Source organism: Acomys russatus, chromosome 2 (genome assembly GCF_903995435.1).
Source record: "Acomys russatus chromosome 2, mAcoRus1.1, whole genome shotgun sequence".
NCBI classification, from domain to species: Eukaryota; Metazoa; Chordata; class Mammalia; order Rodentia; family Muridae; genus Acomys; species Acomys russatus.
In genome coordinates, this window is record NC_067138.1 from 56,674,554 (window position 1) to 56,792,926 (window position 118,373).

General features: G+C 48.2%; 2 protein-coding genes across 2 annotated transcripts; both read left to right on the forward strand.

Annotated features, from left to right (window-relative positions):
* Nucleotides 1–4,490: 4,490 nt before the first annotated feature.
* LOC127202777 (stimulated by retinoic acid gene 6 protein-like) lies at nucleotides 4,491–43,286 on the forward strand. The gene is made up of 18 exons (XM_051161559.1): nucleotides 4,491–4,647; nucleotides 15,192–15,267; nucleotides 18,176–18,276; nucleotides 21,614–21,744; nucleotides 22,952–23,072; nucleotides 24,241–24,286; nucleotides 26,606–26,737; nucleotides 27,159–27,229; nucleotides 28,302–28,413; nucleotides 30,923–31,076; nucleotides 34,981–35,056; nucleotides 37,661–37,742; nucleotides 37,957–38,005; nucleotides 38,444–38,561; nucleotides 39,703–39,822; nucleotides 41,045–41,208; nucleotides 42,242–42,388; nucleotides 42,929–43,286. Exons 1-18 carry the CDS (start codon nucleotides 4,628–4,630, stop codon nucleotides 43,075–43,077), a joined length of 1,869 nt encoding a protein of 622 aa, XP_051017516.1. The 5' UTR covers nucleotides 4,491–4,627; the 3' UTR covers nucleotides 43,078–43,286.
* Nucleotides 43,287–48,110: 4,824 nt separating this feature from the next.
* Ccdc180 (coiled-coil domain containing 180) lies at nucleotides 48,111–108,094 on the forward strand. The gene is made up of 36 exons (XM_051161571.1): nucleotides 48,111–48,383; nucleotides 51,032–51,222; nucleotides 51,456–51,544; nucleotides 53,081–53,190; nucleotides 55,002–55,130; nucleotides 55,210–55,509; nucleotides 57,578–57,741; nucleotides 58,865–58,984; nucleotides 59,519–59,598; nucleotides 60,631–60,719; nucleotides 62,646–62,768; nucleotides 66,197–66,370; nucleotides 68,195–68,310; nucleotides 69,369–69,495; nucleotides 70,546–70,585; nucleotides 70,689–71,290; nucleotides 72,882–73,108; nucleotides 74,244–74,419; nucleotides 75,410–75,590; nucleotides 76,444–76,590; nucleotides 81,956–82,100; nucleotides 82,274–82,390; nucleotides 86,581–86,679; nucleotides 88,423–88,542; nucleotides 90,236–90,408; nucleotides 90,689–90,741; nucleotides 90,858–90,936; nucleotides 92,534–92,611; nucleotides 97,024–97,090; nucleotides 97,776–97,917; nucleotides 101,969–102,129; nucleotides 102,798–102,935; nucleotides 103,873–103,984; nucleotides 105,905–106,010; nucleotides 106,638–106,773; nucleotides 107,925–108,094. The coding sequence occupies exons 1-36, from the start codon at nucleotides 48,315–48,317 to the stop codon at nucleotides 108,078–108,080; spliced, it is 5,136 nt and encodes a 1,711-aa protein (XP_051017528.1). The 5' UTR covers nucleotides 48,111–48,314; the 3' UTR covers nucleotides 108,081–108,094.
* Nucleotides 108,095–118,373: the final 10,279 nt, after the last annotated feature.

The window sequence follows — 118,373 nt, forward strand, 5'->3', positions numbered from 1 at the left end:
TGTTGAGATTATAGACCTGAACCAATGTGTCCTGTTTCTGCAGTGCTAGGGATGGAACTTGGGGCCAGGTGCATGCTGGGAAAGCACTGTAACAACTGAGCCACATCCCTCAGCCAGGGACACATTTATAACAAGCAGCTATGGCAGGAACTAATCCAGTCCTGTGCAGTGAAAACTCACTGGAGAAAGGTACTACTCGGCTCCCCCTCCCATTTTCTCCCCCATCACCTTCCACTTCCACCCCCACAACAATAGCAAAATTAAGTTTTGAAGAGACTGATCCAGACTCAAACTATAGAAGCCACACAAGCCTTTGGGCAGAGCAGGGTTGAAGGCCCGGGTTTCTGGTTCTCCCAGCCCAGGGCTCTTTGTTCTGTCCCAAAATGCCTTTAGTTTAAGTGGCTCTCACTCTTGGTGTTTTAAAAGTAGCCTTCAAATGGCCCTGGACCCCGCTGCTCCCTGTACAGCTCCATCACAAGGCTTTGCCAACCCAGCTGTGGTGCCGCCATCTCTCCCTCACTCCCACTGACTGTCTGGGTGAAGTTGTAAAACTCTGCCATCTCTGGAGTGGCGAGGGCCTTGTGCGAGCTAGGCTCATGGCCTACCTGGAAAGGAGCAAGCTGGATCTAGTGGGCATTTAGCCTCAAGGACCAGCATAGTTCACAGTACAGCGTGCTTTGAACATTTGTGACCCGGATGAAGGGCTGAGATAGGGACAACTGGTCCTACCACCTCAGTGGCTCCTTGAGAGCCGAGCCTTCTCAGGGCAGCCCAGAAAGATCAACTTTTTCCAGATCAAAGGTCATGGAATGCCCAGCTGGGAGGTTTGGTTTTATACTACTGGTAGGGGGAACCAGGCCCATTTATGAACACAGAACGAGTGGGAGCCAACTGTAAATTCTTTCTCAAAGAGAGAAAAGTTGTCTTCAGTCAAGGGGTGTTTCCCAACCCCAGTAAGCACTTAGTGTCACCCAGTGATAAAACCACACTAGGCCTCCCAGACAGATGAGTTCTTTGTTCCTGAATTTAATAATTAAGCCATATTTCTAGAGAAGGAATTGGGGGTTGTCATATGACAAGCTCCGGACTCTCAGGAAGCAAATGCAGCCACTGGGACACACTGTTCCGTTTCCTTCTGTGGTTTCACTTGCACCCTGAACCCCGATAAACATGGGGCCACAAAAAAATGGGACTTGGTGTGGTGGTGCACACCTTTAATCCCAGCACTCAAGAGGCAGAGGCAGGCAGATCGCTGTGAGTTCAAGGCCAGCCGGGTCTACAAAGCGAGTCCAGGACAGCCAAGGCTACACAGAGAGACCCTATCTCGATAAACAACAACAACAACAACAGTAAAAAAAAAAAAAAAAAAAAAAAAAAAAAAGCAAAAAGGAAACAAAACAAAACATGGGGTCAAAGACAGTGACTTCTCCACTGGGTTCTGGTGTCTTCCATTATTGTTCTCCTCGCTCTGCCCACGAGCAGCACCAATGGCTTCACAGAGATCTCTAGTCGACTGCCATGGGGCTCTTCTCTATACAGTGTTTTGACTTGTTGTTGCTTGTTTTGCTTTAAAAAAAAAAAATCAATAACCTGTATGGAGGGCACATGAGCCGTCCCACTGGAGGGAACTAGCCTGGAGCTAGTGTGAGGTTGAGACATGTGCAGACCCTGAAAATCTCAAGCTCGAGACTGGCAAGAGTAAGGATTGCTCCCTCCCTGTTCTGTGCCTGCCTGCCCCAGTGCACGTAGCCTTGTAACCTCCCCCTACTCCACCATCCTTGAGGTAGTCACATAGCCTGGTGACCAGGACATGTGCAGCTAGCACCTGGAATTCGTCTCCATGTAAATGAAGCATTCCAGGCACCTCAACCCCAGCCGATGATGTACACTCACCCGAAAACCCCTACCCACTCCCCAAGTTTGTACAGCTTTTGTTCCCACCAGCAAAAGGAGTTGTGTCACTGGAAGAGCTGTGTCACTGAAGGAGCGATATCAGAGAAGGCGATCCTCCCTACCCTCAGTACTTACTGCTGAATGGAGATCCTGCACACACACACACACACACACACACACACACACACACACACACAGATAAGCTTCCCTCTTTCGAGTCCAGCACCTCTACAAATCAGTGGCTGGATTCCCCGAAGGGAAGAAGCAGACCCTGAGCTCCAGAAAGACACCTGTACAAACTGAGAGAGACCCTTCAGGTATCCCAAAGCAGGAAAAAGGAATCAACGTACATTGAAAAGAAGAAATAGTATTCAGGAAGACTCACACAGGCTGGCATTCTGGAGAGAAATCAGCTGGGGAGTGTCTTAGACATGTGTCAATTTCTAGGTTTGGATTCAACATAGAATCTTCAGAGAAGATGAGAGAAAGCCTCAGGGGGGTGTGGAAAGAAAGAGACCTCTGGAGGCCACCTGGCACGCCCTCAGACATGGGGCCTTGTTACTATGCATGAAACGCCCCTGAACTTACTCGCCTGGGAACAAATGCCTTGGCTTTTCTTTACTAGGTGGCTGCCTTTCCATCACACCCTGGCCCAGTGACAATTAACAATGACCTTTTCTTAAGGGTGTGAGAACGGTCATTGTCATCAGAAAGTGGAACACATCCATTTGCAGCCTGGCTGGGAGCCGGGAGGACCTGAGGCAGGCACCTCCAAGAAAGAGAGAGAGAGAGAGAGAGAGAGAGAGAGAGAGAGAGAGAGAGAGAGAGAGAGGCGAGAGAGAGAGAGAGAGGGAGGAGGAGGGAGGGAGGGGAGGAGGGAGGGAGGGAGGGGGAGGGAGGGAGGGAGGGGGGGGAGGGAGGAGGGAGGGAGGGGAGAGGGAGGGAGAGAGAGGGAGGGAGGCAGGGAGGGAGAGAGAGAGAGAGTGCGCTGGGTCCTTGCCCTTGAGCCTCTGGGCACACATACTGGAGAACTGCCATTCCAGGGGAGCAGGAGGTGCTTCCCATGCCTCTCTGTTTGCAGGCACCTGGGAAAGCTGAGCTGGGCTGAGCCCTCCTGTGTCTCTTTTTCATCTTTCTTCCAAGACCATTTCGACAGCAAGCTTCCGTGGACCCTCATCAGTGTCCCAAACACTGACCTGATTCAGAGCAGGTCACATGTCTGACCCACTATGATCAATCAGGAACACTAGGACTTGGTCACCGGGATCTGTGGTGTGAGTGGATGCTCGGCTGGTTGGTGCTCACTGAGTGTCAGGCATTCCCCTGAACATCTTCCGTGTCTTAGCTCTCTCTCTCTCTCTCTTTTTTTTTTTTTTTGTCTCAAGTGTCTGTAACCCAGGGGCAGCTCATCTTCAGGTGGGGTGCATGTGTAGTTACAAGGCTTCTTAATGGTGGAGCTGACTCCCAAGACTCCAGCACCCTCCATCCAGGCTTGCACACATTCAGAAGGCTCCTCACCTGTATGACAGGAGACATATGTGGCCTAAGCTAAGAAGACGGCATGGCAGGAGCAGGTGGGGATGTCTCAGGTAGTGGTATAGAGATCAAGCTGGGAAGACCATTGTCTGGGGCATCAGTGACCACACCTGCTCCCCACACCCCACCCACCACAACTGATTGTACTGCCAGGTAGGCTCAGCTTGCCTGCCAAAGCACAAACTGCTAACATTTAGGACATGACCGCTTTTAGCCTTTAAAGCAGTCATCAGGCTAACCTGAGGGACTTGGGCTTTCGGCTGCTGACAAAGGCCTCTGAACTCTGGGAAGTATTAGAGAGGGTCAGGTAAGCTGCTGTGACGAGTCAACCTCATGTGTCATCGACTGCTTACGAGTCAACTTTATTTTTTGCCTGGGGCCTGGGCTGTGAGGGGACAGCAGGTAAGGGCTGATGTTCTTAGCATGGTGACTCAGGGACTTGTGTTCCCCAGCCTTGTGATTCCCTGCCCGTGGGAAAGAGAAAGTGGTAGGCTTCTGCACACTGTATGGGGGGGGGGCACCCAGCACTCCTGTACCCACCCCACAAAAATCCTTGTTGGGTGTTTGCTCCTTGGTGCCAGGGTGGCTGGAGTCTGGCTTAATTAATGGGGAAGAGTTACCAAGTGGCTGCCTTACTTTTCTGACCAGGGAACAGGAAACTCAAACACATGACTAGCAATTTCTGCCATGTGGCTGGGGTCCATCTTGAACTTTTCTCCCCTCACTTCTCCAAGCAAGAGGCTGGCTGCTAGTGTCCAAGATGAACCTTTAAGCCAGCAGTCCTGGTTTATGGCTTGGAGACAGAGTCCTAGTTTATTACCCAATATATACATACAGCCAAAGGCACAGAGCTGCTAGGGAGAGCCTCCATAGACAGCCAGGGGTGGGTGGTCCTGGGATCATAGCTGGAGCATCGAGGCGAAGGAGGAGACAACAGAAGAGAGACTTCCGCTCTTATAGAGCGAGAAGCAGAACAGCCGGAAGCCTTGTGAAACCAGGAAGAGGGCGGCTGCCTGATTTCACTCCGGGTAAATGTTTGACTGGATATTTGCTTTTTCTCTGCGTTTTGCGTCTCTAGACCGAACTGCAGAGAACACGAGCTCATGGGAAGCCATCCTAAGCAAGGTCCTGAGAAACAGAGAAGCATCCGGGACGCGAGCTTCCACCCGCACACTCACCCACGCTCTTCTTCAGCAAGATGCTTGCTGCCAGCACAGGGTGAGCGGCAGAGGCTGGGCTGAGCTGGGTCATTCCAGACAGGCAGGTCCTTCTAGCTCTTTTGATGTTGGTGATTCACAAAGGATGGGAGAAAAGACACGGATGGGCTGGTCTGCAGACAGGCATACGTGAAAAGGGAGAGCTATGGTAGATTTCCTCCGTGTCAGTCAGAGGCACGGGGAGAGCCCAGGTGAGAAGTTACAGGATCCTGACTGAATCCTGGCTCTCTGGTTTCTCACTCTGCCTTTCCTCTCTGGTGCAAACCTCCTTATCCTTCCTCCCCCTTTTTAGCTGACATTTTGTAACTGTTCACATTTATAGAGTACACTCTGATGTCTTGATAAGTGTATGACACACTGATCCAGCCTCAGACATTTATCCTTTCTTTGTCTTAAGACAGCTCATTCCCTGCTTTTTTTAAAACAATGTAGCTGGTTGTTAACTCTAGTCAACTTTCTGGGCCACGAGACAGGCACCTATTCCTCAAAACTGTAACTTTGTTCCAGCAGCTCCCCTCCCCAGCCTCCTCCTTCCCCTCCCAGCCTGTATTTGTATGCTTCAGCCTTTTCTAGTCACCCTATATGAGTGAGGTCGTGCAGTATTTGTCTTTCTGTCTCTGGCTCACTTCCTGTGCTGTCCTCTAGGTTTATCCATGTTGACAGGATTTTCTTCTTTATCTGAGGCTTAACAATATTCCGTCATATGAATGTACCATGGTTTCTTTGTGCCGTCATTGGCTGTTGGACCCACTGGTGGACTCCATGTCTTCGCTATTGTGAATAATAAGCAAGGGTGCAGGCGTCTCTTTAACACACTAGTTTCATTTCCTTTGTCTATCTCTTCCCCGGTGGGATTGTTGGATCAGAAGGCAGTTGTATTTTCAGTTTTTTTGGAGACCCTCCATGCCATCTCCACAGCGGTTGTGCTGTGTAATGGGCTCTCTTTTCCCCTGCCCTCAGCAGCATTTGCTTTCTGCCATCTTGTTTAGAATAGGCATTCTGACAGGCATGAGTGAGCCCACAAACTTGAGAGCATCTGAGGGGAGTTGGGATGGGAAGGATGGATTGAGGACTGGGGAAGTCAAGACTCACACTCTGACCTAGAAACAGGGGAGATCAGGAACAGAAAACAGGCCCACTGCCTTCTGGGGTTCCAGGGTCTGCTCAGAATGCTAAGGGATCCCAAAGAAGGCAAGAGAGAAGGGAGCCACAGAGACAAAGAGGGCATGATGAGTGTCACTGAGAAAAAGAGGACAGGTGGACCGAGCAGGCTGAGCATCTCTGGAGAATGTGGGAAGGGAATGGAGTGCTGGAAAAGCTGAGAGAATCTGGCCCTCTCTCTTCCTAGTGCACTCTGTGGCCAGGAAAGAATGGAAGAGGCTGAGGTGACAGGGGCCTGATGCCATCAGATGTGGGTCCCTCTGGCCCACATGGAGGATGGATTGGAGATGGGGCAGAAGGCTACTATATGGTCTTAGTGAAGATCATGATAGCCTGGGTTATGGACAGAGCTGAGTGGATTCCATGGGATTGGAGAAAGCAGCCGAAGTTGCCCTGGGTCTGTGATGTGGCCCAGTGAGCACTCGGAGTCACCTCTCCTGTGGGGAGGACTTCAAAGGATGAGTTGGAGGGCTGTGCAGCTAGGGCAGGTTGGCCTGTGGCTGCATGGAACACTTGGAAAGCACTCCCCGGGAGGCAGGCAGCTGGAGGGTGGGCTGTGCTGAGGGCACTCAGTTTTCCTTGCGCCACTTGCTTCCTGCCCCCTTGACCTTCTGTCCACAAGAGCATCCCTTAACCATAATCTCCTCCCTGGCTGTGACCTGCACGCTTCGGTCCTTCTCACTGGGAGGCTAAGGTCTGAGCGTGTTGCTCAGGTTTTTCTCCAAGCACAGAACATGACGTCATTTCCCCTCCAAGGACCCCCGACCACAAAACTCTATCAGAATCTTCATGTCCAAGTGTTTGAATATATTTCCCATTTGGATGTTGTTAGAAGTGTTGAACTTTCAGCTCTGCTTGCAGGGGCACTTTGGGCTCTTCCTCAACTTCTCTGAAATACACTATAGGGCTATGGAAGAGGGGTGAGTGGAAAAGGAGCTAGAAGCGCGCCTGCACACCACACAACATTTGGCAAACGATCCTCATTACTGTCACTCCCATTTGATAGAAGGGCGTGAAAGCAAGCACTGCCTGCCATGTTGGGCAGTCGGTAGGGAAGGGCTGGAGAGGTGGCTCAGTGGCTAAGAACACGCTCCTCTCTTGCACAGGACCTAGTTTGCTTCCCAGCACCCATGTCTAGTGTCTCACAACTATTTGTAACTCCAATTTCAGAGGGTCTGAATTCGCTTATGGCCTCCTTTTACACCTCCACATGCATGCATGTGTGCACGTGTGCGTGCGCACGCACACGCACACACACACACACACACACACACAATAAAACAGCTATTTTTTTTTATAACTTTCTTTGTTCCCCCAGTTTCTTTCATCTGTATGGACGTTTTGCCGGCAAGTGTGTCTGTGCGTCATGTGTATGTCCTGTGCCCATGGACAGCATATCAGATCTCCTGGAATTGGAGTTAAAATGGTTGTGAGCTTTCGTGTGGGTGCTGGGAATACAACCCAGGTCCCTGCAAAGGGAAGCCAGGGCTCTTAGTCCATGACTTATCTCTCTGCCTCTAAGAAAATAAATCTTTAAACAAAGAACGGTAATGAGTAGAAATGGGCCCCTTTTTTTTCTTTATTTGCTCTTTTATTTTTTCATGATGGCTGCTCTGGGCTTTTCAGACACATGAAAATAACAATGCATGCTCCCTAAGGAAAGGCAGCAACCGGGAGGGGGCCATACCTGGCCAGTAAATAAACTCAGAACAAGTAGAGGGGTGGAGGCAAGAAGAGAACAGAGATCTGCAGACAGAGAAGAGAAGGGGCAGCAGAAAGCAGACCGGAAGTAGGATGTGGGGGCGGGAGCGGAGGGGGCAGGAGCGGAGGGGGCAGGGTGTGTAATCTTTCTCCCAATACTTAGGGGTTGTTCCCCAGTAACCAGCTGGGAGCAGGAAGTTTCTGAGCTCCAGGAGCCCCGGCAACCACAGCAGCAGGGCTGGGTGTCACACGGTCATTCTCCTTGTGTGGCTCTTTGATAGATGAGGCTGGCAGCTCAAGGGGGGCAGCTGGGACAACCCAACACATGTCCTCTGGGCCACATTGCTGGACTGGTCATGGGGCCAGAGTCTGCAGCCACACTGGCTATTGGTTAACAAAGTGAGGTACTGCAATCTGCCATGGCAAGGGGCCCAGGGCAGGGAGTCCTGGCGTTGTAGCCCTGTGACAGTGACTCGCTGAGTAGAGAGGTCAGGGGCCAGAAGGCTCATCCTGGAAGGAAGGGTACCCAGAGAGGTCACCAGGTGCTCCGGGGTCTGAGGAAGTTGCTCAGCCTCTCAAGTCCCCTTCAGCTCTCCAGACACTAACTAACTAGCTAGCTAGCTAGCTTACTTACTTACTTTTCTTTCCTTTCTCCTCTTCTTCCTCCTCCTCTTCCTCCCTCAGTTTCTCCTCAATTGTTGAAGACACGGGCTCACTCTGTAGCCCATTCTAGCCTCAAATGCAATATACAGCCTAGGTTGGTCTCAAACTCACAGTAGTTCCCTCTCTGCCCCTCAGTTTCTAGGAGCTTTGATTACAGGGGTGAAGGTGCCAAGCTGGAGAAACCCTGTTTATACTCAGAGCTGCCCATGGCAGAGGAGGAACGGAGAAAGGGGAGCCCAGAGCTTGGAGGCGAATCTCAAGTCAGAGGCTAGCCTGGGCTACAGAGTGAAACTCTGTCTCAACCTGCACCCGCGACTAAAACTAAAATAAGCCTCATATGGGCTTGCATTCCAGAGACTGAGTGTTGGGACTCCATGAGCAGGAGTTGAGGAAGAGAAGGAGGAGGAGGAAGAGGAGGAGGAGGGGGAGGAGGGGGAGGAAGAGGAGGAGGAGGGGGAGATTTCACAACTGAGGGGTTCTTTCTTCCCTTTCCTCTCCCACTTTTTCCTTCCTCCCATCCTTTTCCCTCCTGTCTTCTCTCTTTGGCTGCTCAAGGGCACCCCCACACTTGGTAACTGTTGCCTCTCCTCTCCTCTCCTCTCCTCTCCTCTCTCTTCCTTCTTTCCTTTCTTTTTCTTTTTCTTTTTAAAAATGTATTTATTTGTTATGTATACAGTGTTTTGCCCTATATGTGCACCTGAATGCCAGAGGAGGGCACCAGATCTCACTATAGGTGGTTGTGAGCCACCATGTGGTTGCTGGGAATTGAACTCAGGATCTTTGGAAGAGCAGCCAGTGCTCTTAACCTCTGAGCCATCTCTCCAGCCCTTTCTAAGAAATGAAAATTCAGATCATTTGCCTATTCTGAATTTTAAGTACTTTTAAAAGTATTTTCCCCCTTGTTCTTTTTGGTTTTCAGACCTTGCTGTTGGCACATTTCTCTTTTTATCTTGACTTTTTCAACATTTATTTATTTATTTTATGTCTATGAGCGCTCTATCTGCATGTACTCCTACACTCCAGAAGAGGGCATCTGATCTCCATATAGATGGTTGGGAACCACCATGTGGTTGCTGGGAATTGAACTCAGGACCCCTGGGAGAGCAGACAGTGCTCTTAACAGCTGAGCCATCTCTCCAGCCCTTATCTTGACTCCCTTTTTCCCTCTGTCTGGCTGTTGGAGTGCCGGGATCTTTCTTCCCATAACATTTCAGTGCTCTGCTCACGGTCGGCTCACATTCCTCTGATTGCTGCTACCGAATTTTTTAGTAATCTCACTCTAACCTCCACTCCTGCTCATTCACAGTCAATATTTACCTCCATCATCCAAGTGTGAACACCCTCTATTTTCTAGGCCATGCCCAAGAGCAGGGAGTACAGCTGCCAGGGGCATGCTGGGAAATGTGCCATGATGGTCTCTTTACACAAGGAGATGCATAGCTGTTTGTGAGCTCCTTGTAGATTATAGCGATAAAACGGATCTGCACAGATCATACACACGATCGTAAATGCTCCCAGTTCCTTACTCCAGCTCCACAGAGCCAGTTGGCTATCTCAGAGCACTGACACCGATTTTTGTTGATCTCCATCTCTGGGCCAGCCTTGGACTGTAGCTGGTCAGTGAACCCAGTTTTGACGTGAGTGGTGGTGGGTGCTTCTGTTCACATAAATGAGCCAGACAAATGGGGAAGAAGCAAGACCGTGCTAGTGAGAAGGCCCTGCTCCACCCGCAGCAGAAACTGCTTCTTGTTGAGCCAGATAAGAGTTTTTGAAACTTGGAAGAAAAAGATTCAGAAGAAAACAAAAGGAATCATTTGTGGGTGGCTCACAAAATTTTGCTCTAAGTATACCAGGTTTGGGGCTGGAGAGATCGCTCAGCTATTAAGGGCGCTGACTTATTTTGCAGAGGATCCAGTTTCAGGTCCCAGAACCAGCATGGAGGCTCATAACCTTTGGTAATTCTAGTTCCAGGGGACCTGATGGCCTTTTCAGGCCTAGGCATACATGCAGACAAAGCACCCATAGACATAAAATAAAAATAAACAATCTTTAAAAGAAATATAACAGATTAAAATCTGTAATATAGACTTTTTTTTTTTTTTTTTTTTTTGGTCATTTTTAGACTTTGCACAGAAGAGTCAGCCCAGAAGATTAGCAGTAATCACTGGTTCCCCTGGGATGTTGCCATGGCTGGAGGGCAGTATCCACACTGCGGATGGGGGCATATTCTCCAGGACTGAGCCAGTCTTTATTACTTTGCCCTTACTGCACCTTCATTAATTTTTTTTTTGTATTTAATTTTCTGCAGTAGTGTATAACAAGGCCATGCAGTGTTCCTCGCAGTGGCAGCTGACCCTGACACACAGGCCCAAGCCAGTCTTGGCAATACCTGTGTCCACCTCATCCTTCCAAGGCTAGACTTTGTGGGTTCATGGGAATCCCCATAAAGCACATTCCCTGGCACTGGGTGTGCCCACAGAGTCCTGTGCACACACGCTGCACGCGCCTGGCCCCCTTCCCATGACCTTCTTCTGCGCTGAACCGGGGACCATTCTTTGTGCTGCCCATGAGACTAGAAAACTTAACAGGACCTGAAATAGCCCTGAGCTGTGTGACTTCTTCTGATCGCCATCCCTCTCTGGACGCCAGCCTCTAGAAAGGAGGTTCTTCTGGAATCGATAACCATACGGATCAAGCCGCCTGTGTCCAGATGAGCGAAGAAAAGGCCCCAGAAGGGGGCGCTGCTGTGCTTTGGTTGGGACAAGAAGGAGCCTGTTAACAGGACGCTGACACCCCTCCTGGCTCAGGTTCCTCATTTCAAAAAGAGGCTAATGCTACCTAACAGGCAAAAAGTTAAATTATGAACTAGAAATAGAGGGAAATCGTTGCTTAGGACTTGGTGGAGAGGGATGGGAAGGATAAGGCGGAGGGGGAGGGGGAGGGAAGGAGAGACAGACAGAGACAGAGACAGAGAGATATGCTAGTTTATATCTCCAGGTGCTTCTCTGAGCATCCTTGGCCTGTGCTTCTTGGAGTACTTCTGGAAGCACACTTGCTGCATCGGGAAAGGCTCTTGTCGGATGAGCAAGGTGGAGCGCAGAGTCCTCATACTGTTTGCGCTGTGACTCCAATAAAAAGATGCGGTCTCCTCTCAGCCCTCAGCTCTGGCGGCTCCTTCCAGGGGCTCCCAGTAGAAAAGGTCAGGCGGCATCGTCTTACATTTCAGTGCTAGTGGAGAGCTAAGGATTTATTATTTTTATTTTGAGTGTGAAAAACAAACAAACAAACAAAAACAAAAACAAAACAAAACAAAAAAACCCAAAACCCAGGTCTTATGTAACCCAGTTGCCCTGTATATCTGAGGCCAGCTTAAAATTTCTGGTCCTTCGGCAGGCGCACCCCGTACCAGATTATTTTTCAGCTGACCCTCAAACACTGCAGCGCAGTGGCCACTGGCCAGTTGTCTTCTCAAACACTGATCATTGCTTTGCGTTGGGATAATCTCAATCCTCCCTTCTAAGCTACTTGGAAGCATCCAATGCATTAAGGCTGAGTGTGACCACCCTCTGGGCTGTGGAACACTACACCGTACCCCTCTCTGCAGCTGTACCCCCTGCCTGTCTCCCTCTGCTCCCGATCCTTCCTGGATTCTGTGGGATCAGTTTCCTAAATGCATTTGCTGTCTGTGTCTGGCTTATTTCACTCAACCTGATAGCTATAGACTCATTCTTGCTGTTTTATTATTTTTTGGTAACTGAGTAAGATTCCATCGCATACACACACCACATTTCCTTTATCCGTTTATCCACTAGTGGACACCTCAGCTGATTCCCTATCTTGGCTACAGCAAATACTTCTACAGAGAACATGGGAGCAAACGCCTTTCCTTTCCGTTGGATGTGCGTGGTAGCTCCACGCTTAGTTATCAGCTTGTTTATTTTTAGACAGGGTCTCACTATGTACCCTTGCCTGGCTGAGAACTCACTATGTAGATCAGGCTAGCCTTTAACTCCCAGAGATCCACCTCCTGCCTCTGTCTTCCTGAGTGCCAGGCTTAAAGGAGTATGCCACCATGCCCAGCTCTATGCCTAGCTTTCTGAGGACATCTACATTGTTTTTCTCAGTGGCTATAATTTTTATTCCCAGCAACTCTCTAAGCATTACTTTCTCTCTGCATGCCCACCTTGCCTTTTGGGTGTTCGGGGAGGCACCACACTGATTAACACGCCTGTGATAATACACACTAATTAACACACACTGATTAGCACGCCCACTTAATGTCTTCTTTTGAGAAATGGAAGCTCAGGAGGCCGGAGCAATGGCTCAGCAGTTAAAAGCACTCACTACTCTTTCAGAGGATCCGGGTTCGGGTCCCAGCACTCACCTGGTGACTTGCAACCATCTATAGCTCCAGTTTCAGGGGACTTGACCCTTTCTTCTGTCCTCTGCTGACACCATGCAGGCACACAGTGCACTTACACACGGGTAGGCAAAACACTTATCTACATAGAACAAGATAAATCAATCATTTTCTAAAAAGGAATGAAAAAAACAGATCACTTGCCAATGTTGAATTCTAAGTATTTTTTAAATACCCTTTTCGCTCAACCAGCAGCTTATTTACCGGGTTTTAGACGCCACTAGCCGTGTGCTTCTCTTTTTACGTTGACTTCATTTCCATTCTCTTCCTGGCCATCGCTGAAGTGGTTGAACTTTTTCTCTCTTGTTCCTTTTTACTGCAGTGGCTTATATTCTGCCACTAAACTATTACTATGCTGACCCAGAAGTCTGCTTTCCTCTAAGTCACAAATGGGAGAGACAAGAGTCTGCACTCCCATGTGAATGGCAGAGCACAGCCACTCAGCTTTTAGTGCCCTCTGTCCTCCGTGTGGAAGTCATTTGGTGCTTGAGTTGACGCTGGCTCAAACATCCTAGCCTGTAACTTCTAGGGACAACCAACTTCTAGTCATCACGTGGCTATTGACCACATTTGCCAGTTTTTCTGTTCCTGTTGCTTTTAAACTCTTCTCAGTAGGTTTGTTTTTATCACCTGAGAACTTACTCTAATATTTTTTCAGACAGCTTATAGTGGAAAATAATGTTCAGTTCTTGTGTTTAGACATATGCATTGACTACTTCATTAAATGGAATATTACATGTGAACGCATTTGGTAGTTATATATTTAAAATAAATATTTACATATGCAAATCACTGGGTCTGAGAGAAGGCAGTGTGTTTTGCTGATCCCTTGGCATTCTTCTTTCTCTGATTTCCCTTGGAGAGGACGCCCTCTAGCATCCACTCAGAGAGAACCCGTGCTCCCTCCACTTTCCCCCAAGCTAGGGAGTAAATAGTCTTCACTGAGTCCCTGGCTCCTGGGACAGTTTCCTGCAGGGTCCTGCATTTTCAGTGCTTGTTCATGTGTGCTTGAGAGTTATATGGAGCATGTGCTGCCTGTGCTGTGAGCCTGGCTGTAACTGATGCTATGTGACTTAAGGCTGGCTTTCAGTGGGGAGGGACTTCAGTGGCTGCCTGTGAATCCCCAGGCTCCCTTCGGCCACTGTCCTTCTCTCTGAGACCCATGCAGTCTACTCCTGGGAGATACAAAGGCATTGTCAGGGCCGGAGATAGGATAACTGGGCTAAGCTGTCCTGTCTGCTGCTCTTTGTCAGCACTCTGTTTCCAGACACACTTGCATTTCTGTGTATGTGCGTGTGTGTGCGTGGGTGTGCATGCGCACATGTCATCATGAGCATATATGGAGGTCAGAGGACGACTTGCAGGAGTCCACTCTCGTCTTCCACAGCGTGGATCCTGGTGATTGAATTCAGGTTGTCAGGCATGGTGGCCAGCCCCTCTGCCAGCTGAGTCACCTCACCGGCCCTGCTCTTGCCTCTTGTGTGGGTGTGAAGCTTGCTCCATTAGTCCACAGTCTATGGTGCTGTGGCTTGTGCCCTTTTCTCTTTGACCTTGTCTCTTTTTGCTTTCAAGTATGGCTTCTTCCCTCCCTGCCTCCCTCCCCTCTTTCCTACCATATAAGGTTTTGTATGGCATGGAGAGACTGTGCTGCTCTTACTACCTTCTTAAAAGCCAAAGTATAACTACACATCTGTCTTACTTCTCACCACCTGAGCCCCATAGTATGTTCTGGATATTTTAGATGTGTCATAAAATATAAGCATGGGCAGCTAAGATCTTAAAGACTTCCAGAGGATGTGTCGAGCCTGAGGGTTGCTCTCCCCCTGAGACATCTGAGGGGACAGGAGCCACTGGCTGTGGGATGAAGCTGAAGGGACAGCTGGCTGGGAGTACTGGAGTTAAGAATGGCAAGAGTAAAGACCGGAGAAGTGCTAGAAGGGCTGTGGCGCTGCTGTGGCCTCAGGGCAGCAGGGACAAGGTGTGATGGAGCCCAAAAGAGAGGATGCCTTGTCTGAGAAAGCTGCCTCTCGTTTCTGACTTGGGGTTGCCCCAGCCTTGTCCTGCGTGTAGTCTGATGGATCCCCTCCCGCTTCTCTCCTGCCCCAGCAGCTCGCTGGTATTTCTGACCTTGACTGTAAAATCTACATTCACAGTCTGACTTCCTGGCATGTTTATGATGTTTCAGCTCCAGTCCCCTTACCTGCACAGGGCCCTGCCAGGGCTGTCTGGTGGGACGGACTCTAGGTAATGGTTTTCATAGTCACTAGCATTCCTTAAACTGTGAAAAAGTCAGGCATTTCTGTAGTGTTCCATAAAAAACAAACAAGAAATCCCAAAAAACACCTCCAAGCCCCAATCTACCCAAGACTGTCATCCAGACATAGATGGGGGTCTTAGTGCCAACTCCAGTGATGGTGGATAGATCATCAGAGCGATGAATGAGGGCAACCCACTTGGGAAGACAGTGCATGAGCAGCTGGGTCTTGGGAATGTATGCAAAGAAGCTCAGATAATCCACACTCCTGAGAGAAATGCTCAGACTCGAGTCAGTGCTGTCCCAGTGACTGATGATGTGAACCTGACTTGTGGTTGTTTTTCAGGACCAGGCAGCTAAATGTCACCTGTGACAACTCCGTGGACCAGGAGGTCTTCCTCCATTACTCCCTCATTCCATCAGTAAGTAAAGGTCAGGGAGCACAGGGGAGGGAGGTACAGAGTCAGGGGCATTGAGTCATGCAGGGGAGAGAGCAGACGGTTTCCCTTCCAGAACCCCTACTCAGCTTCTTACAGCGTGCATCCAAGCACACAGGCAAAAGAAAGCATTCAGGTCCAAGAGCCAGAGATATGTGGCTCTTGGCAGAGTGGAACGTGGTCTCCCTCTCCCTCTCCCTCCCTCCCTCCCTCTCTCTCTCTCTCTCTCTCCTCTCTCCCTCACTCCCTCTCTTCCTTCCTTCCTTTTTGTAGATGTGTGTACAGGTATGTGAACATGTGTATGCATGCATACAGAGGTCAGAGGCAATCCTGGCTATTGTTCCTTGGTTTCATTTTAAAAAATTAATTCATCTACTTATGAATGTTTTGTCTGCATGTTTGTCTGTCTATGCACCACATTGTAAGCAGTGTTTGCCACTTTGTGGGTTCTTATTTCTTCTACCTTTCTCCATCCCTTCTCTTCCACCCTTTCAACCCCCTAACACTAGATAAGAAAGCAAAAAAAGGATAGAGAGGGAAGGAAAGAGATCCTTGAATAAAGCCAGGAATTGGAAAGGTGGTGATGTCATCGCTAGACTACTTCCTGCATGGAGTTCCTTGGGGCAAGTGCCAGAAGACTACCAAGCCCCGTGAATGACAACAACCACTGATAACCGCCCCCTCAGGGCCCTAGCATTTATATACCCTCTGAAAAGTTCCCAGAATTCCAAACATCACACAGTGGCAGAAACTATCTGCAGCTGGCAGTACCACACCTCTGCTGAAGCACGAGGCAAACCATAGTCAGCTGCTCTGAAGAAGCCTCATATCCCCTCACCTGGGATTAAAATGAAAACATATTCTTATAATATTTCTGTATTTTTTTAAGAAACCAAAATTCCAGAATCCTCACTACACCATATGCATGTTTGGTGCCATTGGAAACCCTTGAACTGGGATTACAGGTGGTTTTGAGGCACCATATGGGTAGTGGGATTGAACCTAGGTCCTCTGGAAGCATGTTCTTAGCTGAGCCATTTCTCTAGCTCGCACCTTGTTTTTTTGTTTTTGTTGTTGTTGTTTGTTTTGTTTTGATTTGAGACAGAATCTCTCACTAGAACCTGAGGCTTGGAGATTAAACTAGGTGCTGGACACCCAGCACCAGGAATCACCTATCTCTACCTCCCCAGCTCTGGGATTATAGATGTACACACCGCATTCATTTGCTTGTTTGTTTTAATGTGGATGCCAGGAGTCCTCGTGCTTGGGCAGTGAGTGATTTTCTAAGTAGGGCCCCAGGAAGGGCTTCTGTAGAGAAGTAAAGTCATCATGGAAGATGTAGTGAAGAACATTCCAGACAGGGGGAAACGTGCAAAGGCCCTGTGGAGGGTGGAGGAATAAACTGAAAGCTAGATAGGAGAACCGAGAGGTGGGAGAGTCTAGGAGGTGGGTGGGGCCGGCCAGGAAAGAGTCTCATGGGAGGGTCTGGGCAGGCAGAGTGGAGGACGGCTCCTGGGCTTGTACAGCTGAAGGAACAGTGGCAGCTGCCACCTATGAGTTTAGGAAAACGAGGAGAACCGTGTCTGGTGGTGAGGCCTGTGAACCCAGCAATGTGGGAAGCTGAGCCAGGAGGGGTGAAAGCTCAGGACAGTCTGGGCCTCAGTGGGAGCATAAGACTCCCCCAAACAGCTTAATGAGACACAAGACCCTATCTTAAAGTAAAAAGCAAAAAGAGGGCTGGGCGTGTAGCTCAATGGTAAAGCTCTTGCACTGCATGTTCAAGACCCTAGCGTCAGTCCCCAGGATGGGGAGGGGGTGGGGAAGGGAGGTCCAGGTTTGGGATGGATGGAGAAACAGGGCGACAGGAACTTGGTGAGTTTCATGTAAAACCTGCTGAATTGGAGAATTTTTCAACAGGAATGCCAGCAGGGTAGCACAACAGATCTGGAGCTCCTGGGCAAGCAGGGTGGGGGCTGGAGGCACAAGTGTGTGAGTCTTCTGAGTCATAGAGATGGCTCAGAGGTTAGGAGCACTGGCTGCTCTTACGAAGGTCCTGAGTTCAATTCCCAGCAACCACATGGTGGCTCACAACCATCTATAATGAGATCTGGTGCCCTCTTCTGGCGTGCAGGCATACATGCAGGCAGAATCCAAAGATAATAAAATCTTTTTTAAAAAAAGTTTTCACTGGGGAAGACAGCAGGGACAAGAAAAGCAAGGCTTAGACAGAGCCGCAAGGAACTCTCTATCCAGAAACCTGGGAAGGAATGACCTAGCCAGGGACTTGGAGAAGAATGGGGAAAGCGAGAGTACACAGTGGCCAAAGCCCAGGGACGAGGGTCCAAGGAGAAGCTGCAGTCAGTGCTGGAGAAATGTCCTCAATTAGGCTGGAGTCGGCATTGCCTTAAGCGGTAGGTGTGATGGCAGTTGGTGACTTCAGTCATGGCTCTTTCAATGTAACCACAGGGTCTGAGGGCCAGTAGAGGTAAGGAAATAGAGAGAGCACGTATAGACAGTTTTCAAGACATTTCTGATGAAAGTAGGATAAAGAATCCCCCACATCTTGGTGCTTAAGAACATCGCCAAATCCACAGAAACCAAGGGACACCTGACAGGCATGGCTGCCTTTCTACAGACTGGAACCAAGGTGCAGGGAGGATGCGTCTCCCTCCCAGCCAGTGTGTGAAGGAAGCTGGACTCAAACCTCTTTCTGTGCAGGGCCACATGGAGGAAGGCTCAGTACAGAACCTTCTGGGACCTCTGAAGTACATGGTGTCCTTCATGTCACAGATGCTTAAAGCTCTCTGCTTGCCCACACGTTCTCTTTCTGTGAGGCCACTGAGGCCACCCAGAGGGTGACTGGGTCCCCTGATGCACTGTTCTCTCCTTACAGCTCTTCATCATTTTGATCTTGTCTTACCTCCAAAGACGAGATCATCGTAGACAAAGGGATGACACCTCCCAACTCCTCGGGAACCATTTTGGAATCATCATGTGAGTCAGTGCCCTTTCCTGAAGCTTGGGGTACTCTGTGGTTGGGCCTAACACAAAGTACAAGGCTAGGCAGCTCGAAGGACCCAATATCATCACCACCACCACTCCACTGTGCCCATCTTACCCTCCAATCCCCTCCCTAGATAATGCTGAGAGTCGGGAACCTTCCAAGCCAGCATCAGCAGCCAGGGCTGCCCAGGTAGGCAGAAACTGCTCAAGGAGACCTAGACCTCTATGGAAAGGGGCGTCCATGAAAGTTACCCTCTTGTTGCTATGACAAGCTCTGAGACAGAGGCAACTTAAGGGAGTAGGGGCTTATTTTGGCTCATAGTTCAGGGAAGCATGGTCCATCGTGGTGAAGAAAGTGTAGAGACTGGAGCCGCTTGGTTTGTGGCAGCAGTAGTATGCGGCAGGGCTCCTCACAGATCAGGGAGCAGAGGACAGACAGCACTACTCCTTCTGCCCTACTTCTGCCATCCAGAACCCTCTCTGAAGGGCCATGGCCTTCCAAAACCACACCATTGTCAGGGACCAAGTCTTCAAACACGTGAGACAGTGGAAAACATTTTACATCCAAACCATACTGCCTTCTCACTCAGGACTGTGGCCACCTCAGGAAACAAGAAAGGCTCCCAGGGACCAAAAGCAGCCACCCTTCTGGTTGACATGGCATCACGAAGCATGTATGAGATCCTGCCCAGTTTCCAGAGCCTTCCTAGTTATGCCATTCTGCATCTTGGCACCCCTTAGCACATTTTTCTTGAGTTTTAATTTTTCTGTCTCATGACTCCATCACCACCGTTAGCATCATCTTCATCAGCAGCAGCACCACCACTACCATGCAGTCAGCATTTATTGCACTGCTATTGTCCCAGGTCCTGGGCCATTTTCTTTGCTTACATTAGTTCCATCAGCTCTTCATGAAGCATAGTGGAGGTTATTACACGGACAAGAAAACTCCAGCTCAGGAAAGCTAAATGACTTGCCTAAGAGCACACAGTTAAAGTGACACAAGCTTCTGCTGAGGCTGGCTTGATATTCTCTCAGGTCTTCCTGTGTCACAATCTCATCAAATCCATGCAGTGCGCGTCCTTAGATCTCAGCCTTGGGAGAAGCTGAGATGCTGGAACTGAGGCTAAGGGTAAGATGGGAGGCAAGAGAAATCCAACTACAGTACCTAAAGATGCTGGAGTACCAGCTCTGAGAAGCAGGGGGCTTCCATCCAAATGCCTCCCATTGGGCTAGTCAGCCCCTCCCACCAGGCTAGTCAGCCCCTCCCACTCCAGCAGGTCTAAGCAAAACTGCAAAGCAAAGGGCAGAGACCTAGACTGGCTTGTACCAGTTACTTTTTTCTATTGCTGTGACAAACTCCCTGACAAAGAACAACAGAAGGAAGGGTTTACTTTGGCTCACAGTTTAAGAAACAACAGTCCATCGTGGCAGGGACAGCATGACTGCAGGAGCAGGGGACAGAGAGTCATACTCTGCAGTCAGGAAGCAGAGAGAGATGGGAGCTGCTTCTCTGTTCAGTTTCTCCCTTCCATTCAACCAGGATCCTACCCGACAGTATGATATTATCCACATTTAGAGCTAGTTGGCTAGACTTTCTAGAAACATCTTCTTGGATATACCCAGAGGCATGTTTTCATGGTGATTATTAATCTCATCAAATTGTCATTCAAGATTAACTGTCCTATTGATTAGATAAAGATCCTTTAACCCCACACTGGACATGTGGCATAAAAGGAATGGGACAGAACTTGTGGGGAAAGCATGCTAAACTTCCTGGACTTGTGTCATCATGAGTCATCTGTCTGGCTCCTGTCACAAGCCCTGGTTCTCCTAGTCATTCTGACGTCTCTCAGGCTCACTGACTAATACTTCCTGTGATGGGTTGAATGAGGAATGTCCCTCATAGGCTAATGTATTTCAACACCTGGTCCCCAGTTAGTGGCAGGCACTGTTTGGGAAGGTGATGGAGTCTCTCTGGGGAGGAGCCTTGTGGAGGAAGTACGCCACTAGGGGGCGGGCTTTGAGAGTGCGTATCTGGGCATCCTGTTCTCTCTCTGCTTCTTGCACACAGATGAAATGTGATCAAAATATGTGGCCAGCTCCTGGTGGCATTCAGCACCACAGTGGTCTGTATTCCTTCTGGAGCTACAAGTCTACATAACCCTCTCCTCTCCCAACTTGCCTTTTGTCAGAGTATTTTATCACAGCAACAGAAAAGTAACCAATACATCCCCTCCTGTGTAGGGCGGCTTTGTCCAGCTTCATTTGCTGTCCAGAGTGACTCCGTGATAAGCAAAGTAGGGGGCTTCTGTCTCTGTTCTGAGCATGGGGAAACTGAGTCTCACATACACCGTAAGAACCATGGTTGGGTCCTGATGGAATTCAGTTCAACAAGATGCATCTCTGCAAACCTGTACTGAGCTTGAATTTCTCCCAAGGCCCTGTAGGCCCCGCCCAGGAGAGTATACAATTTTCTAAGTACATGGTGACATGGAGGGCAGTTAACAGACAGTTGCGTGCCCCTGCCATGGGTGCTAAAAACCAGACAGAGGCTCTCCACAAAAGGGGTGTACACTGTTAACTGCAGAGCCCGCCCTCTGACTCCTCACTCTCTCTGTGGGGTTTTCTCCCTAAACTTTGTCTTTAACCTTTATTTTTATTTTATATGTATGAGTGATCTGCCTGCATGTATGTCTGCATACCATGTGCGTGCAGGGCCCACAGAGGCTTGAAAAGGGCTTTGCATCATCTAGGACTGGTGCTATAGACGATTGTGAGCATCATCTGGGTGTTGGGACTGAAGCCAGCATCCTCTGAAAGAGCAGCCAGGGCTTTTAAGTGCTGAGGCATCTCTCCAGCCCCATACTGTCTTTTAATCATCATTTCTCCCCAAAATATTCAAAATATTCCATAGGCCAAAGTGGCATGGTTTGAAGTGGCATGGTTTTAACTTCTGTAGTCGCGTGGCCAGCTTAGCCAGTAATACCCAGAGTTTCTTCAGAGATATCGACAGGAAAAGTCTTCCCCGGCTATGTCTGGGTACCTGCCAGTCCCCCTACACCTGGATGAGACATGCTCTTTGCTTTGGTCTTCAAGTCACAATGTCTGTGTCTCATAAAAGCTTGTTCCGTTTTGCTAGGTGCCATAGCTCCTAGCATCCTTGCTCTGTCCCCACTAGATTTGGAGGTCCTCTGTGGGAAAGATTGCATCTGCCTCACTAGGCTGTGGCTGCAGTGAGCAGCTCACTCTCCCACAACCCCTCAACAGGCAGGATGGATGCTTTAGAGGTGACCCACAGACTCACACCCGTTTCTGTTGTCTACAGGCCCCTGGACTTCGTGGGGACTTTCAGTAACCGGTGGTCCTATGGCATGGCCTTCGGAGCTACCGCCAATAAAGTCATGTTCTTGTTCTCAGAAGGCTACCAGCCCCTGAAGGTTCCACAGTGGGCCCAAGGTACCAGGGCTGCCTCACACATCCTGGGGCTGTCACCCAGACACACTTGCTCTCAGAGGCTGTGGGGATTGTCTGGAGGGGTCAACTGGGAGGAGCCACATTCTTCTCAGCCTGTCACCTGCCCAACCCAAGATCAATGCTTAGCAGCCCATGATGTGTCGCAGCCTGCCTGAGGAGCTCTCCAACCCCCCAAAGCCCCCCCACCCTACTCCCTCCCCTAGCCCCATTAGACTCACAGGTGCTTGACTAATGTGACAGAGGCACCAGAAGCAGAGTTGTCCTCAGCCAGCCCCCCCCCCCCGCCCCCGAGCCTGCTGTCTTCTGACAGCAGCAATTTCAGGGGCTCTTCAAGGAATGAAGCGTGCTTCTTTGGCCACTGGCCAGAGGCCTCGCTCCCCAGGCTCTGTGCTTATGTAAAGCTACTCAGATCTACAGGTTTGGTGAGCTTTCATATGATCCCAGAACCATCTCTCCATTGTACAAATTCCTCACGGTGCACTGCTGGAACACCTCCTGGAAGGCTGCTCCAGTCCTCGCCTCCCTGGGATGGGGTGTCACTGCCTTCCTTGTCCTGTGTCCCTGTGGCAGGATGAATGTATCTCTGTTGCAGTTCGGTTCAGGTAGTCTCCTGCCTGTCCTCCCCTCCATCCTGTCAGTATCTCAAAGCGAGAACCCTGACCAGCTCTGCCATGCAGTGCATGGCCCATGAGCAGCTCAGAGTTGACACCTTGGATGACTAAGCCTTTCTTGGTGCTGTCAACCCATCTCAGAGCTAGCAAGTGGTGGGACCAACATGACCGTCACTCTCATAGAGAGTGTTCTGTGGTATGCATAGATGGACCAGTATGGCCATCACCTTCTTCAGAGTGCTCCTTAGCACACATAACATGCCTGTGCGGGTTTCTGTGATGCCCTTGGATGCCTTCTTCTCAGCCATTTTGGTTTGCTGCCATACTGTGAGCTACTGACATATATAGTCTCCAGTCTTCATCTTCCTGGTCAGTTGGCACTTGTCATGGGAAGGGGAGCGGGAAAGGCGAATGAAGGACATTGCTGTATTCCTCTGCCACGGCCTAGGGCTCTTCCAAGTCAGCTCTTTGGGTCCTGAGGCCACGGCTTGAGCTCAGGGTAGAGTACCATAGCTGTGCTGGTCACCTCTGAGTAGAGAGCAGAGGGCCCCACAGCATCTTGGCCTTGTCTCTTGCAGCCTTTGTGCTTCTCATGGGGGCCATGGAAGTCGGCCTGTCCTATTTCCCCTTCTTTGCCTGCCTGTCCTCAGAGTTCCAGCTGGTCAGCTCCATCCTGGGCTTCGGCTATTCCCTGACCTGGTAAGACAACTTTGCCTGCCGCCTTCTAGCCATTTTCACCGTGGCTGAACTCTGCGCAGGGGGACAGAAGTGGAGAACAGCAAGGCCCAGAGTGGGCAGAGGTGACTTGCCCAGTGTCCCACTGTGGCTCCTTCTTGAGGGTACTTCTGAGGCTTCAAAGGCTGTCCAGGGCCCTGTGAGCCTCCTAGAGAAGGCTCGTGATTGGAATACTCCTAGAAGCCGGGTAGGAGCCCCATGTCTATGGCTTCTCCTAGAGAAAGTTGTCATGTCTCTGCTTGGCATTCAGGGCCACCCTGGCCTGGCCTCTTCTTCCTCTTTCTCCAGTCCCTAAGGATGTCTAGCACGCACTTTCAGTCACACAGCACCTCATAGCCCAGTATCTCTCCATTTACTCACTCGACAACCATTCTTTGTTTGTTTATTTGTTTTGTCTTGTTTTTTGAGACAGAGTTTCTCTGTGTAATAGGCCTGGCTGTCCTGGACTCTCTTTGTAGACCAGGCTGGCCTCGAACTCACAGCGATCTGCCTGCCTCTGCCTCCCGAATGCCGGGATTAAAGGCGTGCGCCACCACACCCAGATTTCGACAACCATTCTTTATGATCCTCATGGCTGGTCTCTGGGCCTCTGCATTCCTATTCCTTGTGTAGGGCACCTTCCCTCCACCTGGGAGAGATGACTTCAGCACTGTATACTGACTGGCACTGCAGAGCTGGCACTAGGGAGCATCTGTCAACTGAAGACCTGCCTTGGAGCAGTTCCATTCATGAGTCCCTGAGGCCCAGCCCTTGCTCCCACCCACCCATCCTCCTACCCACTCCTCAGTCACAGTCAGGAGACCTGAAACCTTGCCCCGGCTCTATGTGTCTCTAAGTAGCTTGGACAAAGCCCTTGCTGATCCTGGGCTCTACCTCCTTGGATGCTAGAGAAGAAAGGAGGAACACCTGTGTCTTCCTCCCATGTTCTCAAGGACTCTGAGATGTTGCCCCATCATGGCAGCCCCAGCAAATGTAGTGAGCAGCTAGGCACAATCAGGCACCCAGTCAGGAAGGGGCAGACACAGTCCTCCCAGCGGGGAGGGAGGGGGTGGGGTGGCAGGCAGGATCTGGGCTGTGCTCACTAGGCTGTGCTGGGCCAGCAGCCAACCCCCACCCTGCTTCTGCTCTGCAGGTTTGTGCTTACCATTCTTCAGATCTCACAGTGTCCCCACGGGCAGGTAAGTCCCCTCTGACCTCTGACCTCTGACCTCTGACCTCCGACCTCTGACCTCTGACCTCCCTGCTCTGCAGATTCCTGTCACTCACTTGGCATTGTCTCCTCACCTGTAAAGTAGGTTTGATGAGCCCTGAGGGCCCTATGAGGCCACACCCTCCTGTGAACAGGCAGGGTGGTGGTTGAAAGGCTCTACCCAAACAGAAGCAGGGTGAGCAAAGCACGCTCCCCTCCCCACTGGTAGGGAAACTGAAGGCCAGAGAAGACTTGTGGGAGCTCACAGAGGAGCTGGGGGGCCCTGAGGTTGTGACTGAACACCCTGAGCAAGGGCAGCCTTTCTAGCAGGACCACCTATTCACTGCCCTTCTCAGAGTCCATGCAAGTAGCAAGCTAGTCCTCCAAACCCAGAAAAGGAGCAAAAAGAAAAGGTTAGCCAGGTCCATGCCGTTCTGTAAAAGCTCCTCTTGGTTGAACTGTGACAACTCCAGGTGCTGTGATAATTTGGTTTCTAGGAGTAAATCAGTGTATTTCTCCCTGCCCTGTAGACCCCAGGAATTGGCCTGGCAGGAAAGATGCTTATCATCAGTGGACGCTCTTTAACTGACTACCCTTAGCAATGGCCAATTTGAGGCCAAAGCCAGAAGCTCTTCAACCACCTTCCTCACCCTCCCCTTCTTTCTGCCACATAGCTTTCCCAGCTGGTATGCAGCAGTGGGCCCTGATTCTTACGCAGGTTTCCCCAAAGTAAAGGCTTACACCATCAGCAAGTTGCTTGTTCCTTCTTTGTCCTTTCTTCTTCAGTGTCCTTCAGTGTCACACTGCACTTAGAAGAGCTCCCAAGAAGGTTTTGGGGAGGCAGGGAGGTGATCTGGGCCTAGAACTCAGGCCTTACTAACTCTTCCCAGGATTTAATAGTGGACGGTTAGATGCATATGCTAAAGAGAAGTGTGGTGGAGCTTGACTAGAAACATGGGGCTGAGTGGCGGGGCATCCCCTCCACGTCTCTATTTGGGATTGGGAACGCCTGGCAAGCCTCTGCCCAGGAAGAAACCTCTTCATCTCTAATCCAAGGGCAAGAGATTGCGGATCACAGCCTCGATGACCTTGTTGACGTCTCAGTCTCTAAGAGGCGCTTTTGAGATTCTAAACGTTCACAGCTATCTAGGGAGAGGACAGGACCTCACCTCTAACTCAGAATCTTTTCCTAAGAACTGCCCTGTGGTGTCACACGCCTTTAATCCCAGCACTCGGGAGGCAGAGCCAGGTGGATCGCTGTGAGTTCAAGGCCAGCCTGGTCTATAAAGTGAGTCTAGGAGAGTCAAGGCTACACAGAGAAACCTTGTCTCAAAACAAAACAAAACAAAACAAAACAAAAAACCAAAAACCAAAAAACAAAAAAACTGCCCCGTGTTAGGCTTCATTCCAGTTCATGGAGGGACTCATGGGAGAGAAACACTGAAATGCTGGTCGTGGTCACAGCAAGCCAGAAGCATGTGTTGGAGAAAGATGAAAGAAAACTGTGACACCTCCAACTCAGGGGCCCCATCCTGTACCCTGATGTCATAGCATCAAGCCCCAATTCCCCTGGGGGAACTAGGCCCCCAGAATACAAGAAAAGATGAAACCAACCAGTACATTGTTAAGGCTGAGTCCCACTAGCATTTGTCTGAAAGACAGAAACATGATGAACACTCTCTTGAGAAGCCTGTTACTTTTCACCCCCCCAACTCTCAACCTTATCAGTCCTTCCTCCCCCCTTCTGTCCCTCCCCCTCCTTCCCTCCCTCTCTCTTTCTCGGGTCTTTTATCCCTCTCTGATCTATTTTTTCCTTTTCCATCCCCACCTCCTCTTTGCATCTATCTACGGTTTCCTAGTCTGTCATATTTCCCAAAAGGGAAGCAAACAAAACAAAACAAAAAACCCTATTTTCAAAAAAAAAAGGGGGGGGCGTCAAAGGTTTCCATCCAGGTTTTCTGGACTCCGAATTCGTTTTTTCCCTTCTGACCATGTAGTGGGAGCAGGGATTGGCTGATCACTTACGGAGGGGAAAACAGAGATTGGCTGATCTTGTAGGGGGGGAGAGCTGGGATTGGTCAATATGGAAGGGGAATCAGAGATTGGCTGGCTGTGTAGGGGAGGAGAGCAGGAATGGACAATAGGGAGGGGGACCGGAAATTGGCTGACCACACAAAGGAAACATCTGTTATCTCTTTAGTTGTGCAGAGAAGGTGGAGCCTGGTGGGGGTTGAGGAGCAGGCAAGGTCCTAGCCATCTCACTACAGCCTGCTAATCTCCCCCCACCCCGACTCTGTTTCTGTTGCAGTTTCTGGGGAGGTTTGAGACCCTCATTTTCTATTGGCCATCACTGTTGTGCCTGGGATTCCTGCTGGGTCGTTTCCTGTACATGTTCCTTAAGGCTCTACCAATCCACCTGGGCCTGGAGCTGCAGGCGGCAGTGAGTGTGGGACACTGTGGTTCCTCAAGGGTTGTCCTCACGGCAGCCCGGGAAGCAGGCTGTGTTACTGCTTCTCCCAGGCTTTCCAGCACAGCCTCTGGTGAAGGAGACAAGCTTGTCAGAGCAGTAGCTGGCCCAGCCTGGCCTGGGAAAGTTGAGAAGGGCCAGACCTCTGGCCTTTGGGGAAAACAGGAGCCTGGCAAAGTTAAAGCCTGCTCCCAGGGATGACCGGTGCTGGGACCGCTAAGCTTTATTCCAAATCCTGGCCTCCATGGAGATGACCTCCTTAAAAAATTTTTTAAATTTTAATGTATTTATTTATTCACTTTACATCCCGGTCTTAGCCCGCGGGAGATGAACCCTTAAGGGACCAAACCTAGGGAACATCTGTGGCGCGGCCCATCTCCCTCCTTCCTTGCAGGAAGAAAAGTCGGTGCTAGAGGCCCACCAGGCAGAGCACGTGAAACAGCTCTTGAACAAGCCCAGCCCACAGTAAGCGCTCTTCTGCCCCTTGACCCCTGCAGTTCGTGCTAGGCAGTGGGATGGTAGAGAGGCACAGCGAGAGTCCGTGCAAATAGCAGGAACCGATCCAAAACATGGTGGAAACCAGGGTGGGGAGATATGGGGAGCAGGAGAGAGACCTTTTCAGGCCAACTGGACCAGGGGCTTAAGAGACAACTTTTATGTCTCTCTAGTGCTCCTGTGTCCTTAACTGCTTGAGCCGCACTTGAATCAAATGACAGCCGAAAGTAATCACTGTGTTTAGATGATTGGCCTAGAGAGACTGACCCAGCCCGAGTGACCTGCTTCCGGTCTCATTTCTTGGAACAGGAGGTAGTGACAGCCTCACTTTACTAGTCAAACTCAGAGTGTGGATAATTAGCTTTCTAAGAGAGCTCCTGAGAGGCTCCAGTCCAGCTCACCTCTGCCTCAGTTGTGGTACACTCTGGGTAGATCCCAGAGAAGAGATGGATGTTGTCCCAGATCACATAATGGTAATGTAAGAGTTAGCTTTGGAGACCTTTTTCAAAATCTTTGAAACAAGACCCAGATGTATTATCTCCTCCTATATAAGAAGTCTGGAAGTGTGCCGTCCATAGTGACCCTAGACTGCCCACGATGTCAGCTCACAAAGCACGTGGGTTTCTGTTCCAGCATCTTAGTATGTGCCTCCCCATCTCAGTGCTGCCTCATGGGCCAGTGTGGCTGCTGACATTCCAGCCTGGAGCAGCCACTAGTCTGCCTTTCTGAGGACAGACAGAAGAAAACAAGATGGAGCCAAAGGGGCTAGTGTCTGTGTCAGCTCCCGCCTGGGCTGTCCCCCCTAAGTCCCACATCACACTCAGGGTGAGCAGAACCTAGTCAGGCAGAGCCTCTTAGCTGCAAGAGAAGGTTGGAGTTTCTGCTTTTGTTTGTGTTCGTTGCTGTTGCTGCTGTTTCGTTTTTGATAACCTGTTGCCCCATCCCCTAAATTCTAGTCTCTGTCCTTAAGGATGGGGGGGGTGGTGAGAAGCTGTTTGTCTGTCTGCCAACGTTCCTTTTCTGTGTGGTCATTCATTCACAGAGAAAGAGAGAAGTCTTGGTTTCAAACTAGAGTGTATGAGTGGGACCCTTGCTTCCAGTTCCCCAGCAGGATGGTCGGGACCCTTGTGCTGGCATTCATCTGCCTGTACCTTGTAAGTAGCTCCCGGGAAATTCTCTCCTGTTTTGTAAACAGAGCAGTGTCCAGGCTGGGGTCACCGAGTCTTTGGGACAAGCCGTGTGTGCTTAAAGCTCGAGTCAGAGTGCAAATGTGCTGCGTTAAGGCAGTATAGTGCTTCAGCCATTTGACCTGCAAGGACCTGTCCTCTACGTGGTGACACTCACAGGAGAGTTATCCAGCACACATAAAACTGGTGGTGGCTCACACCTTTAATCCCAGCACACAGGAGACAGAGGTGGATCTCTGTTAGCTCAAGGCTAACCTAGTCTAATTAGTTCCAGGCTAACCAGGGCTACATAGTGAGACCATGTCTCAACAAAACAACAACAAATTTCATGTGATGATATTTAACATTGACTAACAGTTGATAATTATGTTTGGTATAATTTGATATGCAAAATTGATAGAAATAATGATCTCTGAAGAAAATGTACAATTATAGACAGCAAGTTATGCTGTGAAAAATTAAATCATTTAAATATGAAGTAATTGATTCTCACCCCACCTCCTCTTTTTGAGACTGGGTTTCTTTGTGTAGCCTGGGTGTCCTAGAACTCACTCTGTAGACCAGGCAGGCCTCATCCAACTCATAGAAATGTGCCTGCCTCTGCTTCCTGAGTGCTGGCATTAAAGGCATATGTCGCCACTGCCTGGCAGGTAATTGAGTCTTACAAAAATAATTTTAGTGAATTGATGACAAAAGTGGAAAAGTATAATTGATTTACAGTATAGATCAAAACTGAAATATCTTTCATTTTCTTCTTTTCAGTGTTTATATAATTCACACTGCAGTGTTTTATTAGATATAAAATCAAAACATTGTACATGGAAATAAAATGGCTGAGTCAAAGGCAGCCGTAATATGCAGAATACAAATGGTAAAGCCTAGCTATCTTTGCTTGTTTTTAAGGCAGGGAGGTGATTGTTGCTAAGGTTTTAAGGGAATGCATTAGCTAGGTTATACCAGACATATTGATGTCTTTCTAAATGCCAGTGGCTGAAGGCATGTGTAGGTGTCACCTAGGCACCCAGCATCCTGTATCGTGTGCCTACCCAGTCCTAGGACCTCATGGCCACCTAGTCAATAGCAAGAAGGGAAAATAGCAAAATGCTTGTGGAAGGTTTTCCTAGACTAGGTGTAGAAGTACCACCTGTCCCTTCTGCTTCTCTTCCATTGTCCAAATGGGATCATGTGGCCACAACTAAATAAGGAGGCTGGGAAATGTAGTCCAGTTCTGTGGGGAGAATGATTTTTTTTACTTAATTAATTTAGTGTACTTGGTTGTATAAATATGTGTGTATCTACATGTATGGAAAACAAAGATTAGCCTTGGTTATTGATCCTCAAGAGTCATCGATATTTTTGGATTTGTGTGTATGTATGTGTTCACATGTGTGGTGTGTGTGTGTGTGTGTGCGTGCATGTGGAGGCCAGTGGTTGGTATCTTCCTCAGTTGTCTCCATTTATTTCCCTAAACCCATATTTTGGCAATTGGGCTAGTCTGGCTAGCCAGCTTGCTGTGGGGACTCCTCTGGCTCTAATTCCTAGCGGCTGCCACACCCACTATGTTTTTATCTGGGTCCTGGAGATTCTGATTAGGCTAGGCTGGGGTTGGGGTTGGGGGGCACTTAGCTCCAGAGATCTGCCTGTCTTTGCCTCCCCAGCTCTGGGGCTACAAGCATGTACCACCATGTTGTGCTTGTTATGTGGATGCTAGGGATCAATTTCAGGTTCTCACGCTTGCTCTGCAAGCATTTCATCCGCTGAGCCATCTCATCGGCCCCCAGAATATGGATTTGAAAGGACAACTGAAGTTTTCACAGCACCGAATAACTCACTTGGCCTTATGGTGTGTCTCAAGAAATTCACTGAACATCTACCATGTACTAAGCACTGTCTTCAGAGCTAGCAGACAGCAGAAAGGTGACCCAGCATAGTCCTAGCCGAGGAGAAACAGTGGGTCTGAGAGAAGGAATAAGGCACGGAAGGAGAACACTGCCAGGAGAGACAAGGAGATGGTAAAGGTGTTCTGAGTTTCAGTGAGTTATTCTGGACTAAGACACTGCCTGATGACAGCAGCACTCGCATTCCACTCTCAAAAACAAACATGATTTGGTTGTTGGGGAAAGAAGGTGGTGGGAACCAGAGAAGCAACAGTGTGGTGGTGGGCAGACAGGACAGTGGGCGAGCATTGCTATCATGCAGAATACTTTCTCCATTTTAGCTCCTGTTTAGGTCAGTGAAAGGGCCAATGGGAGATGTGGCTGGTCTTGGCCCTAGGGCCGACCCTCCATCACGGATTCCATTATCTTTCAAGCATTCTTTGAGTCATTATGGGTGAAAAACAAGCCTACAAATGATCATTTTCAAAAGAGTTTTGGCTACCTGGCAGAGGCTGGCCTCGGCCCTAAAGGAGTTTGTATCTGTTTGCACGCTGACCTGGTCTTGGGAGACCTTGACGCCTTGTGCTCTGCATCCTCAGTTCATCGTCATTGAGTTCTGTGTGTTTCTGCATGTGAGAGACAAGCTGGATGTGTTTGAAGACAAGCTGCAGAGCTACCTCACCCACATGAATGAGACGGGGGCTTTGACCCCAGTCATCCTACAGGTGAAAGAACTGATCAGCGTCACTAAAGGTAAAGCCATCAACTGTTGATGATACTTTATCTACATTATTGGGGTTCTTAATGCCTCCACCTTCCTTCCAACCCTTATCCATTCTAATACCTTCCAACCCCCAGTGCCAGGTAGGAGAGAAGGAAGGTTAGTGGGGAGAAGGGGTGTAGGTCTCTTGGCTACTTTCTGCTAGTTAGGGTTGTCGGGTTCCCTGGGACAAGTCCAATCTTCCTTTCAGGACATCTCTGACTTTGTCTCATCAAACTGCATCAGCAGCAGGAGGGAGCAGCAACCTCCTTTTTCTTTCTCTGAGCTCCCTTGCTCTCTCCAGGCTCTGATATTTATACCCTCTCAGTGTCCTCAGAATTAAACTATCTGCAGCTCCTGCCAGAGCACAAGACTATCATAGTTAACAGCCATGGACAAACTAAAGCAGCCCTATATCCCATACCTGGGTGGGATTGAAACAAAAACATATTTACATAATGTAGTTGAGTTTAAAAAACAAACAAGAAAACTTCCACCACAATCCATCCCCATTATCCAAGTAGCATTCAAATTGCCTGACCCTGGATCCTGGATTTCTTTTGTGTTACAGTTGATTTGTGCCTTTCTGGGTCACTAGGACCGAGGGCTAAGGCTGAAGTGAACCTGCCCATAGACATTTCTCATTTTTAAATTGTTTTAGTTTCCTATTCTGTTGTGGTGATGAACTACATTTACAAAAGCAACTTAAGGGGGAAAGTTTATTGTGGTTTGCAGTTCCAGGCACAGGCTATCACAGGGAAATCAAAATGGCAGGAGCTTGAAGCAATTGGTCACATCATACACACAGTCAGGAAACAGAGAGGCAAGTGCATTCTGTTCTCAGTTCCCTTTCTCCAGTTAAACAGCCCAAGCATGGGGGTGGTGTTGCCCACAATGGGCAGGTCTTCCCACCTCAATGCATGCAGTCATGATAATCTCTCACAGACACGCTGTGGTGGGTTCTCATGCCAGGCCCTCACAGGCTCACATATTTTGAACATTTGGTCCCCAGGTGGTGCTGTTTCAGAAAGCACAGGAGGCGTGGCCTTGATGGAGGAAGTGTGTCACTGGAGGAGTGCTTTGAGAGTTTAAATAACTAGTTCCAGTTATTCTCTCTGCTTCTTGAATGTTATTGAAAATGTGAGCTTTCGGTTGATTCCTGAGCTGCCATGCTTACCTGCTGCCATGCCTCCCTACCATGATCTTAACAGTTGGAAGTTATTCCTCATTGTATGTTTTTAATTTACATCTACCAAAGATGAATAATAAGTGTTTTTTTCTATGCATTTGTTGGGTATTTTGTGTCTCCTTTGGGGGCATGTCTATTTGAACCCTTGTCCCTTTTTTTATTGGTAACAGAAAAGGTACTTTTATGAAAGAAGCTTTCTTAGAAAACAACATAATCTAATGATTTGTCTACCCTTGTGGAAAGAGGCGACATCCACCATCTCCTAGATGAGAAAGAATCATGGATAAGATGTCAGGATAAATGCCTGCTGGAGACAAGACTAAATGACGGTCTTAGCCAACATTCTACTGCTGTGAAGAGACACCATGACCAAGGCAACTTATAGAAGGGCTTTTGGTTCCAGAAGGATGAGCCCATTGAGGCAGACAAGTGTCAAGCAGCATGGTGGCAGGAGCAGAAACTGAGAGTTCCCATCTTGAATTTAAAGCAAGAGCCTTTAAACTCTCAAAACCGGTCTGCAGAGACATACTTCCTCCAACAAGGCCTCATCTCCTAAACTCCCCAAACAGCACCACCAAGTGGGCACCAAGTGTTCTAACATCTGACCCTATGAGGAACATTCTCATTGAAACTACCACAGTCCCTTAAGTCAGTGGCTCTCAACCTGTCTGCTCTGGGAGTCACATCCTGTATATCAGACACTTACATTACGATTCATAACAGTAGCAAAATTATAGTTTGTAAGTAGCAACAAAATAATTTTATGGTGGTGCTCACCACAACATGAGGAGCTGTATTGAATGGTCACACAGCATTAGGAAAGCTAATAACCATTGCCAATCATAAGAAACCTGTTCCAAGTGACTCTCTTCTCATTAAGACCAACAATCTGGGAGAACATCAAAGCCAGAAGGGGAAATCTTTGGGTGGCCACAGAAAACTACCTTATAAGAGAACACTGAGGCAACAGCTGATCTTTCCACGTTGCTGTGCTTTACTGTGGCCTGTGAATATCTTACGATAATCTTAGATTCGTATTCAGTATGATGAGTCCCTGGGCTCCACACTCAAAGAGCACATTATGCTGCAGTTTTAGTAATGCATTCCTTTTCCTTTTATTTAAGATTCGCTTATTTTCACTTTAGGCGTATGTGCACCTTGTGTGCTGGTACCCTCAGAGGTCAGAAGAGGGCCTCAGATCTCCTAGAACTGGAGTTAGGATGGTTTCAAGTCAGTGTGAGGGCTGAGAACTGATCCCAGGTCCTTTACAAGAGCAATCAGTGCTCTTAACAGCTGACCATCTCTGCAGTCCCAGTAACATCCATTCTTTTAGTTGTGAGCCTTCAATGGCTGAGCTGTCTTCAGTGCCATAACACTCATTATTAATTTTTACTTGTGACAGTCTTCAATTCTGCCTCTGTTCTGGACATTTGTTGTTGTTTTGAGGCAAAGTCTCATGTGGCTAGCCTTGAACTAAGTATAATGGATGACCTTGAATTTCTGAGGCTCTTGCCTCCACCTCCCACTTCAAGGAGCTGGGAGTCCAGGATGTGCCCTCTCTTATTGCCCTTTTGTTTTTCTGCTTGCTTGGGTCAGAGCCTCCTTCACGGTTCTGCCAGAACTGGTGAGAGTGGACGCTGCTTCTTCTTGATTTGCAGGTTGGATGAGTGCTTTCAGCCTCTCACCCTGAAGGATAATGTTCAGTGTGACTTTTTTTTTTTTTTTTTTTTTTTTTTTTTTTTTTTTTTAGCAGAAACCTCTTGGCAGGCTGAGGAAATTCCCTGCTCTTCCTAGTCTTCTGAGTGTTTGTCAAAGGTTCTCCTTACCTAATGGGAGTCAGGTGCATGGGGCTCTAAGCCAACCAAGTGACCCTGCTCCCTGTTTCCCTCTCCCTCTCCCACGGGCACTCAGAGTCTCTCTGAAAGCCAGCTAGAGCCCATTTTGCTTTTTACTGATTGTCAACTTGGCAGCATCTAGGACCACCTAGGAAAGGAGCCTGTGGGCATGCCTTCGAGGGAGCTGCTTTGTTAGGTTGCTTGAGGTAAGAAGACTCCCCCTAAATGAGTGGGACCATTTTATAAGCCAGGTCCTGGACTGAATAAAAAGGAGAAAGGTTGCTGAGTACCACCGTTCATCTCTCTCTGCTTCCTGGTTGCAGATGCAATGTGACCAGCTACCTCAAGCTTGTGCTGCCATGATCCCCATCATGACCATTGTACCTTACAACTGTGAGCCAAAGTAAACCCTCCCTTTCTTAACTGCTTTTGCCAGGGTATTTTGTTATAGTATCAAAAAAATAACCAAAACAGAGCCCAAATAACAAAGCCTGCTGAAAGATGGATTCTGTAATGGCTTGATAACATCTATTCCTGTGACCAATACACACTACCCCTCCCCCTCCCCCCTAAGCTGCAATTAGAAGTCAACTCCCACAGATGGGGCCCACTGATGATATAGCTCATGCATAGCTTTCCCAACATTAATTGAGTGTAGTTGGAAATTTTTACTGTCAAAGGTTTCAGAAGACCGTGTAGGAACTCGACTATACCAAGGATGTGGGTGGTTAAACAGGGCACAAGTTTACTCACAGAGAGCAAGGAAAAGGAGTGTAAGAGGTCTGCTTAGACATTTCCAGTGAGGACCTGTGCTCTGCAGTTCCACTTCAGGTGTGTTTTCCAAGCCCTCCCATGTCACCCTTCCTATTTCAGGAGTCTGGGTGGTGACCATTTTGCCTGCCTCCCTCACCTGTGTCAGCTATCTCTTCCACATTTTGGCCTGTTACAGGTAAGAGAATTCTAGGAGTCATTTGTATGACTTCAGCCAAAAATATCCATGACTAGTACCCACACAGCTTAGCGTGGCACCAAGGAGTGAATACGAGGGCCAGGTATGGTCAAGCACACCTTTTGTTGAGAGCATAAGCTTAACTATCAGGTTGAATGTCTGGGATGATCTACCATTATTACACTTAGGATCCTCATCCCAACTCCACTCCAGCCTTGGGAGGTGAGTATTTTCCTCTCGGTGTTTACAACTTGCCAAGTGAAGACCCAACAGGATGAAATGGCATGCTCAAGCACTGAGCAGTGGGGCAAGTCCTCCTGATACCCAGAGACCTTGGTGTTTCTTGTGCATTCTGCTTCATTGTTGGGTGTCAGATCTGTTCCACTGTTCAGGGCCAATAACACTAGGCTCCCAGCAGGTAAGTCTAGCTCAAGAGAACATCAGTGGAGGAGCGGTCAAGAGGCCTGGGAGTATCTACCTCAAGAACAGCAGTGCAGGAAGAGGACATGTGCTTGTGTTCTTTCTCTGCACGTCTCTCCATCTCTCTGTGTCTCTGTATACTTGTACCTTGATAGACGTTTCCTTCTTTAGGTTAGGGAATTTTTCTTCTATGATTTTTGTTGAAAATATTCTCTGTGCTTTTGATCTGCATTTCTTCTTCCTCTATTCCTATTATTCTTAGATTTATTTTCCCCTCATGGTGTCCCAGATCTCCTGGATGTTTTGCGACTTGAATTTTTCAGATTTAACATTCTTTGGCCATGGTATCAATTTCTCCTATTCTGTCTTCAGTGACTGAGATTCTCTTCCAGTTCTTGTATTCTCTTGGTGAGGACTGCTACCGAGGTTCCTGTTTGAGTTCCTATAGTTTTCATTTCCAGTTTTCCCTCAGTTTGGGTTTTCTTTACTTATTCTGTTCTCACTTTCATATCTTGAACAGTTTTCTTCATTTCATTCCATTGTTTGTGTTTTTCATGGATTTCATCAATGGATTTATCCAAACCCTTCTTAAGGTCCTTGATCATATTCATAAAATCCAGTTTGAAGCCCTTGTCTACTTCTTCAACAACACTGCCATTTTCACAGACTACTGTGGTAAGGTTGCTGGACTCTAGTGGAGACATACTGTCCTGGTTGTCACTGCCTGTGTGTTTATACTGCCATCTTGGCGCCTGGGCTTGAGGTTATTGTAATTCTATGTGCTAATACCTGGTCTTGTCTTTGTTGGGTGGGGTTTCCTTTCCTTGGTTTCTGTTGTCCTCTCTGGGTCTTAGGAACATGTGGCAGCTGTGGGTGGCTTGATAGTGAATGCCTCTGAGTCACAGCCAGCTGTGAGCACTGGGATCTAGAGTAGAACGTGATATGGGAGTGGGATGACATAAGGATAGAAGGGCGGGAGGCTGAGAGCATCCACAGGAGGGAGGAAAAAGTGGGTCTGCCATGAGGATCTGATGGCCTGGCTGCCATGGCCACTGGGTTTCTGCGGCAAGAATGCTCTGGGTATTGGTGGCCAAGACTAAGGGGTGGGTGAGGAAGGAAAGCTGTAGGGGAGAGTCTGCTCGGAGAATCCCAGTCCCTGAGAGTTGAGCCCAAGGACTACATCTTTCCTTTCATTTGAAGAATTTCCAATTTAATGATCAGGGAAAGTAGAACCCAGCCCAGAAAAATACTGGTGATTGAATTCAAAGTGGGTTTGTTGTTGTGGTTGTTGTTCATTTGTTTGTTTTTAAGAAATATCCTACAAATATAAATGTGACCTAGGAACAGAAAGCCTCCGACCTGACCTTCACATTTAGGCCAGGAGCTGGACAGGGGTGTGGGGGAGGAAGTGGAGGGGCCGGATTCTGTGGGGGGGGGTTGCTCCTTTCAATTTTTTTTTTGTTTAAAAATGTATTAGGCTGGGCACTAATCCTGGCATTCAGTAGGCAGAGGCTGGTAGACCTCTGTGAGTTCCAGACTAGCCTGGTCTGCATAGTGAGCTCCAGGAAAGTCAGGGCTATGTAGAGAGACCCTGTCTCAAAAACAAAACAACAACAATCCCCCTAAAAACAACAACTGTATTATTATTGTGTTTGGGGGTATGCGGGATGTGCTTGCGTGGGAACACGTGCCACAGCATTTTGGAGGTCAGAGGACTTGTGGGAATTGGTTCTCTCCTACCAGGTGAGTCTCAGGGGTTGAATCAGGCCATTAGGCTTTGCAGCAAGTGCTTTTACCTGCTGACCCATCTTGCCCATCCTTGAGGTTTTTTTTATGTTGCTATAGGTTAAGCTAGCAACAAAATCGGCTTCCTGGTATTAACAGTTTAACAAATATTATTAAGTCATAGGCATTCAGCATGACAGAGTTAGATGTACAGAAAACAGAATGAGGGAAAAAACATATATAATCTCATTTATCAGATTCAATTGCCATTATGAATTGATCAATATGTATTATTTTATGAACTATAGTAACCCTGAAGATGTTGAAGAGAAATCAGAACTTTGCCAGGAGCTACAGTTGGCATCCTCTGCCACAGGCCTCTGTGGGCCTTTCCACTGAGCTCGGACCCTACAGAAAGCACCATGATTGTGAATGCCACCTACTTTCCCTCTTTCCCAGAAAGCACATGAAGAGGCTGTGGGCTGGAGACAAACGCTTCCTTCCGCAGAAGTTCCACAGTCCCTCCTCGGCGGCGAGTGTGGTGAGTCTGTAGGGGTGCTGAGCCACACTGACAGAGCAGCAGGTGAGCCGGAACATGAGTCAGGCCAGGCCTCCGTCCTGAGATGCGGTCATGTGACGAACTGCTTTGGTTTATGGGTAACCCTCAGATCAGATGGGGTCCTGGGTGCAAGGCTTGAGGGGTGCAGAAAGAAGCTCTCATTCTACTGAGACCCCGTTTTCCTTCTAACTCTCAGGTGGCCATTGCAAGGTACTCTGGCTGGCAAATAGCCTATATCCTCTGGGGTAAGTGTCATCCCGTGACCCGCGTAGCACATCTCATGTTCCCTAGGCACCTGCAGAGCCCCTGCTGTGAGGAGAGACACAGAGGGTTGGAGAAGCAGCCATAGCTTCTATCTTTGAGGAGTGTGGAAAATGGTGGAGAGCCACCATATGTCATCTCCCATCTGCCCTCATTTCACTGGCTACCTTCCTAAGGGCATCAGTGAGTAGAGGAGGAAGTGGCCCTCCTAGCTAGCCCTAGCTGGCCCTGCTAGCTCAGGACTCAAGGGCTTTCCAGCGGAGTTGACATTTGAACTACGTCTGGCAGGGTTCTGGGCAAGTAGGAAGACCAGGAAGTCATGGTAGGCAGAAGAAATAGATACCATCAGCAAGGGTGCCTGCAGGGAGGAGTAAGGGAGTGGGCCAAGATGTACCCTAGTGACATGTCTGTCTCATCTCCAGGCTACCTCATCATCCATGTGGTACAGAGCCTCTGTGGTGTGATGCTCATGTATGGCCTGGTGCTGCCCATCACCCACCACCAAGGCCTGGAGATGCTGCAAGGGCTGGGCCTTGGGGTGTAAGTACCGAGGAAATGCCCTCTCCTTACTGACCCTGGGGACCCAGCCATGGGTCCAAGGTCTTGGTTCTGATGACCCAGGGATGGGTCATCACAGCACCTCTCAGGGAGGGTTTTCAACAGGCTTCCTCTCCCATCACTTTGTACACTTTCATAGTCATGTACGTGATGCTTAGAATCCCATTTCCTAGCAAGGAAATGAGTTGTAGGTGGATGAAGCGAGAGGCAGGAGAGCAGGAAGGAAGGGCAGGGATCATGGATCAGTTGTCTGATGTGCTGTGTTATCCAGTGTAAAATTCCTACCCTCCGTAGAGCCTCACTCAGCCCTCTGCAGACAGTGAATGGCTGGTTGCTGAATGCTTGCCACACCCCTTCCTCATAACAGCTCTGGGAGTTTGGTACAGCCAGGAGACAAGCGCTAGAAAGCTAGGAACTGTGTTCAAGGAGAGGGGCAGGCCAGAGGCAAGCCCCCTTTAGTCACCACCCACACTGCCACTCATGTCAGTTCAGTGTGTTGCACTCTCTGGGGGATTTGCTGCCCTGAACACCTTGACCCTGTATTTGCCTGGAGCCACCTGTGCACCTGCTGTGCGTTGCCTCTCCGCTTTCAGGCAGCCTTCTCAAACTTGCTCTTTGTTTTCATTCTCAACTTGAAAGGCGTGTATGTACTTGGCTAGGACTGCCACTCCACTGCCACCCTTGGCAAAAAGAGACATCATGGGGAACCATAGGTTATGATCTGAAGCTACAGAATCAGCATGTGGCCTTGCAGGGGGGTGCCACCACCCTCTTGTGGGTCTTCTTTTTCTCTCATGTGTACCATAGGCGTGGGAGTAGGTAGGATCAAAGCTCAGAGCTTTTTCCGTTGCTCTTCTGAGCAGGGGGGGGGGGTTGTCTCTGTCTCTCTCTCTCCACCTCTCTCTGTCTCTGTCTCTCTCTGTCTCTCTCTCTCTCTGTGTGTGTATGTGTGTATGTGTCTCCCTCTGTCTCTGTCACTCTGTGTATCTCTGTGTCTGTCTGTCTGTCTGTCTGTCTGTCTCTCTCTCTCTCTCTCTCTCTCTCTCTCTCTGTGTCTCTGTCCCCCCCACCTCTCTCTCTCAGAGAAAGGTCTGGAGCAGTGTGGAACTGTCCTGTGTTTCAGCCTCACCTTATTCGTAGTGGTGGGCCTCATGATCCTGCAGGCGTGGATCGCTGGCAGATTCTTCCTGCAGCCCAAGCTGGGCACAGCTGACAAGCAGAAGCCCCTGGCTCTCCACAACAGGTGAGGGCGGAGGAGGGAGCGGGCCTATGTAAGACTTCTGCTGTTGCTTTGACCTTCTACCTGGTGGTGGGCAGGTTCCGGGGTCTCTGAATTCTGTGAGAGGCTATGATCCTGTGCATAGGGGTGGGATCTGAGGCCACATGACCTGGGATCCAGACTTGCCTTTCCCAGGAGTAGGAGAGTCGTGTGACCTTGTGTGACCTCCCTAACCATGTCAACTTCAGCTTTCCCATTTCTAAGTTATTTCGCATTCCTTTAAGAGTTATTTTGTGCATGAAACACATAGAATATGGACAGCACAGCTAAGTGCATACAATCCTTTCTCATTCATTCATTCATTCATTGAGGAGACCTTAGCACTGGCAACAAAGAGACAGACTCTTTACCCACCACCTCTGAGAGCTGTACAGCTTACCAGAGAGGCTGGCACATGGGTGAAGGCCATAGATTCCTGAGCAATCTAAAGCATGGGGGGTGGGGGGACTGGGGCAGGATGAGCAGAGACAGGGAGGATGAGAGAGGCAGGGGACAAGGGGAGCAGAGCAGTGGTAGACATCCTCCTGCCTGTGGAGAGGATGAACTGGCAAGGCTGGCAGCTGCCACTCCACGGATAGTAATAAGACGCAAATGACATGTGTTGGAAGAATAATGTAATCCCCAAATGTCCACCATACAGTGTTACACCATGGGGGAGGGGCACCAAGGGACACAGAGTGACAAGACCAAAAAGTCCTCTGTCAGAGGAGGTCTAAGACATTCAGGACGCAGTTTGGCCCTGAAGCAACAGGACCATGTTACCAGGTGGTCCTTTGGGACTTTTCCTCTGGAGGACAAGGAGAAGGCACTCTGTCTGGGGGCAAGTCCTTATTGGCAGTGACAATGGTGAACCACAACTTTATTGTAGCCTTTAAACCACCTGTAGCTCCATGGTTTTCCTTGTCTTCTAAGAAGCCTTACACAAGGATCCAAAGGTCACACAAAGCAAGTAACACTCACCCTTTGATGGGCTCAGTGCTTCCCACCACCCCCCCCTTCCCCCGCCACACCAGGGGCCATACATCCCTCCAGCACTGTGGGCAGGCACTTCACCTGCCGCCCAGCATGAGGTCATAATCTTAGGAGGCAATTGCAGGGTTTATGCCTGGTCTGGATGGAGCCAGAGCTGGCTGTGTCGCTGCCTGGCCTGACAGAGGGGCCACCTCTTGCCTGCTTATGTCTGTAGGAAAGCATTCCACAACTTCAACTACTTCCTGTTCTTCTACAATGTGCTGTTGGGCCTGGGTGCCTGCCTTTCCAGGCTGCTCATCAGCTGCCTCCTGGGCACATGGCTGATTGCACGCATTGACAGGACCATCATGCAGAGCGGCTATGAGGGTGCAGACATGGGTGAGTCCTGCTGGCCACCTCCCGCCTTTGTGGAAGCTACGTGGAAAAGATGGATATGAGTTCTCACCTTCACTTGGGCTTAGAACTTGTTTTCTGGTAGAGGCCATAAAGCCAAGCAGTGGATACACGTGTGTCCTAGGCTGGGGAGATGGCCCAGTCATTAAATGGCTTTCTGTGAAAATGTGAAGATCTCACTTTGGTCCCCAGAACCTATGTCAAAAGCCATGCATAGTGTGATCTACTTGTGGTCCTAGCACATGGAATGTGGAGGCAGAAGGATCCTCAGGGCTGAGTAGACAGCCAGCTAGCTTACTCAGAAGGCCCAGGTTCCAGGGAAAGACTCCCTCTTTCCTGTACATATGGATACACACAAGAAATGTGTACTCTGGTGTCTGGTCAGAAGGGAGTTCAAGGTTGTTTAACCCTGCTCATACCACAGGCCACTGAGTTGTGGGACAGGGGACTCATACGTTCCAAATAGATTGGAGCCGAGGATTATTAGCACTGTTACTTGAATGTTTAGCGAAGAAAGTATCTGGTTTAATATACTCTAAAATCAAAACTGTCCATTCCTGGGGAGATAAAATTAGAGCTTCTAGCCCCAGGCCCGGTCACACTTTCCTCAACTGTTTAACATCTGCACTGATGCCTTCTCTGTCTTCTGATGGCTGCTCTGAGCCCCTTTGGGCTTCGAGTTCTCTATCGAGTGTACACTGTAGAATATTCGCTCCAAGAATCGTTCCAGATCTTTACACTCACTCTGTAGAGTCTCTGTAAGAACCCCGACCATCAGGGCAAACAGTAACTAGCACTCAGCTAGCCCAAGAGAAGCAGAGGCAGGTGGATCTGTCTCTGTGAGTTCAGGATCATCTTGGCCCACACAGTGAGTTCCAGGCCAGCCAAGGCTACATAGGGAGACTCTGTCTCCAAAACAAAAAAATTAAAAATGAATAGCAGCTCTGTCATAAAAAGTCCAAAGCAGGCGATGATGGACGGTACAACCTGGCCTGACCTGCTTTCACCTGTGCTTCAGGCTTCCGTGCTTGGGTTGGCATGCTCTTTGTGGACCATTATCACACCAACCCTGTGCTGGTGAGCTTTTGCCACATCCTGATTGCAAGCCACAGGGAGCAGAAGCTGCAGAAAACCGTGAAATATTGGTGCCTGAACCAATCAGCGGGTAATGTCTCCTGTTTGGACCTGCGTTGGGTTCAGAGTGGATACCCATAGGCTCCCTAGGCTCCCCAAGAGGCCCCTAGATCCCCTTCCTGCTCCCGTTCTCTGCGTCCCTTTAAAGCCAGGCTGCTCAGGAGGAACAGCTCCCATCAGTCAAGTTGTATGACCTTGCCTGCAGAGTAGCTTGCCTGCCTATTCCAGAACGGAGCCCCAGTTCTCCTAGCACAACTATCTGTGTCCCATTGTCGTAGGATGCCAGCACACACAGGGCAGATGCCATGTGCAAAGCAGAACTCAGTTTTAATATTTCTGCCCTGTTGTTTACAGAAAGTACTTTGAGTTCCTCCTGTCCCTAAAGGCCTCAAATATACTCGCTAATATTCCCTACTGGTCTGTAGGATAACTTACATTCCTCTACCTCTAGTTCCCCAGGAGTCCTGATCCAATGTCTCCTGCCACACCTTTTGCAGTGTAGGTCTTTGAGAATAGCAAAGGCAACACTCCACCCCCACACCCTGATCTCTCTACTCTGATTCTGTCCTAGGTCCCCGATTCTCAGCCAGGGCCAGAACTAAGTGGTTCCTGCTACAGACATTGATCAACAATCCGAGGCTCGTCATGCTTAGAAAATCAAAATCAAGTCACGGTTCCCGAGAGTTCACACAGATTCTGCCAACCTGCTCGGATTGCTGATTGGACCACCAACTTCTGCTCTCAAGAGAGGCTTGGTTTAACCAGCAGTCGTTCCCTACAATGGGACAAGATGACATAGGCACTTTTCATGCACATGATAGACAGAACTGGCCACTTGTGGGATACTCATCTAGACTGAGGGTTTAAGTCTAGGACTATCTCAATCCCTTGGAAAAAAAGAAAATAAAAAGCAATGTCTGTGGAACAAATTTTGCCCATCAGTGACTTCCACTACTTGTGGGTAGGCAGCCATAGGGGTCACCTGTTAAGAAGCATGAAATAGGGGCTGGGTAGACCAGATGGCTCGCTTGCACTTGCAGAAGATTCAAGTTTGCTTCCCAGCATCTACGTTGGACAGCTCACCAGTGTCTGTAACTCCAGCTCCAAGGGATTTGACTTTCTTCTGGCCTCTTCAAGCACCTGCACAAATGTGGCAGACGCATATACACATAAATAAAAACGATAAAAAGTGAATCTTGAAAGCAATTTTTAAGGAGAAGTATGAAATGGACTTTTTAGACCTTGGCCTACTGGGAATGGAATCGGAGCTGATCTGGGCCTTCCTCCTAAGCAGGGAACACAAGACATTTGATGATGGTGTCCATGTCGCACATTGGGTGCAGGTACTGAAAGTTAGTGAAGCTCATTCAAAGGATACAAGGGAGGGTGGACATTATTCTTATGGAGGGCCCAATACTACCCAAATTTTCATGCCCCAAATGTCCCAGGACAGATACAGTCTGGCTTCTGAGAGCCCTTCATGAGCCTGAGCAAGTGCTGTGAGGACCCAAAGTCTCAGAATGTGTGCCTGGATGCTGCGTGCACTTGGCCCTGTTGGTGCGTGTGCCGGGCTGTCTCTTAGCTGAAGCTCTACCACAGCCATTTGACAGTTTGCTTCCAGATGGTGGGAAAATGGAGAACACACACATACTTGCCCCGACTAGCGGGGGTTCGACTAAAGCTCGGGAGAGGATTCATCTGAATGAGGGACAGAACACAAGACACAAAGAAGGAGAGCAAGTCTGAATGTTGATCAAGCTCTTAAACTTTTATTTTTCAGGCAGCAGTTTTTATAAAGCAGGAGACAGAGAAGCATATTGCTATGGCAACCCAGCTGCAGGCTATCTCAAGACACGAGGAATTTTAGGCAGGGTCATAACGTCCTGCCACACAGGATATCTTGCTCTATCTTTATCTATCTTTAGTCTAACTGCTAAACCGCAACAGGGTCAGCTGATTTCTGGTAAAAGGCAAGCTCTGGGAGAAACAGAAACTTAAAGGTGCAGGCTTGGACAAGATGGCGAGACCCTGGCTATATTAGCCCATGGCCCCCAGCACATATCACTTTCTAGCTCTGTGACCAAGTGACTTTGTCTTTCTCTACTCACAGGTATCTGTACCTGCAAAAGGGGCCAACACCCCAACTCCAGGTACCATCTTGAGAATGAAATTATTGAAAAGCACACAGACGCTTTTAAGCTTGTGCCTGTACTCTAAACTCTGAGAGGCAGAAATCCAACTTTGGTTGTCCCTATGGCTTGAGTGTAGGCAGTGTCTCCCAAAGGCCCAGGTATCTCAGGTACCTATTAAGACCTTGGTCCCTGTGACAGCACCATGCAGAGGTATGGGACCTTTAAGGGAGTGGTGCCTGGTAGGAGGTCCTTAGGTCACTGAAGACATGTCCTTGAAGGAGGTCACGGGACCCTGGTCTCTTAGTTCCTTAGCTAATGGGATCAGTACTTTTGCTCACTAGTAGAAGCCAAAATCAACCAATCATTTCATCATGGACCGCGGCCTCCAAAAACACGAGGCCAAATAAACTTTCCCTCTCCATACATTCACTATCTCAGGTATTTTGTTGCAGTAACAAGGAGCACACAAAGATCCAAGTGTCTGTCTGTCTGTGTTCCATATTACTCATCAGGAAAATGGAAATTAAAACTATGATACTACACTGCCACATAATGGCTAGGATAAAGTCCAGTGACACTACCACCTGTTGGTGAGGATACAGGCCACTAGACACATTCTGTGGTGTGAGTGTGAGATGTTACCACTTTCAGGGTCTTTGGTAGTATCTCCTAAGATAGACACACACATACTCTCCAACAGAGCAATTCTAAAATTACAGGCCAAGTAGGAATGGCTGTGTAGCTCACCGTTCGAAAGAGTGGTTAGAGCAGCGATTCAGACACATTCCCAAGTCGTACAGAATGGAGGAAGCTCTGAGTGAGTGACGTCTTGACTGAATGTGTGATGTTGACATAGGACCCCACAGCCTCAGACTCAGAGGAGTTGGGAAACCTTCCTTGGGGAGCTGAGTGTAAGTGCTGACAGTGTATGTAGAAAATGTCCAGTTGGCAATAAAAACTGACCAGCACAATATGTTTTATTTTTTATGTTTTATTTTTAGAAAATATAGTTCCATGAATCCAGTTAGCACCACCTCCATAGGCCTGGGTGTGCACCATGGCAACCTATCAGACTCTACTAGAAACCCTTAGAAGTGATAAATACTTTCAGCAACATAGCAGAATACAAAATTAACATTGGAGTCAGTAGCACTGCTACATAACAACGATAAACATACCAAGAAAGAAATACGGTGGGTGGGGTTCCATTCATAGAAGCCTTATTTTTTTTTTTAAAAAATGCGAGGCTGGAAAAATGGCTTAGAGGGTAAGAGCACTGACTGCCTTTCCAGAGGAACCAGGTTCAATTCCCAGCACCCATATGGCAGCTCACAACTGTCTGTAACTCCAGTTCTAAGGGGGATCCAGTGCCCTCTTCTGTCCTCCGTGGGTGCTGCATGCACCTGGTACACAGACGTTCAAGCAGGCAAAACACTCATACAAAAATTAAATAATGTAACAAAAATTTAGAAAGTACCTTGGAGTGTGCAAGAGCCCAAAGCTTGAAAGAAATCTATAACAAAAACATTAAAACACCAAAGAAAAAAATTGAGAAAGACACTTATAAAACACGAAGAGATGCTGGGTTTCGCCAAAAGCATTTTTGAAATGAGTGTGTGACTTCAGCCTTTAAGTCCATTTACGTAATTAGAAACAGTTATCGATCTAGTTTGAGCCATCCTTGTGTCTCTGGAATAAAGCCAATTTGACTGTGGTGAGTCATCTTTTTAATGTCTTCTTGAATTCTATCTGCAAGTATTTATTTATTTATTTAGAGAACTTTTGGACCTATGCTCACAGGGGAGGTTGGTCTGCAATTTTCTTATCTTGTTGCTTCTTTCCTTTGTTTTGAAGTCAAACTAATACCAGCTTCATAAAAAAGAGGTTAATAAAGTTCTTCACTTTTCTGTTTAATGGAATAATTTGATAAAAGGATTGATGTTAGTTCTTCGAAGGTAAAATTCACCAGTGGTTCCATCTGTACCAGGACTTTCTTTAGTTGGGAAATCTTAAGTTACTGGGCAGGCTCACTGCTTGTTATGGACCATGCGCTACCATGGCCAGCTCCCAGGAGGCAATAACTGCTAGCGCAGAAACTAGAAGAATCAGAGCAGATAAAAACCGGCCAGGCAAAGACAGCCTGCTGTTGTTCCCGAAGCCCAAGCCAGCAGCCTTTCTTCGGAGCAGAAACTGAAACCCTCTAGCCCTTTCAAAACAAACAACAAAACCAAGCAACCAACCAAGCAACCAACCAACCAAACAAACAAACAAAAAAAACCCGAGTCTAAAATAAGGTCTGTTTTTAAAATGTTTTTCATTTCTTCCCTGGGTCATCCATGCTCTTTCTTTTCTTTTCAGCTAAAACGAATCCAATCTTTATTTTCTTTCACCTTGGACCAGAGAATGGCACTAAAAGGGCTTCGTGTTCCCTGCTTTCTCATTCACCTGTGTCAAAGAATGAAAATCGTGTTTTCTAGTCACCACTCTTTTGCACTTCTGAAGCTGCAACCAGCTGCACTCCTGTCTGTCCGTATGGGAAGGACTTGCCGGTAGGTCTGTTCCTGGGCTCCTGCCTTGTGGGGCGTCTCTGGAAAGGAGCCGAGTGGCCCACAGTGCACGAGAAACTCTAGCTTCATGTTTCTTGACCTTCCTAATGCTGCGACCCTTTAATACAGCTCCTCATGTTGTGGTGACCCCCCCCACACACACCATAGATTATTTTTGTTACTAATTCATAAATGTAATTTTGCTGCTGTTATGAATCATCATGGAAGTATTTTTGAATATAGAGGTCTACCAAAGGGTCCCGACCCATAGGTTGAGAACCATTGCTCGAGATAGTGTCTGGTTTGTTTCTCATTCTGGCCAGGTATATCTTGAGCCCTGAATTCCGAGCCCTCCAACCTCTTTTTAAGTGGGAAAGATTCGACCATTTCAGTTTCTTACAGTCAACGGCCGGCCACCTTGTGCTACCTACTGACACAGGTTGATTTTAACTAGAGCAACAAAGAGAGCCTGGAATTCCTTGACCACAGCAGTCAAGATCTGCACAGGCTCTCTGATCTCCCACTAGCTTTTGGGAACATTTGAGGGCGCTCCAAGGACACAACATTGAAAGAAGTGGTGAGTTTCACTCCTCCTCCTGAGCCACTGCTGTTGCTGAGTGGCCCTGCTCGCTGAGAAGGAAGCGTGTGCAGGGCCAGTCCCGCCCCCTCGCGTTGCCTAGGAGACCGCCAGCGTTTTGGCGCAGTTGCTGCTAGCGTCTAGGTGAATGTGAGCTTCAGGTGCAGGAGCCGACAGGCTTGGTTAGGGCATCAAAATCGCTGGGCTTGGAGGGCAGCTGGCTAAGGACGCAGCTAGGAAAGTGGGCTGGAACAGTAGGCGTTTAATTCGTGTGGCCGGAATCAAACTGCTGCGCTTTCCCTTCGCGCCACTCCCCCTATTTCTCCAGGAGGATGTGGCTGGGGTTTCAGTGGCATCTGACATCTTGGGCGGATTGACTGTCCCCAGAAGAGCCAGAAGGTGCCTGTGGGATTTACGCCCTGTGCGCTGGCGAGAATCCACGTCCTCACTGAACGGGGTTTACCTCAAGAAGTTGTCCCCGCCACCTCCCTCCCCCCCTCTCTGTCTACCCCCCTTCCTCCTTTCTCATTTTGTTTGAAATTTACGTTTCCCTGGAAATCCTGTGGGATCTAGTGCCATCGTTGGCCAGGAGGTCCCAGCAAGAGCCTGCAGTTCGGTGGTCAGTTCTCAGCCTTGGAGCAGAAATCCAGATCAAGTCCCGGGGGTGTTTCTAGGACGAAGGGAATCTGACAAGAAGCCAAGATGTTGCCAGTGGGGAAGATGTCCCAGGTACAGGACGGCAAAGTCTACCAGCAGATCTTCCAGGCCGAGGTAGGCTTCCTGCTGGCTTCCACTCCCTTTCTCTCTGCTTCCGTCTAATTCTCTTTGTTCTGAGTTTCCCTATTAAGATTCAATTTTTTAAAAAGCTCTTTGACATTACTTTGATATAAAAAAAAATTGCTATTGGCTGTATTACAGTGTACAAACAGAGGAACATCGGGACACTTAGTCTTAAAATTAAAAACTTAATTTATGTAAAAAGAAAACCTTTTAATCAAAATTAGTCTGATTTAGCCATTGTGTGCCCAAGTCTTTTTGTCAAGCACAAAAGCAAATTTTTTATTTTTATTTTTTTCTGTTTAAAAAGTGAGTCTTGGGCTGGAGAGATGGCCCAGAGGTTAAGGGCACTGACTATTCCTCCAGAGGTCCTGAGTTCAATTCCCAGAAACCACATGGTGTCTCACAACCATCTATAATGGAATCTGATGCCCTCTTCTGGCATACAGGTGTACATACAGGCAGAGCACTATATACATAATAATAAATAAATAAATAAATCTTTTTTTTTTTTTTTTAAAGTGAGTCTTGCCAGGCATGGTGCCACATGCCTTTAGTCCCAGCACTTGGGAGGCAGAGGCAGGTGTATCTCTGTGAGTTTGAGGCCAGCCTGGTCTACATAGCAAGATCCAGGACAGCCAGAAAGACCCTGTCTCAAAAAACCAAAACTATGGATGATGATGATGATCTGGGTCTCTTTCTGTACTAGGATTTTGAAATTTCCCTTTTCTCCTAGGCCTCTCTTAGGACTCATTGTTGGCTCAATTTTCTTAACCAATATATTTTATTAATAACTTAGTGACCGAGCATACGTCACTTATAACCCGACTAACCAAAACAATAGGAAATGAGGATTAATGGACACAATAACAAAACCTTAAGGATATCAGTTCTGAGAAACGATTCTCTGGGCATGAGCTGCAGGATTTCTTCTGCTGGAACCTGGAGTAACCAGAACCCAGAGCCTCAGCAGGAGCCAGAGCCCCGAAGCCTTCCCTCGAGCGGTTTTCTCTAGGAGCATCTTGAAGTGCAGCGATGAACAGCCAAATCTATCCCAAGTCTCCAAAAACCCCTGCCTCCAGTTCTGGGCTCATTTATATATCTCCTCCCAGAGTCTGTTCACAGGGTCTTTTCAGCTGGCAACAATTAAGCTCCTGCACGAGGTGGTTGAGCTTCTAGTGAATTAACCTCATCTGTTCTCTCACGAGACCGTTCTGATCCCACACTTGGAATCCTAAAAAACAGGTTTATCTCTCCTTCAACTCATGGTCATGCTTGCTCACTTCACTGGGTGGCCAGTGGCCCCCTCTGTAGAGGACTTATCTTACCGAGTTGAAAGTTTCATTGGCTGCATCTATTGTAAAGGCCACTCTGCCTTAAAAAAAAAAAAAGATTTATTTATATATTGCATATACAGTGTTCTGCCTGCATGTACACTTGCACACCTGAAGAGGGATCCATCTCTCCTGATAGATGGTTGTGAGCCACCATGTGGTTGCTGGGAATTGGACTCAGGACCTCTGGAAGAGCAGACGGTGCTCTTAACCACTGAGCCATCTCTCTCCAGCCCCACTCTGCCTTCTTAAATGTACCACGCAAACCAAAGAAACCTTAAAAGAAACATACAAGCTTCAAATCTAGTGTACCACTTATTGAAGTGAGATTTTTATTCCTAATTTGAACCATAAATCAGGCTGTCTGTATGAACTTCAGAAGTGATAAAAGTACAGAGAAACTAGAAAACTGAAGTTACTCAGAAAACTCAAATACTTACTTGATTCAGCTCCTTATAAGCAAGATATTATTCTTAGCCTTCAGCACACATTCAGTTGTTTTTCTATGTATTTTAAAGTTTGAAACCACACTGTAATTTGGGCTGTAATTTTTTTTTTTTTTTTTTTTAGCAAAAAGGTGGGCTTGTTAAATGTACTAAGATGGAAGAAGGTCTAGCAGTATCCAAAGCACTATCTATAATTTTTAATTTATGCTCAAAAACAATATTTATATTTATTTCAAGTGTATGAGTGTTTTGGCTGAGTATGTGCACGCATGGCGGGTGCTCTGGAAGGCCAGCCGGGGATGTGGAAGCTACAGGTGGTTGGGAGCCACCACCAGGGTACTGAAAATGGAGCTCGGGTCCTGTGTAAGACCAGCAAGTACTCCTAACTATGGAGCCATCTCTCCAGCCTTGTAGTTTATGCTTTAATTGATATGTTCAATTATACATTATTGCATAACGATTTCCTTGTCATAATACATTTGTTGTGTTTCTGTTTTAATAAGCACCCGACATTCCATCAAAGGAATTTTTACTCAGCCAATCTCCTATTACTGGACAGTTCTGATTTGTCTTGTTGTTATTGATGCTGTTGTTGTTTTCAGTTTCCTATGATTACAAAAATGATTGTACAGACTAAATCTGGATCTCTAGTCAAAGTTCTTCACACGCACCTTCCTGGAAATAGCCTGTACATGTTAAGGGGAAAGAGATCTTTTGCGGTGGGTTGGTGTGGAGTGGGACCGCAAAGTATCTTCTGGCGGGGAGGTGCCTCTGTGTCCTCCTAAGATGGGCACCGTGATCATGAAGGGCTTGGACAACCTGAAACTTTCACAATCCCTATCTCCGTCTTTCATGCATTCAGGTGCAGCTGGTTCAGTCTCTGGTAGCCACAAGGAAGCGGGCTGCAGAGCATTCTGGGGCCTCAAAGAATGTCAAGATACCCATGATGAAGAAGGTGCCGTTCCCTGAAGGGGAAACAATGACCCCTCGGCAGAGGAAGTGGGTGCGTAGCCTCCCCAACGACTGGGTCACGGAAAACCCAGTTCTCTATAGGTAAGTCTTGCTGTCAGGCCACATTGCAGGTCCTCTGTCTTCAAAGACGCAGGAAGATGTGTGCCCGGTAGGAATGGCGCCTCTAGGACCACCTGACTCCATCCAGACACCCGCAGCGAGTCTGCTCAGACAAAGTTGGCTGCATTGGATTGGGAGCCTGGGCATTGCTAATGCCTGTGCTGTCCCGGGTGGATGTGGAGACAGGGCTTACTCTTCTTCACTTCTTTCCTCAGGGAAAAGGAAGAAGCCAGGAAGGAAAGGATGCGTGAGACCGAGGACATGATCGCTGCCCGAGAGGTGCAGGGCCTCATGGACAACTTAGGTAAGCCAGCTGCCCTTCAGCCCCAAGAGCAAGCCTGCCCCAGGCAGATGGCAGTGTTTGCTGTGCCTCCTCTTCAGAGGCCCCTACCACACTCACTGGGTCCTCTGCTCAGCTGCTCAAAGGATGGTCTTTTGAGCACAACACCAGAAGGAAGAGCCAGTGGCTACTGCAGTGGGCAATCCCTAGGAAGGCTGGAGCTCACTGCTGTGTGTGATTTGGTCACGACACTTCTGCTGAGAGTCCCAAGGTGGCAGCTGGCTTCCAGCTTCCTGGGTAAACACAGGGCGAAGCAGAGCGGAGGATGGGGAAGGGGGTGCAGGCTCGGGGCTGAGAATCAGGTTGGCATCCTGTTCAGCCACCTGTGTGACTTAGTTTTTTAGCCACCAAACCCGAGTGTGCACATTACAGAAGGCTAGTAAGGACTCCAGTCTCCTGAGTTGATCCTTGGATGCAATAGAGTTAGAACGCTGCTGCCGCGTGGTAAGCAGATTCTAGTGTTGGCTAATGTTGCTGAAAATGGTCCCTCTCTGGGTCACAATGGGTCATCTTACTGTACTTCTTGCTTGCCTTTTCTTTTAGACTGTGTCTCTTTGTTCTTTAGCCATGGCTGTCCTGGAACTCCTCACGTACACCAGGCTGGCCTCGAACTCACGGAGCTCACTTGCCTCTGCCTCTCCAACACTGAGGTTAAAGGTGCACATCACTAGTCCTGGCTTTATTTATTTATTTATTTATTTATTTATTTATTTTTACCAAATTTCAACTTCACAGTGGCACAAAAGCATACCCATCAACTATTGTCTTCCTCAGTTTCAATATAGATTTTGGCTCAGGTAGTCAACATTTTGTCACAAAACGGGCCTTGTGTTGGGTGATTTGGGCTCAATTGCAGACAAATGTGAGTATTCCGAGTGCATTTAAGGTGGGCTGGACTAAGCTGTGATGTTCAGTACGTTAGGTATAATTAAATACATTTCAGCTTACAGTATTTTACCACCTTAAAACTCCCTTGAATTAAAAAAGCACCTATATGTGTATTTGTACCTATAAAACTTTTTTTTTTTTAAATACAGTTTCACTAACTAGCCTAGCCTGGCCTCAAGCTCAAGATTTGTTTGCATTAGCCTTCTTGGTGCTAGGATTGTGGGCATGCACCATCCATGCTTCCCTGAGATTGTTTTAAAGAAAGCCATAAACACCTTCATTCTTCATACACCATTTGAGAATTTTGCCCCATTAGTTGGCTTTTTACTTATTTGTAGTACAGGGTGTTGAACCCAGGCCTCAGAGCATGTAGGCAAATGCCCCAGCCACCCGCTTAGTCTCTTGCCTGAGAGTCTGAATTTGTTCCCTATAGCCCTCATGGGTCCATCTGCATCTTTTCTCTATATCCCTAAGTCCCTGCTACCGCCCGCCTGGCTTTAGGGTCTGCCTTCTGCACTCAGGCCTGCGTGCAGATGCTACCTGGCACACTCACCTCTGTGGGAGCATTCTTTCTTCCCTGCAGGCTTATCAGCTCTGCTGTTGCCCCTACAGTTTTCGAGAAGGTGAGCTCCGTCACCCTCCAAAAGCAAGAAGAATTCAAGAAGAAAAAGTACCTGAGCGTACTGGCGAGCTTTCAGGAGGAGTTGGAGCAGATTGGGGTGGTGAGACCCTGCTCCTCTTTCCTCTGTTCTTGTGGCATTCCCTGGATAGGGAAAGGTGTTTTCCTTGCTCCTCCTCACACTCTGGGTGGTCCTCAATGTCTCACAAAACATAGCCCTAGATGGGATCACAGAAGACCCGTTTCAAGGGACTTGTTAGAGGCATGCCATATGCATAGGCTCCCATAACTCTTAGGAAAATCCCTGTAAGTTACAGGTTGTTACCTCATCTTGTAGAGAGGTGCAAAGTCTTGCCAGGATAGGTATGAAAGGGACCACATCAGAACACCATTTGGGTCTGGCTCCAAAGCCCTGCCTTTGACTCACTGCCAGCCCTGCTGATGGAGGGGTGGAATTGCCTAAGGACATACCCCATAGACAACTCAGCACTTGTGGGATCTAGAGTAGTTATTTTTCTACTGCTGTGATAAAACACAGTCACCAAGGCAACTTAAAGAAGTAAGAGTTTATGTGGCCTAACAGTTCCAGAGGGATGCAGCCATCTTGGTGAAGGAGCATGGCAAGTGTAGCAGGCGTGGCAGGTGTGACAGGCGTGGCAAGGTGTGGCAGGAAGCCAAGAGCTCACACCTTCAAACCCAAGCACAAAGCAGAGAGTGCAAACCTGAAGTAGGGAAAGCAGTAAGCTCCCAAAGCCTACACTTAGTGACACACTTCCTCCAACAAGGCCACAAATAGCCCCACCCACTGGGGGACCAAGTGTTCAAATGCCTGAGACTATAGGGGACATTTCTCATTCAAACCACCATGGACTCACCCACATTTCCCCACTCTTGGCTCCTCTTCCTCTCTAGACTTCATCTCTAACCACAGCGGAGCCTAGAAGGTTCCCAAATGAGACCATGCCTTCTTCCATACTTCTCTCTGAGACACAAGCCTGCACCCCTCAGCTGCTGTCTTCTCTGATCCCCCTGTCTCGAATCCCAAGTATTGGCTGTGTGTCCAAGGCACTAAGAGCAGACTCCAGCCTTGTCCTCACTGTGTCCCAGCTAGATGCCTTGCTGCTTCTTTACTTCCAGCAGCCAAAGGAAACTCGGCTTTCTTCCACTACTTGTTTAATTCCTGTTTGTTCAACACCAGTTGTGGGCTATGAATGAAATGAGGACATGGCCACCCCTAGGTATGATTGAGAAGAATTTTGTTGTAGATAATCAGGGAAAGTACAGCCAGAGACATCTGGAAGGGTCCAGACTGAACAGGGCCATGAGAGGAGAGGTAAGGGAGAGTGAGAGAGGAAGAGAAAAGAGAGCAAAGAGGTGAGAGGAGCAAGAGACAAGAGTAGGAGCCAAGAGAACCAAGAAAAGAGAACCAAGGGGCCATGAGGCCAAAATGGCAGGGTTCTACAGCAAAGAGGCTGCGGGAAGGGGAGCAAAGCCCCTGGGGCTGGAGAGGCTTGGGTCGGAAGTGTGGTGAGAAGTGTTGAGAGCAGCCATAGGTACTGAGTGGGCCTTGAAGCCAAGCAGACACTTTGATATGTTAATAGGGACCTCAGCCATTCATCCTGAGATTTTCTGGGGGGACCTGACAGGCTAGACTTGATGACTGACCCTCCTTCAGCTGCTGAGGGGAGAGTCACGCGGTAGCATGCACCGCACAGCCACTGTGCCTGGTATGCTGCACGACGCCCTGGTCCTCTCTGGGTGTGAGTTCATCGTGAATCCTCAACCCAGCCCCCAGGTTTAGCCAATGGTCCTTCTTGAGACAGGATGTGGCACCTCCCCCATTACAGGGAGGGACTGCCTCCTATGTGGAGTGTTGATGCCCTAACTAACCCTCAGCCTCCTGGCCCATCACAGGAGATGGAACCGCTTGTCCTGGAGAAAGGGGAGATCCTTTTGAAAAAGATGTCCCAGACTGACGAGGATGTTGATGAGCTCTTCAAAAAAGTCAGAAATGAATCGGACCTGGAGAGCTGCACTATTGATGTAGGGGTTCCCTGGAGGCTGCGCCTGCTCCCCGCTAGCTCTCCAGGAGCTCCTAGCCTGACCCAGTTCCCCTGTGCAGACCCTGTTGGAGCTGTGGGAGAAGGTGGCTGAAAGATTCATGCAGCAGAAGCGGGAGATTAAAGAGCTGGATGGAGAGCTGTTGACACTGGAGGTCTCTCGAGCTGACAAGGCAAGTTGGCTGCAAATGGACTCCTTGGTGGCTTTCTCTAGAAGGCTTTGTGGGACATCCGAGAGTCACTCAGTGATGCCTTCTCCTCTCCAGCTAAAGGACATGTTGAAGAGATATGTTGACATGATGGAGAAAACCTCCTACCTCCTGCAGCCCGACATATATAGGCTGATAGATAAAGAAGCCATGGTGAGTGGTGGTGTGTGGTGGGGACACCCCCCCCCCCGGGGTATCCTGAGCCTGGTGTCTCAGGAATGCAGGACATTGCATCTGTGACATGCCTAAGTAACTCAGGCTTCTTTGGTTGAGAACTAAACATTTGTAAGTGCATCTTCAATAGCAGTCATTGTGGAGTGCTTACAGTTTCCCGCTGTCTATAGCTGCGTGTTCAGCATTCAGGCATCACTTACTGGGCCATGTCCCAGCTACTGTGTGCGTAGTGCTATGGGTGCTATGCTCTGAGGTTGTTTTCTTAGGGCTTTCACTGTCTCAGGGCCCCCAGCCTTGGCAGTCCCAGACTACTCTGTTTTTCTCATTCTTCCTGCCTCTCCTACCAGCCAGGAGTGTCTGTGGCTACAACAAACCTGCCTCTTGGCTCTGTCTCTTTACTCCCAGTCTCCCTGCCACCACTATCATGGTCTGTGATGGGAAATAAGAAGTTCAAGGCTGATCATGATGTCTCCAGAGTAAAGCTCACCCTTTGCTACATGAGGGCTTTTGCTTGGACTGCTCAGAGATGCACTGTGCAGGGGTATTTGTGATGAGCTGAGCATGCCCTAAGCCTTTAACTGGGGACATCAATGTTCCCTGCTGAGACGTGTTTGGAGGGCGACTGCAGAGGTCATGACAGTAACAGTTGCCCTTATGTTAAAATTTTATTCTTAGAGGGTTATTTTAAAATGTATGTGTATATGTGCATATCTCTCTGTATGCACGGGCCGCATATATGTAAATACTTGAAGAGGCAGAAAAAGGGGGGAGCACTGGGTCTCCCACAGCTGGAGTTACAGGTGGCTGTGAGCCGCCCAATATGGGTGCTGGGAACCAAACTGAGTCCTCCGAAGGAGCAGTAAGCACTTCTAACCACAGAGCCACCTCTCCAGCTCTTAAATTTTCATTTTGAATTCGCATACAAAATACCTTCATATTGCCATTTTCAGACATGGTTTGTTTTGTTGATGCTCTCCCCTCTGTAGCTCCTTTCTGTTTTTATGTCACATGTTCTTTGAGCCCTCCTCTTCCTTGACACCTTTTTCCCCCCTTTCTGGGTCAGTAATTTATACACTCACACCCACATGTGTACATTAAACACACATAGACATTAAAAGTTAGGGCCACCTATGAGGGAGAATGTGCAACACTCGTCCTTCTGAGTCTGGGTCGCCTCACTTAATATAGTAATTTCCAGCCTGAAGTTCAGGCTTTGTGCAGCTCTGGAGATTGTCCAGGCTGAACTGTGACTCAGTGCTGTGCTTCCTTCCTGGTGCCTGGTCTCCTCACTGTTGCCACCTGACACATGCTACTTTTGCTGCATGCACTCATCTCATCAGATTCCAGAACTCCTCCTCCATGGCCCTGTCCTCATAACACCGCAGGGTGAAGAAACACTCGCTCAGGCCCCAGCAGCACAGGCCTTGCTGGCATGAAGCCTCAGGCCTGCTGGAAAAGCATGCTGGTATCCCTTCCCTGAGAGCCTGGCTGGGCCTTCAGCTACGCAGGGGACTTGGGAAGTGGGTGGCTTTGAGATTTTTCTATGTGATGTTTTGGGGAGCTGCTCCTGTCTTAGTGGGGGGCGGGGCAGAATCGTGCTGTGCAATAAGGGCTGCTCCGGGCAGGCGGGCAGCGGGTGGGGGCGTGCAGACTGGCGCTCCTGGAAGGAGCAGGTTTGGATCTGGATTCAGCAAGTCTTTGGGTCTGGTTCTCAAAGCCATCCCGTATGATGGGGCCCTCATGGCAGGGATCTCAGCTTTTGGAACAAATTTATACAAGGGCAGCAAACCACCATTTTAAGCAGTGATGCAGTGCGGCTACAGTATATCTGGGCTGGGGCCCCTATTTCAGGCACACGACTGAGCCTTCCAGGAAGACCGTTGAAGAACAGTGGTTCATGGCAGATGAGGAAGCCCTCACACCCTACCACAGCCTCCTTTAGCCCTGGCCTACCTGTCCCCTGACTCCTCTCCTGGTCCCTCCTATTGAGCCTTACTCTGGCCAGAGTACTGCCCTATCTAAAGCCCCTATCCACCTCTGACCACAGGCCATGAACCAGGCTCTACTAGGGAACCGCAGGGCCATTGCCCAGCTATTGGTCAACCTGACCGAGGCCACCCTACAGCAGGAACTTGACAACCGCCACCGCTGGCAGGGCCTGGTGGATGCCTGGAAGGCTCTCAAGAAGGAGGCTCTGTTGCAGAGCTTCAGGTCGGTCAGTGGTAACTTCCCTGCCCCCACCTACCCTCTTCTCCTCCGTCCCCCCCTTCCTGCCTCCCTCTCCCCCCACCCCCACTCATCCTCATCTTCCTCGACTCCTACCTACAGCTTTCTCTCAGCTGCCAGGCTGCTTTTTCCTGCTCTCTCCATCACTGTTTTAAAATGCTACTGCTTTCTGTGCTCCTGTACTTTAAAGTTAGAAATAGACAAAAGCACCAAAAAGAAATTAAGAGTCACCACTGACCCTTCCTAGAAGCTGTACAGCTAGGACTCGATCATGTTTAGACCCAGAGTCCATGTCATTTTAGATCTTTTTTTTTTTTTCTCACGAATGTTATTTCACATCTATTTCTCTGAGCTCAGTATGAATTATCAGGAAGTGTCGATGTAATTATATGTATAATTTCCATTCTTCTATATTAGTTATAACCAAGGGTCCTGGGCCTGGAAGGACAGGTATCTCTCAAGTGGATACCTCTTGCCTTTCAGGAGCATGTTTCCTCCGTAGGAGGGATAGGTAGGAGAGGACCCATTTCTGCACTGTGTGCTGAGACTCAACCTTGCCCTGCCATGTGACCTTGAGGAAGTGCCCCCCAAGCTTGCCTCCTCCACACTACAGGTGCCCTGATAGCCCTGGGGTCTCTGTGATGATTCAGTGAGATGCTCTATAAACAGAGCCTGCCTGGGCCCAGGACTGAGACTGTTCTAAAAGTCCACAATAACAACAGTGAATGGTCACAGCTGACTTCTCCTGGACACCCCATGGCACAGAGCACAGGGCTCTGGGCTTTGTCTGTCAACTTTCTGAGTCCTCACACCTTCCCAGTGAGGGTGGTGCTGCCATTGGCTCTGTGTTATAGTTTAACGCTCAGAGTGGAAGAGGAACTTGTTCTGGGTCATGGAGTAGAAGGTCAGGAGCCATGGCATCTGAGGCTTCTGTGCTGGGAGGTGGTCAGCAGTTCCTCCTGCCTGCCTTCTTCCTTTCACCTCCCTTCTGTCCCCAGTGACCTGCATACTGTCAGTGGTGGGTGGAACCATTATGGCCTGGGGTGGCCTTGCCTGTTGAGTCTCCCTCCCACTTGTTCCCTCTGCGATGCTGGGTCTGACTGTCCAGTGACTTCATGGCTAGTGAAGAGATCCAGGAGCCCCCAGCTGTGCAGAAGGAGCTAGATGAAATGCTGAAGAACCAGCAGGTCCTTCAGAAAGTGAGGCTGGACCATCTCTACACCATCTGGTACAGTCACCTCTATTCCATTGGGTATGGTGTGCAGGAAGGACCACCGGGGTCAGCACCTTTGGGGGTCCAGTAGGACAGTCCTCTGAAACTCTTCCACACCAGGCTACCTCCTGGTGCTGGAGGACTGGGCTGGCCACACTGGCCCCAATGGCAAGAAAGGTCATAGATCACATGCTGTGGAAAGAAGCTTACATTGGTCCTGCCAAAGAACTCACTAGGAAGCAGTGGCCAGGGTGGACGGTGAGGGGAGGAGGGGGGAGAGGGGAGGGAGAGGAGAGGGGAGAAGGAAGAGAGAAGACAGAGAGGTCTGGTAAGAAATGGCCCTAACAGGGCTTTAGCTCTTACCATGACGTGCGTGCATAGGCTGTCACAGAGGAGGCTCCATTCAGAGTTGTTCTGATGGTGACTTTGTGACTAATAAAAGGCCTGTTTGTGAGGCCCAACAAGTTCTTTAGCTTCCTCAGTATATTACTGAGAGTATGTTAAATGTGCCAGCCACTTTAGCTTACCTGCCATCTCTTCTTTCCCCAGTGACCTCCTCCCCCCAAACTATAACAAAGCCCAGCTGACTGAGTGGTCTGAATCTCTCACTGCTCTGAATAAGCAGCTTGGTAAGCAATGTCCATGGGATTTCCAGAACTTTCCAGACCTCTGTCTAAGTACTAGCTTGCCATAGTCAGTCTTCCAGCCATTTATCTGTGAACGGATGATGGCCCCTCCACCCTGGGACTTTAGGATGAGTGAGCCCAGAAGACCTCTTCCTTGACTTGCTGCCCAGTCCACAGCCATGCTAGCACAAATTCTGACCCTTGACCTCTAACCCCTGATCCCTAACTCAAGCATGACATACAGTTCTACAGTTGGAGGTATGAGATTAAGGCCCAACTTTGTTGCATCCTAATGCATGACTTTGGAGAAGCCTTATATGACCAAAGCTAGAAATGTCGACTCTGTCATGTTGTGGGAAATGTGAACATTTTCCTTCTTTGAGTCTCACCACAGCCCAGTGAGGTCCATGGCCATGAACTAGTCACTCCTGTTATTGTGACACAATACTTGGCAAACAACTGGAAAGAGAGCAAAGATCTGTTTTGGCTCATGGTTTTAAAGGCATGGCTGCAAGCAAGGAGGTGGGAGGCTGTGGTAGAGACTCCACACATCACAGTGGGCTGGGGAGCCATGAGGGTACTTTAACCATGGCAAGGGTATGACCTTTAAAGGTCCACCCCTAATGACTTGCTTCTGCCAGCTGGGCTTCACCTCTCAAAGGTTCCAAAGCCCCTCAAAATAGAGCCACCAGCTGGCAAACACATGTTCAAAACCGGAGCCTGTGGTGTATGTTTCAGATGAAAAACTTCCACATGCACCACTGTCCTTGAGACCCAGGAGACCCTCTGACCTGAAGATTCTGTTAGAGATGAACTCTTCCTATGAGGTCATCTTCCTAGGGTGCTAGGGCCTCTGAGGAGGGAGATACCGGCCACCTGAGTAGATGGCAACCCTCACTATGGAGGCTCTTTGCTGAGGGGCGGGGCGGGGAGCTGATTCCCTTTGCAACCGGGACACCTCTTCTTCTGACTTTTCCCTTCCTCTTGGAGGGAGTGGCTGACCCATTTGACCCATTTTGTTTTCTGCCCCTGGAGACACCTACCACATGGACTGCATGGCACTGGTACGCTTCCTATATGAGAAAATTTGGCAAGAGTGCCTGACCCGCGTGCAGGACTGCAAGGTAATCTTTCCTCTCTGAAGGCCTAAGAAGAGGAGCTATCTGCTGGGACCTGGTACCCACTCTGTCCCACAGCCTTTTCTGCCTCCCCCCACAGCCTTCAATCTTTTTTAAATATTATTTTTATTAATTCATTCATATTACATTTCAATTGTTATCCTATCCCTTGTATCCTCCCATTCCTCCCTCCCTCCTGCTTACCCCCTACTCCCCTCCCCTATGACTGTGGCTGGGGGGGGGACCTCCTCCCCCTGTATATGCTCATAGGGTAACAAGTCTCTTCTTGGTAGCCTGCTATCCTTCCTCCGAGTGCCACCAGGCCTCCCCATCAAGGGGACATGTTCATATATGGGGCACCAGAGTTCGTGTGGAAGTCACTCTCCACTCTCCACTCAACTGTAGAGGATGTCCTGTCCATTGGCTAGATCTGGTCAGGGTCTGAAGTTTACTGCACATACTGTCCTTGGCTGGTGCCATAGTTTGAGCAGAACCCCTGGGCCCAAATCCGCCCATCATAATGTTCTTTTTGTAAGTTTCTAGGAGCCTCTGGATCCTTCTATTTCCCCATTCTCCCATACTTCTTTCACCTAAAGTCCCAATAGGATGTCCTCCCCTCCATTCCACTTTCATGATAAGTGAAGACTTTCATGGGACATGCCCCTTGGGCTAGTGTCCAGATATAAGTGAATATACACCATTTGAGTCTTTCTGCTTCTGAGTAAACTCACTCATTATGAGCATTTCTAGTTCAATCCATTTGTCCACAAATTTTGGGAATTCCTTGCTTTTAATAGCTGAATACTATTCCAAAGTATAAATGTACCACAGTTTCTTTATCCATTCTTCTACTGAGGGACACTTAGGCTGTTTCCATGTTCTGGCTATTATGAATAAGGCTGCTATGAACATGGTTGAGCATATGTCTTTGTTGTGTGCTGGAGCATCTTCTGGGTATATTCCAAGGAGTGGAATAGCTGGATTTTGAGGAAGCCTTATTCCCAGTTTTCTGAGATAGTGCCAGATAGATTTCCAAAGTGGCTGTACTAGTTTGCATTCCCACCAACAAGGAAGGAGTGCTCCTCTTTCTCCATATCCTCACCAGCATGAGGTGGTGCTTGAATTTTTTATCTTAGCCATTCTGATGGGTGTAAGATGGAATCTCAGAGTCGTTTTGGTTTGCATTTCTTTGATGACTAAAGATGTTGAGCATTTCTTTAAGTGTTTCTCAGCCATTCGATATTCCTCTGTGAAGAATTCTGTTTAATTCTGAGCCCCATTTCTCAATTACACCCTTCAATCTTGAGCTAGGCCTTTTCTCCTTCCTGTTAGTCACCAGGTACTCACTGGCCATAGAACATTCTGGTTCCCTTTATCTGGCTGACCCTGCAGTCTACAGGGCTTAGCCCAGCATCATTTCCTCTGTGGTTACCTTCAGCTGTATTCTTCATAGCGCTGGGCCTTGCCAAAGATGGAGGCCGTATTCTAAGGGGCCACCACAATGTCACTTCAGTAGCTAATACTGACCCTGGCTCCAGAATCTGCCATTCTCCCTGGCCTGCCTGCCTCTGGACAGGGTAAAGCAGTGGGTTTATCCCCAACCTGTCCAGGACAGTGGCAGGCTTTCTGGCATTTGGGAAATAGTTTGGCAAAATATTCCCTCCCTACCCCCTTGGTAAAAAGCATCTGGGTGAAAAACCCACAAAAGCCTAGGCATTTTGAAAAGTTCTGAGCTGACTGCCCCCCAGGGAGTGTCTCCTATTCTCCAGGTGCCTCGACCAGCTCTGCTCTGTACCCTGCCTCTCTAGGGACAGAATCGAGGGACTCCACGTGCCCCTGGGAACTGTCTAGGGGCCATGGAGCAGCTTATTGATAACTGAGTGTTTCACAGCCTAGTGCCAGCCTCTGTTGTCTTCTCCTCCCACCCTGCAGAAGCAGCTGCTGGACTGGAAAGCCTTCTCTGAAGCTGAGGCAGAGAACCTGGTGAATCCAACCTTCTTCCTGATGGTGGGGGAATTCCAGAGCAAGGTGGAGAAACAGCTGGAGCTCCTGGATGTATGTACTGGGGTGCTGGGGGCCCCCTGAGGCGGGTCCTGTGCTACAAATCCTACAAGTCTGGGGTGTCCCTGGCGTGTTCACTCTCTGGCCCTCACCAGTCCCTTCCTGCATAGGCCTCCTGTGCTGACCACACCCAGCTCATCCCCCGGGTCCAGGAAACCACCTTGACATCAGGGTTGCTCAGCCTCAGGAGAGCCACTCGGGCCATGAGTACCCGAACCACTGTTGACCTTTGTGTTAAAGGCTGGGGGAGATAAGAAGCCCCCAGTCCCAATCGGCTTGTAGTCTCGTCCCACAGTCAACACACCTCATTTGTGAAGGGCCACGAAGTGATTGTGTTAGGCCTTATGGGCCACAGGTGTCTGTCACAGCTTGTCCCGTTTATCAACCTAAGCAATGTAGACACAAAGGGTGTGGATGTGTTCCAGTTTGCTAGAGGCCAGAGTTTGAAGTTCATTTTAGTTACAGGTTATTTTTTGTTTTACTACTTTTGACTTTTTTTTAAAAAAATGATTTAAAAGCTGGAGAATCTGTCCTTAGCTCACAAGTCCAAACAAAAAACAGATGGGGGCCCAAATTCATCCTGCAGTCTAGGCTACCTGTCCCTGTCTGTGCATCTAGTCTGTGTGCTTCTGTTTTTTACATGTGTGGTGCCATCAAACTCAGGTCCTCACATACACTAGGGAAGACTTCTACCAATGAACTAGCTCCAGTCCCAACATGTAGTTTTTTTTCAAAAATTTTTAGATTCATGTTATTTTACATATATGTACGTGTACCTTGTATGTACGCCCAGTGCCTGAGGAGGCCAGAAGAAGGCACCAGAGAACTGGAGTTATGAATGGCTATGAACCACCATATGGGTACTGGGAACCTAACCCACGGCTTCTGGAAAAGCAACACAGGCTCTTACCACTGAGCTCTCTCTCCAGCCCCTGACATGTAGCTATTAGAAGGGTGAATTTTGGTTTTTTAAATTTTTATTTATGTTTATTGTTTGTGGGTGTCTGACCTTGGAGTTACAGACAGTTGTGAGCTGCCATGTGGGTGCTGATAATTGAACCCTGGTCCTCTGAAAGAGCAGTCAGAGTTCTTAACCTCTGAGCCATCTCTCCAGGCCCAGAGGTGAATTTTGTATGTAAATTTCAACAGCAGGGTGAGAAATTGTACCCACATGCTAAGAGACACAGCAATCTAAACAAAGATGCCTGGGTCCTTCTACCCCTGCTGAAAAGATAGAAAAGTTGTTTTTCAACCCTGGCCACTTGGTACCTTCCGAGATGGCCTCAGAGCTGTTCTAAAACCATACCTTCGTACCTGTCCCAAGCACCTGACAGTACATGATATCCCAAGCTGAGCTCTTGCCCCCTCAAGGATAAAATAGCTAGTAACCAATCATTTTAAAGGTCAACTAACCAATCATGTTTGTACTAAGTTCTGCTTCTGTAGGAGTATAAAAGACCCAAGCTCTGCTTATTCGGGGTCTCCAGCTTGGTAGACCCCATCGGGATGGAACAATAAAGCATCCCTTGCTGATTGCATTGGACTGGACACTTGTGTCTCATTGGGTTCCAGGAAGTAGGACCTAGCCTCCCAGGTCTTACACTGCTAGACTCAGATCATCAGAGTCTATTCCTGGAAGCCCGATTGAGAGTCAGAGTCCAGAGTCAATGCAAAAGCAAAGGAACTTTATTGAGCCGATGCACCGGGGTCCACCAAGCTCTGAGGAGATGGAAGACCCCATTCTGTAAGAGTTGGGGATTAATATATCATATACAGAAGCAGAACTTAGTGACAATGGTTGGTTAACAGTGATAGGCTAACAATAGGGGGTCTAAGGTAGTAAATTCTAAGTAGGGTGGATGGGGGCAGTAAATTCCAGGGTATGGACAGTAAATTCCAGGGCCAGGCTTGAGATGGAGGCTAGTGGAGAATTTTTAACTTGTTCCTCTCAGTTGGCTATTACTTTGTTTGCTCTTGTTTTCAGCCTGCAATTCTTAACTTCATTGCTCAGCTAACAACGTGATTGCCATGATGGCTAAATCCAAGCCATCTGGAATCTTATATTTCCTTGGCTAATAATAAAACACCATTTCCTTAGCTAATAATGAAACATCATTTCCTTAGCTAACAATGTCACTGCTGAGTTCAGGCCACCTAGAATCTTACACCCCATGCAGGGAAGGCCAGGAGACCAAATAGAGCCTGCCTTAGGGTTTCTAGTTCTAAAACATCACAATCAAATCAACTCGGGCAGCAATGGGCCTATTTTGTCTACACTTCCACATTGCAGTCCATCATTGAAAAAAGTCAGGATAGAAACTCAGGCCAGGAACCCGGAGGCAGGAGCTGAAGTAGAAGCCATGGACGGACACTGCTCACCGGCTTGTTCCTCAAGGCCTTCTCAGCCTGCTTTCTGATACAGTGCAGGACCACCTGCCCAGGAACAGCAGCGCCATCCATGGTGGGCTGGACCGGGCCACATCAACCATTAATTAAGAAAACGCTCAACATACTTGCCTGTAGGTCAATCTTCTGGAGGCGTTATCTCAGTTGAGAGTCTTGTTTCTCAGCTTGTGTCACCGGGACACAAAACTAGCCAACAGAGAACTTAAATGTAGAAGGATGGCAGGCTTTGCCTCAGGCGAGGGCAGTGTTGGCAGGCTTTGTCCCTTGGAAACACTGCAAATAAATACCATACTGAGATGGACATTGTGATGAACTGAAAGGAGCCATCATGGGTCCGGAATTGGGGGAAAGAACCAGAGACTCCAATTGGGCAAATATTGAGGAGAGGAGGGAACCAGAGGAGAGTCTAGGGGGTTGCTGGCAGACTGGGAGAAGCAGGAGAGAGGGGGAGAGAGAGAGAGAGAGAGAGAGAGAGAGAGAGAGAGAGAGAGAGAGAGAGAGAGAGAGAGAGAGAGAGGAATTCTAGGAAGAAGAAGGAAGGGCGGAAAGAGAGGATCCTGAGGAGAGAGGGAAGAGAGGAAGGCCACCATGGGTTAGATGAAAGAGAAACACTTAGCTGGTGTGGATGGAGATTCAGCCTAGATGAAGAACATTAGCAAGTATTTGGGATTATGGATGGGAGGTAGCTTGATAGAAATTGGTAAAAGCAGATGGTGTGGAATTGGGGCAGGTATCACATACCACTATGCGAAGTAGTTTAGAGCATTAATGTCTGCCCTGCCCCAGGTTAACGAAGGCTATCTTAAAACATAACAAGTGTCTGTGTCTTAATTGATTGCCAGCCAGTAATACTGATAATATTGATAATTAAAAACAATACCTAAAGCTGACTTGGAAGGGTGGTGCCCAGGTAGTGCCTTCTGTCCTTGGAGACACGGGGCCCTGTGGACAGGCCATCCTTGGAGCCTGAGCTAGTCTGGCCTCCAGGTAACCTCCCCTGTTTTCTCTCATGGCAGAGCTCCTTTGAGGCCTTGGCCAAGCAAACAGAATTGCAGAGCTCGGACCTCTTCAGGTACTTCCAGGAGGCCGTGAAGCTGTGGGAGGGGCACCAGAGCGTCCTGTTGGCGCAAGAGCTGAACCTGGAGAAAAAGATCCAGCAGCATCGGCAGAAGCACAACCAGGAGAACCAGGTGCCGAGGCCTGGGCCGTGTGGGGAGAGGTGGGGAGAGCCCAGACTCCAGCCCCCTGAACAAGCCTGGCTTTCAGATGGAAAAGGAAAAAGAGCCAACGAAACAAAAGCACCATAAACAAAAATGAACTGAGAGTAGATCCTAGACCCTTAGACGACACCATCTGTGTGGATGGAGGCACCGAGGCTTGCCTTGGTCTTGGGGAAGATGAGAGTAGCAGCAAGAAGCCCGAACCAGGGGCAGAACCCTGTGATGGGTCTTGGGAGCCAAGCCTGTCTCTAGGAGTGTGCACAAGAAAGAGAGGCAGACAGACAGACAGACTGACTGGCTGAATGGGGAATAGTCTGGGTGGTTAAAATAATGTGATATGGGGCTGTTGGGGTGGCTTAGCATACAAGACCTAAGTTCAATCCCTGGGTCCCATAACGTGTCAGAAGAGGCTTCCAAGAATTGTCCTTTGACCTTCACATGAATGTGCCTGTACACACACACAAGCATGCCCATGTACGTGTGCACAAACATGGAGAGACAGAGACACATACACTGAAAGAGAGATATACACGAACATACATATACACAGTGAGAGACAGACACACACACATGCATACACATACCTCTACACACTGAGAGACACACATGTGCATGCACGTACACAAACACACACACACACACACACACACACACTGAGAAACAAAAGACGATATTACATAAATAAGAAAATAAAAATATACGATTATTAATGTATAATTTCATGAGCCATGACTTACTGCTGGGCAAAGAGGATGTATTCTTCCCCATGGTGTTGAGAGAAGATAACAGTGTGACAAACTCACAGGGACTACACGTGATAGGTGCACAGCCCCCACAGTAAACTCCAGAACTATTAATATGCAGTTGCTCTGGTAGGAAGTAAAGTTTAATTAAAGATTATGGTGAACCTTTTAATGAGAAATTTCTCAGGAGAAACTGGCTGGCACCCCCACCTCACAACATAACAAGTATGGTGGCTTTGCTTTATTGTGAGGAAGTGCTGGCTTTGACTGGTGGCGCCAAAGCTCCCAAGTTTGTGTCTGAGTTCTCTTAGTCTACAGGGTACTTAGCTGACAGTGATGCCTGCCACATCCTTTGCCCTCAAGGTGTCTAACTCTTGACTTCAGATGCCTCCTGAAGTCCAGTTGTAGAGATTGGTAACTCTCCTGTGTGGTCTGATAAAGTGAGGTATAGGCAGCATTTCATGGGACTGGCTCTGAGTTGTCACCTACAGAGTCTTGTGAGACATCAGTCACCTTCTGTAGTGATGAGGAATACACCTCAGGTTCATAGTATGGCATCACAAATGTCATTCATGTAGCAAACAGTGTCAGATATCATTCAAAGCTATGTAACAGGGACATGGGAGCACATGTCAGCCAATCACCTGGCCATACAGCCAGCCCCAGGACTGCCTAGCTTCATACCTGGCCGTTCACTCCAGGTGTACAAAGTCAGCCTGTGACGTTGACCGTGACTGATGAAGTGCAGATGCCTCAGAAATGTGTAGTGCAGGCCTGACCGTGGGGCCAAGGCACAAAAGAAATGTCCTTGAGGTGGCCCATCTGAGCTGGGTCCTTGGGAAGGTAGGTGGGGACAAAAGAACATTCCGGGGACAAAAAAAGAGCCCAAAAGTGTGTTCTGCAGAGAGTTAGGGTGGTCACAGACTTGCTGGCCCTCATAGACTTTTTGCCTAAACCCCAGCTCTGGAGGGAGTGGGGTCTGCATGTCACTAGCATTCTGCCAGCTCTGGACACTCACCTGTGCCCCTCTTCTTTTTGGAATGGCCACCAGACCGAAGAGACGTACTTCGATAAGCTTCTAGACCAACTGAGGCAGCAAAGCCAAGAAGAGGGGCTGAGAACACATATGGAGAAGGCCAGGGCTTTTCTGAAGAACATGAAGTCCAGGTATACTGACCAGACCTCAGAAGACGGGAGGGGGCAGCCAGCAGCCCAGGGGTGTGATCAGCAAACTCAGGTAAAAGCCCACGTCCTCGATACTGGAGAGCATTAGCGATCCTTTGCTGCTCACCCAGGAACCCACAGAATTATGGCGAGTTTGTCATGAGAACTGTCAAAACAGTTGAGATTACAAGCCATGAATTTGGGCTCCCCTTTAAAAAGTGTAAACACATATACTCTTTGTTATGGGGAGGGAAAAGTCAACTTCTGCAAACACAGATGTTTCCCCTCATTCTTTCCCAGCTGTTGCTCTGTATGAACATGTACATTTATGTACACAGAGACATATCAGTATAGTGTTTTTAAACAAACAAAATATAGTGTATTCTGTAACTACAGATCTATTTCGGTTTTTAAGTGAATTTATTACTGTAATTTATTGAATATATATATATATATGTATATATATATATATATATATATATATATATATATATATATATATATATATATATCAATCATAGGTTAGCCATCTCGTGGTTAGCTTTTCCCCATTGGCTCCAGATTCTCTCTAAGGAATTACCAACAGTTTTCTGTTAACTGTTTTATATTTCTGTGCCTCTGTATAGCTGATTCTACAAGGACCATTCACAGACACAGACTCACTGTCCATCTGATGGCTGCATACAGATCTGGGTTTATCTCTAGGTAACCAAGTAAGCCTTGGAGCCTTGTTTACTTTGCCTGAGAAACAGATAAAATTTCTGAGCCTGGTGGTGTTTGAGGGTTTGATGGGATAATGTAGATTATGTTCAAGGACAGTGTTAGGTTCACAGACAAGGAAAGTAAGCCCACATTGCAAACAAGAAGCTCACGTGCTTCCCAGACTCTGTACAAAGATCACACTTTCCTCCTATGATCAGGAAAATAGCACAATGACCCCAAGACTGCATCTATGAAAAGAATAGCCACCCAACAGCTCTATACAAGGCCAGCTGCTGGATGGCTCCAGTGATGGTCTCCCACACTCACACAGCAGTTTCATCTCTCTCCCTCCCTCCCAGGTACGAATGTTTTCACATCCTCCTGAGCAAAGAAGTGATGGAGTACCCAGAGCATGTGCTGAAAGAACTCAACAGCTACAGCTTCGCCCTCAGCCGACACTTCTTCATTCGGGAAATCTTTGAGCAGGTATGAAGGACAGATGCATACCCCTGGCCACTCACTAACAAGAAAAGGGAGGAGGATGGCTTCCTGTCTAATCTGTTAGGCATTTGGAGGCCATCCTTAATTCCGCAAAATAGGAATATATGTCAGGATGTCACGAATAAAGAGACTAGGCAAAGACCTTCCCTGCTTAGTTTAAAAGTGGTTAGGGACTAGGTAGGTGGCTTGGCAGATAAAGTGCTTGCTGTGCAAGTGTGAAGACCTGGGTTCAAATCCTGAGAATTCACATAAAGCCAGGCACAGTAGCCCACATCTGTAGTCCCAGAGCTTCTGTGGGAAGATAGGAGTCAGAGACAGGAAGATCCTCAGAAATTCAGAGTCAGCTAGCCTGGAGACCCTGCCTTAGGTGGAAGGTGAGGACTGTCTCTGAACTATACATATGCACACACACACACACACACACACACACAGAGAGAGAGAGAGAGAGAGAGAGAGAGAGAGAGAGAGAGAGAGAGAGAGAGATCCCCCAAAAACACACCCGATTGACAGGCTCCAACCTTAAAATGAAAGATCTAATTTCTATAATGCTTTGAGTTCCATTCGTGTTTATCACTGCCACATGATTCTGTTATAATTAAGCCAAGACTCGTTCACTCTTTCCTCAGATGTTCCTCACCAGCTCTGCCCCCATCAAAGCCAACTCACCCAGGACCATGTCCGTCAGGCACATACTGGACACTGAGTGCAGTGGGGGCTTACCCTTCTGCTCACCCCTCTCTCTAGTTCCCGTCGGAGACCGAGTCAGAATGAGTCCTGACTCTCACCTAGTGCCTACCAGACGGGTGTGCTAGCCTGCTGGGAACTAAGGAAAATAAATGTTTGCCTGGCCTGAGAACACACTGATTGCTCCAGAGAATGAAGTTGGTCATGGCCTATGTCAGGGCCTTTTTCCCTAAAGAAACATGACCCTTTAGAAGCAGCACTCTGTAGAAAGGTCTTGCTGGTCCTGTGGTGACTTGTGATCTGTTTTTTTTTTTTTTTTTTTTTTTTTTTTAATTTCTTTCTTTCTTGTAGAACTTGGCTGGGGAAGTGATTTTCAAATTCAGGCAACCAGGTAACACAACCTGAGTCTGGGCCTCCCTGCCATCCCTCCTGTATATCTGTGGGTGGGGGTCCACTCCAGGCAGCACTGATCGCTGTGTTTCTGTCATCCACAGAAACCCATGAAAGACTCTTCATGAAGAGTACAATAAAAATGAAGAAAAAACAAAGGACGAGAGTGGAAATATACAAAGCTGATGAGAGCATAGGTCAAGAGACAGGTTCTGAGAAGCCAGTCGATGACATGGGAGAAGAAGGAGGTGATGAAACAGAGTCTGCCGTGGCTGGGGAGGCATTGAGCCAGCAGAGCAAGTTCCCAGAGAGTGAAGGAATGGATTTGCCCACAGAAGAGTCTTCTCAAGAAGCCGAAGAGACGCGGGGCGTGAGAGAGATCCTCTCAGAGACATCTCAGGACCTGGGAAATGTAGCGATGCAGGGCATGAGAGAGACCCTCTCAGAGACATCTCAGGACCTGGGAAATGTGGAGGCTCAAAAAGAAAAGGAGGGGGTAGAGGCAGATGAAGAGGACGAGGAAGAGGAGAGCGATGGCGAAGAGGAAGAGGAGGAAACAAAAGAGAAGGAAGAGGATGAAGAGGGGGAGGACTATGAAGAGGAAGAAGAGGAGGAAATAAAAGAGGAAGAGGAGGATGAAGACAAAGATAATGACGTGAAAGAAGATCAGACGGAATACTGTGAAGAGACACTTCTGGTGGGTCAGGTGACCCAGCCACTGGCTCATTGTTGGCTATGAAGCAAGTTTGCTGTGTTTGTCTTACATACATTCTTCAGATAAGCTGGGGGTCTCCAATAGCCCAATTTCTACAGAGGCCCAGATAAAGAGCTACAAGAGTATTTATTCCTTTCTATTTTGTCAACAAAGATCCAGTTCTTCCCTCACAGCAAAGATTTTTATCACCCTCCCTTTCCTCATGCCCCTAGGGCCCTAATCTGGAGTCATTTCACATGGTTTTCTTTATCTCTCCCTGGGGTCTCTTTCTCACCTCTTGTTTGCAGCACAGACCTGCCTCAGTCTCTCCTATTTCAACCCCTCTCTCTTCCTGTTCACTGAATGTGTAACAAAACATTAAGGTAAAGCTCCCTTCGATGGGCAGTTTTATCTGCCAACTTGTTACAACCCAGAATCATCTGGGAAGAGTCTCAGTGAGGCCTTGTCTATGTCAGCTTTGCCTGTGGACATGTCGGTGGGAGAATCATCTCAACTGAGTTAACTGGTGTGGGAAGACTCAGCCCACAATGGGCAGCACCATTCACATTACAACTCAATTGTTATCCCATCACTTGTATCCTCCTGTTCCTCCCTCCCTCCTGCTTTTGCCCCATTCCCCTCCCCTATGTCTATGACTGTGGGGGGCTGGGGGGTGGGGGAGAACCTCCTCCCCCTTGGCAGGGTATTTTAAACTGTGTAAGAGGAGAGAAATCAAGCTGAACACAAGTAAGCAAATGAACATGTAAACATTCATTTCTCTCTGTCCTTGATTGTGACTGTGCTGTGACTAACTGCTTCAAGCTCCTGCTACCTTGACTTTCTGCTATGATAGACCATAACCTGGAATTGTGAGCTGACATAAACCCTTTCTCTCCTTAGCAGCTTTTTGTCAGGATGTTTTAATCATAGCAATAGGAAATACAACTAGGATACTCCCATTTGAGGGTTGGCAAGTAGCTCATTTCAATAAACCTTGTCTTCAAAACACATCCAAGTGCACAAAACCATAGCTTGAATTCTATGGTGGCAGAATGGCAAAACCAAATCTCCTGTATTGCTGTGGAAGAACTAGTACATAAGACTTCTCCTCTTCCTCTTCTTCCTCTTTCTCTTCCTCCTCTTCCTCTTCCTCCTCTTGCTTCTCTTCCTTGCATGAGTTCCACACTCAAATGTTCATACATGTTTTAGGAAAAGAGGGTTAGAAGCCATAGGTAAAAATGATAAGTGGTTAAAAAAAAAAAAAACCTTGCCATCACTACTAAGTCTCAGCCAGTGATACACTTCACACCTGGTATTGTTTCAAAGGAAATGGAGAACTGAGATTTATACATGAAACTTCTTCACTTCAAAACCACTGAGGATGTAGCTCAGGGATCCAATGCGTGCATGCAGAGAGCCCTGGGGTCCGTTCTGTAAACAAATAAAAGTGTGTGTTTGTGTGTGTGTGTGTGTGTGTGTGTGTGTGTGTGTGTGGAGATGAGGAGGTGAGAGGACGCTCTTACTGGCAGCCTGGTCCACCAGCTCTCAGTCTGGTTTCCATGCGTGAGTTGACATTGATTTTCAAGTCTCATTCTCCACCTAGGCCAAAGGCAAGGAAGAGAGCCCAGAGGAGATGACCTATGAAGAAATGGAGTTCTTCACAACTGCAAGTGGAAACACTTACTTTGCCTTCCTGTCTGTGGAAGATGAACAGAAGATGCACAAGAGGCCTCATTCCCAACACAATGTGCTCTTCCATGACTCTTTCAGCGCCAAGTACACCGACCGCGTGACTATTCCTCACAAACTCATCTTAAAAGTTAAGAAACGGTGAGTGGGGAAACTGCTGCATTCTCACCCTCTTACTCTGAGGTGCTGGAACGAAAGATTCATTTTAGCCAGAAAGATTAGAAGCTTAGGTAACTGAGGGAGGGTAGGAGTGAGAGGCACCATAGGAAATATCAAATGTCCCAGAATTCCACAGGCATGGATATCCCTGTTGAGTGTGACCCCTGTACCCTTCACAGGATGCTCTGTTACTCTGGCCTTTGACACTGAGATGCTTTCCCCCCTGCCATCTGCTTTTGACTTCTAATTCCCAGCTCATCCATAACTTTAAAGTTTCTTTAATTTTTGAAAGATTTATTTATTTTTATGTGTATGAGTGTTTGTATGTATACATTATATCATGTCTGTACAGTACTTGTGGCAGCCAAAAGAGGGTGCCAGAACCTCGGGGAGTCACACAGGGGTGCTGTCTTCTGAGTGCTGGGAACTGAACCAAGGTCCTCGACAAGAGCAGCAAGAGCTTTAAACTGCCGAGCATCTCTCCAGCCCCTAAGATTTCTTTTATTTAAAAATTCTTGCCAGGCATGGCGGCGCATGCCTTGGAGCCCAGCATTTGGGAGGCAGAGGCAGGTGGATCTCTATGAGGCCAGCCTGGTCCAAAAGCGAGTTCAGGGACAACCAGTAGTATTACACAGAGAAATCCTGTCTTGAAAAACAAAACAAAACAAAGTCTATAGATATAAGGCAAAAGTATGCTACATCTCATGGAGCATTTTGTCCTGATCAATATAGAAAATGGAAAAAAAAAACTATGGACAATGAAGAAATGACCTGTGGCCTTAAAAAAAAAAAAAAAAGATTATGCAGCCCTTTGGAGGCCAGTGTTAGGTGGCACTATTCTTGGAGAGATGCGAGGAGATGTAGGACCTCATGTCTTTTAATCTTTGAGCTCCTGTGTACTTGACTTAAGTACAGGATTATTTTTTGCCGCCTTCTCTGTGAGAATTAAAGATTGGAAAGCACCCAGCAAGAGACCAAGTGGCATCCACTCAGTGAGATAAAGTGTACATGGGGAACAAAATGAAGGAAGCAGACAGCACTTCGGGTCTCGGTGTGAAAGGTCTTACTGGTTCTGGTTGCTGGCCGAGATGATGGACCCATGCTCATCTCTCCCTAGGCTTCGAGCCGGCTTCTTTGAACATCTGGAGAAGTGGTTTGACCAATGTGCCCTGAATGCTCGCATCATTGTGGCTGCCAAAATTGATGAATTGTATTCAGAACTGGAGCTACGCTTGCACCTGCACAAACCGAGACTCCAGCACGTGGAGAAGGATATTCACAACCTCAGAGCAGGTTCGAGCCATCCTGGGAAGGGCTGCCTTGTCCTCAGAAATCCCCTACAGGGTCTGCTGGGCTGTGAACTTTTTTTTTAACTACCCAAGATTACCTCATGCAATGCTAAATAGGTTATTGTCATATTCAGAAGGTGTGCCTAGAATTAGCACATATGATTTTAAAATCTTCCATCCTTTCTCCCTCCCTTCTTTGCTTCCTTCCTTCCTGAGACAAGACCTCCACTTGGTAACCTAGACTGGCCTGGAACTCATCATGTAGCCCAAGCTCACTGCAGACTTGTGGAAATCTCCTTGACTCACCCTCTCGAGTGTTGCTCCTTCCCTCCATCCGTCCGTCCCTCCCTCCCTCCCTTTGTAGAGTATTAGGGGTAAAAGGAAGAACGTCATCCTGCCGTAGCTCTTGGGTTTAAGATCTTCTCACATACCTATCAGACACACACGTGTGTGATGGATGCCCCCAGCAGCAAGTCTGTAGCTTAGAAACCTGAATTCTCAGGCTCAGTGTCTCTGGCTGTGTAGCTCTGAGCAGGTTATCTGACCTCTGACCCTGCCCTACCCTCCTCTACAGGGGAAGGTGTTGAAATGGTCTGGGGAGGAATCACTGGTATAAAGGAGCAGATCAAGACTTCCTAGCTTTGTGCTTGTTGAGGTGCTCTCACGAAGATCTCAGTGCTCCCCAAATACCATCCCTCTGCTCCCTGAGATCCTCTGTATCCCCAGTTCTCCATAGCTGGAAGGCTCCACCAAGCAGGGCGTCCAGGCTAACAGACCCTCTCCAGGATGGGACCTTGAGGTGGATGCTCATTGGCTTTCCTGGGGTCTCAACCCAGTTCCAGTCCTGCCCTGGAGAGGGCAGTTGGGGCATGGCGAGGGACCTTGCTTGACACGAGTTGGGTGTCTGCCCTGGCCTTGGCCTAGGAGATGCAGTGGCTGGCCCCCTTCCACGGAATGGCCACAGAGGACAGCAGCTCTTTCCACCCTCTCGCAGCTGAGCTCCTGCTCCACAAAGAGAGGCTGGACAGCCACTGTGCCGGGGTGATGGAGACACTGAAGAAGGAGAGGCTGATGTTCTGCCAGTTCCAAGAAGAGCAAGCCACACGGAGCAAAAACTTCCGCCGCAAGATCTACGATATGGAGCACATCTTCCTGAATGCCACCAAGAGCCAAAAGTAATGGGCTTGGGGTGTGTCTTTCTCAGTCCTGGCTCCAGAAACCCAGCTCCTCCTGGCAAAGGCACAGAGGGCAGTGGGGAGCCTGCCTGCTTTTGAGCTCACCTTTTCACCAGACTGAATGGGCAATATTTGATGCGAGGCAGGGTTGAGGTGGGGTTACATAGCCTGGGAGGGAAGAGGCATATATACATAGTCCATATGCAAGGGTGCCCCCCAAATGTTCCCTTGGGGCATCTGGAAGGGCCTCCCTCAGGAGGGCATTGCCAATGAACCCAGTGGTGTCAAAACATGAAGTAGAGACATCTGCAGGACAGATAGAGCAAGACGTTCCAGCAAGGCCACGCAGAGGTATAAGACAGAGGCCTCATTTGAGGTGACAGGAAGGACCATGAAGCAGTCAATCACAGGGACAGCAGAGAAGTAACGTCTGAGGCATTTTTTCAGGAGGGCATGGGGTAAGGGTGGCACACTGTTGGGGAGTCAGATGATCTGCAGGTGGGAGGATGAGGACTCAGGAGAGCCTGGGACTCTTTTACTAATTTTCCAGCAATGCCTTTTTACTTTTTATTTCGATGAAGGGCCTTACTAAATCGTCCAGGTATGCCTTGAGTTCACTGTAATACAGGCTGGCGTCAAACTTGTGATCCTTCTAGCTCAGCCCCATGGATTACAGGCTTCTGCCCCCACACCTGTCTTCTAAGTTCCTTTAAGTGTTTCTTTCCTGGCCAGAGGAGTTGGGCAATCTATCTGACAGTGCCCAGGATCCTCACTAGGCTCAGGTCACACCCAGCCGTTTCCTGGCTCCCAGGCTGGTCATTCACCGCCACCTACCTCTCCCCCTGTCCCACAGGCTGGTTAGTCTCACCAAAATACTACACCGGGAGCTGCTCAGTTATGTGGATGTCGTCCAGATGTCCCTGCGAAGCTTCCGGCAGTACCTGGAAGAGAGTCTGGGCAAACTCCGCTATACCAACATTGACTTTGTCAAGCACTGCAGGTGGGAACCAGTGTATCTGTTATGCTTCGATGAGCCACCACAGTTTACTCTTGGGAGGTGGCTGTGTTTCTCTCATTTTTTTTTTAACCATTTGTAGATGTGTTGTTCGGTGGTATTAAGTGCAAAATGCTATCATCTAGGATTTTCCATCATCACAGACCAAAACTACGTCAAAAGCATTCTCTCCTCATTCTCCTTTCCATATTCCTGCCATTACCATCTTATTTCCTGTCTCTATGAAATTGATCCTTCTATGCTCAGCCCTAAAGGCATCATCTATAGTCACCCCCTCCAAATCTCAGAAAATGGGGGCAGAAAGAAGAGAAGCTTTGGTGCATGGGGAGGTGTGTTACTAAAGGGTGTGCTCCTCATGACATCACTGCTGCACTCCTGAAGTCACTGAACTGTGGTTACCCCCAAAAGAGACCAGCACAAGACTGGGCCCATTGGACATTTCATCCTGGGAGGGGCATGGGCTCATGAGGACCCTTCCGTGAGAAACTACTGGCAGTCAATGGTCTCTAGGGGGAGAGTGTCCCTTTCTTCAGTTGGTAGCCACTGGTGAGCTTTCTGTAAACCCCATCCCACCACCACCACCACCATGCTCATGGAAGCAACCTTAATTAAATGCATTGAGTCGCACATATGCAAGAGCTATGAAAGTGGGATCAAGACTTATTGAGAAAAGGAGAGATGGCCCAGTTGTTAAAGCCTGAGCTCACAACCAAGAATATAAGATAAAAAAGAGGGTGAAGGGGGAATGATAGAGGACCATGGGGTGAATATGACTGAAATTCAGTATATATAGGCATGAGACTGTCAAAGAATAAATACAAAGAAGCTAGCTCCTCCAGGCCCCTCCCATCTCGGGGACCATGTGTTTGTCCTCTCCCTGGTGTGTTTCATTTGCATGTATCCCCCTTGCAGTTGGCTCATCTGTGTTTTATCCCATGTCAACATTTTCTTCCCTTTTAAGGCTGAGTGCTGTTGCGTTGTTGTACTGCATTGCACACCACCACGGTTTATTTTTTCACTCACCTCTTGTTAAGCACATGGTTGTTTACACCTTTGGGTGAGTGTGAACACAGTGGTACAGGGACATCGTAGGTGTCTGCCCGAGCCCTGCTTTCAAGTCCACTGGGCCCATTCCCAGAAGGAGAACAGCTGCATCGTGAGGTAGTCCCATCCCTTTTCTCTCAAGGAGTCATTTTTATATCCATTTTCTATAGTAACTTCCATCTTGCATTCCCACTAGCAAGGCACAGGACTTCTGATTTCTCTGAATCCTCACCAACACTTGTTATGTATTTCTTCTTAGACTACAGTAGATATGAGATAGTGTCAAAGTATGGTTGCAGCTTGCACTCCCCTCGTACTCCACCATTAACAACGGTGTCTTTCTGTGTGCTGTTGGCGTCCTTTATCTACTTTATTTGGATTCTTGTATCTCCACCTTCCTTCCAACTGCCCAACACTAGGTAGGAAATAAGGAAGGTTGTTCTTTGGGGCAAGTCCAATCTTTGTAGTCAGGATATGCAGGAGTCTGGCAAAACCAGCAACTGCAAACACAGCAGCAAGACGAGCCAGCAGCAGCCTCGTCCTCCTTGGACTCCTTTCCCTCTCCTGGCTCTGGCATCTGTACCCTCTCAGAGTCTTCAGAATGAAACTATCTGCAGCCTACATGAGGCAATCATAGTTAGCGTCTGTGGACAAACTAAAAGCAGCCCCATATCCCATACTTGGGAGTAAAACAAAAACATATTTGCATAACATAGCTGAGTTTTTAAAGAAACCAACACTTCCATTACAGTGTCCCCATTGGCCCTTCTTTCTCTTTGCTTTTTCCCATGGCCTTTGCTCATTTCTGCCTGGATATAATATCAAATTTAGTTTTTTACATTTGTAAAAACACTTTTACACTTGACCCATTTTTTAATGTGTATGTTTTGCCTGCATGAATGTATGTACATCAGGTGTGTGCGTGCCTGGTGCCCTTGGAGGCCAGAAGAGGGCGACAGATTCCCTAGAACTGGAGTTACATATTGTTGTGAGATGACACATTGACACATCGGCCGGCGATGGGAACTGAGCCCAGGTCCTCTGCAAGATCAGCACATGCTCGTTACTGCTGCTTACTTCATCTCTAGTGCCTTCATTTAAAAAAAAAAAAAAAACCAAAGACAGTTGCTGAGGCCAATGAGCTACTAAATTCTAAGTTTTCTGAAGATGGTCACCAAAAGAATATGAGAACTCTAAGCCTGGAATTGATGAAACAGCAATACAAGAGAAACAAGGATGAGGCGTGTGACTGCGAAACACGAAGGCATGGTGCTGAGGCTGCAGACCACTCAGAGGGACCTCACAGAGTCTCCGGGGAAAATAGAACAACTGGAGGGAAAACTTGTTTCCACAGAGAAAGAAAAGATGAAAAAACCCGAAACAGAAAAACTCTTAGAATACATTGAAAAAAAAAAAAAATTTAGCTGCGCAGCTGATGAAGTGGAAAAACATAGACTTGGCGTTGCCCAGTTAGAAGATTTGAAAGAGAAGGATCCTGAGGTTTTTCATCTTCAGCGATCTCTCGAGGAAAATGTCAGCTGCTTGAGACAGAAAGAGAAGACCTTGTCAGCAAGGACGGAGAACGAGCTGCGCGTCTCAGTGCTGAGCTGCAGATGGTGACAGAGAAGCTGCTTCTGGAAAGGCAAAACAGTGAGGAGAAGCTGCCACAAAAAGAATCGCAAATCCAGGCGCTTGCGCAGCAGGAGAAGGGACTGTCCGCCAGCCTGCAGCGGCTGCAGCTGCGCTCTTTTCGAGAGAAGAATGAAGGAGTCATTCTTGCTTGCCCTGGACGAGTTGGCCGCGGTACAGCAGAGAGAGGGGCAGAGCAACTGCGGAACTGCTCAGCCGGCTGGAGCGACAGCTGAGAGGGAAAGAAGCTGAACTGGAGAAAAGTGATGCCGCGCAAGGCCACACCGCCTTGGTTATGCAGGAGAAGCAGAATGGCACAGTGGCACAGTGCAACGTCTTAGCCATGCTCCTGCTCGATGGGAAAGCTCTAAAGCATCAGCACTTGAAGAAAGAGAAGACCTTAATCTGGAGCAACAGATACCGACACAGCTGAGAGCCCGAATCAAGACTATGCAAGGATGCCTCCTGATTTACAGAACAGAGCAACATTGAAAGAAGCAGAAATTAATCACACCTTCATTTCTTGAGAAAGTAACAGAGTTGCAAAATCAGCTCAGACAGCAAGATGAAGACTTTAGGGGGCAACTGGAAGACGAAGAAGCAAGAAAAGTGGAGAAAGAGAATGCGGTGACAGAATTAGCCATGGAAAATGACAAACGGCATCTCTTCTACGAAGAACAGTACAGCAAAACTAAGCCTTTCCAGCAACAACCGGGTGCATTTGAAGCAGAGAAGCAGGCATTGTTGAATGAACATGGTGCAACTCAGGAACAGCTAAATGAAACAAGAGACTCATATGCGGAGCTCCTGGGTCATTAGAATCTAAGGGAAAAAAATCAAGTATGTCATGAAATTGAAAGATGAAAATAGGCAACTCAATTGGAGGTGTCAAAACTCCCATCTCAGCTCATTAAGAGGAAACAAAATGAGCTCAGACTGAGGGGAGAATTCAATAGAGCTCTGGCCATCAAACGCTTTGACCCTTCCAAGGCTTTTCATTATGAATCTAAAGAGAATTTTTCATTCAAGACCCCAGTAAAAGAAGGCAACACAAACTGCTGCCGAGTTGAGATGCAACATCAAGGATCATGGAAGTATATGTCTGAAATACCTCCTGAAGATTGTTTTCCTCACTATTCCTGATGTTATGTTTATAGCATACATTTCTAATGTATTTAATTTCTACCGCCTATTCTCAGGTATATGAAAGGACATTCAGCATTTGTCACCAAAATGTCTTTTGACATTTGATTTTCTATTGTGTATCTCCGTAATCTTCCCCTTTATCTTCTCACTCTGAGTCGCCTTATTTGCTTTGCAGCTTACATTGTGCTACCATCCAATCAACGTTTTTTTAAGAACAGTATTTAAAATTTCCTCTTATTCTGTATTTCCTCAATATTTTTAGCTTGATTCTCGAGTTCTCTATTCTGGTGAAGAGCAGGAAGGCTAAAGCGCCTCGGCTGGCTCTTGTCTGTGCGCTGATTTTCTGATCACGCTCACTCTGGTTTCTGTCATCCGTCTCCTTTCGCCTCAAAGAGAAATAAGAGCACCTTAACTTCACAGTAACGTTGGTTTGGTTTTGTTTTTAAATCAAAGTCACTGTATAATTTTAATTATTTCCAAATTCCTTGGCTTATCCCAGTACCAACTAAAACATGTAGCTTGGCCTATAACCTATATTTTTAAGAGATTAGTCTGTTATTTTTTAGTTACATTGGAAATATGAATGGGGGGGGGGGTCTGAGACAGAGTTACTCTATGTAGCCCTGGCTGTCCTAGAACTCGCACTGTAAACTAGGCTGGCCTTGAATTCAAAGATCAGCCTGCCCCATCTCCCAATTGCTGAGATTAAAGGCAAGCACCACCATGCCCAGGCTCAAGGAAATCTGAAAAACATTACATAAAAGATTTTTAGAGAATTTGTCAGCCGGGTGTGGTGGCGCATACCTTTAATTCCAGTACTCAAGGCAGAGGCAGGCAGATCTCTGTGAGTTTGCGGCCAGCCAGGTCTACAAAGCGAGTTCAGGACAGCCAGGCTACACAGAGAGACTGTCTCAAAAAACAAGAGGGGGGGGGGGATTTGCCATCTGCATATCCTCTGAATGTGTGTGTAATATAAGTCATACAGAGTCTCAAAAATGAAAAACAAAACAAAACATATTGTTTTGAAATTTAAAAGTTTTGAAGGCATTTGAAAAATCCTTTATTCCTTTTGCATACATAGCACAAAAGTTAAAAATAGAACTCCTCCCAAAAATGTGTTTTCTACATGTTCTGCAAGCAAACATTGCTGGATCTGTTCTGAAGTTGAATCCTACTAATGTGTATTAATCATTTTACACATTACAGTGGAAAAAATTCCTGACAAAAGTGATCTAAGGAAAGAGGGGTTTGCTATGGCTCAGGGTTTGAGGGTGCGAGCCATCATGACATGGATGCACGGAGGCAGGGGCATGAGGCAGGTGGTCACCTTGTCTTCAGCGAGAACACCAGTACTCAGCTGCTGTCTTCCTTCCTCCTCCTTGTTCTTCCTCTTCCTCTTTTCATGTTTATTCAGTCTCCTGCATTTATCTTTCCATTACCCGCGCTGGGCTCTAGAGCCCCTGGGGCCTGCCATGTGCGGGACTGTTCAGTTTGACTGGTGCTCTTTGCCTCTTCCTCAATCCCTCTTCAGATTGTTTTCAGAGGGCGGCAACTTTTCCCCTGAAGAAATCGAGGCACTGTGCCAAAGGCTGGAGAAGGAGGCTACCCGGATTGAGTTCGTTGAAAGTTTAATCATGATCCACATGGAAAAGATGGAGACGGAGTACCTGGACCAGGTGCGGGCTCTCTGTCCTCCCTCCAAACAGCCTCCAGGATTGCCTGCCAGAGGCTGCCCCTTCTGAAGAAAGGGTACACCTGGGCCCCAGCAATAACTAAGCTCCCCCATTCCTGCAAGGTCTAATGTTCCAGATCAAGGTCTTCCCAATTTACATCTTACCTTTCCTTACAGGCCAATGATGTCATCAACAAATTTGAGAGTAAATTCCATAACCTATCTTCGGACCTTATTTTTGTAGAGAAAATCCAACGGCTGATGACAAATCTGCAAGTGAACATCAAGTGTCAGGTAGGACGGGTCCATCTTCCATCTAATGGACATCTGTCAGCACACACCTGCACACCAGTGCCATCCAGCAGTGTGGCGTCATGGACGTCCGTCAGCACACACCTGCACACCAGTGCCATCCAGCAGTGTGGCGTCTGGCCCATGAAACTTTTACTTTAGCCAGGAACACAAATCAACTCTTAGCAGCCACACCCACTTACTAAGTTATTGCACACCACAATCGCCAACCCATTTTAATCAGCACAGGATATCCATATAAAAACTGAATGGGTGGCTTTTTTTAAATCTCCATTTTAGAGAGAAGGAAACTGAGGCAGGGACTGGGGAGATAACTCAGCCTTAAGTTGCTTGAGATCAATTCCCAGAACCCATGTCTAAAAGCTGGGCCTGCTCACACGGTAACAGTTGTAGTGCAGGGAGAGGCAGAGACAGGCAGATCCTGGGGCTTGCTGACTAGCCATGCTAGCCTACGTGGCGAGCCCCAGGACAAGGAGAGACCGTGCATGGACAGCAAAATCGGAGCCAATAAATTATTAAATAATAATAAAACAAAAGAGGATATGAAGTCGGGGATGGTAAGGAAGTGGGGAAATCTGGGAGGAGATTAGTTAAAGAGTTGGGGGTGAATATGATGAAAATACGTTGTAGGAAGTTCTCAAAGAATTAGCAAAAAATATTTAAAACAAACCAAAAGTGGATTGTCCCTGACAATAACATGTCTGGAGCATGTTGACTTCTGGCTGCTGGCTGCACACTCATGTGCGTGAGCGCATACATGCACACACACACACACACACACACACACACACACACACACACACTCACACGGAGGAGGGAACTGAGGCTGACAGTAATTCCATGAATTGGAAATCCATAACTCTTAAGTGATAGAGGCAGAATGTGAGTCCAGGCCTGTGTGGCTCCAGAGATGCTGGGCCAAACCATAGACGGAACATCTGTGCCCAGAAAGAAAGGTGTGTGGGCACATGGGGACTAGTGTGGAATATCAATTCACATGGGCTGAGAAACTGGGGGTACCCCAAAGCTTGAGATGGAAGCCAGCCCAGCAGGAGTTGAAGGAAGAGCATGTTCTGGAGAAGGTGATGGAGAAAGTCTAAGTGCTGTGTGGCAGAGCATGTGACAAGAGGCCACGAGAGGCAGAGGCTAGATAAGCCGCAGTCAGCCCACAGGGTCTGGTCAGATGTTGAGGTTCATAGAGGGATGGCACAGGGCTGAGAGCTCAGGGACACATGTGAGGAGGGGGGCTGGCTTCCCTGCTGCCGGCTGTACAAAATTGGTGGTGATTGTAAGGCAGGATAAGGCCAAGGCTGTGAGAATGCACCCTGTCCACAGGGGCAGCTCCTGATTCCAGAACTGAGAGGCCATGGCACTAGGTGGGCCTAGGATACACTAGACATGATAAGGCTGGGCTGACCACCCAGGGACCCAGGGGGCTTAAGTACAAAGCCTGCCCAGGCCATCTGTACATAACAAAAAGAGCTTAAGATGCTGGACACTCTGTGGCCATTGAAGACAGACCTGCAACAGTGGCTCTGAGTTCGTTATCTCACACTAATGATGATTAACAGCTCAGACACCCATGGGAGTATGCAAAGTGGAAGGGGCCCTTGTTAACAATTACTACAGAAGGGGCTAGCATGGTGGCACATGCCTTTAATCCCCACACTCAGGAGGCAGAGGCAGGTGGATCTCTGTGAGTTCGAGGCCAGCCTGGTCTACAAAGTGAGTCCAGGACAGCCAAGGCTACACAGAGAAACCCTGTCTCTAAAGGGTTGCTATTACTACCATTGCTATTACTATTACAAAAAAAGTAAGAAATTAAGGAAATATAAGAGAAACTCTGAGAGTGGGAGGGGTTTCCAAGAGGTGGAAAGACACTGTATTCCCTTTGTCAAGGAGAGGCTTGTAGGGCAGTGTCAGGACCTGGAAAAGGCTGAGGTAATCTATTGAGATTGGTTAGTTACCTGGGCTATCATATGCCAAGCAAGTGGAAGTCCCCACTCTCTGCATGTCTCCTGAGCCCAACCAGAGAGATAGGCACATGCTGCCCACAGGCTGCCCACTGAGTTAGGGGTGACGGAAGCCCTCCTCTGCCCATCTCTGCCTCTGGCTTTGTCAACTAGTTGCTGCCCATCAGCCGGTGTTGCCACCTCAGACCTTGAAGGTGGCATGTTGCTTATTATACGGCGCTCTTCTTGGCTCTCACGCTTGACCAGTGGGTAGCCTTGTCAGGGCAGAGCTGACTCTGCCACAGCCACCAGGATGCAGCTGCATCTTTCTTACTTATCTCACTTTCAGCTCCCTGCCTATAGCGTGGGTGATCTCGCAGTGGAGGCTTCTAGTTGGAAGCCATCCTTACGCGTGCTTTAGTCTGTTGTGACTAGCTCCATGAATCAGGAAGGGCTGAAGGACAGTAGTGGCGCGTTTGTTCCCTAAGGACATCGCAGGGGGCCAGCCAAGCAGCACTGAGTGCCTCGTTCCTCTTCTTATCTGCCCCTCTTGGTTGTCTCATGCACAACCACAAGCCCCCTCATTCATCTTCCTCACTTAAGCCCTTCTTCCTTTTAACTCCAGCCTCTCAGTGGTATCACTGCCATCTCTGTGAGCGACTTGCGGCGTCTGTCATGGGTTCCTTTCTCTTGAGTGCAAAGAGAGCATGCTTCCAGATCTCTAGGCCAGTGCACATTCAAGGAGCAGTGTCTGAGGATCTGCTGGGATGGGGCCAACTGAGCTGAGGAGGACCTGCCTTGTCTCCTGAGACTGGGAGACATTCCAGAAAAAGAAGTGTCTGCTGAGGTCTCAAGCTCACAGCCAGATGCTCCTGTCACTCCAGGGACCTACTTTACCCATCTGTGAAATGGGAACCATACAAGCAACTCAAAGGTTGTGGAGTTCAGCCAGTGAACTAATGTGTGCTACACTTGACATGGGCCCTGGGGCGGAGGGAGTGGAGGAAAAATGATGGAGGACTTTTAACACCTCCAAGAGAAGCTTCCAGTCATCCCAGATGGGAAGGAGAGGTACAGGTCTAGGGGTCAGGGATCAGAGGCCAGAGCCCATGGCGACTCTGCCCTGTTTAAGGGACATGTTCCTAATAGCAGAGACTCCTTCCCAAAGCTGCTCTCAGCCTGCAGGGCTTGCATTGTGGCACCAAGAATCTCAAGCAGAATGCATTTGCACTGAGGACAGCACTGTGGATGGAATACAAAAGGGTGGCAGCAACCTGTGGTTCTATGACACTAGCAAGTATTTTACCAGCTGGGCCATCTTGCCAGCCTCCACAGTCACAAGTTCTGCTTTAAGATGCTGATGGGCAGTTGACTCTACACGTGCGAAGATGGGGATCTATTCAGGCTGGCGTATTACGATTGATGTGACTACAGAAACAGTGCGGTGGTGTGTGTGTGTGTGTGTGTGTGATACACGCTGGTGAGTGTGCATGCACACATGCGTGGAGGGCAGTGTGCATGTTGATGTCTTCCTCTGTCAGCTTCCAGCTTATCATAGCCTTGACATGGGCTCCATCCCTGAACCAACTCACAGTTTTAGCTGGACTGGCTGGCCAGAAAAGTCTCAGGGGCCAGAACTAATTCTGAGGTTACAAGCGCAAGTGGCTATGGCCAGCTTTCTGTGTGGGTACATGAGGATTCGAACTCACTTCCTTTAGCCTGCAGGACAAGCACTCTTATCCACCAAAGCATTTCTCCAGGCTCCTGCATACTCTCTAAGGATCCCTCATAAATACCCTTTGGGTAGCCTCCCTGTCATGGCTGGGCTATCAGTTTTCTCTTTGGAGCCCTTTTTCATTATGATGCCTGTCCAGACTGTGAGCGACACCCTTGCCTAGGATACCTGTGTCCAAGGAAAGTTGGACTGCCGTGTCAGAGTGTGGGTGTTCCAAAGCTCCGTGTGCCTTCCGGTGGGCTTTACAGACTTAACCACACTCTGTGGGGCCAGTTTCATTTAAGCCATACCTATTTGATACAAAAACAAATCTTTTAAGCCTGAATTGATCTGTGCTTTCTGATATGACTGCATACTCCTCTCTCATTGTCTTCTCCCCCTCAGCGTTTAATCAGTCTCTTGAGTATCTTGAAGAACATTCTCCTGTTCTCGACACATATTCTAAAAAGAGAATCTCATCCCCCACCCCCACCCTGGTTTTCTAGGTGGCCAAGTCCAATTCCCAAGCTGAAGCATTAAATTCTTTTCTGGAACAGCTTCAACACAAGATACAGACGTACCTGGACCACCGGGGAGATAAGGGTGTAAGTGGACCCGATTCCTGATGTGCCCAGTCAAGAATGGTGTACACTTGCCTCTGGGTACCAGATGTCCCCAGCACAGAGAAGGCGCGGCATCTCTGGGCCTCACTGGTTAACTTTTGGCTTGCTCAAAAGGTGGCAGAAAGAAAAAACTGCCAGGTTTCTCTCTCCAACCAGCCTTAGGCAAGCATGCAGTGAACAGTGAAGGTCGGGGCTTGTGACTGGATCTGGGGACATTACTTCCCCCTGCAACGTCATCAGGCCTCCTCCCCCAGGTGAACGAGAGAGGCAGCGGCCTCGTGCTCCTTCTCATCACGGCACACAATTGATTTCTCATGTCTAACCTGTGAAAAGTTGGAATTGCTGCAGAGATCTGCAGGACCACGTTTCTGGGTGTCTCTGGCTCCCCAGTCAGCAGAGCAGGTCTCTGGGCGTGTGCGGGCTTGTTTTTCGGCAATGAGTGCCTATCTCTGCCCCAATCCACACATGCCCTGGTCTCAAGAGGTATTGTCTCTGGGCAGCTCACCCAGATGCCTCCAGAGCTGTGTACCTGGCCTGTAAGACAGAGAGAAGTGCTTTCTGTTCCCTTTTTCTGCAGATCAGCGTCCGGGGCTGCATCTCCATGGATGTGAGCACCAAGAGGACATTTATTTTTCTATCTTCACTGCAGATTTTGTTTTTGTTTTTGTTTTGTTGTTGTTTTTGTTTGTTTGTTTGTTTGTTTTTGTTTTTCGAGACAGGGCTTCTCTGTGTAGCCTTGGCTGTCCTGGACTCACTTTGTAGACCAGTCTGGCCTCGAACTCACAGTAATCTCCCTGCCTCTGCCTCCCGAGTGTTGGGATTAAAGGCATGTGCCACCACTCCCGGTCACTGCAGATTTTTGTATAGTATGACACATGATTCTTGAAAAAGGTTCCCACAGGGCATCCCTGGAGTCAGGGACACTCTGGGTCCTGTTGTTTGCCTACACATCCACTGAGCTCCACCCGTTGATGTGCAGACAGAAGGTGGTTTCTATGGCTTACCGTTTACTTGCCTGGTCTAGCTTTCCTGGTATCAAGAGGGAAACTAGTGGACCTTCACTAAGTCCTCTAGGCAAGTCCTAACTGTCCAGAATAGCAGCATTTTAGACTCATCCCTTCCCCCTTGTAAGCTCTGCCAGTTCTTTCATGCAGTAGGTGGGAAGAGTGTGAGCAGGTGCGCCATTCCAGTATGGATGGAGGAGCCTGGTTTATAGTCTGTGCAGCGATGATTAGGAGACAATGGAAATGTCTTCGATACCTAGGGAGGATAAAGATGCTTGAGGGTGCATGCTAAGGGGAAAGCCTGTGAGACATTGCCATGGAGACGGGGAGTCAGCCTTCCTGTACAACTCCCAACATCCTGGACCAAATGTGTCCTTCTAAGCAGAGTTTTAGAGCTAGTGGAGGCACAGGGAGATGTCCCATATCCTCATCTTACAGAGGAGGACACTGAGGCAAGCAGTTTTGAGTCCCTTGCCTATAGCTGAACCTATAAGACCAGACACAGAATTCCCCATCAGTGAAGGATCTGACACCTCAGGACAGCTGCCCTAGACAGACAGACAATGCTCCCCTCGCCTCCCGCCCCACTCTTCCCGCCCCACTCCTCCTATAAAAGAGGAACCTTGAAAGAACCGAGCTTGTCCTTCCCAGATAAGTTCCTGTCCCTGTAACTTGTGGTGATTTGGGTCCCTGAGGCTTCCTCCCTCTGTATTCTCACCAGATGGTGACCACAGATGACCTCCTTGCCTTTGTCCGAACCTGGAGAGAAAAGCTGAGCCAGAGGATTAAGTACCTCAACTGCAGCCTGGACATGGTGTCCGTCACTCAGGATGTCTTTATGGTAAGGAACATGAAAGGACTAGGGGGAGGGTTGACAGGCTATATGCAGTCAAGGTTCCTAGAAGTTGCCAGGAGATGTAGTACTGCATACGGGAGAGGAAAGTCCCAGGCTTCATCAGACCTGCTGGTATGTTATGAAAGGATGGCATGCTGTAGAGTCAGATCTGAGCTGAGTTCCCCCCACAGGCCAGCTCCTTGCACTTGTCTCTTAGGAGACTCCTTATAGCCTTGGCCACTCCTCTCCAAGGCTCTCAGGTTAGCCAGTGCACATGGCTCAGTCAGGTCCATCCACCTCAGCCTCTGCCTTCCCATCTGCCACAAGAAGTCATGCCTACCATCTCCACAAGAGCCCAATGCCTCGTCCTCTCACACACCTGATGCTCATTCCCTGAACTACAGCCAAGGCCCAAATAACTTTGTCATTTTCCTGCCTTTAATGTCAAATCCAAACCCTTCAACCAGTCACATAGCTGTCTCTGTAGTCTGTCACCAATACCCTTCATCCCTTTCTCCCAGTCGTAGGCATCTCTTGCTGCTGGTCTGTCTGGGTGGGACTGCCCCTGGAGTATCTCCCACTTCCACAGACAATGAAGTAAAGTCCCTGGTTAAGGGGCTATCTGCCAGAGACTGAGCACTGGCATGTGCAGAGGCTGCATGGCCTGCCGCTTTCCCCATCCCCATGTCAGGCTTTGCTCATGAGGGTCTCAGCCATTCCCTGGGTGCTCAAGAGCCAACTGCTGCTGAGCTCGCCTCTTACCGGCAGATTTTGGCTTCCCTTCCTTCTGTGAAGCCAGCTAGCCTCCCAGTCACCTCCTACACTGCTCATGGCAATACAGAGCCTCCAGGGATCCAGCCTGTGCCCTTTCAGGGGCCTGGCAGGAGAGGAGACTGAGAACAATTGATGGAACATCCGCAATCAACACTTCACGGACATCGTTACTGCCCTTTCTCACAGGCAGTTGCTCACTTGTCTTCCTTCATTTCCGCCTCCCATGTGGTCAAGACACCAGATGGGAGGATCTATTTCTGCCACTGTAGGTGTCATTTCATGCTCACAGGGGATGCTGGAACCTTTCCTTCATAGGACTGGTTTTAATTCTGACCACGTATTGTGTGTGTGTGTGTGTGTGTGTGTGTGTGTGTGTTTGCATGTGTATGTGTGTATTTGTGTGTATATGTAGGTGTGTGCATTTGTGTATGTGTATGCTTGTGCCTGTGCATGCATGTGTGCACATGTGTGTATATGTGTTTGCATGTGTGTGTGTATTTGTGTGTATATGTGCATGCTGTTTGTGTATGTGTGCTTGTGTGTATGTGTGTGCTTGTGTGTGTGCATGCGTGCACACGTGTGTGTGTTTGCATGTGTGTGTGCACTTCTGTATGTGTGTGTGCGTGTGTGCACACATGTGCATTGAATGTCTGTCCATCTTTCCTAGTCTGAAAGCTTCAAGAGGTCAGAGACCCTAGATGGCCTCTCCACCCATATCCCCAGGATTCAGGCAGAACCTCGTGGAGAGCAAGTGCTTGGGAACCCTCTCTAAAGGCAGGAGTGAATGAAGGGATTTCCCTTAGAGAAATAGGAACACAAGCCCTTTATAGAAAAAAATGAGCTCTAAGAAGCCAGGCAGCCTGCTTCCAACCATCACTTGGACAAGATGTGGTCCCTCTACTCCGCTTTTCTCTCTGGACCGCAGGACACCATCCTGACTGATATGGAAGTGGAGAGTGAAACCTGTACGTCTTCAGAGGCCTTTGAGGAAGAAGCCAAGGTGGACATTGTCACCCCTGAGTCCTTTGCCCAGCCAACTCGCATGGGAAGGCCCATGATTGAAGACCCTGCTGTTGATGTTGTCAAGCGGATCCTTCAGTGAGTGCCTACTACCCTGGCCTGTGGCCCTGAGCCACCAGGGGCTGGCTCTGGGGCCCTGCTCCCTGGAGTACCGTGGGAGTGCAGCTGTGGGAGCCTGTGGCCTCGGGCCAGGGGCTTGCTTCCCCTCTTACAACTTCGGTTGCTCACCCAAACTCCTGAGCTTACAGTGAGACGTACTCATGTGGTATTGGGGACCAGCAGTTTATTACCCAAGGCTTGGCCTGGCCTGTCGTCATGGTCACCACTGAAAAGTTCACTCTCTTCCCTTTGGTTTCAGAATTCCTCACACAAAATCGATATACCAGTGTGATAAGGATCGCTCCCAAACAGGTAGAAGCACAGGCCTGTGGGTCTCTGAGAAGGTGGTGGCAGGGAAATTGGTAGCAGCTGCGGCCTATCACCACTTCCTCTCCTCTGCTCTTATACTGGGCACTTGTCACCCAAAGGCTTAAAGAAACATCGGTACCGGAGAGAAAAATCTGCAAAGAAGGCCTTGGCAAGCTCCAGTGCCACCTCAGCAGGGAGGTAAGTGTGCAAAGACACTTCAAAATTTCCCTTCCCAGACCCCCTGTGCCCTCCCAAGACAAAGACCAGATGGCCTGTCTTTTGCTCGGGTTCTGCTTGTTTTCACACTCAGGGACCGTGTGGGATGGAGGCAGGGGGGCCCTGCTAACAGTGGCTTTGTTCAGGCCTGAGGTCATCCTCAGGGACAGATCATGGCTCCCGCCTGTTTGTACTTGGAGAAATGTCTGGGTGGCCATCCCTGAGATGACAGGTAGGTCTGTGGCCTGCAACATCCCCACAAGCTGGAAAGCATCAGAAAGGGGGACAGACTGAGCACAGGAGCAGGTGACCCAGTCCGTGGTCACCTCCTAAGCTCTGGGGGAGACCATCACACACAAGCCTCTGGCCACCAGCTCTAACCAGGATACTTCAGGGAAAGTGAATGACAGAAGTCCAATGGCTGAGCCAATGCTGGCTCTTCGCTAATGCCTGGATAACATGGCTGAATCCCTGGCTGGGAGAAATGAAAGAGACCCCACTTTGCTTTAACCCTGGCTCTGCCATGCGAAGAGAAAGGATAAACAGCCAAACAGAAAGATCAAAGGCCGTTGATTCAGAGCTGCAGACAGCAGTGAGCAGGCTACTCTCAGATGCTTTTAGCCAACTCAAGGGCAGGTAGGGGAGTAAGAAGGCTCTGGTGGAACTCAGGGTGGCCCCAGGTGTGCCTGGTTAGAGGCGACGGCACCCCAAGTTGGAAGCTAGCTCGTGGAAGGAAGCAGATTATCATTCATGGTCCTAATTGGAAATTACAACAACAACAACAAAAAAAAAAAAAAAAAAAAAAAAAACGAGGCAAGCTGACATTCAGTAACCAAGGCCTGATTATTTGGAGTCCATCTGTTCATTCCTGGACCATCATGAGACCGCAGCCTGACTGCTCATAGGTCCAGCCTGCAGCAGGCTGGCTTCAAACTGTTTGTCCCAGGCATGGGGTGGGTGCTCTGGGCACAGCACTACAGGTTGCTAGTCAGAGTTCTGTTTTGTAACACGTGACCCAGCCAGCTTGTTTCCACATTCAGTCTCTCAGAGGTCTAACTGTAGGGTCTATGTCACTAGTACTCTCAGATAACTTAAAAAAAAAAAAAGCCCAACTCAATTTGTTTTCAAGCTAGTACTTAACTTTTTAGTATAACCGAAAAGATACAAATAAATCTCTATATTTCCTGATAGATATACATATATGTACATATATACACACATATATAAATTACTTGCTGTGTATATGAATTTAAATATAACTAGAAGTGTCATATGATTACCTACTGACCTTGAAGGCTTTCCTTTAGTCTCCAAACAGGAAAAGGAGGATGCAAACTTCTGGACCTGGCCACCTCTACCATTTGCCCTCTATGTGTCTTTGCCTGGGACTTAGCAATAAACCCAGAGTTAAGGTTGTTTTGAGAGGAGCTGAAGAGTGGGAAAGCATCCTGAACAGCTGCCTTAAAGCCCAGTCACCCTGCTCCACAGGCAGCTCAGCTTTTCAAGCATCCCAGGCAGTGTCCAACGGGTGCGGAACTCACCACATATTACAAAGTTCTGACCTTCTTCTCTCCTGCAGCATGACACGACCCTCCAAGGTCATCAGAGTTGACAGAAAGTACCAGGTGATCGGGGAAAGGCCTCCTCCTCAGTCTGAGTAAGTCATGGCACATTGTTTTCTCACTGTGGAACTCTTTCCCCTGTGGAGCCTTTCCTCTCAGTGAGAACCCTTTCCTCCTGTGGAACCCTTTCTCTCTACAGAACCCTTTCTTTCTCTGAGAGTCTTTTCCTCCCGTGAAACTCTTTCTTTCTGTGGAAACTTCCCTTTGAGGAACCTTTCTTTCTGTGGAACCTTTTTCCTCTGTGGAACCCTTTCCTTCCATGGAACCCTTTCCTTCTGTGAGAACAGTGGAGAAATAGGAAGAGTAAACTTACACAGCAAGGCCAGTTTGTCTTAGCCTAAATATATGTGTTTGTTAAGAGACATGTTCACCAAAAAAATTCACATTTCCAAGCTCAGCATTGCATGGTGCCAAGTCACTTTTGAGGTTCGGGGTCTTTGGTTGTTTATCATGGTTGTTGCTGTCACCATTTTTCCATCCCTGCTGCATTCCTCTTTTCCTTTATCGGCACTTTAGTGATTAAAGCAAAAGCCAGTTTATTTAGTATAGCTTCTTCTCAAGCAAGCCAGCAGAATCTCGGGTTGCAGGAATCAGAGCCGTCAGAGAACATGGCGGAGTGCCACTCTCAATCAGGGGCCCCTGAAACAGCTGCTCTTTTCTGACCCTTTACCCCAGGAAGTAGAGCTGAGAATCTATGTGAGGATGGATGTCTAAACCGCCGGGGCAACTCAGGAGAGACCCTGGGTTGGCAGCTTAAAGTGCCTTCATCCTATGCCACAGAATCCTGACTCTATTCTCTCTAGTTCTGTGCCATTGTAATTTCATAAAGAGGTGAGCTACAACCTCAGTCAAGACACAGAACTGTTCCACCCTCCCCTGACAATCATCTCCCTCTTACCATTCCCTTCCTTCGGCACCCCAACATCGAGAAAATCAGAAGTTTTCTTGATTTTTCCTTGTAATTTTGTCAGTTGGAGAATAGCATACAGATGGACTTCCAGCATTTGACTCTCTGACAGCACAATGCCCCCTAGTCCTGTCTTAGTCTCACTTTGCTACTATAATCGGATGTCTAAGGCTGCATACTGTAAACATCTGAGATTTATTTCTTAGCGTTATGAAGGTTGTGAAGTTCGGGGCAGAACTACCAGCATCAAGCCAGGTGTGCTGGTTCTTGTCTACAATCGTGGAACCCAGGGCCTGATGCATGAGGATCCCAAGTTCAGGCCAGCTCAGGCTACACAGCAAGACCCTGCCTCTGAAAAAAAGAAGGATGCATTATCCCATTTGAGAATTAGAAGAACAAGAGAGTACAGGAGGGCAGAGAAAGAGGGCGAGGAAGACAGGAAGGAAGATGGCTTTTTATCAGGACCTCATTGCTGTGATAACTAACCCACATCCGCTGAGGGCAGGGCCTCCACAGCCTGTTTGCCTCTCAACAGTGTTGCCTTGGGGACTGAGTTTCCAGCACATGAACTTTGTTTGTTTTTATTTTATGTGTGTGTGTGTGTGTGTTTGCCTGGGTGTATGTCTGCACTATGTGTGTGCAGGTACCTGTCAAGGCCAGAAGGGGGCATTAGATCCCCTGCAACTGAAGTTACAGGTGGTTGTAAGCCACCATGTAGGTGCTGGGAATCAAACCCAGGTCCTCTGGAAGAGCAAGTGCTCTTTACCACTAAGCCCATCTCTTCTGCCCCAGCCAGCTATTTCTGTTCTGTGCCTGACTTAATAGCATGATTTTTTTTCTCTTTATCTTATTGGTGGTTGCCAGGATTTTCACCCAACCTGTACTATGTTTTTCTCTTAAACTCTAATAAAATTATTTTTGAGTTTAAAAAAAAATCATACCAAAAATAAGAAACAGTGTTAGAAATAAACACACAAAGGAAATATTCAGACTCACTAGGATACTACCAAATGAGCAGGGAACAACCCCATTCAGCATTTCTCCTGGCACTGACTAACTAATCCCGGACTGTAAGGAAACAGCCAGCTTGGTGAGGGAAAGCAGATGCCCTGCCCTGAGGATGGGGGTCATCCACAACCCTCCTTCTAGAAAGTCCAGAGAGCCATCGGCAGAGGCAAATGGGAGCAAGCCATCAAAGAAAGCCACATTGCAAGTTTTTATACCCTTCTCCCAAAGAGCTCATCCTCCCTGGCAGAGGAAAAACTCCCTGAACAAAGATATTCCATGCAGCTTTTGTTGTATAACCAGCTGCTTGGAACTACTCTGTTATGCAGCAAGTAGGAGCCCTACGTATGGGAGACAGAAATTCATACTTTCAGCAGGGACCAGTAAGGGGCTGCACCTGAACGCTGTAACACCTCTCTGGTGCTCTAAGCTGAGGAGGGCCCAGAAGAGTGCATATTTGGCCACAAGGACAAATACCTTCTCTGCATTGAGTATTCACACCCTCGATCAACTGGAGAAGGGGTTCACACCCTCGGGTCAGATTCAATCACTGTGGTAGGACCACTTAGAGCAAAGCATTGGTGGATGGCCATGAGTGAGGAGTAAGGACACATACCATTGAATCCAAGGCCATGTGATGCTACAGGAGATCCAGAGCCAGCTCCCAACAGAGTGTGACCTAGATGCCACTGTTTTTAGGGTCCATCCAAAAACTTGGGTCCAGGATGAGTGGGATCATCTCTCTGGAAGTCACTCGAGGTTGCCCTTGCCAGTTGTTTTGTTGTTTGTGGCTCTGTTGGAGTTCTACTTATCCACAACCAGACAGGTCTCCTGTGGGAATTCCCCTGGGAAACTAGAATGTTGGGGGGGGGGTTCCTTTAATCAGCCTCTAAGAAATATGTGAAAGTTATTGAAGGAAGTAGATTGGTGGACCATCCTGTCACTCTCAAGCAGGGATGTCTCCTAAGGGTAAAATTCTGTTAGACTGGCAAAATGAGTTGCCAAATGTGCAAAAAAAGAAAAAATAAATCCCATGCAATACCTTATTACTGATTTTCTGAAAATTCAACAACCCCAGGGCTAAGTAAGCATTCTGTAGCTCAGCTATATCCCCTGGTCATCCATTTAATACTTTTCATACCAACTAAAAATAGAGAAAAAAAAAAAAACCTCCAAAATTCCAAAAAAAATCAAAGGATTGTAAACTGTAGTATGTTTCTATTTAATGATGTTCCACAGCCATTTAAGACCATATCCCAATACAGGGGCACTAAGAGTCTGATAAATGAACAGAGACTATGTGAAATCCATGTAAAGCTAATTGTGTATGACTTTAAGTAAAATGAGCTGGAGGGAATGCACTAAAATGTTGGTGGTAATTTCCCCCTTGTCTCAACACATTTGCATCTTTTAAAAGTATAATCAGTAAGTTTTGAAATGAGAGACCACTGACCCATGTACATAGATTTTAGGATCTGGCAATCAGTACTGCAGAAGGGCAGCAGTCTCTGAGACATTTCAGTCATTGTGAAATATTAAGTGTCTCTTGACTCCACGCAATCTGAAACATTGTTTCTTCATCTCACTTTTGCTTTAAAACAGGTGAGTCCAAAGGAACAGGAGTATCCACCAGTCATTAGAAATTAACTTTTAAATCCCTGGTCTGTGACTGATGGGCCTAGTGGCTACTTAAGAGTGAGCAGGGGAGGTGCCTGTCTTTGTCAGCATTACAGTTGCTGTGATGAAACTCCATGACCAAAATCAGCTTGGAGAAGAAAGGGTTTATTCACTCATCAAAAGCAGCGAGGGCAGGAACTCAAAACAGAGCAGGAACCTGGAGGCAGGAGCTGATGCAGAGGCCATGGAGGAGTGCTGCTTACTGGCTTGCTCCCCATGGCTTGCTCAGTCTATTTTCATATAGAACCCAGAGCCACCAGTCCAAGAATGGCCCCACCCACAATGGGCTGTACCCTTCCCCATCAATCACTAATTCAGAAAATTCCCTACCAACTCACAACTGCCTGAAACTCTAGCCACAGGAGATCTGACACCTTCTTCTGGACCCCACAGGCACGGTACTCAATTGCACAAACCCACACATGGATCCACATATAAATACACACATTTTAAGTAATAGAAATAAAAACAAGTCTTAAAAAATCTAATTAAACATGGAAGGAAAAAATACTTTCCAAACATCACCCCACCAGTGTTTTCCCTATCTGGTAGACTTTATAGCATGCTGGGAGAGACAGAGAGTCAGTCTAACCAATCAATCCCTAAACCAGCAATTAGGGTGCTTCAGAGGGGCAGAGAGTGTCAGAATCAGGCAACTGAGACTCAGCCTGGAGCTAGGATCGGAGAAAGAAAAGGAACAACTGACTACTGGTTTTGTTGTTTGTTTGTTTGTTGGGATGTTTAAAGGGCGAGGTGCTGAGGCAGTGTTGAGTACTTTGCTAGAACCCTCCCTTGGTTCTGTCTGCCTTGGTGCACCTGGAAGGGGTGACTTACACAGCTGCCTTGTTGCTTTTGCAGGGACTTTAAAGGCATCATCCTGAGTCTCCTCTGGGAGAGCAATGAGCACCTGCTGTTTGTAGTGGAGGTGAGAGAGCCGCTGCCTGCAGGCTGTTGCCTACCCTGTCAGCCCCGTCAGCCCCCTCTGCCTCCTGCAGTCCATTGAGTTGGCCCCTCTAGCTTCTTCCCACCTCAGGACCTTGCAGCCATTGTCTGTTTTGTTTTTTGTTTTGTTGCCCTCCTAGACACTGAACCTCATTCATCCGGCATGTATTTATTAATCAGTTTGTGGGTCAGTGGATGAGTGTGCCAAGAGAAACAAACCCAACCTCTGTCCCCAAGGGCCCCAGCAACTCAAGACATAGTGGGACACAGGGAGCCCCTGTGCTCCCCGCTTGGGAGCAGCACGCATGCTGTCTTGCTCTGGAATGTCTCAGAACCTACTCAGGCCTCCTGCCTGCCCTCCACAGGCTGAGCTCTGCCAGGCAATGCTCCAGCTTATCCACCACCTTTGGGGTCCACATCCTGTAGCTTTCTGGCAAACATGCAGCCTTGTTCCAGTTTGAGATGCTACGGACTTGGGTCCCTAGGGCTAAATAGGGATTTGCCACTCACTTTTCCAAGAATTCAAAATGGTCTTTTTGCAGCCATACTTGGTGGGCCTGGGATGCAGAGATGGACGGCCTCAAGGCCAGAGGGGAGTATATGTAAAGGCTCAGAGGTGTGGTCAGTATGGGCCAGTGGGGCCAAACATGGTCACCTCTCCCTGGCAGGATTTTTACCGCAAAGAGAAGCACCAAGTCACCAGGCCTGAATGTATGTATGAGAGCTTTGACCAGTGCGCTGAGCACATCGGCAAGAAGATCCTAGATTATCAGAATCAGGCCAATGAGTACCACAACTCCTGCCTCCTGGGTAAGTGCAATTTGTCTTGGCTGCCAGCAGAGGGAGCAGTGGAGCAGGTATGGCAGCGAGCCAGGGAGGACCTCAATCCTCCTTCCCTTTGATTCACTGTGGAGACAGAGGAACATTACTGTGAAAAGCCAACCTCTTGGGAGTTAGGAGAAAGCAACTGTTAAGTTTAGTTTGGTTTAAAAAAAAAAAGGTAAAGGTTTATTGTTTGGTTTTTTTTTTTCTCTCTTCACCCATGGAGTGTACACACTCAACGGCTTTTAGTTCCTTTCCGGAGCTGCGTAACTGTCATCACTGTCAGTGTTAGCCCTCATCAACCTGTCAGCCCAAGCAGCTGGCGTCCATTGTCTGTCTAGAATTTCCCCCTCTAGCCTTTCATGGCCGTGGATTCACATGGCCCCTTAGGACTGTCTCTAGTTTTTATGGAATGTTTCTGAGGTTATGCATGTTAAGGATTATATGGTACTCTTTTTTTAAAGTAACAGAATAATATTTCTCTGGGCAGATCTATCTCACTTCATTGATCTCTGCTCTGTGACTTCAGAGGGAGCAGAGGAGGTGTGTGTGTGTGTGTGCTGGGAGGAGGGCGGGGGGCGGGGCGCGGCAGAGGATTACGATGTGGCCAGACCTGGGGGAGCCAAACCGCAGCCCTGTCATCTCCCAGCCACATGACGTTGGCAAGGTGACTACCTCTCTGAGGCTCATTTGTCCTATCTGTAAGCTGGAGAAAGTAACAGTGGTCACCACAGAACTCTTCTTTGAGGATTAATCCCTCACAGGGAATGACCAGCCCTAGCCCACCATGATTGTGGAATGCGTGAAATCACGCTGTCTCTCAGGGAGCTCTGAGGAATCCCGTTCCCTATGGTTGCCCTCAAAGGAAAGGCCCTGTGGCCAGGTGGCCTTAGGAAGCACTGTAGACGGGTTTCCTCTGTTGCAGTTGCCAAGTCTGCTGTCGAAGACTTCTGTCCCCTTCAGCATAGCTGCCCAGGACCCTCCCTGTATCCTATTGAGGACACATAACAGTACTTGAGGCATAAAATCTTTTAAAAATATATTTTATTAATTTATTCCTATTACATCTCAATTGTTATCCCATCCCTTGTATCCTCCCATTCCTCCCTCCCTTCCATTTTCCCCTTACTCCTCTCCCCTATGACTGTGACTGAGGGAGACTTCCTCCCCCTGTATATGCTCATAGGGTATCAAGTCTCTTCTTGGTAGCCTGCTATCCTTCCTCTGAGTGCCGCTAGGTCTCCCCATCTAAAGGACATGGTCAAATATGGGGCACCAGAGTTCGTGTGAAAGTCAGTCCCCACTCTCTACTCAACTGTGGAGAATGTCCTGTCTATTGGGTAGATCTGGGTAAGGGTTCAATGTTTACTGCACGTATTGTCCTTGGCTGGCGGGCATAAAATCTTTTAAAGTGGTTGTAAAGTATGAGACTCACAGAAGGCCAAAATTAAGTGAGAATAGGAGCTATGACAAACGGAGCAGAGACCCTGGCAGCTGCCCTGAGTCCATGGGACCTGGAGCCTCCTCCTTCAAAGTCAGGGCACTGAGAATAGGAGATCCATGTCATGTAAAGCTGGGGCCACACAGGGCTCTGCCTGAAAAGCGAGGTGATGGCCCTTCCCTCAGGCCAGTGCAGCACAGCTCTCCTACCCCTGTTCCCCTCCTGTGTCCCCCCCCCCCCAGCCCAGCCCTCTGCTTCCCCCCACCCCCACCCCCGCACCACCACCTAGAAGCAAACAAGGAGGTAGAGGAGACCTTGGTAATGGATGATGAAAACAAAATATAAAGTTTTCCCTGGGGATCCAGAGCAGCAGCTTAGCCCTGATGTGGTTTCTAAGCCCGATTCATACTTACTGAAACACAAATTCTGTTTTATGTGAACCATCCAAAAAGACGTGAAGCAGATACACTGGCTTCAAGCTGCTATTCTCTGACAGTGCACAGAATTCGCTCACTACTGACTGAGACATGCTCTCTAGACAACCTGCCTTTGCCTCAGCTCTCAAACTCCCGCAGATAAAGTTCCCTAAGTACTCACTGCGATTGCAGAGCACTTGGAGTCAGAAGCCTAGTGTTGGCTTTGTTTTTTAACAATTAAACTTTATTATACAACCCAACTATCTTACACAAGAGGAAAAAAAGGTTAAAGGGAAACAAGAGTGAACCTTCCGGTATCCGTTCCACAGGATGGGTCCCTCAGTGTCTCTGGCCTGTGCACTGGTCCGGCCTGTTTGTTGATTCTCTTCCCGATCCACATGTGTTTGAGCTTGGTCTGAACCTGCTGTCCCTCTCATCCTCTCTGCCTGTCTGTCTCTCACGTGCAAGGGCTGGTCTCTTCCTCCCATTGAGGGTCAATTAGAAACACAATAATCCAGGTGGAGTCCCCAGGTCCACTTTCTGAATTCTAGGCCCAGGATGGCTCCATACAGTCTATCTCAAGGTTAATCGCAGGGAGTATCCGTGGTGTGTGTCCAAGGGCAAAGCCTGCCAAGAGTGTGTTCACCTGTGACAAAGCTTACAATCCTTCCCACAGCCTAGAATGAGAATTCTGGAGTTTTGGTTTCTTTAAAAAACATGAATAAGCCAGGAGTGGTGGTGCACGCCTTTAATCCCAGCGCTCAGGAGGCAGAGGCAAGCGGATCTCTGTGAGTTCGAGGCCAGCCTAGTCTACAGAGAATCCAGGACAGCCAGGACTCTCTGTGTAACAGAGAAACCCTGTCTCAAAAAACCAAAAATAAAAAATAAAAACCATGAATATTATAAGAATATGTTTTTGTTTTATCCCAGGTGTGGGGTATGGGGATGCTTCACAGCAGCTGACAATGATTTGCCTTGTGCTCCAGCAAAGGCATGGTACTGCCAGCTGCAGAGAGTTTCTGTGATTGTGTGATATTTGGAATTCTGAGAATTTTTCAAAGAGTATATAAATGCTAGGGTCCTGAGAGGTGGGGGGTCGGTGGTTGTTGGTCATTCAGGAGGGTTGGTTGCGGTTTGTTAGTAATTATGCTCCAAGAAGAAACAAGAAGAAAGACATTAGATCCACAGAGCTCTCTCTCTCTCTCCTTCTTTCTCTTTCTCTCCTGTCTAGTGATGGGGGGGGATGAAAAAGGGAGTAGATAAAGGGTAAGAAAAAGAAGAACCCACAAAGTAGCAAAAGCCAAGCTACAGAGAATAGCAAAGATTCCAGACACGAAGGAATGCCGTATGCAGCTAGCTGTATGTGGTGGCACATGCCTTCGATTCCAGCACTGAGGAGGCAGGGTTTTAAAGTTAAAGCTACATGGTAAGACCAGGGGAAGAATGAGGGGAAGATTAAAAAAAAAAAAAAGAGGTGAAAGGGGATGAAAGGGAAGAGGAGAGGGGAAGAGGAGAGGGAAGGAGAGGAGGGGAGGAGGGGAGGGGAGGAGGGGAGGAGGGGAGGGAAGGGGAGGAAGAAGGGAAAGAGGAGGATAATAGGCACAAAATTAAAAAAGGATGTGCGCATAGCTGAATGAGAGGAAACTGGAAACACAAGGAGTAAAACACTAGACTAGGTACCAAGGAGAATAAAAGAGAACTTCTAAAAAGGAAACACCAAGAGCTGGTGATTCAAGACGATGAACAGGTGCGTGTTCAGCGAGGTGATGCCCAGCTGACTGGAGCTGGTGAACCAGAGGCAGCTACGGAGGCAATATCCAGCAGGACAAGGGGATGAGAACAGGAGAGGTAAAGAGCTAGGAATGGAAGAGGAGATCTTAGCACATGGCTGTCTGGAGGTTCAGGAGAGGGAGACAAAGTTGAGGCAGTACCTGAAGAGATCGTACCGAGGGCCGTGCCCAAGCTGGCGAAACACACAGCACGTTTTAAGCGAACCAAGAAAGATCCCTCTGGACTCGCTTAACAATCATCTCTTTCTTCTTGGCCTGGCTGCAGATGGAGCACGGAGTGGCTCTCTTCACCCTGGAGACCAGCGCTTCCCCCTTTGTTGGAGGCGCGGCCTCGGCACCTTATGGCTCTCCTCCGGCCACACTCCCTGATCTCCCCCCCTTGATTCCTGCAGAGTTACGGGCTCAGGTGAGGAGGTTTGAGGAGCTGTTGCCCCAGGTGTGTTGGCTGGTGACAGAGAACTATGAGGAGCAGCACTGGAACAAGTTCTGCTTGTCCATGAAGGAGATCCAGGAGCAGTTTGAGCAGCAACAGAAGCAGCTAGAGGCGAAGAAGGTGAAGGACGCGGGGCCAGCAGCGCAGGGAACTGATGATGGGGGCTGGTCATGAGCAAGACCAGAGAGGAGCTAAGTGTGGGGGCTGCTGGGGACAGGGAGATGGGTGAGTTAGTAGCTGAGCCAATACTTACTTTTTAAAATTATTTTATTAATTTATTCCTATTACATCTCAATTGTTATCCCATCCCTTGTATCCTCCCATTCCTCCCTCCCTCCCATTTTCCCCTTACTCCCCTTCCCCTATGACTGTGAGGGGGACCTCCTCCCCCTGTATATGCTCATAGGGTGTCAAGTCTCACCAATACTTCTTGGCAGAAGGCACTCGCCAAACTCTAGGCTTGTCTTTGAAATCTTTGGGAGGGCCGTGGTCACTGAGATTGACGACATTCCTACAGTGTTCTTGGTGCTGTGGGAAACGACTGGGGCCGGTTTTATTAAGCTAAAAGCCCAGATTATGCTGAAGAAAGTGGCCAGCTCACCTTCTCTCAACCCTCAGAGTTGGCACCAGCCACACTCCTCCTCATCCTCACTGCCTCTCAGTCCTCTTCCTACACGCAGAGTGCAGGACACATCTTTCTGGACGTGGCCTTAGTGGACATAAGACAGTGGTCCCGATTTCAAGTCTGGGTTGAAATCTCTGCTCCTTTCTGACTTGCTTGATTGAAGGATAAAAACTTCCAGAAACTCCATCCAAACCTTGGCCACCCCACATATGCCCAGCAAATGGAGTCGCTCCACATCATGGAGGAAATAAGGCAGGAAGAGATGAATGAGATGATCCATGAGAGCCAGGAGAAGATGGAGGTGAGTGCTGCCTTTCAGCCTCCATCCAGGGGCTGAGAGTTGGCCCTGCTGCTTGGTACCTGAACCAGAGAACACACAAAAGTGGTAGGTTTTTATGGTATGTGAAGTGGTCATTACGGGATGCTCACATTACTTTGCTTGTTTGTTTGTTTGTTTGTTTGAGACAGGGTCTCTCTCTATGTAGTCCTGGTTGTCCTAGAACTTGCCGTGTAGACCAGGCCAGCCTTGAACTCACAGAGTGCCTCCTGAGTGCTGGGACTAAAGGCAAGGGCCTGGCATACTTTGATTCTTAAATTATTTACCGAAACCAGTAATGACCATTTTCTTCGTGACCCATACCTGCTTTTATTTTCCATTTGGTGAATTGTCTTTGTATCTGCCTTGGCCATTTCTGGATTGTGTGTGCATGTGTGTGGTGGGGGTGGGGTACGTGTGAACACCTATGCATGTATATGTAGAAGGCGGAGGTCAGTGTAGGGTGGTGTTCCTCAGGAACACTCACCCTGTTTTAGGAGACATGGTCTGTCACTGAGCCTGGAACTCACCAAGTAGGCTAGGCTGGTTGGCCAAAGAGCTCCCAGAAACCCCTGTCCCTGTTTCCCCAGAGCTAGGATTACAGCACACAGCACTACACCCAGCATTCTTGTGAGTGTGGGAATTGAACTCAGATACTCATGCTTTCCCAGCAGATCCTTTACCCGCAGAGCTATTTCTCCAACTCTTCTGCATCCTTTCTTAGTCTCAAACCAAACCAGATGTTGAGAGAGGTCTCTGGACTCTGAGGACCAGGTGCTAGCTGAGCGCAGTGCAGCTGTTAGCAGGACGTGTGGGTCGCCTCACTAAGAGGCTCTCTCTGGAGTCAACTCTACCCTCCTTCTGCCAGCCTGGTGGTGGACAGCTTGTCTATAAAGTCCATTTTTCACTCTGTTACTTCCAGCAATTCGCCAGAAAGTATAGCCGTTTCTTCATAGTGAGTTTGGCCTCCTTCACGGAGAAGTTCCTGATACAGTTGGACGACGTAATCACCATTGACGACATCCAGATACCACGTAAGTGGCACACCAGCCTCCTGTGTGGCCCTGGGAGTTCATGAGGTGTGGAGTGGTTAGGCCTGAGGAGTTTCTGCTGTCCCTCAGTCAGAGTGAAAACATTTTTTTTTTCACTGAATGATCTACAGTAGCCACCCCTGTGGCTTTGAGTGTATAGCAAACTAGAGTAACAAAGTAAATAGTAAGTTGCAGATAGGTCAATAGGCAAATAGCAAAGCCTCATATCACAGTGCTCAATACATCCAGTTGGGGCGTCCCATGGAGGCACCTATCTGGACCTACTGATGGATAATTCTGCACAGAGTAGGGTGTCCCCTTAGCGGAGGCTTCTGTTATCAAACTTGGAGGTCACAATCTGTTCCCCAAGTCAGATCTGGCCTCCCGTCCTCAATAAGCCTACTGAATGAGCCAAACTCAGTGGAAAGCAGAAAACAGAAATTTATTCTGCATGGTCACATTTTAGGAAAGGAACAGAGAGATCCAACGAACCCCCAAATCTCTCTTCCAGGTCCTGAAGTGAGGCTTTTCCCCTATGGATGGGATTCCCTGGATTCTCTTTCTCACCACAGATGATTTTGTACAGCAGGGCAGACAGTGCTTCCCTCTCTGTTGGGAGTAGCGGGTACTCCAGCTGTTCTTGAGTGTATCACTCTTGGGCTGTTTTCCTTTTTTCTTCTCTCCATGTCACAGAGTCTGGGGTGGAGGGAAACCTAAGCCCAGATAAGTGGCCTTGGAGGACACTTTGAGACAAACATGCTTGGGTTTGAAACAGGGGCTGAGCAGCCTGTTTCCAACTGTGGCCAACTTTTTAGTGAGTGCAAAAAAACATGATAATTTACTAATTCAATGTATACCGTGAGTGGACTGAATTGAATTTTACTTATTTTCATTAAAAAACAAAAACAAAAACAAAAACAACCCACAATGTTTTGACTGAAAGAGTAAATGCCAGCCAAATCAACGAGTAAATATAAAAATAGAGCCCCAACAGAAAACATCCTCATATTCTTGGGGTTGGGGTACCTATTCTGAGTATAGAATAAAAATCAGAGGCCATAAAGGAAATGGTGGTACTTCTCTGAGCCAAAATTAAAATGGGGGATGGGACTGGGGGTAGGGCGGGGGCGGTATGGGGGGGGGGAACAATTCCAAAGCATGTTCCTCCTCACAGCCTATGAGTCAGAAAAAGGCCAGCTATCCCTGGGGTGCAGGATACTCTCACAGGTCAGTCTTAAAAGCAGACAAACACCGAATAGCGAGGCGTGGTGGCGCACACCTTTAATCCCAGCACTCAGGAGGCAGAGGCAGGCGGATCATTGTGAGTTCGAGGCCAGCCTGGTCTATAAAGTGAGTCCAGGACAGCCAAGGCTAACACAGGGAGACCCTGTCTCGAAAAACCAAAAAAAAAAAAAAAAAAAAAAAAAAAAAGGCAGACAAAACCCACACGTGTTTCCCAAGAGCAGCAGTTCCCAAGGCAATGACAGCAAAAGGGACTGGGCCCTCACTATGGGGAGGAATGCGGATGTACTATGGCAGGAGCTCCAGCTCCACATTAAGAGCCCACCTGGAGCTTTCTGTGGCTTAAGGTACTCTTGATGTGCACCTTAGTCCATGGGATCCTCCTGCCTCAGCCTCCCGGAAGCTGGAGTCATAGGCACACTTCTCTGTTTCAGTGTGGGAGGCCAGTCTGTTGCTCACTGCTCTCTCAAAGAGCCTACAGGCTGTATTCAGAGCCCTGCTCCCCTCACTAGGAAAGCATGTAAAAGTTGGATCCCCAGGCTAGGCATCTGGTTAGCAGCCTTGACTGTTCTTTCCAGGGTGAGGCCTCTTGTCTCTAAATGTGACCATGGTGGGTGCCACGTCCCTGTGTCTCAAGCTGTCTGTGAGGTCACAGTCAATAACACACCTCTTTCCTGTCAGGGATGGAGCCCCCTAAACAGAAAGTGTCACTCCTTATACGAAGGAAGCTGGCCAGGCTCTCTCTGGATGAAGAGACCGAGAAACCCCTGATTGAGCGTGGGAGCAGGTGAGGGTCCAGGGAAGCAAGGGGCAATGTGAATGGTTGTGTCCACTGCGGGTGGGGCAGGGTGTGTCCACTTTTCTTCTCTGAAATGAACAAGGCTGTTTGAAGAGAAAGCTAGGTGAGGTCACCAAGCACATATTGAGAACACCACAGCTACTGGCTCCCACGAGAACAGACAGCCACAGGGGTCTACAAAGAAAGAGACACCTGTCCCCAGGGGAGGTACACTGCCGCTAACACTGAACCACTCCAGCTGTCTGTCCTGTGTAATGACAGTTGCCAAAGTACCTGTCCCCGGGGTCTGTAGGCTGTGATTCAGCCCAAGTGTATTCCCTGCAGAAGTTCTTATGGCATAATAGAGAAAATTGGTCCAGGAGCTCATGGCTGCTGCCTGATGAGAAAAACCAAGGCCCAGACAAGGGAAGAAACTTAGGTGTGGCTTTCCCCTTTCTCATACCACAGGCCCCATGACCATATGCACTGTTTTGTTATCACAGAAATAGGAAACAGACATAAAGAACTAAACAGGAAAAGCTCAGGGGAGTAGGCGGTGTCGGGGCTTATGGCTGAGTTTTCAAGCTGTGCACTGGGTGGCTGACCAACGATGACACCAAGCACCTTTGTCTACAGGAAGTGGCCAGGAATCAAGCCCACCGAATTCACCATTAAAAATAGGATACTGACTCGGAAGACAGCATCAATAACCACCTATAAGACCACCCTGGGCCACTTGGCCGCCATTGAAGCCCGGGATGCTGTTTACCTGGTGAGTCAGGGTCAGGTGATGCATGCCAGAGGGGAACAAGACAATTCAGATTGTCTATCCCGGGAAGCAAGGTGCTACACTCCAGTGGGTACCTCAACATCTGGTCCATGGGAAAACAGCACATGCCAGTGTGCCCCAGAGCTGCTGGTCTCAATTCTCTATAGGCACAAGGATACTTGCCAAGGGCCGTGTCTATCTCCAAGAGCAAAGTGGTGGCTAAGGTGTGATTCCTGTGCTATACCCAGATGAAAGATACCTCACCCAGTGGCCACAGAGAAAAGTTTTTGCAGGGGGACAGTAGAGTCAGGCATGAGGCAGACAGACGCATCAGTGCCCACAGCTGCAGGGGTGCATTGGGGTGTAATGGCAGGAACATCCACAGCCTCCAGGTGCTAAGTAGCCTCTGTTGTTCTCCACATGAGGCCTCTTGCTGCCTCCTCCCTGCAGCTGCTGAAGGATGTAGAATCTTTCCCATTTCCCTGGCAAGGGCAACCATACCTGAAAACACTTGCCTTTCCATACCACTCCCGATCGGCAGAGCCAGCATTCAATCTCCACTGGTATATAGACCGTGGGACTAACCTGATTGGGTATCACCAAAAAGCCACCTAAAGTATCTCTTAGCTCTGGAGACATACAGATCCTTAGTCCTGGTGTCCACAGAGAAGCCTAGTCTTCTCCACATATCCACTAGTCCTGGGGAGTGCCCAAAGTGCCCAGTGCTGGTGTATTCCTGGCTGCTACTCCAGGTCCCAGGCAGAGGACAAGACTCTGCCTGCTGAATTCAGTGAGGGGTAGAGACCCAGGGCTCAGCCTTCTGAAGAAGGGAGGACCCTCCATGGATGCTCCACCACAGCATATAGTGGTCAGGAGTGCTCAGGTCCCAGAACCAGAGACACATGGGTCTCAGTTCCTGCTCAGCTTCTCTTGAGCTTGGGTGACCATGGGTCTCAGCCTTCCCATCTGTAAAGTGGGAGAATAAGTTCGCGTGTGTGTGAACTTGTGGGGTGAATTCCTGAGGAATGGCTTGGAGCACTAGTGTTGGTTCTTGAGGGCCAGGAGCTGCTTGCTTGCTGTGGGCCGCAGAGCTCAGAGCCCCCAAGCCAGTGAGGGTAGGGACGCCTATGGGCCTTCTTCTTGCTTCGCTTCAGAAATACTTGGCACTGTTGGAAAAAGAACTAAAGACCATCCAGGCTCACACCCGGACCCTGGAGCTGGAGGCACAGCACTGGAAGGACAGCTGGAGGCGCTCCCTTGACACCATCCAGGCCCTGTACCTGACCCACCCTGCTCTGCACCCAAAATAAAGCCTTTATTTCTCTCCCCTGCCCGTCTGTCTCTAGCTCCACATCCCAAGCACTGCAGTTTCATCAGAGATGAGAGCACTTTTGGGAAAGAAGACAGGTGCAGAAGGTGGTGGTGGGGGGCACAGTGAGTGAGCCAGGCTGGTTGGTACCAGGTACCAGGATCCAAACACTTAACATAGATACTGAGAGTTCAAAGGAGATAGCATCCAGACGTGCACTCAGTGCTTCTTTTCACTCTCTGGGTGGAGATGGGCTGCGACAGTATCTGGCAGCCGGGCCAGGAGGTGTCAGGGGCCTGCCTGGTCCTCATTGTGGGGGAGCACCACCATGAGAAAGCTAGCTCCTGGGGCCAGAGAGATGACTCAGTGGTTAGGAGCAGCTGCTGCTCTTCCAGGGGACCCGGGTTGGCCTCCCAGCAGTCACACCTCTAGCTTACAATCACCTGTAACTCCAGCTTCAGAGGCTCCGGTGCCTCCTTCTGACTTTTGTGGGCATACACACACACACACACACACACACACACACACACACACACACACACACACACACACACACACACACAAATGGTGCAGGTGTAGGGGAGATCCTGTGTTCCTCCTGTACACGGTCACTGTCATTGAGAAGATCTGGATGCATCCATGGCCACAGGACTGAGGAGCCCCAGCTAGGGGCCCCAGAAGCTTTCTCATCAGTTCACTGGGCCTCTCAGGATCTCCGGTCTCTAGGCTGGCACACTGGGGCTTGTTCTAGAGTCTGCTCCTGAAGGGTAGCACTAGGCGAAGGCAAGATGATTCAAAACCTGTGGGTTGGTGTCCTAAGCTGCACATGCACAGACCCGGAACGAGAGGCATGATGAGAACACAAGCGGAGGCCCACCCTGTGATTTGGACCAGCCGCGTGGGCCTGCTCTCCATTCTGTGCTAGGAGGGCACGAAAATGACAGGAAGGGTGTACATTGCCATCCTGTGGCCCAGAGTCTTCTGATGGTTTCTCACCGTGCCCGGCATCACTGTGCCCTTTCCAGCCTGTGTGGTAAGCAGCACGCTGCGACTTCGCATTGCTGGTGGCCTGGCCCTCGTGTAACTGCTGAGTGGTTAGTGGTTCACTATGGCAAGGGTAGTGGGAGGCCACCCCTGACTCTGTGGCCACCAGGTCTAGGGGCACATGACTGGGTGGGCCCCATAGAAGAGACAATTGTTTCTCCCAGGGCTAATGGCTACAAGTCTGATATCAAGGTACCAACATAGACCAGCTCTGATAAGGTCTTCCTGCTATTTCTCCCAAGGCTGAAAGAGGAGGAGAGCTCTCCGTGTTGACTTTTAAAAGAGCACTAGTTCCTCTCCTTGAGACTCTACCCTCATAACTTCTCCAAGGCTCCACCTCCTAGTGCCATCACTGTAGAACTAGGATGCACCGTAAGGCTTTTGGGTACCACGAACATTCACTGTACTATAGCCTCCAAGATTTAGCTAGCAAAACCACTGCCCTCTTGCATCCTTCCATGTGGATCTTCCCTCCTTTCCTATCTCTCCCATTGTCTTCTCTCTTCCTTTCCTGTCCCCAGCTCAGCCTTGCCTCTCCCTCCCCCCCCCCCCCCCCCACCCCACCTCCTCCTCCACCACACCTCTATCTCAATCCTCTAGCTGGGGAATCAGGGGTCCATATTCAACACACTCTATGTGGGAGGCCCATGTTGGATGAGCCTGGGAGAGAGAGAAAGCTCAGGCCACTGACAAGATCTTGAGTTCTCTGCTACTCCCAGCTCTAGGGTCACCAGCACCCAGAGGGACCTCCTGAGGCAGAGATTCCCAGGGAAGCCATATGTAGATTCCTGGCCCACAGATGCTGTGAGAGATGACCTGTTAATTCGTTAACAGTGCTCGTGTAATGAGAAGCGCAGGTAGCCAGGGCTCATGGGAGCTGACCCTAAAGTCTCCTTGGACATGCTGGACAGACGTGCTACTACTCAGCAACATGCCTGGCCTTAAAGCAAACGAAAACAGCAACAGCAAAAAGCTTTTCATTTTGAAATGAGGTCTCACAAGGTTGCCATGCTAGCTGGCCTGGCACTCTCTTTGTCCTTCTTGCAGGCTCTCCTGCCGAGGCCCCTTCAGCATCTGAAGTTCCAGTCCTGTGCTGCCAGACCCAGACCACACATGTTTTGTAACTGTTTCTTTTCTTTTTTCTTTCTTTTCTTTTTGTTTTGTTTTGTTTTTTTGAGACAGGGTTTCTCTGTGTAGCCTTGGCTGTCCTGGACTCACTTTGTAGACCAAGCTGGCCTCGAACTCACAGCAATCCACTTGCCTCTGCCTCCCGAGGGATTAAAAGCCTGTTTCATTTTCTTAACAATGTTTCTCATAGTGTGGAAGCTTTTAGTTTTAACAAAGTTCAGTTCACATGTTTTTGCCGGTGTTTTTTTGTTTGTTTGTATTTGTTTTTGTTGTTGTTGTTGTTTTCTTTCTTTTATGAATCTTGCTCTTTGTGTTGTATCTAAAATGGTACCATCAAGCCCAAAGCCAGCTACATATAATCCTGTGTTATTGTCCTATTCATTTTAGGTCACTATAACAGAATACCACTAACTAGGAAGTTTATAATGAAAAGAAGCTAATTTTTCATATTCTAGGTACTGGGAAGTCTGGTTAGGAAATTTTGCTTCGTCAGAACTTGGTAAAGGGCATCACATAGTAAGAGGGCAAGAGAATGCCAACTCCTTTCTTTTTGTTAATTACTATTTTAAGTTTATCTTAAGTGTTTGTGCCTGTGTGAGTTTATGTGTTAACACATGTGCAGGGTCCTAAAGAGGCCAGAATCCATGGAAGCCAGAAGGTGGCCCAGGATCCTGTGGATCCTGAGTTCCAGCTGGTAGCGTGCCACCTGATGTAGGTGCCAGGACCTGAACCCGGGTCCTCTGCAAGGACAGGAGGGTCCTTCACTGCTGAACCTCCCTCCAACTGCCTTCTTATAGAGCCACTTACGCCATCATGGGGCCCAACCTTTTATACCTGAACCAATTAATACTCCGAAAACCTTCTTCCAAATCATCAACACAAGTCTGAGTTTTCAGTTTCCGGCATGTGGTGTTTGAGTTACACACTCTAACCACAGCCGTTATCTTCCAGGATTTTCACAGTCTGACTTTTTTTCACTAAAGTCTATGAACCATTTTGAGTGAATATTTGTGAAAAGTATAAGAACTAATGACCCACGTTCTTTTTTGTTGTTGCTTTTTGGTTTTGTTTTCAAGGCAGGGTTTCTCTGTGTAGCCTTGGCAGTCCTGGACTCACTTTGTAGACCAGGCTGGCCTCGAACTCACAGAGATCCACCTGCCTCTGCCTCTCTGAGTGCTGGGATTACAGATGTGTGCCACCACACCTGGCTATGACCCATGCTCTAATCCCATCACCATGGAGGTAGAATGTCAACACACAAAATTGGACCGAGTACATTTAGTCTATAGCAGCATCCTAAGTATGTAGCCGTCTAGTTTGAAGTCACAGCACTTTAATTTCAATTGCAAACAGTACTCTGCCCCTAACACTTTTGTTGTCACAAATGGCATCTTGCATGGTATATACCTGTTAGCAGATTTAGAATTTTCTTACTCAAACATTCTTTTAATCATGTAATAAGTAAACAGGAGAGTTACAAACCAAAAAACACAAGCCTGCTCTTTTAAAACAACTTTTTTTTGGGGGGGGGGGTTTCAAGACAGGTTTTCTCTGTGTAGCCTTGGCTGTCCTGGACTCACTTTGTAGACCAGGCTGGCCTCAAACTCACAACGATCCGCCTGCCTCTGCCTCCCGAGTGCTGGGATTAAAAGCGTGTGCCACCACACCCAGCCCTTAAAAATTTTTTTTACATATACATTCCTATCATTACACATATCACCCATAACAAGAACCACGACACAATCAGGAATTATACAAATGTCACATTTCCAGTGTTTTGGCTATTCGTATTTGACATCCTTGAAGAAAACGTCTCTCCTATGGTGGTGCATCTAAATTTCTGAATGTAAATCAATCTCCATCACATATTGTCACTATCAACTTAAAACACCTATCTAGATAAAAAAAAAAACATCTCAACCCCTAAACAACCAAGCTTCATTGTAAAACTAAGTTACCTGGTCTTCAGTTCCATCAGAGACCTGGGAAGGAACTAACACAAGCCTGCTCTTTAAAACGTACCTTAGCTACAGATGCTTTCTTCTTCACATGGCCTAGGCTGGCTGCCCTCCTGCTCTTTCAGCCCAGAGCATCACCACACAGCAGTTCCGGTCAGAGCAGGTCTCCAGCACTGAACAGCCTCAGCCTTGGCTTCTTTGTGCCTGTCTTTATTTCACCTTCCCCTCCATTCTTGAAAGATAATTAGAGATTTCTTGCTTTAGCTTTCCACCCCACCCCCCACCCTCAGTCAATTCTCTGGGAATGTTAACTCACTGTCCACATCCTTCCCTGCAAGAAATCAGCTTTTACTCTTACAGAGGTGTGGTTTTTGTATTTGTATTGGACAAGCCACGTCTTTCTTCAAGTTTTCAAGACTTTCTCTTTGTTTTGAAGGTTTGCTTAGACGGAGTTTGTCTTACTGGGAGTCTGCTGAGTTCTTTGGGTCTGTAGATTAATTTCATTCATCTGGGAAGTTTTCTGTTATTGCTTCTTCTAATAGTCTTTTTTCCTCTTTCTCTTCTGGAATGTTCATAATGTGTATGTTGGTCCCCTTGGTATTTCAGAGTCTCCTTAATCTCTGTTCACACCTCTTTATTTTTTCCTCTCAGCTCGTCAGACTGGATAGTATTGATTTTCTTTTCTTTCTTTTTTTTTTTTTTTTTTTTTTTCCCCTCAAAGTAACTTTTACTTATTCTTTGATTACTCCATACATGTATAAATGTATATAACTGCCATAGTTACTACTGCTGTGACAAAACATCACGACCAAAGCAATTTATAAAAGAAAGCATTTAATCTGAGAGCTCATGGTCCCAGAAGGTTAGAATTCATGATAGTCATGGGGGGGGGGGCGATGGGGGAATGGCAGCAGGTAGGCAGGTATGGTGCTAGAGCAGTGGCTGAGAGCTCACTGGTTGAGACAACAACCACAAAGTGGTGTGGGGTAGGGGGATGGACAGAGAAGAGCAAGTTTGGCATGGGCTAATGGCATGGGCTTTTGAAACCTCAAAGCTCACCCCCAGGAACAAGTCTTCTTTAACAAGTCCATATCCCCTAATCCTTCACAAACAGTTCCACCAGCTATGGACCAGGCATTCAACAATGTGAGCGAGGGGTGGGGGGCAATTCTCACTTGGACCACCACAACAATGTATGTTGATCCTTAAAGCTACCTCTGACTCCCTCAATCATCTTCCAACATGTCCTCTTTTACCCTCCTCCTCCTCAGTCTAATGGGCACTACTGCTAGAATGTAGACCGATCTTGTTGGCTCTGTACAGGTTCTGTGCAGGGCACTATAGCTGCGTGAGTTAAGGAGTGCTGACAGCTATGCCATGTTCAGAAGACAGCACTTCACGGAGGGGGGTGGGGGAGGGGCACATTCTCTTCTATCCTTTCCTCCTCTTCTTCTGTGATGTTCCCTGAGCCTTGGCAGGTTTACTACAGACATCTTATTTGTGCTTGAGCATTCAACAGTCAGTTAATCTCAGCACTCTGACCAGTTTTGTTTCTGTATGGATGGCTGCTGCCTAGTTGCAATTTTCTTGCCTCTGAGTTCACAGATCTCTGCCATTTGCTCAACTCTGCTCTTAAATGTCTCTAGGGAAATTTTCATCCAAGTAACTGTAGTTTTCAGATTAGACTTTCCATTTGGTTCGTGTATTTTTGCCTTTTCATCAATGCTCTGTTTGGTCATAGACTATTTTGAGGAACTCTTTTTTTTTTTTTTTTTTTTGGTTTGGTTTTTTGGTTTTTTGAGACGGGGTTTCTCTGTGTAGCCTTGGCTATCCTAGACTGGCTTTGGAGACCAGGCTGGCCTTGAACTCACAGTGATCCGCCTGCCTCTGCCTCTGCCTCCCAACTGCTGGGATAAAAGGCGTGTCCCACCACGCCCGGCCTTCGAGGAACTCCTTTAGTTCAAAGTAGATTATGTGAAGTCTAATGTGTCATCTGCATTAATTTCACTAATTGAGATTGGAGAACAAAACAAAACAAAACAAAAACTGTGATTGCCAGAGCTGGCTATGGAGGGATTTCAATGTGACTTGCTAAACTGAAGCCAATGAAACTGGCATAGCTTGTGAATTGATTGTTATTCAGTACATTCTGATGCAGTGAAAAGACCCAATGCCTCTGGCCATGTTTTGTCATGGTGGGGCTCACAACAAACACAGAGTCCACATATGGAAGACAATGTCCTTATTTCCCATCCTGCCTTCAGCAAGTCATGCCAAGAGTGTGAGCCGCTGCCCCGAGATGCCTGCCCAGAACAGGAAGAAAGGCAGGAACTCTTGGCCACACCATGAGAAAGGGTCAGACTCACCAGCATTTTCATCAAGGCCCTCTCCCCGCCCAGGATGCTGTGAATGCTGTTTTATTAGGCTCCAGATTGCTTTGGATAGTTGCTGTCAGGTCAATAGTTGTTTAGGTAGAGTGCCATACTGGGGTTATGTTTCACCCCACCCTCTTTCATGATGCCACTAACATCTTTTGTTAAGATTTAGTTTATTATTTGTGTGTGTGTGTGTGTGTGTGTGTGTGTTTCCACAGAGGCCAGAAGAGGATGTCAGATCCTCTTGAGCTGGAGTTACACATGGTTGTTAGTCATTGAAGTGGGTGTTAAGAACTGAACTTGGGGGGCTGGAGAGATGGCTCAGCGGTTAAGAGCACTGGCTGCTCTTCCAGAGGCCCTGAGTTCAATTCCCAGCAGCCATATGGTGGCTCACAACCATCTATAATGAGATCTGATGCCCTCTTCTGGTGTGCAGGCATACATACAGGCAGAACACTGTACATGTAATAAATAAATAAATAAATAAATCTTACCTTTATGAACATCCCATAATTACCTTTAGTGGCTGATAAGTCCAATGTATGGATATACCACATTTTAATTATTCACTCCTCACTTGATGGACAGTTAGTTGTTTGCATTTTAGGCTGTATACATGACGCTGCTATGAACACGCACATGTAAGTTTCAGTGAGAAAGGTTTAGCTTGTTTCTAACATTATATTACTCAAATACACACGCAAAATACTTGTAGTCATAGCCCATATACAAGTCTCAAGAATAAATTTACAAATCAAATGTACTATTCTATTCATTGTGTGGTATCTACTGAGTTCTGTGTCCTGGAGATTCCCCATGATGCAAAAAACACAGATGCGGTGCCTCGCTTGTGTCCGAGGGGCGATGCGGTGCCTCGCTTGTGTCCGAGGGCCGATGCGGTGCCTCGCTTGTGTCCGAGGGCCGATGCGGTGCCTCGCTTGTGTCCGAGGGGCGATGCGGTGCCTCGCTTGTGTCCGAGGGGCGATGCGGTGCCTCGCTTGTGTCCGAGGGGCGATGCGGTGCCTCGCTTGTGTCCGAGGGCCGATGCGGTGCCTCGCTTGTGTCCGAGGGCCGATGCGGTGCCTCGCTTGTGTCCGAGGGGCGATGCGGTGCCTCGCTTGTGTCCGAGGGCAATGCGGTGCCTCGCTTGTGTCCGAGGGGCGATGCGGTGCCTCGCTTGTGTCCGAGGGGCGATGCGGTGCCTCGCTTGTGTCCGAGGGGTGGTGTGGTATCTTGCTTGTCTCCGAGGGGTGATGCATGAACATGGAGAAAACAGTGGATGGGAAGCTTTAGATAGTGATATGCTAAGAGACACAAGTGCAGTGGGGTAAAGACAGACTGATGTACGCGTGTGGATATGGCGATCCTCAGAGGGCTGAGGCTGAACCAGGACATTGAGTTACAGCAGCAGAGTCAGAGTTCAGTGTGTTCCCCTAAACACGAACAGCCTTACAAAATCAGAAAACTCAGCTACATTTTACTTTTCGTTACCTAACGTGACTTTGACCTTTCTGAACCATCACGAGTAGCTGTTGTTACAGTTGATTGAAAGCCTTCTGAACAAATGAGTCACTATTTTTAAAGGCCAATCAATGCCTGAATGCATCACTGAAATGTCGTTAAATATTCTTTGCTCTTACCTACCTATTAACAGTAGTGTGGGGAGGCAGAATCTGTGTAATACAGCCCCCTGCAAAGATGAGTGTGGATTTACTGCCACCTAGAGTGGCCATTTGAACTCACTATGGCCAGTGAGCCATATTATCAAGAGATCACATGGTTGCTCAATTTCTCACCATTTTTCTTTATTCCAGAGACCTCACATTTTCATTTGTATCATAGGCCAGGCTATTATTTGAGTTTTACTTGATGAAATTGTCTCACTAATATATTAATGCTTAAAAAACAAAACAAAACAAAACAAAAAGCCCAAAACCAGCATTTTGGGTTTAGCTCAGTGATATAACACTTGATAGAGTCATAGATTCACATTGGATTCCCAGACCCACATGGCAGAAGAAGAAACCAACTCCCACAAGCTGTCTTCTGATCTCCACACACATGTTATGGCAAACACATGTGTGCATACACACAAAATAAATAAATACACAAATAAAATGTAATGCAAAATTTCGAGACAGGGTCTTGCTATCCTGGAATTTGCCATGAGGACCCAGCCTCAAAATCATAGACCCCCACCTGTCAGTACATCCTGAGTGTTGAGATTAAAAGTGTATACCACCCTGCTTATAAGTTTTTTTTTTTTTAAATATTAATTCTGCTGGTGTATGCCTTTAATCCTAGCACTTGGCAAGCAGAGGCAGGTGGATCTCTGTGAGTTTCAGGACAGCCTGGTCTATATAGGGAGTTCTGGGATAGGCAAGGCTATGTAGAAAGGCCTTGTCTCAAAAGCAGTAACAATAAAGTGTGTGTGTGTGTGTGTGTGTGTGTGTGTGTGTATGCGCATGCGCGTGTGTGTGAGTATGTGTGTATGTGTGTGTGTGTATAAAATCTATCTTTGTCATAACAAATTACTGCATCATCCCCTTGAATAATATCATTTGCTCACTTGCAGTGTCTATGGTATTTAATAGGTTGAATTTTTAGAAAATTTCTGCAGATATGCCTTTAACTAGTTATCATTGTAAAGGGGAACTATTCCTTCATTCATAAGCATAAACACCGATGCTGAGAGACTTGTTATCTTTTTTTCTTTCTTTTCTTTTTAGACAGAGTTTCTCTGTGTATCCTTGGCTGTCCTGGACTCACTTTGTAGACCAGGCTGGCCTCAAACTTACAGCAATCTGCCTGCCTCTGCCTCCCGAGTGCTGGGATTAAAGGCGTGCGCCACCACGCCCGGCCAAGACTTATAATCTTAACATTAGGATATAAGAGAAAACCAGCCAGACACGGTGCCCAATGTATTGAAACTGCAGTGCTATTATTTCAGAGCAGTACTTGTAGTCTCTCCATGAAAAATATAAAAGCAAATGCAGTGTGTTGATACTTTCTTATTATGTTGCTATGGAGACATGCAAAATGTCTTCACTTACTTAGACACTCATGTAAGTGAAAATGCAAATGCTCATAATCCTGTTGAGAACTCTTGGGCTCCTCAGACCAAGCCCAAGTGGGTTACCTTGACTACCAGAGGCCTGGCTTTCATATTGTCAGGACTGCAGCCCTGACTTGTGCCAAGTGATATGTGGACATGACATATGGCTCATAAGATCACTGCCACTTTGAAGTGACAGTGCCCATGTGGCACGTCAAAGCCACTACCCACAAGTCTCAGAGTCTCAAAGAAATTCACTTTGGCCTTTTTAGACCCAATATGGGGCCAGCATTGAGAGAGAATGACTGAGCACCACCCACCCAGGGCTGTGCTTTGCTTGAGTCTGTTGTGAACATCCAACCATTGCCTACCAAGGAAATGATGCACTCTGGGTGCCTCGCTCAAGAAACCTGGTTAATCACAGTTTGCTGGGAGGGAAAAAGCATGACCTTGAGGCCAAAGAAAGCATTAGGAAGATTTCGCAGCATGCTCCAACACTGAGCTGCCTCCAACCTCCCCATGGGGTTATGACCTCTGAGTTAGGACCCAAAAAATACACTCTAGACAGAGGCTTCTGGATAAATGGGACTGTAGCAGAGACTCACACAGGGGCATTTTCCTTGTGCATAGAGGTGTCCTGTGCCCTGGGCTGTGTATTGGCTACAGGCCAAGTAGATTGACTGTGTTGACAACCACGGCATCTGGAGTAGTCACATTCCTCACTGCTATGTCAC

Excerpts from the sequence above, each read along its gene's own strand:
- LOC127202777 (XM_051161559.1), top strand. The coding sequence starts at position 4,628 with ATGCTTGCTGCCAGCACAGG. Across the intron at positions 31,077-34,980 it reads ACTGATCAGCGTCACTAAAG|GAGTCTGGGTGGTGACCATT; the intron begins GTAAAGCCATCA and ends TTCCTATTTCAG. Across the intron at positions 42,389-42,928 it reads GTGCCTGAACCAATCAGCGG|GTCCCCGATTCTCAGCCAGG; the intron begins GTAATGTCTCCT and ends ATTCTGTCCTAG.
- Ccdc180 (XM_051161571.1), top strand. The coding sequence starts at position 48,315 with ATGTTGCCAGTGGGGAAGATGTCCCAGGTACAGGACGGCAAAGTCTAC. Across the intron at positions 88,543-90,235 it reads TCACTCAGGATGTCTTTATG|GACACCATCCTGACTGATAT; the intron begins GTAAGGAACATG and ends TCTGGACCGCAG. Across the intron at positions 106,774-107,924 it reads CCCGGGATGCTGTTTACCTG|AAATACTTGGCACTGTTGGA; the intron begins GTGAGTCAGGGT and ends GCTTCGCTTCAG.